Source organism: Gambusia affinis, linkage group LG05 (genome assembly GCF_019740435.1).
Source record: "Gambusia affinis linkage group LG05, SWU_Gaff_1.0, whole genome shotgun sequence".
NCBI lineage: Eukaryota > Metazoa > Chordata > Actinopteri > Cyprinodontiformes > Poeciliidae > Gambusia > Gambusia affinis.
The window spans coordinates 178,857-300,752 of record NC_057872.1 but is presented as its reverse complement, the minus strand read 5'-3'; the positions used below and the strand labels follow the sequence as shown (position 1 = coordinate 300,752).

At 39.4% G+C, this 121,896-nt stretch overlaps 9 protein-coding genes across 27 annotated transcripts; 4 read left to right on the top strand and 5 right to left on the bottom strand.

Moving 5' to 3' along the window:
• Positions 1 to 242: 242 nt before the first annotated feature.
• On the bottom strand, positions 243 to 4,318 carry ggctb (gamma-glutamylcyclotransferase b). Of its 2 annotated transcripts, none has more exons than XM_044116217.1 (5): positions 4,257 to 4,318; positions 3,312 to 3,441; positions 3,081 to 3,226; positions 2,840 to 2,972; positions 243 to 471 (listed from the first exon to the last, which is right to left on the bottom strand). In XM_044116217.1, exons 2-5 carry the CDS (start codon positions 3,420 to 3,422, stop codon positions 319 to 321), a joined length of 543 nt encoding a protein of 180 aa, XP_043972152.1. In that variant the 5' UTR covers positions 3,423 to 3,441; positions 4,257 to 4,318; the 3' UTR covers positions 243 to 318. The 2 variants fall into 2 exon arrangements, with proteins under 2 accessions (XP_043972152.1, XP_043972153.1); XM_044116218.1 differs by lacking the exon at positions 243 to 471 and adding an exon at positions 2,048 to 2,159 and having other exon boundaries at positions 4,257 to 4,294.
• An 887-nt stretch (positions 4,319 to 5,205) lies between these two features.
• Positions 5,206 to 27,895, top strand: tcaim (T cell activation inhibitor, mitochondrial). 9 transcript variants are annotated; one of them, XM_044116210.1, is made up of 14 exons: positions 5,268 to 6,861; positions 7,287 to 7,468; positions 8,602 to 8,730; positions 9,464 to 9,571; positions 13,729 to 13,861; positions 14,720 to 14,870; positions 14,941 to 15,196; positions 15,429 to 15,551; positions 16,696 to 16,793; positions 17,561 to 17,652; positions 17,736 to 17,959; positions 22,032 to 22,163; positions 25,448 to 25,553; positions 27,476 to 27,895. In XM_044116210.1, the coding sequence occupies exons 4-14, from the start codon at positions 9,501 to 9,503 to the stop codon at positions 27,668 to 27,670; spliced, it is 1,581 nt and encodes a 526-aa protein (XP_043972145.1). In that variant the 5' UTR covers positions 5,268 to 6,861; positions 7,287 to 7,468; positions 8,602 to 8,730; positions 9,464 to 9,500; the 3' UTR covers positions 27,671 to 27,895. The 9 variants fall into 9 exon arrangements, with proteins under 9 accessions (XP_043972146.1, XP_043972151.1, XP_043972145.1 ...); XM_044116216.1 differs by lacking the exons at positions 5,268 to 6,861; positions 7,287 to 7,468; positions 8,602 to 8,730 and adding exons at positions 5,246 to 5,261; positions 10,153 to 10,229; XM_044116208.1 differs by lacking the exon at positions 8,602 to 8,730.
• Positions 27,896 to 29,875: 1,980 nt separating this feature from the next.
• cnot10 (CCR4-NOT transcription complex, subunit 10) lies at positions 29,876 to 46,777 on the bottom strand. Of its 5 annotated transcripts, none has more exons than XM_044116207.1 (19): positions 46,537 to 46,777; positions 43,373 to 43,464; positions 39,448 to 39,609; positions 39,214 to 39,364; positions 38,907 to 39,046; positions 38,460 to 38,534; positions 38,290 to 38,373; positions 37,947 to 38,064; positions 37,629 to 37,766; positions 37,205 to 37,407; positions 34,807 to 34,928; positions 34,454 to 34,633; positions 33,557 to 33,637; positions 33,367 to 33,480; positions 32,236 to 32,366; positions 32,125 to 32,157; positions 31,917 to 32,044; positions 30,852 to 30,927; positions 29,876 to 30,162 (listed from the first exon to the last, which is right to left on the bottom strand). In XM_044116207.1, exons 1-19 carry the CDS (start codon positions 46,550 to 46,552, stop codon positions 30,020 to 30,022), a joined length of 2,187 nt encoding a protein of 728 aa, XP_043972142.1. In that variant the 5' UTR covers positions 46,553 to 46,777; the 3' UTR covers positions 29,876 to 30,019. The 5 variants fall into 5 exon arrangements, with proteins under 5 accessions (XP_043972142.1, XP_043972141.1, XP_043972137.1 ...); XM_044116206.1 differs by having other exon boundaries at positions 31,917 to 32,041; positions 37,617 to 37,766; positions 38,907 to 39,043; XM_044116202.1 differs by having other exon boundaries at positions 37,617 to 37,766; positions 46,537 to 46,776.
• Positions 46,778 to 48,335: 1,558 nt separating this feature from the next.
• LOC122830661 (calcium homeostasis modulator protein 5-like) lies at positions 48,336 to 52,088 on the bottom strand. Of its 2 annotated transcripts, XR_006370568.1 has the most exons (3): positions 51,452 to 52,088; positions 49,694 to 50,514; positions 48,338 to 49,098 (listed from the first exon to the last, which is right to left on the bottom strand). XR_006370568.1 is itself a non-coding variant. In XM_044116201.1 (2 exons), the coding sequence occupies exons 1-2, from the start codon at positions 51,992 to 51,994 to the stop codon at positions 50,161 to 50,163; spliced, it is 897 nt and encodes a 298-aa protein (XP_043972136.1). In that variant the 5' UTR covers positions 51,995 to 52,088; the 3' UTR covers positions 48,336 to 50,160. The 2 variants fall into 2 exon arrangements, 1 of the variants encoding a protein (XP_043972136.1); XM_044116201.1 differs by having other exon boundaries at positions 48,336 to 50,514.
• A 2,257-nt stretch (positions 52,089 to 54,345) lies between these two features.
• calhm6 (calcium homeostasis modulator family member 6) lies at positions 54,346 to 61,027 on the bottom strand. The gene is made up of 2 exons (XM_044116199.1): positions 60,388 to 61,027; positions 54,346 to 57,484 (listed from the first exon to the last, which is right to left on the bottom strand). Exons 1-2 carry the CDS (start codon positions 60,910 to 60,912, stop codon positions 57,059 to 57,061), a joined length of 951 nt encoding a protein of 316 aa, XP_043972134.1. The 5' UTR covers positions 60,913 to 61,027; the 3' UTR covers positions 54,346 to 57,058.
• A 1,124-nt stretch (positions 61,028 to 62,151) lies between these two features.
• On the top strand, positions 62,152 to 66,676 carry rwdd1 (RWD domain containing 1). Its single transcript, XM_044116200.1, has 7 exons — positions 62,152 to 62,429; positions 62,844 to 62,909; positions 63,087 to 63,217; positions 64,749 to 64,892; positions 65,045 to 65,177; positions 65,252 to 65,314; positions 66,002 to 66,676. The coding sequence occupies exons 1-7, from the start codon at positions 62,357 to 62,359 to the stop codon at positions 66,112 to 66,114; spliced, it is 723 nt and encodes a 240-aa protein (XP_043972135.1). The 5' UTR covers positions 62,152 to 62,356; the 3' UTR covers positions 66,115 to 66,676.
• A 366-nt stretch (positions 66,677 to 67,042) lies between these two features.
• LOC122830658 (zinc finger containing ubiquitin peptidase 1) lies at positions 67,043 to 94,565 on the bottom strand. 2 transcript variants are annotated; one of them, XM_044116197.1, is made up of 10 exons: positions 94,099 to 94,565; positions 93,922 to 94,017; positions 91,986 to 92,096; positions 89,984 to 90,093; positions 86,538 to 86,706; positions 79,546 to 79,734; positions 74,171 to 74,336; positions 73,444 to 73,604; positions 67,346 to 67,566; positions 67,043 to 67,189 (listed from the first exon to the last, which is right to left on the bottom strand). In XM_044116197.1, the coding sequence occupies exons 1-10, from the start codon at positions 94,562 to 94,564 to the stop codon at positions 67,142 to 67,144; spliced, it is 1,737 nt and encodes a 578-aa protein (XP_043972132.1). In that variant the 5' UTR covers position 94,565; the 3' UTR covers positions 67,043 to 67,141. The 2 variants fall into 2 exon arrangements, with proteins under 2 accessions (XP_043972132.1, XP_043972133.1); XM_044116198.1 differs by lacking the exon at positions 79,546 to 79,734.
• Positions 94,566 to 102,183: 7,618 nt separating this feature from the next.
• Positions 102,184 to 106,291, top strand: cnih4 (cornichon family AMPA receptor auxiliary protein 4). The gene is made up of 5 exons (XM_044116196.1): positions 102,184 to 102,324; positions 103,430 to 103,498; positions 103,661 to 103,773; positions 105,100 to 105,240; positions 105,351 to 106,291. Exons 1-5 carry the CDS (start codon positions 102,256 to 102,258, stop codon positions 105,376 to 105,378), a joined length of 420 nt encoding a protein of 139 aa, XP_043972131.1. The 5' UTR covers positions 102,184 to 102,255; the 3' UTR covers positions 105,379 to 106,291.
• Positions 106,292 to 111,591: 5,300 nt separating this feature from the next.
• preb (prolactin regulatory element binding) lies at positions 111,592 to 121,788 on the top strand. 4 transcript variants are annotated; one of them, XM_044116194.1, is made up of 11 exons: positions 111,677 to 111,839; positions 111,917 to 111,995; positions 113,442 to 113,608; positions 114,329 to 114,524; positions 118,479 to 118,714; positions 119,243 to 119,323; positions 119,405 to 119,532; positions 119,600 to 119,773; positions 120,735 to 120,807; positions 120,883 to 121,042; positions 121,131 to 121,788. In XM_044116194.1, exons 3-11 carry the CDS (start codon positions 113,474 to 113,476, stop codon positions 121,217 to 121,219), a joined length of 1,272 nt encoding a protein of 423 aa, XP_043972129.1. In that variant the 5' UTR covers positions 111,677 to 111,839; positions 111,917 to 111,995; positions 113,442 to 113,473; the 3' UTR covers positions 121,220 to 121,788. The 4 variants fall into 4 exon arrangements, with proteins under 4 accessions (XP_043972128.1, XP_043972127.1, XP_043972126.1 ...); XM_044116193.1 differs by lacking the exon at positions 111,917 to 111,995 and having other exon boundaries at positions 111,592 to 111,725; XM_044116192.1 differs by lacking the exon at positions 111,917 to 111,995 and having other exon boundaries at positions 111,607 to 111,704.
• Positions 121,789 to 121,896: the final 108 nt, after the last annotated feature.

The window sequence follows — 121,896 nt, the reverse complement described above, 5'->3', positions numbered from 1 at the left end:
CAGATTGACTGTAATACAGACTGCTACAGGAGATCTTTCCTGCCAACAGCCATCACGGTCTACAATAACTCTTTAATTTCCCTTTGGGATAAATAAAGTATTTTTGAATTATAATATTTTGAAGGTGAGACATATTCATTCATTCTTTCATTTGTCATTCAAAATGTTCAAAAGAGAAAAACATAGGACTCTGGTTCTTGTTTTTTGTTACCTGTCTTTCATTTCTTTCAAATTATGTCAGATTATAATATTCAGTATAGACTCTAACTTTTTCATTTTAATAAATGACAAGCTTTTTTTGTATTACCAAACAAGAGATCATTGGTTAGCTGTTTCTTTAAGTCTTGTTCTGGCTTGTTCCAGCTCAGCCATCATTGGTAGGAGACCGTCATACATGTTGGTCCTAATGGCTTTAAGTTTCTCCTGGTACTCCGTTGGCAAGCCATGTTGCTCTGCTCCCATTACAATCACCTGATGTTAATGACAAAAAACAGTCAATCTTTAAACTTGATTAAACAACAGCAGCTATTCAATACTTCTGTTAGTCTTTTTAGGGTCAGCATAAAATCACATTACCCTCATTTTCAAACCATTAATATGATATTTTTGTCCTAAACATGATAATACAAAAAGATTTCTTCATATCTTTTGATTTTGTTTTTAGCTGTGGTTTTAACTTTATAAATTCCAAATTGCTTCCATAGTTTAGGTAAAAATTGTGGATCAACTAAATATGTAGCTCTGAGAATGCAAATAGGACAACTATCTTATTTATATGCACAACAACAAGCATAAAATAATAGAGATGAAAAACTGCTGAAGCATTATAAAGCACAAAGAGATGATGGCTTTGAGAATGGCCTGGCATTCTGGACAACATGCTGTCAGGTCAATGGACTGCAGAATGCCACGCTGAGGCCCGATTGTTCTGATTGTCAATGAAGTAAACTCTTTGAGATCATTTACTAAGAAAAATGAATAGAGCTAAAACATAGGTTTATTGTTTCTAGGTGGATTCTAGAGCCTTCGCAATAAATCAAAAATAAACTATAAATAAGTTATAATAATTTATAAAATAAAATATTATTTAGCCAACTCTTTGTGTATTGTGAGATAGTTAAAAAAGAAAAGGACCAGTGATTGATAGGTCACAAAGCCGAAGTTTTCTGTTTAGTTTTTAGGGGTTTTTTGTTTCTGATTCACATTTAGGTTTATAACAATTGTCCTACACATGAAAAAACATTCATTTAACCAAATATCTACCTAACTTAGGGCAGATTGTTCAAAATAAAAAAACCTTGATAGAGAAATGCTAGTGGACGGATGTGGCCTTCAGCTGTTCTAAAATTTGTCTGTGCAGTTTTGAAGAGGGCAGAGCTGTCTCCTGATCACCGTCTGTTGAATCCACTAAAGGTGATGAACCCAAATGAGTATTTAGGGTGAACTGAAGACATTTGGGAGAAGACATAGTACCATGAGTTCTTTCACTTTTCTCCACAAGTGTTTATCTCAAGTACCAGGGGAGGTTGGAGAATCCAAATAGACTATGTTCAGTAACTTTATTTACGATGCAGTTTAGAAGAACTGTGCCCAGAAGATTATTGGTGCCCTGATGCAACAGCAACCCGGGGACCTTTTGGTGGACCCCAGAAGTGTGAGAGGCCATCAGGCTAAGGAGACAAGTGGACTGATTATTATTTAAAAGAAACCAGGGCCCATCCTGATACAGTCCTGCAGTCAGTATCTGGCTCAAGCAAAGAATGAATGACTGTAGGATGGAGTGAGATGAACAGAGGAATGAGGTTTCATCTGCAGTAATATGGGCTCCTCTGGTTTGTTGTGGTATAGGAAGAGCTGTGATAAAGCAAAGCTATTAATTCACTCTTCCATCTGCACTCCAACCTAAAGTCCTGAGACCTGAATAGTGGAGCTACTGATCTTGATCTACACAAATCTGTGGAAAAGGTTAGAGCATTTAAGACAGCCTGCATAGTGAGACAGACTATCCAGACTGTCTCACTGGGAGGAGACCCCAAGGGTGGGTGGGAGTAGATGTCTCTTCTGGCATGGCAATGCCTTGAAAAGCCCCTTAATGAGCCTCAGTGTCACCAGGGAAAGGTTTGGCTGGATACACCTTTTGGATCTGTTGCCCCTGCAGCCTAATCTTGGACAAATGAAAGACAACAAGTGGATGGATTATTTTTTTAATGGTCTGGACATCAGGCTCAGTTTTCCATTAATTGTTATTTTCTATAGAGCTATGTGGTTCCTTTCACATAGTTTTAATGTAAATTATTTCATATTTTCCAATATACTGAATATTGACTTCTAGAGCCATTAATAATGAAGAAGAATCAGATATGTTTTAAGTAGCATTTTACATACGTTGTGTACTTAAAGAATTTATCTTGGTTGCAAGAATGTCCAGTGACCAATCCCAAAGTTAGAAATAGAGAAACTAGAAGATCTCTTTTAATTTAACAACATAATTATGTTTTTAGTAGGTACGCAAAATGGATGGGATTGGATTGAAATATATTGATTATATATAAGTATTTGAAGAATATTGTAGGACAATTTCATTTCATGAACTAAAACTGAATGTGATAAGGAAATAATAGACAAGACAAGGATTTTGAACTTTTCACAAGCAAATCCCAAACTAACTAATGAAACCTGGGCAGTTAATATAAATACATTTGATCATTTTATCACTGAACCTAAAGGCCAACTTTCTTTTTCATGAGTTAAAGTGACAACTTCCAGTAAATTTAAGTGCATAGAAACTCCTTCAGGATTTACATGATAGCCAGCATAAATTGATGTAAAAAGACCTTACCTGTAGATACTGTGGTGATGGTTGGGCATACACACAGCTGTTCATTATGTAGGTACGACAGCTGATATCTTGACCTTTTGTCTTCACTGATAATTCCACTGGTCGGTACGCACCTAACATCACATTCTCTTGACTGAATGGGTGCACACACAAGAGTGCACATGTTTTTAAGTTTCATATGAAAGCATACAAACATGTCCAGACAAAAGTGAAAAACAAAGCAAATGAAATAACGTTTTACTTGTCTAGTGACTCTAGATCAGATATGCTCATCCGCCACACCACACCCCACACCTCGTCCCCTGGGCTGTCCTCTATGGTGGCCACACCACCATGCCAGCGGTCACTGGCTAGACCTTTGTAGTTGCCAAACACCAATTTATAATCCTAAAAAAGACATGAACGTCATTGATCAGATTTACTTTCCAGCATATAAGAGCTAGATGCTGATGGTACTTCTTTGCCACTATACCTTGAGCTTTGCCACGCAGTACACTGTTGCAGAGGGATTCTTGAGCTGGAGACGCTCCTTTAGAAGGTTACTACCATATGCAAAGTACAGAAATGTTTGGTTATTCTCCATGTTGTTATCAGGTGAGGACCTGTAAACAGGAGTAATCAAAAACAAAGAGTGAGCAATTAGCTGAGCCCCAGCTGTGTGTTTAGAGAAGCTGCTGGTAAAAATGAGAGCCTGAACAGCACAATGACGTAACTGAAGCACTGGCCTTTCAGCAGCACCACTCTATTCCTGCGCTAATCCTACCCACTGTCACTGAGCACTATTCACTCACAAGTCATTTACCACACGGGTTCAGACAAAGGCACAGAACCATGTGCTTAACATAAAATACACATATTCTCACACACAAAATCAGCAGCAATACATAAGAAATATTGTTGTAAAGAAAATATGAGGAGCATAAAATATTTCTATTAGTGCTAATTTTACAGCTTCATTCGTCACAGTTTGCACACAAAGATTATTTTCTTGAAACTAGAGGTATTATTTCCAAACAACACCTGAAATAATTCAAACTACAATCTAATGATTAACTAATAATTTAGTCATGAAGGTTCTGGTTGGTTAGGGTGTGAGGTCAAACCTCAAACCTCTGAGCAGAGAGCACTGTGGAGCAGAGGCAGAGGCTTGAGACAGCGGAGATTCACCATTCATGGACAGCATTGTAATATGGACGTAAGGCACATGGAGCAGTAGCAAAATCAACTTTACAAATTGCTAGTTGATTACAATGCAAGGCATTATGAGTATGTACTGGAGCAATTAAGACCACTTCCATCGTTGCTATTTTAGTAGAGACTAATACGAATCTCTTAGAACCAAGGAGAGTAAAAACTACAACTTATCGCACAAAATTGAAAAGTAGTGAAGAAAAAAGACTTTAAAAAGCAAACTAACTAAAGCAGGGGTCTCAAACTCCAGTCCTCGAGGGCCGCAGTCCTCACTGACTGGAATGAAATGGCTTAATTACCTCCACCTTGTGTAGATCAGTTCTCCAAAGCCTTAATTATTCCATTCAGGCGTGGTGCAGCAGAGGCACATCTAAAAGTTGCAGGACTGCGGCCCTCGAGGCCTGGAGTTTGAGACCCCAGAACTAAAGGATTGCTGGGAATACTCCAAGTATAGAAAGAAATAGGCTTAGGTGGACAGGATATGAATGGGATTGGATAGCAAGACATTCTCAAATAATAATCGGTGGTAGGAGTTTTTCCCACAGTCGGCAGATTGCTGGTTTGATCCCCACTCCACCCGCCTCTGTCGTTGTGTTGTTGAGCAAGACATTTCACTCACCTTGCTCGCCATGTTGCCTCATATTTTACTTCAACGATGGAGTTGAAGTATTAGCAACAATGTGGAGCTGTAAGAAATACAATTACACTGTCTACAAACCACGTTAGGAGATTTAGGCTGTAGTTTTAAATCATTTGACCTCAGACTATCTTAAAAGGGGTTAGCTAGTTTTATGTAGTTAAACCAATATAAACACGTTATATCTGGACAGAATTATTATATCTACTAATCAAACATTATAAAAACCTGCTTGGGATTTGTGAAACCGTTGTCCTACTCGTGAAAACTCGTGAAATTGGATTTGAAAATTTTTTTTTCCATTAGTAAAATATTTTTTTATTTACTAAAAAGTTATTCTAAAGCAATTAAAGCATGCACCTTATGTGCTCTTTTTTATGTATTTGTTTGATGTTATTGTGACGCGTTGTCTCCATGTTTGTAGCCCCTTGGCATTTGTCATTACATCACATATGTACTGTTTTGTTTTCGGTGTCTCAATAAAGATATAAAAAAACTACAGTTTGTGAGGTTGCATACTCATGTACACTAGGTGGCGGTATGCACCCATGAAGTTGTTTGTCATCCGCCAAGAAGAAGAAAAGCAACAAGCAGGTAAACAAACATTTGTTCGAGGAGACCTCGAGTTGGTTTTTTAGTTTGATAAGCACTCTTACTGATGTATTTATGATCTATAACAACAGTTAAGAAATACAGAAAAGGCTGAAGAAATGAAGGCGTGATTTGTAGTTTCTGACACTTTCAGGTATGGAACCGCGGGCTGTTGGATGAGCTAAATGTTTTGGTTTTTTTAGCTGAATGGTTTGTTTTGGCTAGTTAAGGTGACAACTGACGTCACAAGACAAGTTGTTTAAGGTCGGTGTTTGAGATCAGCAGGGGTTAAAATGAACTGGCAAGAATCTGTTCGCGAAACGGATGTTTTACATTTTCAAAATACCGTCTCATCAAAATAGTGTCTGATAAAAATGACCCAAAAAATAAACAAACCACTTGCAAAACGTCGTTGTTGTACCTATTAAGACGTAATGGCTGTAAATGACCTGAGTCCTGGACTGCTAGCGCTGAACTGAGGCAAAGTTCAACTCTTGTAGATCAATCTGTAAGGTTACATTTGGTTTGGGTGTCATTTGTGACGCTCAAGTTATTCATGATAGTTTGAATATATTCCGCTTCATTTAATGATTTTTCACTACTCTAAAGATTGCGATCAGCCGTATTTTAAATCTTCATTCTATTCTTTAAGACTTAGAAAAGTAACAATTTTAGGATCGTTTATGGCATAAAACCATATTAGGGGAGATTTAGGCTGTAGTTTTAAATCATTTGACCTCAGACTATCTTAAAAGGGATTAGCTAGTTTTATGTAGTTAAACCAATATAGACACTTTATATCTGGACAGAATTATTATATCTACTAATCAAACATTATAGGAACCTGCTTGGGATTTGTGAAACCGTTGTCCTACTCGTGAAAACTCATGAAATTGGATTTGAAAACTTTTTTTTTTGTTTGAGATAATTATTTTTGTTTTTGTTTCTTGTGAACTAATGCTACTAATAATACTAGTACTTAATAATAATTGGTACTAATCTTTTAGTTGAATTATTGCAAAACAGTTTTTACCTCCAATGGTGTTCTCTGGTGTTAATATCTCTAAACAAATTAGGATATATATGGCATAAAATATATTTTTTCAACCTTTATTATAGAAGTAGAATGGTTATTGATGTAGAAGGTGTGCAATTCACCCCTCAACATAGTTATCAGCCAGCCATCATTTTTATAGACCTGCTTAATCTGTTTAAGAACAAGGCAGGGTTGGCTATTCCTGACAGAGTGGGTGAGATGCTGGGTTACCTCAGACAGATCCATCACAGGGCAAAGCAGAGATAAGCAGAGGTGTCCTCACTCTCAGGGTGATTCAGAGTGATCAATAAACCTGACATGCATGGTATTGGACTGTGGGAAGACTCTGCACGGTCTAGGTTAGGTTAGGGTATAAACCCAGGACCTCCTTGTTCCAAGGCAGCTGTGCTTACAGCTGTGCCTGTTAGCAACCACAATGTTAACAGAAAAGAGTAAAATATATATGATTAGTTTATTTACTTTTGAGGTCTCATAACTTTAGCATAAAGTCTGAAATATGTCAGGAAACAGAGATGGGCAGAAGCAGTAAAAGAAATCCTCCAAAAGGTGAGATAAAACAGTTACACACTTCACTATACACTATACACTTCAGTTTGTTGTTATTTCAAAGCTTCTGTTTGAAATAAGGATGTAGATGGAGAAATGGAGTCATTAAGGATGCCAAACTAATGATAATAATAATAATAATAATAATAATAATAATAATAATAATAATAATAATAATAATAATAATAATAATAATTAATAATAAAGTTTTGAAAAATAGTAATTAGTGTATACAGTTAAGGTCAGAATTATTAATCCCCTTGATGAAATCACACAAAACATAATATTTTCATGGAAACAACTTTAATAAAAACTTTTATTGCTTGTAAATGAAAAAAGACAAAATCTCCACAAAGTTTGACCAGTAGATTTTTCTGATGTGCTGAATTGTAACAAAAAACCTGAAAAATGACAATGCTGGCTAGTCTGAAGGAGCTGAGTGGTGGAGATGCGGCGGATGGCTCTGTGAGGTGGAAGCTGGGATGCTGCAGCTCTGAGGAGGAGCTACGTCTGGGTCCAACCAGGAGTTTTGAGCAGCTGAATAATTACAATGGGAGATTAAAGGATTTTTTTATACATGCATGAAAGGATCGAGACAACACTCCAGGTATGTTTTAGAAGAGGGAATAACATTATAAAAAAATGTGAAACTCCAAAAAGTTGATTTTAAATGATACTGCTCCTTTAAAACATGGTAATGTGTTTTCTAACTCTGTTCTTTTGTCTGATGAGACTAAACTGACGAGCATAGGGATGTTCATCCCTAAATACCCAGTTCCCATCTTTAAACATGGTAGTGGCAGCATGATGTTATGGGAACCTTGTTCATCTTCATAGAATCATAGCAAAAAAACAAGAGAATGTTGGCATTTGGAAAAATAACTTAAAGAAACTTTTGGCCGAGGCTGTCTTTCAGGTCTCCAGGTCCAACATTTGAAGGACAAACTTGTCCTAGAGTGGCCCTCACAGGACCTACATCTCAGAATCTGTGGCAAGCCCTGAGGTTCAGGCAGAGATGATCTGGAATCATGTACCTCATGAGACATGCCAGCCTAGTGAAGAACTGCTGATTGGGGCGTTTGTCAGCTGGAAGAGAGAGAGGCCACACTGTTGACCACTAAATGTCAGAAGGGCTGATAGTTTTGCTCTGGTCTTTCTTTTGTTTTCTTGCTACAGTTCAGCTGGGGCTGCAAAAAATAGTTATTTTAATAATTTATTAGTCTATTAGTTATTCCAAAGGATAATCTGCTAAAACAATTGCATGTTCTGCAGATTTATCTTTAAAATACGTACTTAAATAATTTCATACAATATTAGAAACTCATTAAAAGATGCAAATAAACTAATAATTTAATTTCTTCTTAAAGAAGAAAATAATAACTTTATTGCCTAAATTTTAAGAGCTTAGCATTCCTTTAAATAAAATGTTTGTAAATGTTTAAATAAAAGATAAGATCTAGCAGGCTGCTGCTCAGACTGTCACTAACTCACCCTACTTCTACTTCTACCTCCATCTCTGGACTATATTGTTCTGTAGGTATTGTTTATACCGGTACTCATTCAAAATTAAATCACTCTGCAGAAAACTGGATCTCTTGTACTGATATATGTACCTCATGCGAATGGGGGAAAAAATGGAAGACACCAAAACATCTGTTTCTACTTTGTTTTAATTTGTTTAGTTTGTTAAAATATATGTAACCATTTGATTTATATTGTTCCCATGATTGATACTTACAGAAATGGACAAAGTGGTGCAGCAGTCACTATAATGTGTAGCGTTTGCTGTCCAGTTTGCATCTGATTTGAGGGGCAGAGGGTCTCACCTATTCCAGCCTGGCATTACACTCATCCACAACGGTTCCACAGGCAAGCTGCTCACATTTATCAGTCCTTTCCTCCAAGTATTTCAAATAAGGTGTAAAATCTATCAGAAATAATACAAAATTAACATGATTTTGCTATACAGAAAAAAGTAGGGGGGATCAGATGGGGCTCATGCCAGTCCCCAGAAGAGGGGGGTCCAATGGAGACCAATGGAGTCTAACTGTCACTGGAAACTAACCTTACTGCAGGCAATGTGGACCAAGCTCTGACACTGGTTACAGCCTGTATTAAAAGACCTGGTACCCCGTACTCCTGGATTACCCCCACGCTCTCAACCAAGTCCACAAAGCACATGTAAAGTGGTTGGGTGAACACCCAGGGACCCTCCAGGACCAGCAGAGTCCTGGAGGGCTGGTCCAGTTTTCCACAGCCAGGATGGAAACCTGTAAAGCTGTTCAGCCAATTCTTCTGCAAATTCTGCAGAATTTGCATCCAACAATTATGTGAAAATAAATTCTTCATTTACTTTCTTGCATTTGTTTGCATAAAATTACATATTAATAATTGTAAAAGATTTGGCCAGTATTTTTGCAATTATTTGTGGTCAAATTAAGTTAAATTCTGACTGCAGTTTTTGTTTCCTGGTGTAGGATGCTAAGGAAACTTACCCTATAAAACACAGTTCTCAGACGTTGGCACCACTTGATCTAAACTCCAGTTGATTTTCAACACTGGCTTCTGTTAAATCTTGAGACTCTTGCGGATGTCTTTTCAGGTCTTTGACAGATGCAGATAAAACTGAGTCAGGACTCATGACCTGGTTACAAGTTCATCTGTGCCCATCAGTGATGTCTGTGAGCGCCCTCCTGCGATGCACCTCTAGGTAATACTTAGCATGGTTCTAGATTCTCTCCAGGAAATCAGCTTTGTTTCAAAATCCAGACTCTGGGAATCTGTCAATATCTTATTTTAAAGGACTCCCTGTATGTATCAGTGAAACATACGATGCATATGTCAGTCAGGTGACTTGCCATGTCCATATGTGTAGTATAAATACAAAATATGCAGGTAGGTATACCAAGCAGTCATTCCATTATGACCACCTGGCTAATAATGTGTTCATCTGTCCTTCTGCTGCTAGTTGACCTGTTGAGAAATGGTCTCCATTTGATTCCTGAAGATATGCTGTTTGTTCCATCTTGATGTTAGCATGATGTTAAAGGTGTAATATGGAACTTTTATTTATTTATTTATTTTTTTTTACATATTTGTCAAAATGTTCATTATTTTGTGATAGTATAGTTTGAGACAGATAAGCATGTCCCTATGGTCCTACTGTCATTTGCAGAAATAGACTACTCTGTCAGAAACAATCAATCAGAGACACGAGACGGGTCTTAGCGCTGTCAATCATCCTTGTGTATCTGCTGCCCACAATTTCCACCTTGCTCTCTGCTGCTACAGCTGGTTCACCACAATGGAACCTGTTATGAATGCTAAAGCTGGTTAGCATGGCCACCGATGACAGTTTTCCAGTAATGGTAAGTTGTTTCTTTGCCATTCGTACACTGAGCAGGCAGTATGTAAAGACAAATTAGTCCTTCTGGTTCTGATTGGTTGTTTTTGATCGAGAGGTTCGGGGGGCTTTTCTGGAGACAAAGGATGGCCCAGGGAGGAGGCAGACGAGCTCCTTTTGTTAGCTGTCATACTACACTGTAACAACATGGTGACAGTTTGAACAAATTTGTAAAAAGAAAAATGTTTCATAAAAATTAAATATCCCAGATTTGACTTCTTTAGTAATTTGAGCTAAAGTAGTTAATCTGTGTGATCAGGGCGTACAGCCAGAGCCTTTGCTCCCCACATGCATCGCTGAGCTTTGTACATAAAAAATTGCTCTGGACCCACCTGTAATTTAAGGTCCATTGAAACAATTCCCATATTATGGCCTAAATCTATGGTCAACATTAACTTCTATGTATACCGTTTTATATTCTAGATTCTAGAATGGACTAAAACTTACATTTAATGTGTTCTTCTTTAGACTTTATCTAACCAGGATAAAACATTTTGAGATCAAAGATCTCCTGACAATCATGCAGCTGAAACAGTTGTTTACAAAACCAGTATAATATTTAATCAATAATATTTCATTTAAAGTATGCAAAGAATATACAGTTAGGGCCAGAAATATTTGGACAGTGACATAAGGTTTGTTATTTTAGCTGTTTACAAAAACATGTTCAGATATACAATCATATATATAATATGGGCTGAAAGTGCACACTCCCAGCTGCAATATGAGAGTTTCCACATCCAAATCGGAGAAAGGGTTTAGGAATCATAGCTCTGTAATGCATAGCCTCCTCTTTTTCAAGGGACCAAAAGTAATTGGATAATGGACTCTAAGGGCTGCAATTAACTTAGAAGGCGTCTCCCTCGTTAACCTGTAATCAATTAAGTAGTTAAAAGGTCTAGGGTTGATTCCAGGTGTGTGGTCTTGCATTTGGAAGCTGTTGCTGTGACCAGACAACATGCGGTCAAAGGAACTCTCAATTGGGGTGAAGCAGAACATCCTGAGGCTGAAAAAAAAGAAAAAATCCATCAGAGAGATAGCAGACATGCTTGGAGTAGCAAAATCAACAGTCGGGTACATCCTGAGAAAAAAGGAATTCACTGGTGAGCTTGGGAACTCAAAAAGGCCTGGGCGTCCACGGAAGACAACGGTGGTGGATGATCGCCGCATACTTTCTTTGGTGAAGAAGAACCCGTTCACAACATCAACTGAAGTCCAGAACACTCTCAGGGAAGTAGGTGTATCTGTCTCTAAGTCAACAGTAAAGAGAAGACTCCATGAAAGTAAATACAAAGGGTTCACATCTAGATGCAAACCATTCATCAATTCCAAAAATAGACAGGCCAGAGTTAAATTTGCCGAAAAACACCTCAAGAAGCCAGCCCAGTACTGGAAAAGTATTCTATGGACAGATGAGACAAAGATCAACCTGTACCAGAATGATGGGAAGAAAAAAGTTTGGAGAAGAAAGGGAACGGCACATGATCCAAGGCACACCACATCCTCTGTAAAACATGGTGGAGGCAACGTGATGGCATGGGCATGCATGGCTTTCAATGGCACTGGGTCACTTGTGTTTATTGATGACATAACAGCAGACAAGAGTAGCCGGATGAATTCTGAAGTGTACCGGGATATACTTTCAGCCCAGATTCAGCCAAATGCTGCAAAGTTGATCGGACGGCGCTTCACAGTACAGATGGACAATGACCCCAAGCATACAGCCAAAGCTACCCAGGAGTTCATGAGTGCAAAAAAGTGGAACATTCTGCAATGGCCAAGTCAATCACCAGATCTTAACCCAATTGAGCATGCATTTCACTTGCTCAAATCCAGACTTCATACGGAAAGACCCACAAACAAGCATGACCTGAAGGCTGCGGCTGTAAAGGCCTGGCAAAGCATTAAGAAGGAGGAAACCCAGCGTTTGGTGATGTCCATGGGTTCCAGACTTAAGGCAGTGATTGCCTCCAAAGGATTCGCAACAAAATATTGAAAAGAATATATTTTGTTTGGGTTATGTCTATTTGTCCAATTACTTTTGAGCTCCTAAAATGTGGAGTTTTTGTAAAGAAATGTGTACAATTCCTACATTTTCTGTCAGATATTTTTGTTCAACCCTTTAAATTAAACGTTACAACCTGCACTTGAATTCTGTTGTAGAGGTTTCATTTCAAATCCAATGCGGTGGCCTGCAGAGCCCAACTCGCGAAAATTGTGTTACTGTCCAAATATTTCTGGCCCTAACTGTATGTGTGCATCAAGCATGTCCTGTTTGATGATTATATCTAAGCCACACACCTTCTGGATTTGATCTTTGCAAGTCTCTTCTTTACAGATGATGCCAAACTACAGTCTGCAAATTCTATTTTACCTTTAGTATGTGCATCACTGCAATCTCAGTTGTAGATAGTGTTTAGTAGCTTCTTAGCACAGGCTAAGTTTTCAAATATCTCTGTCTGGATGGCCTGAAGCCTTCTCTGATTGCTTCTGTGTGGTTGGAAGAAAAGTTGTTGAATCATTATTTTAATGGAATGTGCCAACCAGTAAGCCTTAGAAATCCTACATTTCAGTTTGCCAAAATTCTGAAATTATAAATCTTCTGTCAAATAAGAATTTAGCAAGTCCATATTGAGTCAAATCAATTCTGTAATGAAAAAAGAAGATTCACTGTGCTTTGAGTTTCCTTTACACTTAGACTTGAGGCTTTGTAGTCAGGCGTGAGTCTGGTACAGGACATTGGTGGGATCCAGGGGTCCGGTAATGCTGGGTCTGAGCAGCACCACAGGATCCGCTCAGCCTGCTCTGAATTGGGGAACTCAACTGGTCCAGGGCCCGGCAGTTGGAGCCTGCTGCTCTGTCCCTGCCTCTGGGGAAAAACAACTCATTCTGTTTGCCCCCAGGTCCTCCAACTTTTAAATGGTTGAAATACACTTGAGTCAAATGAATTATTTTCTGCTTGTTGTCAAGTTCTGCAGCAGATGAACCTGAAGAGCCATGTTTCTGAAACCTGTTAAAACTGCTTCAACACACCTGAAACAAACCAAGGGCTCATTATTGGGCTTCTGCAAAACCTCAAGACACGGTGAGGTGGAAATGAAGCCATTTGATTCCAGTGCCTGCGACAGACTGGCGACCTGTCCAGGGTGACCCCGCCTCTCGCCCAGAACGTTAGCTGGAGATAGGCACCAGCAACCCTCCCGACCCCATTAGGGACGAAGGGTGATTAGAAAATGGATGGATGGATGGATGATTCCAGTGCTTTGGAGCAGGAAGTCATCTAATAATTGAAAATTGTGGGGATAGGGTTCCTGATTTAAAGTAAGCATTCAAGCAGAAAAACAGCTCGAACTATGAGTCACTACATCGTGTGAGCACTTATCAGCATTGTGGATGCACAATGTTTAATCTAGCAGACTGAGCAGGAACTTTGAAATGAATATCCATGTCTTTTCTTGTTTCAGGTCACAGAGGCAGCAGGCGATGGCTTTTCTAGTCCAGCAGAGAGCTCTGTCAGCTGCAGAGGCTGTCAACGCTCTCAGACCATTTTATTTTGCTGTTCATCCAGACTTCTTTGGTCAATTCCCCAGAGAACGGGCAAGTTATCTTCAAATTAGTGTACTTAAAAGGATGAAGAATTTGTTGATTTGTAAACCCATTAATTTGGAAGTCCCAACCCTAACCTGAACATTAACTTGATAACACATAAAATATTAACTTGTTTTATCATCTTGTTTATTGCTTATTCAGGCTATACATTATTTAACAGCAGAGACTGTCTCACCACAACATTCAAGATAATAAAAAATCTATTTGTAAAATCTCACCACTAAACACTTAAAGTGCTCATTGTTGTTATTTCAGTTTCAGATCATAGTTCTGTCATAAATTTGCCATGACAAACCTCTCTCTACTGATCGCTTTGCAACTTTCATTATGTAAATGTAACCCTGTCAGTGTGAGATGAGACCTCGCTGTTCCTTAGACTCTGCGTTGTGTTTTCTTTAATTGTTGTTGTCGGAAGGAAACTTGAGGCAGGAATCGGATCGTGGTTCAGATCGTTTATTCGGACCACCCGACAGCGCAGCGGCTTCGCCTTCAGAATTCACAGCAAATACTGACCGTTGTGCTGCCAGCACACCGTAACGGACGCCGAGTACGGCGTTCTTTAACGGACACACTTTACCAACTTCCACAACTCAAAGAACAAATCTAACATTTTGGGGACATCCGCTGACATATTTAAGCTACTGCCCTACATAAACATCCCATTAGACTGTATGTGTGTGTGTGTGTGTGTGTGTGTGCACTTATTAGCACCTCAGTTCTGCAACAAAGTCTGAATGGTTAAGTCTGGATGTCGACAGTTTTTTGTAGGGATGTTCACTGTCTATAGCAAATCATATTTTGATATCTTGCTGTAACTAAAATTGTTAAACTGCGTTTTTTGTCCAGGAAGTGAATGAAAATTCTTTGAAGCAGTTAAATGGCTACATGGAAAATTTGCAGAAGCCTGGCTTGAAGTTAGTTCGGCCAATAAAGCTCACCTTTTATATCAGGGACACTAAGGAGAGCAGTGAGAAGCAGCCAGGCTTTGTCTCTTCAGGTACTGGTTACATTCATTTTACTGTGGACACTGAAAATGCTACATTTTAACTGATTTAAAACTTTTACAGGTTTCCGGTCCGTGAGTTTCATTCTACACACAAATGATATTTTCAGTACCGTGATGAACGTGCTGACATCCTGCAGCTTGCCTGTGGAGCACATAGAGAGACATGAAAAAAGCTTTGGGACATGTAAAGGTGGGCCTGACGGAGGAGGATCTTTTCATAGACCCATAAAATGGGATAAAAGCTACTACACCTTCACTGGGTTCAGAGATCCTGAGCAGGAGCTGCAGCAGACCAAGAGGATGGAACCTACACTCCAGTTAGTAACACTGACTGCATATCCAGTATATCAGTATAATCTGTCAGACATTATTTTATAAGAAAAACAGTGAAGTACCTTTTGAGGTCCTGTTTTTTGTAAAAAAACAAAACAAAAAAAACAAAAAAAAATAAAAAATAACTACAGCACATTCAGCTGTATATATATAATGTATATATTTGAATTAATGTTTTTTGTAAACCTGTTTTCTTGTTTTTCATATTTTTGGCAGTGGTTGGCTGAGAAACAGCGAACCTGAGGCAACAAAGAAACACAATGCTAGTCTTCCACGGAGAGAAGAGCTGAGCAGACTGAAGAAAGAACTGTGTGAAAAGTTTCTTTTGGCAGATATCAGGTAAGCTTCTTCTGCGTCCTCCAACACTGACTGTATAGTTTTACTGAAAATGTCCAGTTATTGTCCAGCCATCTGCCAATCAGTGTAGAAAAATAATAAGTCTGCTGAAGACTTAAAAAGTACAGAAACCACTATTACAGTTTCACTATTTTTGCAAAGTAAAGAAAATCAGTCATTTTCAACATTTTTTTCATCTTTATTGTTACCAATACAATTCAATGGAAAACAAAACAAATCAAAACAAGAAAATATCATGAGAAACATAAAAAATTAGTCAAGATGGATAACCTGGTTCCAGAACAGCACAGTTCATATATGATGCTTTCACCTTGTTGTCAAAGTGCAATTTAATTTTATGTAAGCGTTCTTTTTATTTTGGTAGGAGACTGGTTGACACTTTGATAACTCAACTGAGTTATTTTGCAGAGTTATGGGGCAACATCTTCAGAATTTCACTGCAAAAATGAGCAATAAGAGTAATCAATAAGGCGTCATAAAGTGGTGGTGTGAGGTGGTGAGGCAGATGCTGAGGATCCAGGTAGATGTGAGGAAATGAAGATTTTAATAATAAAAAACAAATCCAAAGTCCAAAAAACCTGCAGCACAGCTGAGCAGAAGCTAATGGCTCAACACTGGTAGCAAATAGGATACACGAATGGACACGACGACGGAACGAGCACACGTCAGACAAGGACCCGACCAAGACACAGAGACATTGGTGACATTAAGTACACAGGAGGCAATCGAGGAACGAGACACACCTGGGAATAATCAAGGGGAAGACAGGACAGAAAGCACAGAAAAACACAGACCATGACATAAGGCTGGTTATTTAATTCATACAAAAGCACTATTCATAAAATCTAATCTGTAGGGCAGCAGGTGGGCTAGCAGTTACTGTACGTGACTAGACTATTTGACATTTATGCTTTAAATGATTCCATCAACAGTTTAGATTTTATGTTGAGTTGGATAGGTAACATAAAAGATGGATGTTTTAATGCATCAGAATAACTTGATTTCTTACTTTACAACACCCTGCTTGAGGGGTGTGCCACTGTCACATGAGGGTGAAGATGGACTAGCAAAAAGCTCTACACAGATTAGTCTTAAGATGGACTTGTGATATTATTGCTGTGTTTAGGTGGCAGCGCAGCTGGGGAGTGGCTCATAAGTGCTCTCAGCTTCAGAGTCTGACCCGACTGTCTCACCAGAACCCAGAGGACCTGCTCAATCTTCAGGGTAATGTTTCAATGGGGTTGTCATTTATAAATATATGCCAAGACCGCAGTTTGTAACTTTTATTAAAAAATATTGTTTACAGATTTGCTAAAACTACCATCATGTCATGATAGTAATCTAAGAAAAAAATCAAGCTCCTGTTATTGCCATCTGAAGAAATGCACTGCTCTTGGTCAAAAACAGTCAGAGATAGGAGGGGGGGTCTTCCAATAGTCAGTCAAGCTAATGTACATGCTGCTAAGTGTGCTAATGGTGTGGAAACAACTTACTGTTCCAGGGAAACTGCTTATCCTCTGTTATTGGTCGGCCATGCTAACTAGCTTTAACATTCATTGCTGGCTCCATTGTGGTGAACCAGCTGCAGCGTAGCAGAAGCAAAGAGGAAATTATGAGCAGCAGCTACACAGGCGTGATTGACATTGCTAAGACCCACCTCCTGTCTCTGATTGTTTCTGACAGAATAGTTTATTTCTGCAAATAGGGCAACAAATGCTCAACTATCTTTATCAAAGATTGCAATATTTCCACATTATGCATCCATGAAATTCTCCCATGTTGTATTTACCAGACCCTTTAGAATTTTCTCAAACATGAGAATTCCCATTGTGGGCATATTAGTATTTTAAAAAATAGGAGTAGATTGTAGTGATTGTGTTCATTTGATCTCCAACATAATTACTAGTATTAAGCAGAACAATGAAATAAATTAGAAAATAAGTGTGTAGAATGGCTAGGACCATTTAAATGTTGTCCCACCTCCCCACCAGGCCATACTGTTGTGTTCGCTGACCAGTCGGACATGAATGCTTCTGGAGACGTCATGTTGGGAACCATGGATGTTCACCATCAGTGGACCAAAGTAATACCACTGGAGTTATTCTGCCGTAACATGTTCCTTCTTTAACTTAATTTTCTTTAACACTTCCTTGCATTTGCTTCCAGTTATTCCAGCAGCTGCCCAGCTATCGGAGTCTTCAGCAGCAAACAGACTGGTTGAAGGAAAGAATCAGTTGCCTTCTGGGTGGATCCCAAGTAATCCACCTCGGACCAGTCCAGCCTATCGCTGAGCACTACAGCACGCTAAATGCTTTTCACAAGAGCCTGATGTCCCAACGCCTGCACCTGCATCCCAGGAGCCTGCATGGCCTTGCCATGGTGCTGGACAAGTATGTACTATGGGGTTCCATGACTTCGGATTTTTAAAGTCAAGCTCAGCATGTTGAAAGTGAAATTGACTTTGACTAGTTGTGTGATGTCATAGAAACACAGGAGAGAAGCTTCACAGCAACTAAGAGGCTTTACAGCAGATACTGACAAATCACTGCTTAGACACTTAGAAACGTTGGGTTACTTTTCTAAGTCTTTTTCTAACTTCTCTCGGTGTTTCACTATGGGAATTGCCTCAGCGTGACCCAACTATGGAAGCTCCAATGACATCACGTCTGTCCGGGATATACAGGTTGAGCCGTGACCGTGGCTCCACCCTCCATCCAATATCACAGACAACCTACCCCTCTCAACTCATTCAAAGCAGGTTTCATTCCGTGCCTTGTAAGAAGAGATGTGTTGGTGAAACACCTCACTCTGTTATCAAAGAACCAGGGATTACATTAAGTAACCCAATGTTCTTTTTCTAACTTCGCTCTGTGTTTCACTATGGGAGATATGGCCAACTCCCGAATTGCATGTTGGCCCCGCAGCAATGCTTGGCAGAAATTCATACAATCCAGGACTTAGGTGGAGCCTGATTATGAGCCAACCCCAAGCACCAATGATGACTGGGCCACATCCAGCCTGTAAAACCTCACAAATGTGTGCGGTGTAGCCCAACTGGCTGAAGCACAGATGTCCTGGACAGACACACCGTGGAACAAAGCCCAAGAGTAGAATGGGCTCTCACCCCTTCAGGGGCCTCTGACCCTGAGCATCAGTATGCCAGAGATATAGTCTCCACAATTCAGTGTGCTAACCTTTGGTGAGAGATAGGTTTGCCCTTATGAGAAGTGGCCCAAGACACGAACAGGTTATCACCTCTTCTAAAGTCAGCTGTCCTGTCAACATAATCCCTCAAAGTTCTCACTGGACATAAGCAATTAAGCCTTTTCTCTTCTGCTGAAGAGAAAGGAGGTGTATGGAATGCCAACAGTTCCACCATCGAACACCTGTATGATGTTTCAGTCACCTTGGGCACAAAAGCAGGATTGGGTCTCAAGCACACTTTGGAGAGCCCCAGTGCCCACTGTAGGCAAGTAGGACTGACAGACAGTACGTGTAACTCACCTACTCTCTTAGCAGTAGTTAAAGCTAAGAGCAGTGCAGTTTTCAATGTCAGAAATTTCATTCCAATACCCTCCAAAGGCTCAAAGGGATGATGGCAAAGGGCTTCCAGTACCAGAGTGAGGTCCCATAATGGCATGAAAAGCCTAGAGGTGGGCAGCTTATGTCAAGCCTCCTTCTGTCCCTCATGGTTGTGCTGACAGAACTTGGATTAGGGCTTCAATGGCCACCAGAACTAAGGACAGGCCCTGTTCCCTCACTCTGACTAGAGTTGGGGATATTAGACTCAGAGGTGGGAATGCATAGAGCAACACATTCGGCCAGGAGTGAGCCAGCGTGTCCACGCCCAGTGGTGCGTCTCGGTCCAACAGGGAGAAAAACAGTGGGCAATGAGCGTTTTCCCATGATGCGAAGAGATCTATGGCAACCCGTCAGTATGTCTGCCAGATCTGCTCCACCACTTGAGGGCGCAGCTTCCACTTTCCGTAAAGGGGGTTGCCTCTGGATAACAGATCCACCCCTCTGTTTTGAATTCCTGATACATGCGTTGCGTGAACCGATAGAAATCTGGTTCCTGCTCCACATAATTATTTCCCTGGCCAATCCGTGTAGCTGAATGGATCGGGTCCTGCCCTGACGGTTGATATACGCCACTACTGTGGAGTTGTCCGTCCTTACCAAGACGTGGTGACCAACCATCAAAGGCATGAAATGCTTCGAAGCTAGGAATACGGCGTGTAGTTCCAGCATGTTGATGTGCCATTCTTTCCGACCATACACTGTTCACAGCTCTGCCCATCATAGTTGCACCCAAGCCAGTTATAGACGCATCCGTAGTCAGGGTAACCCTGGATGATGCCGCACCCAGGGGCACGCCCACCTCGAAGACTGCTGGGTCTCCCCATGGTTGGAGAGCCTCCACACATGCGAGTGTTATTCTCACCCTGCGGCACAGATTATGGCGGGGACATTTACGTAGTGAAGCGACCCACCGCTGAAAACCCCACATTCATAACAGTCCCAGATGGACAGTGGAAATCGCCATGAGGCTGAGGAGCCTTGGCAAAGTCTGAATGGAACAACTTTCCCTAGATGGAAATGCGCCATGCACTGAGCGAATGACAGGGTTCTCCACTCCGATAACGTAACATGGTAGGAGAGTTTATTTTGAGACCCAAGTACTCCGTGCATTGCACGGGATTTAATGTCTCTTCCTAGGCCTGTCACAATAACAAATTTTGCTGAGCGATTAATTGTCTTAAAAACCATTGCGATAAACGATAATATTGTTTGAAAACCTTTTTACATTGATTTACTGGAAATGACATAATAATTCATGTGATTTCCTGCCAAAGATAGATACACTTTATTTTTAAAAGAGCACTTAACACTGGATCTGATAAAATAAACAAAACAACCAAAAACAAAAATAAAATGGATTCCCAGTCTCCATTAACAAAAATGTACTTGAATAAAAACACCAAAGTGTAAATAAATACTGGATTCAACCAAAAGAGTTCAGATTATGAAGTCTGTAAACCATATTCAGTAATTATTAGATTTAAATAGAGAAGATGGAACATCGACTACCTGATGCAATAGTTCACACTACACGTTTGTTCACACCTACATTTTCCCCTAATGACAATCTTAGAATGTTGATCGTTCTAAGATTGTGTGGTGTGTTGTGGTAGATCGTTGTGGCCCTCTGATCTAAATCAGGGGTTTTCCCCACTGGGAGCTTAACGCAGCCTGTTGAATGTGACAGGTAACCAATCAGAAAGCGAGGATTCTCCTCCTGCTTTCTGAGGGGAAATTACAGAGGGGAATCCCAAACAGCTGACAAAGGCAACATCGGAGATGATATGTGGAAACAACATTAATATTTATAAAACATTTCGTGCAAAGAATACAGAAATGACGAGGGGAGGAATTGGAGTGAAATTGCTCGGTAACTTTTCAGCTGTTCTTCATTAAAGTGACATAAATAGGTTCTAACAAGGGCGTAGGTTTGGTCTAAGTTTTGGTGGGATCTTACAGCTTACTGTCGTTTATCGCGACAGGCCTAAACACAGAGTAACTATAAAAGCAGCCCACCTTTATGCGATAGCTGCTTCAAATGCCTGTATAACAGAGAAAAGGCTTGGTTCGAAGCTTTTACCCAGCACAGTCCAGGCCTTTCCTGGTACTGCATTCAGCGGCGTCTTCCTTTACGGAACACCTATGAACGGTTAAGCAGAGCCAAGCTAGCCTGAATGTGCTGAGGAAGCTATGCTGTAGTTCTTCACACGGGAAGAAAGCGAGAATGAGTTGAGAGGGTTAGGTTGTCTGTGATATTGGATGGTGGGTGGAGCCACGGTCACGACTCAACCTGTCTGTCATGGACAGACGTGATGTCATTGGAGCTTCTGTAATTGGGTCACACTGAGGCGATTCCCATAGTGAAACACCGAGAGAAGTTAGAAAAAGAATCTGTTATATGGAAGAAAATCATATTGCAAATAAGTCACATTGAAAACAATAACAACAAAAATTCCAATTAATCTGCAAAACTGAATGAAAAGTACTAATGACTGTCAGGACAGCAGGACAGAAAACTAACCTGACTTCTTCAGTGGAGCTGTCTGATCTGGTCTGAAAAGTTGTACTAAGTCAGGTCCAACTTTCTTTTTTCCAAACACCAACTGGTGCTGATAATCAGGCATATACCTGATTATCAGTACCGCTATTTTTCTCAGTTTCTTGTTAGAAGCTCAAAAAAATGCTCATCGTTGCACCTTGGGGTCAAATTACTATCTTTAGGGAGATGCATGCTGGAACATTATCAACAAAATTTATCATAAACTGATCACATTTAATATATGGAACCTACCTGGATTGGGTTCCCTCATTTCTGGTAAAAAAAAAAAAAAGTACTGAAGCATTTGTTTCAAAAAGCATTCTGGTTTCTGTTTTTGACAGTGATCGCTCTGCACCTGGTCTCCATGAGATGGGGCACTTCATTATCCCCATCAACTGTGACCCTCTCAAGCTCCAGCTGTTCCTCCAGAGCCAGGCCCCTGAGGCCAGAAGTCGCACCCTGCAAAGACATCAGTAAGACTGGGAGGCATCCAATGATACCTCTCTCATAGTTACTTCACTAAGATAATCAGTGTGCCCAAAATTGTTCTTCATTCAAACATCATTTAACCTTTTAAGTGCTGTGAGGACAGCGATGTCCACATGGAACCATTGTCTGATGTGTGTGTGCGTAGGGTGACAGTTTCAAATGTCTTTGTTATGTCTGCCAACACCTCAAACAGCTGGAGTGCACAGTCCCTCAGTACCCGCTCTGGGATGTTGTTGGGGCCTGCAGCCTTATGGGGGTTGATTTCCTGGAGGAACTTCCTCACATCTGCTGTGGTCACACAGACAGGTGTGATACCAGGTGGTGGTATAAGTCTGGTGCTGAGGGTGGGTTAGGATTCTTAAAGAAGGTGTAGAACCTGACATTAAACAAGAATCAGATTGCAGACAAAGTGGCTGTGTGGTTGGGACATACCACTCCTGTAAAAAGGGACAGGTGGACCACATCACTGCTTGGAGTGACTTGTATGTTGTCATTATCATGCCAAAAGTCTAGAGTAAATGAGACCCCACGCAAAGGAAATTGAGACCCAGTGCAAGTACATATAGATAGGGCATGTGCAGAATTGCTCAGCAAGTGGAATAGAGATGTGGAGGATATCGGAATGCACATATGCATGGTCTCTGCATTGACACTCAAAGAATTTCTCTGCTCACTTGCTTGCTGGCTCCTGCTTCTGCTCGCTCACAGTTAGTGTTTTTGGTTGTCGGTGGGTGGATCCAGCTAGTCTTCTATCACTACATATGATTAGCTCCATTCCTTGTCCTCTGTGATTGGTAGTCTTACTAGGAAGAGGAAGATCAAGAGGAGGTTTGCTGAGTTGGAACAGCAGCATTGCAGACCATTAGGAGGCAAGTTACACAAGTCTTGAATCCATAGTATTCTTGGTGAAACGGATTATTTCTGTATCTTGATATTCAGTTAAAATTTATTTACATGGCTGCCGCAATCTGCCAGCAGTTTATAGTTGTAAACTCGAGGTTAGCTGACAGTAGCTGACCAGGCTTTGTTGTCTGTCTGTATAACTGGCCTAATAAGGAATCCCCTGTGGTTTCTTCTTGCTATGTTAAGGAGGAGCGTTTTTATAGAATTACATGCTGCTAAATAATCTAACACAATGTTAGCACTCTTACAGTTTTCTTAAGAGGGTTTGTCTTCATTAGCATTAAACAAGAATCAGAATCAGATATTAAAGCATTGGAAAGTGTAATAAAACTTATTTACCTCCTCATTAATAGTCCTACTTGTTTCACTTTAGTTGAGGTAAGAATTAATATTAATGACTACATTGTTAAAGCTTTTGACAGTGAATAACACTTAATGACATTTATAACTAGTGCAATGTGTTCCAATGTGTAAAGGAAAATATTAATGACACGATTATAGTCTCAACCCAGATAGCAAGCAATGGTAATTCAATGCTAAATTATGGTCAGAAATGTACCGAGCTCTTCCTCGCCCTCATCTTGGCCTCTCCGACCACATCTGCATCCTGCTGGTGCCAGCATATCGTTGGCTGATGATACGAATTAGGCCAACAAAGAAGACAATGACTGTGTGGCCCAGGGATGCAGCCTGTGTGCTCCAGGACTGTTTTCAGAACACAGATTGGCAAGCCTTCAGAGAGCCGAATATATATGAGGGAGGTGGACCTGGAGGAATACGCCTCCTCTGTTCTGGGCTTCATCTCTAAGTGTCCTGATAATGTCAGGACACTTGTTATCTGAACCAGAAATCCTGGCTGAATGCCGAGGTGAGAGCTCTGCTGAAAGCTAGGGAGGCTGTGTTAGGAAAGAACTGACTGCAGGCATTGTGAGGTCTAAAGCCACATACGCCCAGAAAATTCAAGGCCACTTCACCACCAACGACCCCTGGTGGATGTGGAAGGGAATCTAGAACATGACAGACTACAACATCAGGGATGCACAATGGCCAAGGGACCACTCACTGTCAGACGTACTCAATAAGTTCTACGCCTTCTTTAAGGATCCTAACACCACCCTCAGCACCAGACTTATACCACCACCTGGTATCACACCTGTCTGTGTGACCACAGTAGATGTGAGGAAGTTCCTCCAGGAAATCAACCCCCATAAGGCTACAGGCCCCAACAACATCCCAGAGCGGGTACTGAGGGACTGTGCACTCCAGCTGTTTGAGGTGTTGGCAGACATCTTCAACACCTCCACGTCACTGGCGGTCTTCACCTGCTTAAAGACTATTGTCTCTGTCCCCAAGTGCTCCGCAGTGACAGGCCTGATTGATTACTGACATATAGCCTTAACATCGGTAGTCAGGAAGTGTTACGAGAGGCTAGTCATGAACCACATCAAGGACTCCATCAGTATGCCTATAGGAAGAACAGCTCCAGCTCTGATGCTGTTTCATTGGTGATAGACACAGCCCTCACCAACATGGAGAGCAGGAAGTCTTAAAACCGTTTGTTGGTTTTGGATTCTTCCTTGGCCTTCAACACCATCATCCCACAAACCCTGGTACAGAAGCTGTCCACTCTGGGACTGAGTCCCACACACTGGGGAACTGAATTCTGGATTTCCTGACCAACAAACCTCAGATCATCAGGATCCACAACACTGTCTCCTCCTCCATCACCCTTAGCACTGGCTCACTGTAGGGCTGCATGCTGCATGCTAAAGCCTCCTCCTCTTCACTCTGCTAACGTACAACTTCTCAGCAAGAGGTGCCAACACCTCCCCTCTGGTCAGCGTCTCTACTTCCTCTGGAAGCTGCGGAGACCTGGACTTGGGAACTGAGTCCTGAGGAACTTCTATCACTGAGTGATAGAAGTTTACAGTGCTTGTTTATTAATAATTTATAAACAAATTACTTCATTATTTATTATTTTTATTTATATATTTTATTTGTGTATTAAATTTCTTAATCTGGGACTTGAGTCAGAATTTTGTAACACAAACAAGCAAAGGTGGTATGACAATAAAAATGTTTGGATCCCTGAAACCTGGAATAATGTGTTGACATAAAAACATCTACAGGTTATGGCTTCATTATTATAAAAGTCAAGATAGTAAATGAGGATTATTCCATAATTGCACCACATGCGGAATGGAGAAGTGTGAGTGTAATGGTGTGTTCACACCAAACTTGTTACGCAACTCAAAAATGCATCCAACACTTCAAGTTTGACTCGTGTGCACATTGAATGCAGACATTTCTACATTTTGCTCTACACCTGGCGTTTCAGTCAGGCTCATCTGGTTTACATTCAAAGTCTATGTGGAGGCGCGTCGGATCCATCCAGTCTTCTACACATGATCGGCTACATTCCCTGCTCCTCTCTGATTGGGCGTCTAAATTCCAGCCTTGCAGCAACAACAGTGAGTTTTTCTGATAAAACTCTTCTTCATGATTTTGGTTGTTTATACTTGACCAGACAAATTAAGAGCTCAGCTCCAAGTTGATATTTCAGTGCTACATATTCTGTATTTAGAAATATTAAGTTGAATTGAAATATACTTTATTGATCCCACAAGGGAAATGAAATGTTGTAACTCAGTTTTCTTCAAGGCTGAAATCAGCAGCATCAGAACCAGGGACATAAAAAGGCTCAACAACCTGAGAAAGAAGGCTGGTTCTGTTCTGGTTCTGGTTCTGGTTCTGGTCCTGTTCTGGTTCTGTTCCGGTTCTGGTTCTGTTCTGGTTCTGGTCCTGTTCTGGTTCTGGTTCTGGTTCTGGTCTGTTCTGGTTCTGTTCTGGTTCTGGTTCTGGTCCTGTTCTGGTTCTGTTCCGGTTCTGGTTCTGTTCTGGTTCTGGTCCTGTTCTGGTTCTGGTTCTGTTCTGGTTCTGTTCTGGTTCTGGTTCTGGTTCTGGTCCTGTTCTGGTTCTGGTTCTGTTCCGGTTCTGGTTCTGTTCTGGTTCTGGTTCTGTTCTGGTTCTGTTCTGTTCTGGTTCTGTTCTGGTTCTGGTTCTGGTCCTGTTCTGGTTCTGTTCCAGTTCTGGTTCTGTTCTGGTTCTGGTCCTGTTCTGGTTCTGTTCTGGTTCTGGTTCTGGTCCTGTTCTGGTTCTGTTCCGGTTCTGGTTCTGTTCTGGTTCTGGTCCTGTTCTGGTTCTGTTCTGGTTCTGTTCCGGTTCTGGTTCTGTTCTGGTTCTGGTTCTGGTTCTGTTCTGGTTCTGGTCCTGTTCTGGTTCTGGTTCTGTTCCGGTTCTGGTTCTGTTCTGGTTCTGGTTCTGTTCCGGTTCTGGTTCTGTTCTGGTTCTGGTCCTGTTCTGGTTCTGTTCTGGGACAACTGTGGAACCTCTTGGGATGTAAAGAAGGATTCTTTATAAAATCAAGAAAACGATGGACAACTCTGTCCATTCTTTTTATGAAGTGTCTTCAGTTAGAGGCTTCTTCAGATTTGCTGTAACACAGACTGCTACAGAAGATCTTTCCTGGCTACTGCCATCACAAACTGTTAACAAAATGTTCCTTAAGTAATGAATATTTCATTTCTCTTTGGGACCAATAGAGTGTTCTTAGGCTGAATTGTTACCTTTCAGTGTTAAACTATATCTAATGAATTTGACTGCAGTAGAAGCATTTGGCTTTGATGCACACACACATCTAGAACAAACTTTAGAAAACTGCAAAACAGTCAAAACACTGAGTTCCTTTAAATCAAGGAACTCAAAAACCCGCTTGTTTAAAGCTGCTTTTGAAACATTTTAAATGGAACATTGATCAATGATTTGATTATGGCACTTGACAAAATGAAATGTTTACTGGTTTCTCAAATTATTGATTATATGATGTTTTTACGACTTTTTATTTCTGTGTTTTTATGATGTAAAGCACTATGAACCGCCTTGTTGCTGAAATGTGATGGACATACAGACAGATAATGGCAATCAATTGGACAGAGTGTACACAAAGTGCTTATCTTTTGATCTATATACCTTGCAATCCAAAGGACAAAGTAAGTAATGTAAGTTAATCTGACTGAGATATTAAGAATTACAAAAAGCAGGATGTCCCATTTTGGACAGGCCAGGTGCCCTTTAAGGCTTAAACTGTACTGTCCTGTTGGTCTATCTTGGTCCACCATTATTACAAGAACAAATTTGTCCTTTTTGACCTGCAATGACTCCTGAGAGAAGGTGATGCACTCGACCACAAATCTGGAGGAAGGAAGCAGCCTTCACAAGAGGCAGCCCCTCAATCTGGACCCATCAGGTTTCTGAGCCCACCTGGCTAGAAGAGCACACAGCTGTTTATCAATATTGTCATTGATTCGTCTTCCTCTCTGTGTATTTTGTAAAGGTTGCAGGTGGAAGAGGAGGCAGTGGTGCAGCTCTGTGTCCAGAAGTTGTCTCTGAGGGGCCTCTCCAAGGAGCCCAGCTTGAGCTCCAGTCACATGATTCTCTGCTGCAGGAGGCTCATAGAGCAGCAACCCCCACTGCTGCAGGGGCTGCATGTCTGTGTCTCCCACTTTTACTCTGTTATGCAGGACGGTGACCTGTGTGTCCCCTGGGACTGGAAGAGCTGAGACAATCCTTCAGAATTTATATCTATATATACTGTCGTGTTTTATGGCTACTGTGGTTTCACCTCTGAGAAATGTTTTGGATCCACAATCTATAAATAAGAGATAAATGTAAAACTAGAAAACACAGCAAACCACAGAAACTGTATGTTTAAGTTAAGAATGTGGAAAACAACAATAAAACACGGTTGTTCTAAGGATTGAACAATTCCTGTTCAAGTGTAAACCAGCAGGACTCATCCTTCAAGAACATACACATCTCTTTATGTGACGCTTTAATTCCTAAAATACAATAATGAGGAGGAAAGCTACTTCAGATACGATAAAATAAGTGACTCAGGTGTGTTAATGATTTCTGATTTGAATATAACTGAAACATACTGCAGGTTTTCTGTCTAGTGGTATGCTAGAAAATAAGATTAGCTATTAAAATTGAAGTTTAGATTGAAGTTAAGGAGAAGAGGCAGCTGGAGAAACGGAACCTGAACAAGGCTGCAGGTCCAGATAGTGTCAGCCACAGAGTCCTAAAGGCCTGAAGCTGCAGAGCAGCTCTGTGGGATTCTGCAGGATCTCTTCAACTTTAGCCTGGCCCAAGACAAGGTTCCACTGTTATGGAAGATGTTCTTCCTGGTTCCGATACCAAAGAAAACTCACTCATCAATCACCAATGACTATAGACCTGTTGCCCTGACAACCGACATCATGAAGGTAAAGAAGAAACTCCTGGTGGCCCGTCTGACTAAGCAGACAAAGACATATCAAGACCCCCAGCAGGTTGCTTATCGCTGTGGATCTGGAGTTGATGATGCCATCATTCACAACAAACCCACTGTCATCTGGTCAAAGCGGGCAGCACTGTGAGGATCATGTTCTTTGATTTCTCCACAGCATTTAACACAATTCAGTCTGTGAGAAACTCCAGAAGACACAGGCGGAGTCCTCAACAATCACCTGGATCTATGACTAGCTCACAAACAGACCACAGTTTGTGAGACTGAAGGACACAGCAGCACCACAGGGCCCTGTACCCTCACCATTCCTTTTCACTCTACACTTCAGACGTCCAGCACAAGTCTGACTTCTGTCATCTGCAGAGATACTCAGATGATTCTGCAGTTGTTGGTTGAATCAGAGATGGAGAAGAGGCTGAGTACAGCAGACTGGACTTCTTGAGGAAGCTAAGATCCTTCAAGGTTTGCAGCAAGATGCTGCAGATCTTCTCTCAGTCTGTTGTTGAGAGCATCATTTCTTCATCTGTTGGGGCAGCAGCATCAGAACCAGGGACATAAAAAGGCTCAATAACCTGATTAAGAAGGTTGGTTCTGTTCTGTTCTGGGGACGACTGTGGAACCTCTGGAGATGATGAGGCAAACAAAGAGTCTTCATAAAATCAGAAAAATCATGGACAACCCTGACCATCATCTTCACTAGACTGTCTTGGGTAAACTGAGCATCTTCAGTCAGAGGCTTCTTCAGATTCACTGTAATACAGACTGCTACAGGAGATCTTTCCTGCCAACAGTGATCACTGTCTACAATAACAAGATGAAAAATTAATGAGTTACAATACTTAACCCTTTCATGCTTGGTGGTCACTGCAGTGGACAGCTATCTAAAGGCCATTTTATTGTGTTTCTTGTGGATTATGTTATAAATGCACACAGACCCTGAAGTGGACACTAGTGCATCACACAATACACCAACAACTGTCCATCCACTGCAAGTGCAAGAAACCTTTTGTTAAATTCAATATGGCAGACAGAAAAAAGGGCATAGTAACCAATCCAGTCCCTCCTTCTACTGTAGAAAACTCTTGCAGGTAAAAAAAAAAAAGCAAAACATATTTTGCTTAAATATAGCAAGAATACTTGCTATATTTAAGCATCCTTACTTAAATATAGCAATAAGTAAGAATGAGTTACTGGTCATTCTTTGAAGTAACTCTGAAAGAATGACTACTGATGTATTTTCCAAATACATTTATATTTGGAGAAAATAACAATTGATCACTTAGAAAACAATCCTAGAAATTTTTATTCCTCCACCTTATATGCCTTAAGAAAATCCTGACAAAGAATCATAATTCATGCATGAAATGGTTCATTTCCTTTTGGGATCAATGAAGTATTTCCGAATTTGAATATTCAGTTAAATGACTAGTCAAAGTCCACCACACATACAGTAAATACATTTATTGTCTCTTCATTTCAGCACAAACTCCTCAGTCAAATTGAAGCTAAATCCCAAGTCCTCCCTGAAGCTTCAAAAAGATTACAGCCGGCTGATGGGCGACTCCAGGCAGCTGAAGTCATTACAGAGGTTTATTTCCGTTGAACTTGTGTGAAGGATGAGGGCAGCTGGAAGGGCTGGGAAGGTTTCTTGCGAGGGTCTGGTGAGGACGTGTGAAGGGTCGAGGGTAGCAGCTGGTTCCTCTTGATGATCTGTAGAGCCAGCTGAGTGTTTCCTAAGGAGACATGACAAAAGCTCAGCGATCACTGGAAACCCAGATCAAAACTGGATCAGCACACTTTTAAAATGTGCAGCTGAAAACAAAGACTGGAACACAGTGGAGAAAACGATGCCTGATGAACATAAGGACAACTGAACCATGGCAACACGTGCAGTAATACTGGAGAAAACAAGTATTAAAGTCAGTTCTTAGTTACATCAACTCATTTTCAACAGGATCTTCAAATGTTGCCTCTGAATACGAGCTCTACACACGAAGCAAAGAAAGGAAAAATCATGATCTGCTTTGCCCTCACAGAGGAAGTGTCTGCATACCTGAAATTTGCACGACACAAATTTGTTTAGCTGTCAGATAACAAACTGTTGAAACATTGAAGCTAGATTCAAATCACCAGACATTACTGCATCTGACTGGTAGTGTGTGCAGCTTGGCAATCACTGAGCTGATCAAAATCACAAGCATTTCTGATCTTCATTTGATCGACTGAGATGTCAACCTGCTGCTCAAATAGAGCAAAACCTTTTCAAGCTGCACAGAACAAAAAGTAATGAACAAAAAACTAAGTAGACACACTTTGAGAATAAATTGAAAAGAAGCAAATAACAGCAACAAGCTGCTGTATATTTTAGAACTTTGAACAAGTTTAATCGTCAACAGATTGAGACGCTTTAAGAAATACAAACCGTTTTGTAGCTCCAGGTAGACGCCCAGCAGGATGGCTTCTGGTGGAATCTCTTTGGAGTTCATCACAGATGCAGCCTGATGGAGAAAAACACAAATATATCCAAATGGAGAAACATAGCAATAAGTTAAGATTTGCTGCCTAGCAACTAAAATGCAAGCAAAATGAAATTTTTAGTATAAATGTCACTTAAGGCATCACAGTGTATGTGACAGTTCATGAAGTGAGGATGTTTAACTTTAGCTACGTTTAGTCTGGGATGCCAGAATGTACTTATGGACCATCCATCAACAAATTTCAAAACTTGATTATCCCAATTTTAATTTATATCCAATTTTGAGAAACAGAAAATTGGATGTATTTTTACAAGTAAGAAAAGAAAGATCCCTAAACTAGAAGTGTTTAGTGATCAGTAGAGCTTTGGCCAGGACAGCACAACATTTGAAAAAGCTAATACTGTGAAATGAATGCAATATAAAAAAAACACAATTTTCAACAGATGACTTGAATAACACCTTAAGTCATGCTGCGCCCAGCCAGCTTGTGACGCAGGTGTTCTCCTGTTAGAGCTGGAAGTGGTAGAAAATCTTGCAGTGGAGAAATGATTAGTAAAAATGTTTTTCTGTCCTGTCCGTCTCATCCGTACTGCCATCAGTCTGTGACTGCTCACACTCTACACTAAAGGCAGCGTCCCACCACAGGGCAGAGACCACCCACTGCCCACTCCTGCAGGTATCCAGAGAGTGGGGGGGGGGTTTGGAAGGACCATCAGTCTCCCTTCACTAACTCAAATGTGGCGTGGAGTATTTTTTAAATCCTCTGACCTTAACTGAATGGAGAGCAGACAGGAAATGGGGAGGAGAGAAAAGGGGGTGCTGCACGCCACCCCTCAAGAAAACCACCCAGGAAATGAAGAACAGGAACAATCTGAGGACAACGAGGCCCAGCCTGCTGCTGTACTGTGGCCTTCAGTCCCTTCTGATGTTTGTGTTGCAGTGTTAGTTTGTGAGGCACACAGTGAAAGGGCCTCCAGCAATATTAGGCAGTGACATGTGGAGGTGAGTACCTGATGCAGGCATTTGCGGGCCTTATCATACTCGCTCCTCAGGCAGTAGGCGCTGCCCAGGTTGAAGAGCATCATGGCCTGCGCTGCTGCCACACTGCTGGGGTAAAACAGCGGCATCTTCTTAGCTGCTGCACAACAGGGAGCCACATCACTCAACATTCAGTAATCATTTCACTAGTTAGAGTGCTGCAGGATGATGATGACTTACATGGCTCTATGGGCTCATCTCCTTTCTCATGTCCTGTAGATAAAAAATGAGGCAACTGTTAAGAAAGGAAAATGTTTGGAGTAGTTTACGGAAGTGTGAGAGTCCACACACCCTGGTCCTGCTCGCTGCTAAGCACGCCTAGTGACACGTCGCTGATGTTCTCTGGGTTCAGGTGAGTGATTGCATCAGATATTCTGTCCAATGAGATGAGAGCTTCAGCGGCATACAGGTGACCCAGAAACCTGAAGGAAGAAGAGGCACAGAGTCACACTGACCTGTTTGTTTCAGATGTTCCTCTGCTTCAACACCCCATTCAGATGATTGCAATTCAGTAAAACCCTGTTAATCAACCATCAGTAGGAATCCTGGGTGCTGAAGCAGGGGAATGCAGGGAACTTGCAGGGCAGTGTGCCTTGAAGACCAGGGTTGAAAAACTTAAGACAGCCGCTCAATTGCTTGCTAGCAAAACAGCAAATCAGACAATCCCAATGGTCCTATATGACATGAAGACATAGTGAAGGTCTTTAGGTTCTTATACCCTGGAACACACAGCCACCTCTCAGCTTCCTCACCGTGTTTGGGACAACTGACCGGCTACAGACACTGGAGACTTAAAGAACAAATCAACTTTTAAAACACATAGTAAAAGCAGCTGGAAGCCAGTAAACGCTTCCTGGCACCGACTGACATCTGATCAATCACACAACAGGCTCACATCCAGAAAGGGGCAAAATGTTCAGCAGAGGTACTGAAAACAAAAACTTGATTCCAACCAGAACCGGCCTGGACTCATTTTACCACTGGAAAACAATAAAAACAGTGAAGATAATAAAAACATCTGGTTTACATCCTAACATTCACCTTCATCTGAAGCTACTCTTCCTTTCCAAAAGATCTGAATAAATAGTTGCTACTCTGCTCTCATTGTCTCTTAAATCTCCTCTATGAAACGTTTGGGGTTATTCAAATTCCTCTCTGGTCCAACATTCTGCTACATGGGAACCTGCACACACCACACACTGGTTTCCAGTTCACTTCAGGACACAATTCAGACTGTCCAGTGTGCCAACAATCCTGCCCCTCATTATTTGGAGGAACAAATAGGAAGGACCAAGATAAGTTTGCAAAATCTTTTTTTGCTTCCTAATTCAGAATTGCTGTCTGAATGGGATTAACAAAGTTATGTCATGTATTGTAGGCAGAGCTGATGCTGCTGCTGATGATGATGATGATGATGCTTACCTGAGGGAGCCAGACACTTTGGTTTGATGAAGCAGTTTGTTAGCGTGGTGCAGAGCCAGCAGGTTGTCTCCCAGGGCCAGAGCCACATAGGCACTACAAGCCAGGATGGAACACCTGCAGACCAGCTCTGGTTACACATCACAGCACAGCAAACAATCATCCTAACACCATCATGGCTCACTGTCTCTACCTGAGGTTTTCCACCTCCTGTTTTCGAAGTGGAGACGATGGAGTTGCAGAAAAAAACTTATCAGCTTCCTGACTTTTTCCACTGCAAACAAACAACAACAACAACAACAACAACACACCATGTCACAATCAACAGCATCATCCAGTCCTGAAGAACATCTTAGTGCAGTGTGTGAATAAAGCATAAAATTGAAAAGCTTTTAAAGCGCAATAAATCAAAGTTTTCTTTCTTTTGCAGAAAAAGCCTGCAGATTATCCATGTTGTGGAATGATGTTCTATAATAAACTGTATGGAATGATGAATATTTGGAGAACTGCTTGGAAACCAGTGAATATCCATAGAGACATTTAGCCCTGAAGCAACGCTGGTTTTCTTGGCAGCTGTAGTTTCATGATCAGCAGTGTCTCTAAATGCAAACTGTAACATGATGCTGCCACCAAAAACTGACATTGTTAAAGTGACTTCTTTCTGATTATGTTGTAATTGTCCAGAAACCATGATGTCTTCTTTCTTCTCAGGTTTCTGTGTTTTGGACACAATCCCCAGTGAGCCACAGACCTGACAGACATCATCTCAGCTAAAACAAATCTACAGTTAGACTTCCAATAAACCTTTTAATTCATTCCTAGACATCATAATGTGTGCCTGTGATTTTTAAGGAGAGCAATGTCTGACATTTACCCATAAGAAGAATAAAACACCCACAAAGGAAGAAATTCATTGGCTTCATCTATATATGAGTGGAATTCAGGTTGGCACAGGCTGGGATAAAAGTGAGTAAAACTGTTATGATGAATAAATGCAAATCATCCTATGCAACTCTAAGCATGTCAAGGTTCAGTTATTAAGTTATTACCCACACAAATTCAGATGTAATGGTACACGGGTTATTCTGACCTGCAGGGGTCACTGTTCTCACTGCCGCTCTCGGTGCTCCCTGATTGGCTGGAGTTCTTGGAGCCGCTTTCAGCCTTGGCGTCCGGCTGCTGGTGTTCGGGCAGCAGCAGCAGGGAGTTCCGCAGGCAGATGGCAGCAAACTCCATACTGGCTACAGGGATGGCAGCAGATTGGCCTTCACTGAACAGAGACAGCAGAATGCAGAGTCAGCATCTGGATCAGCTCCTGACATCCAACAGCTCACTGCCTCCTACATGACAAGTTAAAGTCTTTCCCACTCACCTTTCCTGTTGTAAGCATCTCAACCTGTAATCTCATATTGGAATTTCAGGGTTGAAGGACGTCTGACTGACCTGTAGTTGGTGTTCTGTGAAGACTGTGATGCCAGAACAATCTTGCGATGGTATCCTTGTCCAATTACAGACTGGACTATTCCCTTTTTACTAGGTAAACTCTTGCTTTCCTGCTCGGAGCCCTGGAAACATTAGCAAACATCACAACATATTCACAAACTATGCTGCCCAGTTGTAACATATTATATTTCAAAGCATAAACATATTTCCTATGTAGTTAAATTCTGCAGTTGACAACATTTCCACAATATCCTGAACAGTCCAGAACATGTTCTTCCATTCATGTGGAAAAAGTTTTTGACTGTATGGAATGGAAATTTCATTCATAGACTGAGCCTCTGTTCAGTACTGTAGTCACTGAACTGAAACAAATTAAACTGTAATGACAAATTCACAAAAGCAACTAAAATTAACAAAAGAATGGCCTTAGGTTTTATTCACGTCTCATTACTATGAAGTCTAGTTTCCAGTTGTTTTTGTCTTGCTCTGCCACATTCTGCCAGCAGATGGCAGGCATGCAAGTCAAGATCTCTGACAGTCAGATCTCTGCTCTGTGGTGGAGTTTGATGATTTTCCTTTTCTATGTAGTCCTGTTGTTTTTAGTAATGTTTTGTTTTTGTAAAATACCTTCATAAAAATATTTTGATTAAAAAAAAAAATTCCAAAGTTGGGTTGTGTGAAGTTGTGTTGCAGGAAGTAGGCCTGTAAATAAATTAAAGTTATTGACCTCATTTTAATTTAGCGGTTTTATCGTTTCTTTCTGCGTTTTTCTCTTTCTATGGATGAAAAAAAGCTCACATCCGGTGCTCTCTACTGACCCCTCCCTTCCTCATTTCCTTAGTGTAGTGTCCAGTTCATACTACACACTTTTGGCCCATTTTCAAAACCTGAGAGATCACACATGAACCGACAGAAAATCATAGGTGTAACGGGTTCGACCGGGCCATATGTCCAGACACAAGGCAGAGCAACACAACACACAAGAACCGATTTCTCTCAACGACAGTCAGATTTCAGACAGAAAATCCCGTCAAAATCCACTATATCACACGCGAATTTAGAGTGAACAGACGAGTGATGACGTAGACACAATAGCGATAGTTTGTGAACTTATTTTAAACCATAAAAAATGTAGCAAAAAAGAAAAGGTGTTGGTAGCAATTCCGCTCTAATTGCCGCCTTGTTATTTTTGTGGATATTCTTTGCACAAAATGTTGAATAAACGGCGTTGGAGACGATGTCGCTGGACTTTGGGTTGCGCCATGTCAGCTGTTTGGCCGTTCGTGCTTTCCCCTCAGAAAGTACTTTCTGATTGGCTACCTGTCACATTCAACAGGCTGCGATCTCGTTTGGTGATCAAATAAGCAAGAAAGATCCGCACAGTTGGTGATCGCACAACTGTCCACAAAAGTTTGGACACACCTTCTAATTGAATTCAATTAGAAGGTGTGTCAAACTTTTGGTCTGTACTGTGTATATATATATATATATATATATATATAAATCTTGTGTTTTTTGAACTGGGCTTAAGGGAGGAGTGAACTATTGCATCAGGTAGTCGATGTTCAATCTAATGATTACTGAAGTAAGGTGGTATGGTTTACAGACTTCATAATCTGCACTGTAATCTGTAGTTTTTATTTCCACTTTGGTTTTATGTTGTTTAGTTTTTAATCAAGTGCATTTTTGTTTATGGAGACTGAGAATCCATTTTATTTTTGTTTTTGGTTGTTTTGTTTACCGGTTCCAGTGTTAAGAGTTCCTTTGAAAATAAAGTGCATCCATTTTTGGCAGGATATTGCTTGCATTATTATGTCATTACCATTAAATGAGTTTAAAATGGTCTTCAAACAATATTAACGTTTATCACAAAAATTTTTGAGACAGTTAATTGCTCAGCAAAATTTGTTATTGTGACAGTCCTAGGAGGAAGCAACTACTCCATTAAACCAGTAGCTCCAGTCTTACAGTCCCAACTTGAAAACAAGTCTGTTGTCAAAAACACCTTTCCTTATTATTTCACTTTTTACATGGTTTGACGAAGGAGATATGAACACATGTCTGGAATAATATTTTAAATTTATGTAATTTTTTCATTCAAACCATCTAAGATATTTACATTTGAATTTCATAAAGCAAAATTAGCTGTGATGGACTGGAAACCTGTCCAGATGACCCCACCTCTCACCTGCTGACCACTGGAGTTAGGCACCAGCAGCCCTCCTGACCACAAAGGATGTAAGAAAATGGATGGATGGATGGAAAACAAAGTTAGCTTTAGTTTTGAGTTGTGATTCACTAACATACACCAATTCCTACGGTGCTAAAGAAGGGTGCACCGGAGAGCTGATCTTTAAAATCCTTAACTCAGCAGCTGGTGGATGAAAGCTGAACATACCCCTTTGTTAGCAGAGATGCAGCATTCAGCCAGGCGCAGCCACAGGCGCGGGTTGGAGTGGTAAACCTGAACGGCCTCCATCAGACACTCGAAGGCTGCCAGCGGCCTGGCGGCGTGCAGCAGCTGGACGCCACAGTTATACAGCAACTCATACCGCTTGTTGGACAGCAGGGCGCACATAGGGACACCTGACAGTCTTTTACCTGGAGACAGAAAGTAAGCATTCAGAACTGCTGTGACTGTTACTGGATTCAAATCTAATAGATAATCACCAGATAAAAAAACAACATCCAGTTTGTTCCATTTTGCTTCAGTTTTCTTAACACGACTGCAGTCAGAGGTAGACCCATAAAGCATGACGGGATGAATCAAAGTCACCATGGAAAGAAACAGTCTGGGTTCTGGAGCTTACACTGATTGTTGCCTCCGTCTCCCAGTTGTGCACAAGTGTGATCGTTCTCCTGCAGCGCCTTCTTGAAGTAGAAGATGCCCAGGTTGTGTTTCCCCATTGCAAAGTGGATGCAGCCCAGATTGTTCCAGAACATACAGCGAATACATTCACCTGGATCAAACAGAAAGGTCAGCCCAGAGCCTCAGCATGGACACGGCCCTCAACCTGACAAAACACTTCCTGCTTGTTGCCATGGTGAAGTGTCGTGCATACGAGTTTAAAATAACAGCTTGACATAATGAATGGAGATCTCACGGATCTGACTGCAGGCTGGAGGTCAGCAGATCTCACCGGTTCTAATGGGTCCAGGATGTTCTGCCATGTTGGAGCTGTTCAGCAGTTTCACCGCTTTACGGTAGTTTCCTCTCAGATACTCAAAGTTACTCTTGAGGAAGAGAGAGGGGGCAGACTGGAAGAGAAGAGGCAGGAGAGAAGGAGCTGGGAGGCGTTCTCTGAAAACTCTCCTCCTCTCTACGCTCATAAAGAAGACAACATGGTTTAGACAAGGATCTGCCTAAAGTCCCACAGCTCTGTGTATGACTTTAAGCACTAAAAGTTTACTAGTGGTCAACTCTTCTCTTCGTCCAACTTTGCCCCAAATGTTTCCTGCTGCAGGGTTGTCATGGATACTCACATTTCCTGCTGTGTTCATCACTGATTTAATCTCCCTCTTACAGGCCTTGGAGGACTTCATCTGAATGTACGCCCTCACTTTGTACTGGAAAGAAAGCCAAGAACAGGCAGCTGGTGAATCAGGGGAGAACCTGAACAGCAGATCATGTTTACACTGACCAGCATTCCTACCTGATGGATTTTGGATTTGGCCGCTTCCATCATTGTTACAAACTCCACCTTTTGGTTTGACCCAGAGTTGTTGCTCTAAAAAATATAAACACTTATAATTCACAATATTCTGACATTTTCCTGAGCTTATGGTTCCCACGCAGCTTTAATGGAGAAACGTCATCTAATGAGATGATTGTTGATTTCAGGAGGAACAAGGTTAGATCTGACCAACTCCATCAAGAAGTGCAGCTGGTTGAGGAATATGAATATCTCAGTGTTTATTTTTATATAGATATTTTGTAAATATATTGTGCTTAATTTCCCTTTGGGATTAATAAAGTAATTTTGAATTTGAATTATTGTCCAGCAAAATGTGTTCTGGTGGCAGGACTAACTGTGTGTAAATTGTCTTACTCTGAACAACAACTAAATCTTTGTTTTCCATTTGGCAGAGCGGTCAACTACCTCTGCCTTGCCGTTCTTGTTGCTTCCTTGTACAGAGATCTTGTCCAGAACAGCCAGCAGGTGGAGCGCCTTCTCTGGTTGGAATGTCAGCAGGTAGAGATCCACCAACAGGAAGCACACCGACTGGGCAAATTTCTCTTCTAGAACAAATACAATAATTAACTCCAAGTCAAAGGCCTTCATGTGCAAAAAGCCACATTCCAGTTATCATTCAAAAACACATCATCAGGTTCTTAAGCAAAACCAAAAACATTAAACTGTTGCTGCTGAAAGAGCAGCAGGGACTGTGACCAGCAGCACAACATACCAAATGGTTCGAGGAACTGGTAGAGCTTCTCTCCTATAGAGATGGCCTCAGAGTACTGGCGCATGTGGTAGTGGATGATGGCCTGGTTATAGTACAGCAAACTATTCTCCACATCATCCAAGCCATCAACATCTTCTGTGGCTGTGTGAAGCTGGGACACACAGCTCAGGTCATGAACAAACACAGGTGTGTGTGTGTGTGTGTAGAAGAGAAGACACAGATGTGTAGTTTTACCTGATTCTTCATCGCTGAAAGGGTCTGCTTCAACGAACCCGTCGCAGTCTGGCCACTTCTGTAGAACTCTAAAACAGCTTTATTCAAAGAAATTTTGTAGTCCTCATTGTTGAGCTCCTGCAAGGCTTCAAGCTGTTTCAGAGACTCGTCATACTTTCCAGCCTATGAAGAGGATGTTGGACAATCTCACAAATCTGGAGCAGGTGGGGGGAATTATGTTATAGTAAACTATAAAAAACACACAGCAAAGTCCAGAAACTCTTTTACTGACTATCTTTATTAATCAATTACCATCAGGACAACTCCCTTGTAGGTCCTGCTTGATGCATTGCTTTTATACCTACAGATCATTCTACACATGTTTTGTGCTGAAATATTTCTAATTTTGGAATGGCGTTAGTAACAGCTGCAGATGAATAAGACGAGATGCTCTGCATGTTCTGACCCACAACCTGCTGGCAGCAGCGCCATTAAACAGGAAACAGAAGATGAGGTACAATTCCTGTCCAACCAATAGCAGGAGTAGCACTAGCAACACCAAAGGCTTATGGTTATCAGAATGTCAAGTAAAGGAGGCTCACAAAGTCCAAAAAGTTATATTTCTTGTAGTTGTTTTTCTCGTACTTTGTTTGGGTCGAGGCTGGTCTGCGTTCACACAAGCGAACCAAAACCACCACATAAAATGGGTCTGGGTCCAAGGGTTCGCTTGAGTGGATTTGCACATGAAGGACGGGTCTGGACCAACGGAGGAAACCGTTAAAGTGGACCAAATGTGTTGGGTGTAAACGCATCCTAAAACAGTTGGGTCTGAATTAACCTGACCACTGATGGGCTGTGACACTAGAAACAACCTAATAGTGTGTAGAACCACAATTAGGTTGAGATCTCTGTTGATTCTCTTTGCCAGCAATAAAATGTCTTAAGCATTCCTCTTGCTCTGACTTAAACTTCTCAATCATGAAGGATGGCCAACACAACCTCAACATTTCATTCACTTCCTCTGCTGCCATTGCTAAAGTACAATAATAGACCAATTACAATTAAAAACAGCACAAAAAAAAAATCACCGTCATCGTTCACAACTTGTCCTTCTGTTTGCTGACTGGCCAGGATTAAATGCATCTTGAGAAATAAACTCAATGTGATAAACCCAGGTGGAACACTGAAGGAGGATGAGAATCCAGTGGAACTGCTTACGAAGGCAATGGCCAGGCTATCACTGTTTATAAATAGGCCTGTCACAATAAATTAAAACTAGCGTATCAACGTCATTTTAATTATCGGCTTTATCGTCTCTTCCAGCCTTTTTCTCTTTCTGTTGATGACAAATGAAAAAAGGCTCAATTCCGGTGCTCTCCACTGATTCTCCCTTCCTCATTTCCTTAGTTTAATGTCCAGTTCACACTACACCTCTTAGAGCTGTCGGCCGATTGTCGACCCATTTTCAAAACCTGAGAAACCAAACATTAGCCGACAGAAATCCTAGGTATAACGGTGTGGTGTCCAACAATGGGAACAAAATAATGGCTACAAGTCCAGTGAAGTCATTTTAAAACCAGGCATTAATCAATGTTTTACTACAATCTACCTGCAGTGCATGTGGCTCTAGCGTAGGCCTGTCACGATAAACGAAAAATCGATTAATCGTACGATAAATTAAAACTATCTACGTCATTTTAATTATCGCCGTTATCGTCTCTTCCAGCCTTTTTCTCTTTCTGTTGATGACCCTAAATGAAAAGAGGCTCAACTCCGGTGCTCTCCACTGATCCTCCCTTCCTCATTTCCTTAGTGTAATGCCCAGCGCACACGACACCATCTTAGTGCTGTCGGTCGATTGTCGGCCCATTTTCAAAATCTGAGATCACACATTAGCCGACAGAAATCCTAGGTATAACGGTTCGATCGGGTTCGATGTGCCGTGTGATGTCCAACAGTGGGCACAACAAAATGGCTACAAGTCCAGCTAACTAATTTTAAAACCAGGCATTAATCAATGCTTTACTACAATCTACCTGCAACGCATGTAGCTCTAGTGTCAGCGTAACGTCCTGACTGAATGAAAATCATTAGAACCTATTTATGTCACGTTAACGAAGAACAGCTGAAAAGTTACTGGGTTCATCAACGTAGCGATTTTGCTCCAACTCCTCCCCTCGTTGTTTCTATATTCTTTGTACAAAATGTTTTATAAACATTAATGTTGTTTCCACATATCATCTCCAATGTCCGCTGGACTTCGGGTTGCGCCGTTTCAGCTGTTTGGGATTCCCCTCTGTAATTCCCCCTGAGAAAGCAGGAGGAGAATCTGTGCTTTCTGATTGGCTACCTGTCACATTCAACAGGCTGCGTTAACAATCCCAGCTGAGAAAACCCCTGATTTAGATCGGAGCGCCACAACACACTACACACTACAGGATGATCACAAGCCACAATCTTAGAACGATCAAAGTTTTATTGCATCAGGTAGTCGATGTGCCCATCTTCTCTATTTAAATCTAATGATTACTGAAGGGCAATATGGTAAACAGACTTCATAATCTGCACTCTTTTGGTTGAATGCAGTATTTATTTACACTTTGGCTTTATGTTATTTCGTTTTTATTCAAGTACATTTTTGTTAATGGAGACTGAGAATCAACTTTATTTTTATTTTTGGTTGTTTTGTTTATTTTGTTTCTAAGTTCCAGTGTTGGGTGTTCTTTTGAAAATAAAGTGCACCCATCTTTGGCAGGAAATCGCATGCATTATTACGTCATTTCCATTAAATCAGTGTAAAAAGGTCTTCAAACAATACTATCGTCTATCGCAATAGTTTTTTGAGACAATTAATCATTCAGCAAAATTTGCTATCGTGACAGGCCTACTCTAGTGTCAGTGTAACGTCCTGACTGAATGAAAATCATTAGAACCTATTTATGTCACGTTAATGAAGAACAGCTGAAAAGTTACCGGGTTCATCAACTGGTAGCAATTTCACTCCAACTCCTCCCATTGTCATTTCTATATTCTTTACACCAACTGTTTATAAATATTAATGTTGTTTCCACATATCATCTCCAATGTTGCCTTTGTCAGCTGTTTGGGATTCCCCTCTGTAATTTCCCCTCAGAAAGCCGGAGGAGAATCCTCACTTTCTGATTGGTTACCTGTCACATTCAACAGGCTGCGTTAAGCTCCCATTGGGGAAAACCCCTGATTTAGATCAGAGGGCCACAATGATCTACTGTAACACACCACACACTGCAGGATGATCGGTTATAAAATCACAAGACAATCTTAGAACGATCAACGTTTTAAGATTGTCTTAAGGATAAAATGTAGGAGTGAACTAACGTGTAGTGTGAACTATTGCATCAGGTAGTCGATGTTCCATCTTCTCTATTTAAATCTAATGATTACTGAAGGACAATATGGTTTACAGACTTCATAATCTGAACTCTTTTGGTTGAATCCAGTATTTATTTACACTTTGGCTTTATGTTGTTTAGTTTTAATTCTAGTACATTTGTTGTTAATGGAGACTAAGAATCCATTTTATTTTTGATTGTTTTGTTCATTTTGTTTTCCAATTCCAGTATTAAATGTTCTTTTGAAAATAAAGTGTATCTATCTTTGGCAGGAAATCGCATGTATTATTATGTCATATCCATTAAATCAGTGTATAAAGGTCTTCGAACAATATTATTGTTTATCGCAAAAGTTTTTGAGACAATTAATCGCTGAGCAAAATTTGTTATCGTGGCAGGCCTATTTACAAACATCATTCTCATTCATTCATTCATTCATTCTCATGTTATTAGTCTCTATAATTCATGTTTTTGCTCCTTTTATTATGTCTGCAGCTTTACATATTTGGCACAGGAAATCTGAAAACAGACAGATTATGTTGAGATCCCCAAAAACATCAAAAGACAATATTTACCAGAAAAGCTTCGTATGCACTCGTTGCCATCTCCTTCTCCTGGTCCGTCATCCCACTGGACAGCGAGCCGTTATGTTTTGCCTCGTTTATTTCTGCTCAATTCAAACAAACAGATTAAAATGTGCCAAACGCTGCATTACAATATTTATGGTAGAAATTAGACCTGGCTTGTCCAGCTTTACAATAAGTTACAGGCAGAATAAGGAGCATAAAAAGTAGCTCATCAAATGTATATCCTACCTAGTGACAAGTAGAAAACATAAATATAACTGTAATCATAGCTAGAGAATAATCAAAAAACAGTTAAATTCCTAAAGAAACACACAAAACATTCATGAAGAAAGCATCTTGTACACATGGCCAGAGTTATTTCTCCACAGTTGGAAGCAGTGAGCATGGCTGAACCCACACTGGAATTGGAACAACAGAATTAGGATCTGTGTCAATTCATCTGAACCAGGGCATAAACAAGGTTGATATATCCTTCTGTCTCCAGTAATCCAGCATGTACTTGATGACATGAGGTGACCTTTGAAAACACTGCTTCCTGACCACAACTTGTTAGGATGAATGTGTGTCAGCAATGGAACCAGCAAGAAACAGGAGATTCCTTCACTCTGGAAATATTTTGAAATCATCCCTCCTAACAGGGTTTGCAAATAGTAAAAAAATAATCACTAATAATATTAACAATAATAATAATGTCAAAAAACAATCCTAATCCTATTGTATAATTGATTTCTTCTAATTTGTGGTGTTTTAAAGTATTGGCTGTATTCAAAAGAACTTCAATATAACAATAACCCCTCATAGCTACTGCTATAAATTTTATTAGACAGTTAAGGATGATATAAAATGTTCTACATAATGGTGTTAAAAGAAAACCACCTGCGGAGAACATTTTCATCAGACACTGACTGAAAAGCGTTCGACTCATTTGTCTCAATAAAGGTGTAAAAACCGTACTTATTTCAATTAATCTGCGATATAAAACCCACCGGTTTAGGGCTTACATGGTTAAGAAACGGATAATGTTACGAGTATCTTTAAAAATTTCGTCTTCGGTTATATTTCAGTCCGTTTTCTCATCAATATGCGAGAGTTTAGAGCGATGTGCGCTCCCGACAGAGGGGATGCAATTCTCGGCATAAACACCTGCTCCTTCACTGGACTGCCAGTTTTGGCGGGTCTAAATCGTTGCCAACAAAAAAGTTCATCCCCAAGAAGAGGAACAAAATATGCGTCCAGTTTTTGGCTTTTCCTTTCTCTCTTTTCAATCCTTTTCACTTTGCCGCTCCATGGAGCTCCACTCATTTTAACTTAGTCCGTAGAAATGCTCTAGCTAGTTTGCCATCTGTTGCCAAGTGACTGATGATGATGTTGTTGGACGCCTGGTGACAAGCTTTACCCAGAATACACTTAGAGACAATATGGACGATCCACTTGTAATTTTGTGTCATAAAATTAAATGTAAATAAAGCTAAAGTCATCTAGCACAACATTTTATTCAATATTATACACCCACTACGTCACTAAAATCAGTCGGTCTTATAAAGAATTTAGCAACCATAAGTCAACATTGTTTGGGGCAGCCTACTATATAATCTACTGGGACACCAAACTGTATAATCCTTCAAACACCATACTCAACAGGAGAAGACACGCCAGCTCTCATCAGAAGTGATAAAGGCTTGGATCCTTGAAGTCATGTTCTGCTTCCCCCAGACGCTCCGCCCCTGACTAGCAACACATATAAAGGGCCATAAGCATGCTATAGATAGAGAAACACCTGGACAAGAGTCTCATATTGGCAGAATCCTTGAGTCATTCTGATCAGACCCAGCTTGACCCAAGAGAAGGTTCTGTTTTTGTGGAAGACATCCTGCCTGGTTCCAGTTCCAGAGAAAACTTACTTTTCAGTCTATAGTTAATGACCGACAAGTGATAAATGACTATAGACCTGTTGCCCTGACAACCGACATCATGAAGGTAAAGAAGAAACTCCTGGTGGCCCGTCTGACTAAGCAGACAAAGACATATCAAGACCCCCAGCAGGTTGCTTATCGCTGTGGATCTGGAGTTGATGATGCCATCATTCACAACAAACCCACTGTCATCTGGTCAAAGCGGGCAGCACTGTGAGGATCATGTTCTTTGATTTCTCCACAGCATTTAACACAATTCAGTCTGTGAGAAACTCCAGAAGACACAGGCGGAGTCCTCAACAATCACCTGGATCTATGACCAGCTCACAAACAGACCACAGTTTGTGAGACTGAAGGACACAGCAGCACCACAGGGCCCTGTACCCTCACCATTCCTTTTCACTCTACACTTCAGACGTCCAGCACAAGTCTGACTTCTGTCATCTGCAGAGATACTCAGATGACTCTGCAGTTGTTGGTTGAATCAGAGATGGAGAAGAGGCTGAGTACAGCAGACTGGACTTCTTGAGGAAGCTAAGATCCTTCAAGGTTTGCAGCAAGATGCTGCAGATCTTCTATCAGTCCAGTGGTTCCCAAGGATCCCCCCCTTCCTGCCAACAGCGATCACTGTCTAAAATAACTCTTTGAAGAATCTGAATTAATGGGCAACAATACTTAATTTCCCTGTGGGATCGATTTAGTATATTTAAATTTGAACTGAATTTGATGCATCATAGCAGGTTGAAAGGTTCAGGGAATATTTAACTTAGTATACAATTTGTTGCAGGTATTTTTCCACAGAGTTGTTAAAGTACTATCTAAATGTGGCTGTGAAAAGTACAGTGAGTACGTTGCACCGCACAAAGTACACATCACATCCTCATGACCGGCGTTCTCCGTCCCCAGAAAACGAAATATGGGTATTATCAACTCCTCCATTGGATTATCTCTGGGCTACTTTCAGAGACATCAGATAAAAGCGTTAAGCTGCCTCTATGTTGGGTATTGAGGGAACCAGAAGCTGTTTGGTGGCTGAGACAATGCATAGAGCGACACCGGCCTATAGTTGAAAGAAATGTTTGATGTTTGGAAAAAGTCCAGGGTCACAGCTAAACAAAGTGCAAGCATCAAAACGTTCCTTTAAAATATCGTTGGCAAATAATTGCTTTTCGTCATCTGGTCACCAACCTGACGTTAGCATAGCTAACCACTTAGCCTGTAAGAAACTGAGAAACTCACCGCTGTTCTCTGCCATTCCTACTTGAGGTCTTGAAGATAATCAGAAAATATTAGGCTGTTGTCAAAATTAGGTCACGTTAAACAACGTCTGCTAACTAAACTACATAGAAAAGTGGCGGATAAACACTTAATATCTTCAAATACATAAACAAAACTGTTAGCCAAATTATCTCATATGCTCTAACATATTCTTCTTTGGTGTTTGATGACGATCCTAAACCGTTCAGGAACTCAGTGGCGCCCCTTGTTGGTAAACATTCTTCTTCTTGAGTTTTATTGGCGGTTCCAAAAAACATCACCGTCACCAACTGGTATGGAGTGTGATTCATGGGGATTTAATTAATGTGTAAATATATACGTAAATATATCTGTACATATGTATATACATAAAGTACAGTAAATGTTTAATTTAAGTGAAATAGTTCTGGTATCACAATAAGGGAAACTGCAAAAATATTTCAGAGGTGAAACAAAGAAGTCGCTGAGTAAACTGAAATGTTTAGTACTTAGAAGATGTATGTTAATATATGAACATTCTCTTGAAATTGTGTAGCTGAAATAAATTTATACTATTAGCAAATGCAATAAATGTCTCCCATTATCTGTACCAATATTAATACAAAAAGTCAAGCATTGAAAACTCACTGCTTCATAAAAGTCCATGCAAACCTAAATCTACCATTTTAATAATAATAATAAAAATCTGTTGGGGATGCAACTTTATAGTTTCATTTTTCTCAGCGGTAACTCAGTGACAAAAATGGCCTAAAAAAAGAGGAATCATGTCTGTATACTGCAAGGATAGCAAAAATTTACCCTAGCGTAAATTGTTATTATGAAACAGCAAAGGTATGATGTTATATTTTGGGATTCAGGAAATAAGCCAATTTTTACTATTCACAGCCAGCCCAAAGCAGAAGCAAACTAAGAGGCTGGTTAGGGCCCCAGGACCAATGGAGGCCAACCCAAAAAGAATTTTATTATAATTTTTGTAATGATTTATGTGATTATATTAACAAAAACACACCATGTCATTATAACCCTGTGGTTTTAATAATAATATCTATTTGATATAGGGGTCTCAAACTCCAGTCCTCCAGTCGCTGTCCTGCAGATTTTAGATGTGCCACAGGTCCAAAACACGAATGAAATGTCTTAATGACCTCCTCCTTGTGTAGATCAGTTCACCAGAGCATTAATGACCTCATTATTCTATTCAGGTGGTGCAGCAGAGGCACATCTAAAAGTTGCAGGACAGCGGCCCTCGAGGACTGGAGTCAAAACACCTCTATGGACAAAAATTTAAAAAAAATTAATTGCTGTTGGGAGCCCCCTGGTGGCCACGGTAGGTCACGGCAATATGAGCTTCAATGTGCAGCATACATCCAAACCTCCAAATCACCGGTGGAAGATAAGTTATCAAAACAATGTCACAAAAAATAACTTATCCTTCCGGGAGAGAGAAAAGAAAGAAGAAGAATAGAAAAAAAAGCCAAGATTTATTTGCATGTATGCCTGGACTTTTATAAATAAATATCTAAGCAAAATTTTGTTTTGGGGCCCTCTATTTCTACTAATAATGTGGATTGCTGCAATCAACAGTCAAACAATTAGATCATTTAAACACCTCCTAGGCTTATTGCATCTCTGACAGTACTTCTTACATTCTATCCTAAATGAAACATTTATCTGCACCAATTTCCTTAATTTTGAGGACTGCATCCTGAGTTTTTGGCATGTGGGTAAAAAGCATACCCTAAACCTTGACACAAAGAAATCACTGACTCTGAGGATAGTCGAGTAGAATTTTTAATTACAACATTTAGACATCATTTAAAAGACAGAATACAATGTTCATGTAAATACGCAACAAACCCAATTTCCTTAAAATCGGTTTTGTTTAAAATTTTTTCATGAAAAATCATATGAATTTTTTTTTCTTTTACATTATAAATCACTAACTTGCATTCAGCAGATATATAGATATATCATTTCTGTTGTCCCATTACTCCTGGTTTTGCCTATTGGGATCAAATTGAAATGTGCAGTTACTATTTTCTCTACATGTCTGCATCAGTCCTATCCTGGACAACATCTGTCCCTGACCTGATGCTGACCAAAACATCATGTCAGAGACAGACAGCATCTGTCCAGGCCTGATCCACCCAATCAGTAATCAGGATAGGCTTTCTGATTACAGAAAATACAGGTGCACTTTGTAAAAACTCAAAGCAAAATTATTATTTTTTTTAAATTATGAAAGTTGAAAACAAATGACTATATGCAGCCCAAACTTGTACAGGACTAATGCAATGGCAGCTTAAAATGAACCTGAAAGATATGGGAATTGGAAAATATAATTGTGACTGAAAATATAAACGTTGACACTGAAATAAAATTATATTCAGCTTATTTATGTAAACGGAATTAAAGCAAACAGAGGGAGTCTTAGACCTTCCTCTGATGCAGATTATATCGGTAGGTTGGTCCAAAAGGATTTCCACTTCGACCCGCTTCCTTCCAGGATGTCTCCAGCTGGCTGGCACTCACTGAGAACTGTGACTGTAATAATAATAATAATAATAACGGAGGAAGTTGGGTTGTGGTCCTAGAGAAATTCATATGATTGATTCTTGTGCCATTTCACAAATGTCTCAAGGCACTTTACAAAAAAATAAAATAATTCAGTCACACATACCTTCCAATTAATTCTAGTTATCAGTGCATTAAGTTCAGTCTAATATTCAAATGAGATTAAAGGTTTTCTAAGTGACTGCAGAAAATTGCTCCAAGTCAGTGACATGTAAAGTACAACAATGTGTGAAATTCAAAGTCAACGTTCAAATTCAATTTTACACATTTTTTGTACTTTACCATCTAAAAGCTTCATAGAAAGTTTTATAGAATTACAGTGGAAATTAAATGTAAAAACCCCCAAACTGTTTTAAGTAACTTAGGGACCTTATATATATATATATACACACATACATAGTAATGTGACCATTTAGACTTTCAAGCAAGACACAGTGAGTGATGCTTTCTGTTTATTTGTTGTTGTCTGTAGCTGGTTGTGGAAAATGATCAAGTATGATTAGCCAAAGTTAAATACCATCAGTAAATTGTATGAGTGTCTTTAATATCCATTTGTTTAGCAGACCTTCGTTTCTCTCTTCAGTGGGTTGTTGTTCAGGTCATCTCTATCCCATGCTCCATGTCCAGAACGGGTCGTTTTTGTCATGACGTGGTGGATGAGGTGGTGAGGCAGCAGGCAGTAGACCCAGGATTAGATGAATAATGATGGTTTTAATGATTGGTGCCCAAAAATACAAAGTCTAACAATCCCAAATACCAGGCAGCAGAAGGCGGAGCGGAAAGCTAAGGCTCATCACTGGTAGCAACTGGCTAAACGAAGGGACAGCAAGACAAACTGGAACCAAACATTTGACAAGGACCCGACAGAGACGCAGAGACACAGGTGACATTAAATATACAGAAGGTAATCAGGGAACGAGACACACCTGGGAATAATCAAGGGGAAGACAGGACAGCAGAGACTCGGAAGACACAGGAACTCAAAATAAACACACAGAGAACTCAAATCAACACAGAGAAAAACCCAAATCCTTACAGATTTTCTGGTGTGAAATCCCTGTCTATCCGCTCTACGTAGCGCTGCAGAGTACTGTAAAACTGTTCACTCTTGGAGAAAGTGTAGTATGCAGAGATCTCCTCCCATGCCTTGTGGCTTGGAAATGGCATGGGATCAGGTTCTTTGTTCTCAAAAAAGCTCTGCAGGTTTCTCTCAGCCAGCTTTTTTGCATAGTCCACAGTGAAGGCATCAAAGCACTCCTTCTCTTTCTCAATATAACGCTTCCAGAACGTAAGCTGCAGGTAGCTGACCTGGGAGCGGCAGTTTTTGCAGCAAGTGCCCAAAAGACCTACAATGGCAGCAAGAATTATGACACTCCAGCCCAAAATCTGCAGATGTAATGAAAACAAAACATTCTGTCAATTAGTGACATGCATTTTTCCAATAATGATCAGCTGATGAAGGCTAGGTTAGCAAAACTTTAGAACTATGTGCCAATATTCTATGGAACATTATTAACTCACTTTATGCTTTATTATTGCTTTGAAGAAAAGGACATCATCAAATTATATCATGTACATCCATAAATCTCATGGGTTTGTGATAAATAAATATTGTAAAATATGTTTCTCTGTTTCCACTTAACAGTAGGGCGTGTCCAGCTCATCTGACAGTATCAATGCTTATTTGGAGTTAAATTATAAGGAATTTGTATTGATTGATGGATTGATTGATTGATTGATTGATTGATTGATTGATTGATTGATTGATTGATTGAGTGATTGTTGTCTGTCACTTTTCTGAGCAATATCTCCATAAACTTATAGGCTTTTGGAGTCATTCCGTAGATGTTTTACTGGACCTTACATAGATGTTACATTTAAAATAACTTCCCTGTCTAGAAAACACTCCTGCCCTTAAAGCTACAGTGTCATTTAGACTGCTGCACAACATTTGTTTTACAAATTTTCAAAGCCATGAAAGAATTTGGGTAATAAGTTTCAGACTTCACAAAGCCCTTTTGGATGCACAGGAGGTTAGGGATAATTAAATGCAATCCTCTAAACCAGGGGTGTCAAACTCCAGTCCTGGAGGGCCGCTGTCCTGAATCTTTTAGATGTGTCTCTGCTGCAGCACCTGAATAGAATAATGAGGTCATTAATGCTCTGGAGAACTGATCTACACCAGGAGGAGGTCATTAAGACATTTCATTCCAGTGTTTTGGACTTGTGGCTCATCTAAAACCTGCAGGACAGCGACTGGAGGACTGGAGTTTGAGACCCCTGCAGTCTAAATGTACACAAAGATGGAATTGGTGTGTCTTACTTGTGACTGAGCCCTGAACATCATCAGCAGCTTCATCCGTTCATCACTGGAGAGTTTAGAGTTATCACAGGGAACCAGGGCCAGCTGCTTCCGACACTGCAACGTCTTGTTTTTACAAAACAGATTCACAACCAGGTTATCATCCAGACCGCTGATGGCACATTCATAAAAGGTCCCATTGAGCAAGGCCACGCACAGCCACATAACAGGGGCCACACAAGCACCAGTAATAATGCTCAATAAGACCCTGAAACAGCCAGTGGCGTTCCCGCGAGGACAAAGCTTCATGGGGTTAAGACAGCAGCCAGTGTAGAGCCTCCACAGCCCGCTGCTGAAGAACAGACCCAAAACAAAAAGCACTGCAGCTGGACCAAGCAGAAACGTCAGCCCATACGTGAAATTCTGCTCATGGTTACATGGGCACTGAAATGAAATCATGGAAAAAGCTCGCTCCCCACCTATAGTTAGGAGTGCCATAAAACTGTAACCAATGGTGGTTTTTTGGTCCACGAAGAAACGCAGTACTGTCTGGAAGTTATCCATGGTGTTGGTATCCAGGAACTATCCAAAACTATCCCAGAGAAAAGTCTAACCAAACCTCTACCAACTTCTTCCTGCTCTGTTGTTTGTCAGAGATTCATCTGCCAAACCAGTTTGTGCCCCTCCCTTTGGTGGTCTGTTGTCAAGCTCCTCCTTTGCTCACTTCAACACTGAATTCTTCTGCCCTGAGAAGAAGTATCTGCTGTGCTTGAACTAATAGAAATAACAATTGTTGGGGTTAGTTATTCTTTATAGGTTTTCCTTTCCAGCTGTGACATTGGGATAAGTACTGTTAGTGTGTGATGTCTTACATTTACTTCTGACAGAAGAACCAACATCAAGCACAAAGAAATGCAAATGATTATACAAGAGGAACAGTTCTTGAATAACCTTAGTTATTTCTCAATACAAATTCTCTCAATGTACATTTAGTATGAAATTCAGTCTGTTGCAAAGACATGACTGAACATGTAGAACATGCCTTTGCAGCAGAAGCACATTTAGAGAACAAGAGGCATTGGGGGAAGTGCCCACATCCTCCTTGTGGTTTACTCTTCCAGTCCAGGACTGAGCATTTCGACTGCAGTCCATCACACAGATACATCCTCTTTTAAAACTAACTCGTCCTCTGCAGCAACAAACTGAGCACTGAGCACCACAGGCAAACTGGGTCTAATCTAAATATCTAAGTATGTCTAAATGTTCTGTCTGTGATGAAAAACAACCTGAAATAATTGAGAAAGTCCTGGCTGAAGACGATAGTGGGCGGGATTAAACAAGGCAGTTGAAAACGTTTCAGATGATGAAAGCATAAAGCTATTTGAGCATTTCTCACCAGAACACTGACAAAGGCTCTAGCAGCTCTATTTATTTATTTATTTATTTATTTATTTATTTATTTATTTATTTATCTATTTATCTTTATCTATCTAGCTAGCTCTATCTTTGCCTAAACTAAAAACAAATGCTGTGCCCACAGTTTTAATCCACAAATGCCTAAACCTTGCAGCCGCCAAGTACTTTCTGCACTTTGCTTTGTACAGAAGGCTTGGGCTCTCCATTGAGAAACAAATCAATTTTATCCAGTTGAGTAAAATCGTTTGTCCGTGATGTATGCAATGTCCCAGTATTGTAAATATGAAGCTTACCATAAATTACCTGCACTGTAAGCAACCGTCCCCCACTGCAAAAAGAAAAGTGCCAATCCAAACCAGATGGCTGTTAACTTTAATTCAATATTTGGAAGCATGGCCAACACAGAGTGAACAGCTTCATTCACTTCCTCTGTTGCCATTCATAAAACCACAGGCAGAACAAGAATTCTAATCATTTACAACTTCTCATTTTGTTTTGTTATCTACCAGGGATAATCTAAGAAAAGGGGAGAATGTGAAACTTCTTTGGAGTGGAGTTGCACAGAAAGGCAGCGACCAGCTTTTGTGGACAGTGGAGGCCTCCTGCATTAGTCGCAGCTCACTGCTTTTCACGACCTGATGAAACGTCCGCTGTAAGTCTGACCGTGCAGTACTGTGAAACTAAAGGTTTCTTTGAATTTGTCCTAGCATTTTTGAAACTAGAAAAGCCTTTGCCACCAGCATAGAGCATACAGCTTCATGTTGACATCTTTACTGGATGGTGTTTTCAACTAGAAAACATGCATTTCTCTTCTCACTCCAATGTTTACATTGTGCTGCTGGCTGTGTGAATTACACATGAGTTGTTCTCATGCTGACAACATGACTTGTTGTGACTCACCATGATGCAAGAAGTTAGCAAATATTTCTCTTTACAAAGATAAATGACAAAAACAGCAACACACCGTGATTTGGATACGTAATTTAATCTGATTACTGCTTTATTAATAGAAGTGGACTAGATTAAAAAAACGTGGTCATATTAGAGTAACGTGTGAGGATTTGGGTTTGATGTCACCAAGGAATGAATTACTGGCATCCCTGATCACGGTCTTTATGAACTCATTCTAAAACAGACAGTAAGATTGCAGAAAGAACTAGCTAGTAAAGCCATTTCACCACTTCTCAATTCCCTGTTTGACATGCAATGCAATTCAAAATTCTTACATATAAAGCTTTTAATAACCAAGGACTGAATAATCATAGTATCTGTGCATTAGCTTTTCTGTCTTAAAGTAGATGCTTGGATGCTTAGTTTTCATTTCTCAGGCTCCCCTCCTGCAAAACCAGTTTTGTGTACTTGTTTACAGAACATATGTAGGCTCTTTATCTATATATTGTAAGATATATAATTTTCTTTTGATAAAATCCATTGTCAGTATTAAACAATTTTTGGATATTTTGCTTTTGGTCAGGACTGTTGGATGAACTCAGATGAAGCAGAATCTAGTTTCCTTTATTGCATTTTACAACTTGACACACATCAATCATTGGTACAATGAAAACACGGTAGTTATAGATAGAGAGAAAAAGAAGTTCAAGCTGATTTCTCCCACAACCCAGCCCACCCCAAACGCACCCCGTCCAGGTCCAAGCACAAGACAAACAGCCTGCTGGGATCCAGTCCCTGTAGCAGTTTCTAGCAACACAACATACACACACATCCATCCACATGCATTCAAAAGGAGGCAGGAAAAGAAATAAAGAAAAAATAATAATACTGACATTGTACATGTCAGTATTGATTGAATATCAGGGTTGGTTGAATATCTAGAATCCACCTCTTTAATCTGGTTCAGTAAATCATTGGTGTAATGTAACCTCTTCCTTGTCAAATTAGAAGTAAAGCTAATGAGCTGACCTCTTATATATGCTTTTGAGGCTTCCCAGAAGGTGCTTCTCGATATATCAGGTGAGTCATTAAGATCAAAGTAGAGTGAAAGCTGATTTTTTTAAAACTGTTTATAGTCCTCCTCTGTAAGCAGTATAGAATTAAATCTCCAAAATTTAAAACGAGATTGACAGAGTAATTCTAAATCTAAGGAGACTGGTGAGTGGTCAGATATAGCTATAGTGTGATAATCACAGGCTTTTACTTTAGAAAGCATCTGATGTCAATAAGGAAAAAATCTATGCGTGTATAGGTATGGTGGACATGGGAAAAGAAGGAAAACTGTTTAAGTGCCGGGTTCCCATGTCTCCACGGATCTACCAGTCCCAACTCAGTTTTATTAACATTAAGACTTTTTGCAGCATTAGATAATGAGATTGTTTTTTTGAGGATCTGTCCAAAAGGGTATCCTGGATCATATTAAAGTCTCCTCCTAAGATCAAATAATAGTTTTCAATATCAGGCATAGACGAAAAGAGTCTAGACACAAAGGTGTCGTCATCCCAATTTAGACCGTAGACGCAAGCTAGTATGGCCAGAGAGTTTTGTAATTTGCAGAACACAATTATGAAACGGCCCTCCGTGTCCGCTATTATTTTGTGTTGTTCAAACATAATATTATTACGAATAAGTATGGCTGTTCCTCGAGCCTTGGCGTTGAATCTAGAGTGAAATATATGGCCAATCCAGCTTCTTTTAAGTCGCATTATTTCTCTATTACGAAGGTGTGTTTCTTGTAAGAAGAATATGTCCCCTTTAAGTTGCTGCAAATGAGCCATGACCTTAGCAATCTTAGTGGCATTTCCCAGACCTCTCACATTCCACGAAACAACCCTCAGATTATTACCTGTGCTGGTCATACCTTATTATTCCATGAGAGATGTATACATTGCAGTATGGCAGAGCAAATTTGGCTGAGCGGAGATTGATACTTGGCATATTGTTGGCCAACAACTGTAAGAGAAGGAAACAAAAAAACAAAACAAAAAAACACCACACGCACACACACATCTATACCACGAGTAACAACACATGCATCTGAACACAGCCCCCCTTTGAAGCAAAAACAAACATTTAAGTGTCCATTGCACAGCAGGGCATCTTCTATCCCCTGCAAGACATCCCTCATTTTAGACTAACACTTCCCTCCTCCCAAAATTACAATGGTCACTAGTCAGAAGGTAACCAGCTCAAACCAGATAGCCACAAATTCAACCAATGTAACAGCAGAGGAACTTCTGAAAAACTCCATAACTGAGTAAAATCAACAAAATCGGCTAAAACACCTCGAGATAGATATGCTGGCTCTAGATAAGTAGTCTATTGGTCATACAAACTGGCATTACAGCCAGTGTAAATACAAGTAATCAGCTCCAGGGCTTATTTTAATTGTATAGGTTAATCAGAATAATAACAACAATGAAGTAAAGAATTTCTAGAGATAGCTTTGCATTAGACAAGCTATGAAGAATTATCTGAGATCTAGAAGTGGCTAGATTAATACACACAAAAAAGAGAGAAACAAAAAAAACAAAACCCTTGGATGCAGCTAACCATTATTCCACTGACGGGCCAGCAGAAGGCGGATGACAAGAGCCAATATAGTAGTTTCCAATTACAGTCAAGCAACATTCTTAAATATAAAAATCCAATTTAAACATCGACACCGTTACTTTGCCAGATCATCCAAAGAATACCAAAAACCCAGGCAAACAGGCAAGCAAACAGAGTGGAAATAAATGAGTGTTTAGTGATGAAGAAAACCTTCAAAATGACAGAGAAAAATGAACACATGCATTGTAATCCAAAGACACGAGGGCATAGGAAACATTTACAGATCTGGCAATCAGGGGGAAAACAGGGAGGATATACACAAGGACAGTGATTAGTAGATGTCAGACAGGGGAATGATTTCTGGTGTTCAGCAGTGGCGAGAGAGCTGGAGGTGAGGAAGTGACCAACAATTGGCTGCCGAACAGAAATACCAGAAAAACATAAAGATATGTGAAACAATAGCAAAAACATGATCAAATTCAAAAGTAAGAAGAAATTCTGAATATAAGTCCACAAGAATACAAAACTGAGGCAAAATGTAACAAAACTGAAAAAACAAACCAAAATTCTTCAAATCATGACTCCTTACAGCCACCATGAGCATCACAAACATACATACCTACTTCTAAACCTAAGGAAACTCACTTACATCATGTTTAGAAATATATCATATGCTTTAAATGATTCCTTTATCAATTTCAATTCTTTTCACATTGAAACTATTCCACCATCCACGAAATGGAGAACAGCAGGGTTGTCAGTCGACTCATTTGATCTTATTGAAACCATCCTAATCCCATCGCCCTCCTGGTTTGTCTCCACATATCGATGCAAAGTGCTGTAGAAGTTATCTTTGGTGCTAAACTTATATAATGAGGAAATGTTCTCCCAGTCCTTGTTGGAGGGAGTGATGATGTTTGCAGGTTCCATCTGATTGAAAAAGCTCTTTAGGTTTCTCTCAGCAAGATCTTTAGCGTGTTTATTGGTGTATAAATCCATGAGCTCACTTTCCTCCTGAGCATATGCCCTCCAGAACTTGAGTTGCTGATAGCTGATGGGGGAGTTACAGCGAGCCACGCAGGTGATCAGTAAACTGGACAGCATGATGAAGGTGATGACAAGCCAACCTAGAATCTGTTGTGACCATCAACAGAAAAAGATTATTTATTACTATCATCATTTACCATTAGTATTTAAGACTAAAGTCTACTGCAAAAAAAGCACCAAATTACACATAAAAGAAGGAATGGGCTAATTTGAACATAGTCTGGAACATATACAGATGGCAATGTCAATTGTTTAGGAGCCGGTACATTATCAATGAATGAATGAATGAATGAATCAACCAATCAATCAATTAATCAACAAATGAAGTGTATTTGTATAGCACATTTCGGCAACAAAGCAGTTCAAAGTGATAGGCAGACAAAATTTTATTAAGCTTTGTGAAAATTCTGGTATTTTTAATAATAAGTTAATGAGTAAAAATCAGTAACAATATTGCCAAATTTTTCATAACATAAACCACCTACTGAAACCAATACTTAATGTATTTATGTTAGAACACTGCAAAGTCCATCTGCTGACAATATCAGCTGATGGTTTCCAAAAGGTACAGCAGGGTAAGCAGATGTAAATTATCTTCAGAACAATAAAGTTTAGGTCAAAACAAAAAGCTCCTATTTTAATATCAACTTGAAAAGTGTTTTTCTGTGTGTCTGATGTAATTTGGACTAAAATATCCTTGTTCGTCATGCAGTGACATAATTAGAGGTAGGTAGAGCATCCAGAAACTGAGCTCAAGTCAGGGCAGTGATAGCTCAAAATAATATTACTCAAGTAGAAATAGAAACTCCATGATCCTCTCACATCTGTCCTAAGGAGCCACTGTCTGGACACAGACCAGCCAAACTCAAACCATTAGAAAGTCTCTATAATCAGGCCTGAAAGGTTTTACATCAAAAGCCAATCAGATGGCTAAATCTGGCATTCTGGACTTTCCTACTTTTATAAGTCATAAACTTTTAAAACTAATTTTGAAATGTTTAAACAGACTTGTGCCTAACCCATTAAGTGATTGTACACAGAAATTGCAGGGCAGCAGTAGATCTACCAGATGGATATTATAAGGTTCCATTCCATAGAACCACTTTTGCTCAAAGTGCTCTGACTGTGAAAGGATCTGTCATTTGGAACTCACTTCCTGTCAATTTTAAGTCTGTAACCAGTTTCAATATGTTCAAAAAACAAACAGAACTTTGCTTATGTCAGAAACAGAATTGTATCCACTCTTAATGATTTTATGTTTCACTGTTTTATATGACTGTGTATATGTTGTGTAGTGGGAAAATGTTAGAGTTACTTAAGGTTACTTATGATTATTAGCTGAAACATTGCATAGCAGTATTAAGATTCTTGTGTGATGCATGAGCTCATGAAAAAGTTTAGTTTCTTAACATTACAGTCAAGTCATTGGGTTGTTTCTTTATCTCTGCTGCCTCCTAGTGAAAGAGGAAACGTGTGCTTGCTGTCTATTCTGCTGTCTGTTCTGTACCTAAGTAGATTATCATACTGCTATGTGAATGGAGTGAACCTCTTCCCATAAAACTGCATGCTGTGCCCTGTTGGAAGTCTCTGCTCTCTGATTGCAGTCAGGAAAAAGAGCACAGCTTACAGTTTTATTCCATTCATATAGTTTGATAATCTACTTATAGAAGACACGTTTGTTCTTTCACTAGGAGGCAGCAGAGATAAAGAAACAACTCAATGATTTGACTGTAATGTTAAGAAACTGAACACAAGAATCTTAATACTGCTATGCAATATTTCAGCTAATAATTATAGTGACCTTAAAATGTTTCCACTACAGTTGTCAACATCATGTTGCATTATTTTAAATGATAATTATTTCACTTTCTACTACATTTTAGATGTACTGTTTAAAAGGCCACAGGGAGAAGTGCTGTGAATTAGCTTTAGCTGTAAGCACTGTGATGCAAACATGGGACTGGTGATCTGTTCAATTTGACTATGTTGATGTGTGTCTGTCCCTATCAAATACACCTACATCAAATTAAATGAAATTAAGTATTAGACTTTAAAGGAGCAGTATCAAGTAAAATCAATTTTTTAGCTTTACATTGTGTTATACTGTAATCTTAATCTCCAATCAAAAACATACCTGGAGTGTTACTTTGATTCTTTCTTGCATGTTTGAGAAATCCTTTCATCTCACATGGCAGCCATTCAGCTGTGCATAACGTCTGATTGGAAATACCATCACCTTCAAGGTGCAGCTACTCTCAGGGCTGCAGTTTCCAAGCTTCTACCTCACAGAGCAGCCCTGCTCTGCTCCTTCAGACTAGCCAAACACCTGGTGGAACTGCACATCTGCTGATCTCATACCTCTTACTTCTCAGTGCGACGCTGGTAATAGTGTTGTTAAAGGGTTAATAGAGGAGTCATGTTGTGATGACTTCCTGAAGACAGTTTCAGAAAGAGCAGGAGATTTTAAAGAGTACAGAATCCCATCCAATCAGGAAGTAAAATTTCTTTTAAGACATATTTGATATATTCAGCATTTTTATGACAGCTGAAGGTGACATAGTTACTTGATTATGCTATAAAATGGTAACATAATTCTGCCCCTTTAAAACTACTTAAAAGTTTCTCAGCTAGATACTATCCTCCTCTGATTATCCATCCATCTAGTAAAGAGACTAAATAGTCTGCAGTGTAAACATGTTGTCAAATCAACACAGCTTAAGGTTATATTTACACAAAAACAAATGTAGGTCTTGTAGGGAGAACAATTTTAACTAACAATATTTAAATTCCAGATTTTGTCATCCTAAAATAGCTGCAAATGCTGATTTGACACAAATCATTAACTATTTGATAGTCTAACATTTACAGTGTTTCCAGACAAAGATTTGCTGAACTGCTCAGTACCAAATTAACAAATTAAGAATGCTAAAGTCTTTAATACTGTGATAACTATAAATGTTAGAGTGGAATCACATCAGAAAACTGCTTACCTGGGACTGAGATCTTAATGTACGCAGAGCCTCCTCATTACGTTTATCACAAGGAAGTGTGAGAAGTTTCTTTGCACAGTCAAACTCAGAATTCATATCTTTGCACAAATACTGGTTGTAAACACTCACATTGGTTCCAGTCATTGCACACTCATAATAGTTACCATTAAGCAGAGCAACAGCTAACCAGCTGAGCGGTGCCACCAGCGCTGTGGAACTGATTTGGATGAAAGCTGTGCAAGCGGCGGCCAGGTTTTTCCAACAACACAACTTTGCCTTGTTGTGCCAAAGACCTGTAAACAATATCCACATCTTTTTGCTGAGAATATAACCTAGCAGCAGCAAAGCCAGTGCTGGAACCAACAGAAAGACCAAGCCATACAGGAAGTTCAGCTCGTTGCAGGGACATTTGAATGCCACCGAGGAGAAGATCTGCTCGCCTCCAGCTGTCAACAGAGCAACCAACCCAAAACCAAGGTTGGTCTGCTTGCTGGCAATATTCAGAATCGTCTTAAACCTATCCATCGGTAGCTACTGGGTGACAGAAAGAGAGAGCTGAAATGAACGTTGCAGTTTCACTTCCACCCCGTATGTCTAAATGGCATCACCACAAACATTCTCATTTCCTGGAACTCTTAATGTCAGTTGTGGGTTTAATTCTGCTTTCTGAGCTTTGTAGCCAGCAAACCAAATTCCAGTTTGTACCTGATATTGAGGTGTGTCTCCATGTGTGTCTCCAGTTACATAAAGGTATCAAATTTCACACTAGCACCAGTGTGTCTTTTTGTGAGCTGTCACAGATGGAGAGTGTGGAACATTTTGGAACAAAAGAACTCCACACAGTTGACATGGTTCTTACTATTCTATGTAAGAAAATTATCATCAAGACCAAGTAAAATGAAAATAGTGTGAACTCTTTTTTTGGATCATATTGGCATTGAGACAGCCTGTCAATTCTTGTGTGTTTTTGTGTTGGTTGTGTGTGTGTGTGTGTGTATGTATGTGTGTGTGTGTGCATGGTTGTGTGTCCTGTCTGTCTCTGTGTTGCCCTGAGACAGACTGGCGACCTGTCCAGGTGACCCCGCCTCTTGCCCTGAACGTAGCTGGAGAGGCAGCAGCACCTCCTGACCCCTCTAAGAGACAAGGGTGTTTGAAATCCATCCATTTCAATCAATAGAGTTTGGCCAGAAAACAACATTAATTCAATGACCTATTTTCAACATTAGGTAATTGGCTAGAATTGGATGATTGGTTGATGCACCATCAGTTGTTGACCTCAACCAAAGATCAACCATTCTGACTATAATTCAACGCTAAATTATATCTTGGGAGAATTTCCTTATTTGATTATTTATGTTCTTATATATTTTATAGATAAATTAAATTTAAAATTTCTGAACCATACGCTTTTCTTATTTCGGTCTCATGATTATTTAGCCGCATAGCTCTTCAGATGCACTTAGTGTGTCAGTGGAAATGCTTTCTTTCTTTAAAGCCCTAACCCTAACCACGTCCTGTGCTTTAGTTACTGTTGCCGAGGCCTTTTATGCTTTGGCACTATGTGCTCTTTTATAAGGTTTGTTAATTTTAATTAAAAAAAAATTAACTACTGCGTTAGTTGAAAAACTTAATTTGTATTTTAATTTATCTGGGATCTGACTTGTGCTGAACCTTTTTGTCAATAAAGTTTTAGAACTATAATAGGAGTGGCCGCTGTTGGTTTCCGTATTTGCATCACTAAATCTGAGATCGATTTAGTGGTCTGCAAAACAGATAACCGTAAGGCCCGTATGGACACAGACCCTCAAGTACACCTCTGAGTCTGAGTCAGACAGAAATTTTAATCTCCGACATCATCGATCGCCTTATGAGCGGATGGGACCGATAGAACACGCCGAGCATTTCATTGCCAAAAGTTTCAGTGTTGGAATGATTTTATCAAAATCTAGATAACCCCCTGAGATTAAAAATGACAGATTACGTCGAGGAGCAAAGGAATGAACTTGAAGCCATAGAATCAATCTATCCCGACTCCTTTACAGGTGGGAGTTGATTTAAAATAGTAACTAGCTTACAGCTAGCATCGCAGTAAGCCTTATTTATCTGACTGGGTTGGAACTGCTTCATTTTGTTTGATAGTTGTGATGACTTCTAGTCAATGAACGCTAATGAGACAGTAAGTGCTGTGGCCTTTAACCACATCCAGCATGCTCACAACGAGAAGCAACGATTCGGTTTTATAGCTAAGATAGACTAGTTTAAATCGGGGATAAACTAATAGAGACTTGTAGGGGTTTGATCCTACGATGAAAAGCACGAATAGTTGTATAGTTTAAATGGGTTGATATAGCGACCAGTGACCGCCATGGAAAACTGTCTGGACAATAGTGAACTAGTGATCACGGTGTTCTAATGCAAGTTTGCAGAAATGATCTGTTATTCATGTGGGCTTGCAGTGCTGTCAGAAGAACCCACCAGTTTCACTATTACCGTGACGTCAGACGCAGGAGAAAACGGGGAAAGTGAGTATATTCAATTTATAAATGTCTTATATTCTGTCATTTCCTTATTTCTGACACCTTCTTCTATAATGATGATGATTTATCAGATTTAATGTATGGTTTGAAGTTACCGAAAAAAGATGTTTTCAATTAATTGAGAATGAATTATTTTCATTTAACTTTCTTTTCTCATTCCAGCTGTTGAGGCAACTTTAAAGTTTACATATGTAGCAGAATATCCAGATGAGCCTCCACTGTGGGAGATCTACTCTCAAGAAAATCTGGAAGATGGCGACCTAGAGAACATTCTCACCTTGTTGAAGCAGCAGGTGTGTTCATTTATCTGACAATAAATATTGTGTTTAATTTCTTCTGCTTAGTTCGTTATTTTTTAACATTTTTTTCTGGGGAAAGTGTTCTCAGCAGACTTTAGGACACAGGTGTCAAACTCCAGTCCTGGAGGGCCGCTGTCCTGAATCTTTTAGATGTGTCTCTGCTGCACCACCTGAATAGAATAATGATGTCATTAATGCTCTGGAGAACTGATCTACACCAGGAGGAGGTTATTAACACATTTCATTCCAGTGGTTTGGACCTGTGGCTCATCTAAAACCTGCAGGACAGCGACTGGAGGACTGGAGTTTGAGACCCCTGCTTTAGGATATATCCATACACTCAATATAAAGCAGTGTTTCTCAATTCCGGTCCTCAGACCCCCCTCCCCCTCCCCCCTGCATGTTTTAGGTGTCACACACCTGGATTGAATCTATGGGTGATTAACAGGTTTCTGCAGCATTTGATGCTGATGCAATGATTAGAATCAGCTGTTCTGGAATAGACACACATCTAAAACATGCAGAGCAGGGGAGGCCCTGAGGACTGGAATTGAGAAGCACTGATATAAACTGACCAAAGAGCCATATTTAGTCTTGACGCAGCCTTGTGGAAGCCCATCACTCAAAGATTGATGGTTTTAGGAGCTGTTGAAGCATGCAGCAAAGTTTGGTCAAAAAAACATTGAATGTGAACTGGAACACATATTGGCACAAACATTTAATTAATTGAGTCCATGCAGTTTTGGTCCTCTGTCATGCCATCAAGCCTCTCACAAGATACGTTTTTTTTTTTTTCTTCCTTTATGAAACAGTAGAGCTTTATTTTGTGCTGTGGCATCAAGCTGCAGCAGGCAGTGTGGAAATGTTCTGGTGGGCCTCCCTCTGTGCTGAGGCTCATCACTACTGCAATAATCACTGTGGTAAACTGCAGCAAACAGCCATATTTAGAGTCATGTTGAACATGACAAAACCGCAGTTCACAACATTATATCATAATATTTAATTTTTGGATGCTAATTTGAATCCAATAAAAATTTGTGGGGGGTTGCTCCATGGAATAAGTTTCCAACCAAAACACTTGCATAAAGCAGAAGAAAGTTTTAGGCAACTAATCACTGATTCCTTGTTGGAAATGTTTTGTTTGGGGCCTAATTGTCTTAAGCTTTTGATCAGCTAAAATCTTTTAACCTTTGTAAGAGTGTAAAAGTTTAAAATGATATAATCTTTTTTTGATGCTTTGTAGAGCTCTGCAAAGGGAGAGGGAAACGCCTGGGGCACTGCGTGGGCTTTTTGGTCTTACAATAGTCCCACACTAACTGAAAAAATATTCATTACATTTTTCCAATTTTTATTTGCACTTAAAGGAGGGAACAGATCACTTGGAAGAGTTTTGCTCTGTGCGGAACCTTTCTCTAAATTAGTGGTGGCTCTTGTTCAAGGGCCTAATGTAACTCTGTAAACTGAAGCCGCTTGTTTTATGCTGTTTATTTTCTATTGCCAACATGTGTATGTAATAATCATGCAGGCTGAAGAAAACCAGGGTATGGTGATGATTTTTACCCTGGTGACAGCTGTTCAGGAGAAACTTAATGAAATTGTGGATGCAATGAAAAACAGACGAGAAGAGGAAAAACTCCAGAAAGAAAAGGAGGCAGAGGAAGCAGAAAAGGTAATTGGAAGTCTAGTTTGACTTTTGATGGGTTTGCCTTTGTCCTAATTTCTGTAGAGGCTTAGGTGATGCGCTCAGGTTCTCTTAGATTTGTTGAGATGAAGGCAGTGTGTATGGACAGGTTCTCAGTGAAGGATGCTTGTGTTTGGCAGGTGAAGTTCCAGGGTACAGTGGTAACAATTGAAAACTTTCTGGCATGGAAAGCCAAGTTTGAGCTGGACATGGCTGAGTTCAAACGAAAAAAACAGAAAGAGGAGGAGCAGGCTGGAAAACCCAGACTCACTGGTAAATCAGTTTCACTTTTATGTCAAACCCTTGGAAGCTGCTTGCAAAATAAAGTGTTATTTTTTTCTCTTTAGGTAAACAGCTGTTTGAGAGAGATCATAACCTTGACACATCAGACATTCAGTTCCTAGAAGATGGTAAGCAATGCTCTACAATAAACCGATCCTGTTGTTAAATATATTTGGAAAACCCTTTTGTCTCATAATTTCAATCAGTTTCAAGTAATAACTCCAGCTAGATTACAGTAACTGAAATGTGTCTTGTTTGACTTGCCAGAGTACCAGACTTGTTTTTACTACCTTCATTTGGGAACCACTCATTGGAAAGCAAAACTACTGGGAGTTGGAGTTTGTTTAGATTCTTTTATGCAATGTCTCTATGATGCGAGGATCTGACAAGAGCCAACTCTTAACAGAGCAGGGTGCTTCTGCTTCTCTTTAAACCAGGAGTCCCCATCATGGGTCCTGGAGGACCGGCATCCTGCATGTTTTAGTTCTCTCCCTGGTGGTACCAACAACCTTTTCAGCAGGTCAATGTTCTTCTTAGGCCTCTAACGTGCCATCATTGGTCCAGGGAGAGAACTAAAACGCGCAGGAGGCCGGCCCTCCAGGACCCACTTTGGGGACCCCTACTTTAAACAGTGCTGGCCAATCGTTACATTAATGTCCTTGTTTTTTTCTCTATTCCACAATAACAATGTTTGGCCTTTGGTTTTCACAGTTAAAGCTAAACTGTTTGGAATCACAGGGCCTTGGGTGGGATGCATCTTGAACGGTGATTTGCTCACTACCGTCTTCTAAAGCGGCCTTGTTTCTTCTTCTCAGCTGGAAACAACGTTGAAGTGGACGAGTCCCTGTTCCAGGACATTGAGGACTTGGATTTGGATGAAGACGATCCAAACTTTGACCCGTTAGACATGGACAGTGATGAAGACTAAAGCTGAACAAAACAACAGACAATTAAAACCCCTAGCAGCCCACTGCTTCACCCATAGTTCCACCCAGTTACGGCATTTTTGAAGACTCTTGGGGAAAATAGAAAAAAATCTCAGTTTACCACAACAGAAGACGTTAAAAATAAAATTGAAATTTCCAAAATAAATCTTGCTCTTTATTAAATACTGACTTTCGAAAAACTATGGTGAATAATATTTCAGTTTCTAAACTCCAACGTAAGATATGAGTCAAGAGGACAAGAGCCACAACCTGATACAAACGATTGAATGATGTAATATCCATAACTCCTAGAAAACAGGAAGATTTTTTTTGTTGTGATTCAGAAAAATTTGGATATGGACACATGGTAATAGATCTGACACCACAGAGAAAACCAAGTTCTCACCTGGTGGTTTCAGTCAGAAACCACATCTGAACAGAACTGTTCCAACTTATTTAGCAACATTAAACTGCTGAGTTTGTAGAAAACTAAAGAGGGAATCCAGATCAATTGCAACGTTATATTCTGAATAAATACGTTGACTATGGGTCATCTTAAACTTCCATCTCCACTTTTGATGGTTATTTCTAATTTTGTGTAATTATTGTAGGTCATATTTTTGATTTTCCTTCAGGAACCTATGGTAATGTTCCTGAGAGAAGCCCAGCATGCATTGCACAAGTGAACAAATGGTGACCTTCATGGGTGAAAATATAATGAAAAATGTTACATTTTTGAAGTAAAGATGAATTGTTACACATCTCAAACAGCAATAGAAAAAGTGCAACATATTTAGGTAAACATTTTCAACTAATCTTGAATCCCTTTAAAATCCATGCAAATAACATGATTTTAAAAGGATTCAATATTTTGTATAGTTATGCACTCTTAAAAGACAACTACCATAGACTAAAAACATATCATGAATGTAAGACTGCAAAAAATCAAACTGTTTATTTAGAAAGTTTAAAATTGGACATAAATTTTGTAGTCTATCAATTATAGTATATGGAAAAAAACATTTGCATTCATGGAATCCTTTCAGCAGATAATTTTCTGGAGTTGAAGATTCTTATCTGTGAAAACAAAGCAAGCAGAAAAGATTTATAGAGAACAAGTCCTTCTCACCAGGATCACTCCCCAAGTACTTTGAACTAAAATTGGTTCAAATTTACTTTCCATGGCTCCTATTCTGTGGATATGCTGTGCTTTGTGTTTGAAACATGTCTCACCTGTTTCTCTTCAGGAGACAACACGCCTTGTACTGCTATGAGCTGGTACTGTTTGTGCTTTAGATTTCTGGGGAACTTTCTGACAAACTGAACAGCAGTCAGACGCGTCTCCCTGCTCAGCAGCTTCCTGGTGTCAGATGATGAAGAGCCAGGATCCAAAAGCAGGAGGCACAGGCTGCCATTCTTCCTCTGTTCCAAACCAACTACTGTTCGGCTGTGACCTAAAGGAGAGGACACAGGGATTAAAAAGTGCCACATGCTGGTATACTGTGATTTCTAAACTGCAATATGAACAGAGAGTATCCAGTATAGCACATATTTAACAGACGTGGAGATCACATCATACAAGATTGAAAGCCACGAAAGAAACTGAATGACCTCTGGGAACATTTGATGACTACTCTGTACAGACTGCATACAAGTTAGAGTTTCTAGGGAGGATTAGACATGAAAATGATGCAACCTACAAAGATATGTAGGTATATACATGTGTCTTGGGTAATCTAATGTTAAGTCAAGTCTAGTAGTACAGCACATTCCAGCAACAAGGCAATTCAAAGTGCTTTACATCAGTGGTCCTCAACCTTTTTAGTACAGCGGACCAGTCAGTGGTCCGCTGTACAGTTAGCTTGGCATATACCCTATAACATGGTTCAACATAATGGGAAGAACCGGGTGGTCTACAACTGTTCATTCCAACACCAAGGTCACAACCTAAACCAACTCCTCTTACCAGGTCCCACTATCGGCCCTGCCTTGCTAGCGGTGCTCCTACGTTTCAGGGAACATGCTGTGGCCTTCAGCAGTGATATTTCTGGCATGTTCCACCAAGTGAGGCTCCTACCTGCAGATCGACCCCTGCTTCGGTTTCTGTGGCGGGACATGAACTGAGACAAGCCCCCTGATGTCTACGAGTGGCAGGTACTTCCATTTGGAATGACTTGCAGCTCTTGTTGCGCAACGTTCACGTTGCAGAAACACGTCATGGACCACAGTCAACCAGAAGAAGACGTTTGTGTCGCCATTAACAAGTCCTTCTACGTGGATAACTGCTTACAGAGTCGCACATGTCCAATAGCCGCCAAGACACTCGTTGACAAACTGCGCCACCTGCTGCCTGATGGGGGATTTGAGTTGCAGCAGTGGGCCAGTAACAATCCAGATGTCATCCATCATCTTCCTCCAGACCTCAAGTCAGCCAGCTGTGAGCTGTGGCTCAGTCAAGGTCAGCCTGACATTCAAGAGCCAGCCCTTGGATTACACTGGAACTGTAAGTCTGACACCCTCACCTACAAACACAGACGCATCGATTGCTCAGTGGCTACTATGAGGAACATCTATAGAGTTTTAGCCAGCCAGTATGATCCTCTTGGCTACATAGTGCCTTATACCACACGAGCCAATGTTATTGTACGCCACCTGTGGGAGAAACAGAGGGATTGGGATGACCCACAACTCCCTGAGGAGCTGCTGCAGAAGTAGTATGCATGGGAAGCAGAGCTGGAACAGCTGCATAAGATCACACTACCTAGGTGCTACACCAGTCACAGGCTAGACCAGCCCAACTGTATGAGAGCTATCCATGTATTCTGTGATGCCTCCGAACAGGCATATGGATCAGTGGCTTATCTCAGGACAGAGAGTCCCGAAGGAGAAGTTGAGGTTGCCTTCCTTGCAGCTCGGTCTCATGTTGATCCAAAGAAGCAACAATCTGTACCTCGTTTAGAGTTGTGTGCTGCTCTGACAGGTGCTCAGCTCTACAAGGTCATCAGCTCTGAGTTAACTCTTCCCATACACATCTGCATCGTTTGGTCTGACTCAGCCACAGTTTTAACCTGGTTGGGTTCAGACTCCTGCAGATACAAGGTTTTTGTGGGTACTCGTGTGGCAGAAATACAAGAGCTGACGGAAACTTCCATATGGAGGTATGTGCCTGTGACAAAGTGGTTCAGTGTATGTTCACCATTTGTCCCTTATTATTATTTTGATACATTTATTTTTGTAATGGGTTATAATGCTTAAATTTAAACATTAGTGCAACCTTGCTTCATGTACTATCCCGGGTTTGTTTGTGTTGATATTGTGTTGTGTTTTCCATCTATTTATATGTTTAGTTTAAAGCTATCACTTTTGAATTATTGGTTGAACGTGTTTATTTTGTTTCATAGTATATTCTTGATATTTGTTTCTTTTTACTTACCATTCTCCCTTGTAGCTTTGCAGCAGGTCAGGAGTGTGGGAGTGGCCGGCCCAGTGTCTCCTGTTGAATGGCTGAATGATGTCACTGATTACCTTGCTGGGATCTACCAATTAGAGGGTTTTCTAGTATTGCTTTGTTTGTTTTTCTTTAAAGTAACTTTTGAGTTATCTTGTTTGGCAGGGTTTATTTTGTACATTATTTCATTATGTTGAGTTTGTAAATTAGATTAATATTATTCTTGTTTCTGTTTAGACTTTGTCTTTGTTTCATTTTTACCTGTTTGATTGTGGCTTGGCCCACTTATGTGCAGCTGTGTTGCCAATTGGCTTTTAAAAAAAAGAGTGTTTGTGGAAGCTCAAGAAGGAGAGCAGATGGATGTCAGAAAAGGAAAATAAAATAAAAATTCTTCAGAAAACGCTGGAACCTGGTGATCTATGCAGTTTGTTTCGCTCACTTTGAAGACCCTAGACCACACTATCTTACAGTGCCCTCAAGAGACAACCCAGCGGACGACATCACTCGTGGCCTCACTACTCAAGACATCAGCAAAGGCAATAGATGGACAGATGGACCTGAATTCCTGAAACCATCTCCAGATTACTGGCCTCATCTACCACCCCCACCCCAAAGTGGTCCTGAAGGTGAGCTGAAACGACAAGCTGTTTGTCTAACTGCGTCCAGCTCTAGTGTTCCAGATCCACTCCATCACCAAACTTGGGACAGCTACTTAGAGGCCGTCGCACATCAGCTTCAAGGGGCCCCTACCACCCTCTCACTGCTGATTCTTATGCTGCTGCTGAGATCGAAGCTCTACAACGAGCTCAAAGGGAATCCTTCTTGGAAGAAATCACCCAATTAAAGGCCGGTAAACTTATCGCCAAATACAGTCGTCTTCTTCTACTAGCACCTGAGTTTGATGAGAAAACAGGGCTCATCAGAGTGGGAGGCCATTTACGCCGGAATCCTGACCTGGCTGTAGATGAAGTTCACCCCATTGTTCTGGACCCCAACTCATCATACAAGATTATGATGTAAGCTCCAACATCCCGGGCCAGAAAGGGTTTTTGCCGAGATCAGAAGGAGATACTGGGTGCTACGTGGACATCAGAGATCCTGTGTTGAATGCAAGAGGTGGAAAGGTCACCCTAACCCACCCCGGATGGCGGACCTCCCTCCGGCCAGACTGCGTCTGTTCAAGCCGACATTCTACTCCACAGGTGTGGATTGTTTTGGGCCATACACCATCAAGATCCGACGCAGTAATGAGAAAACGTGGGGAATACCGTTCAAATATCTAACTACAAGAGCAGTACACCTTGACTTGATTCCCAGAATGGACACAGATGTTTTCTTAATGGCTCTGAGACGCTTTATAGCCAGGCGTGCAAAACCCAAAGAAATCCTGTGACCAGGGGACAAACTTCTGGGGAGGAGAACGTGAGTTGCAGGAAGCCTTTTAAGCTCTTCATCCTGACCTCAAAGATCAGCTAACTCGCCAGCAAATCAAGTTCATTTTCAACCCTCCTGGTTCCCCACACTTTGGAGGCTGCTGGGAGCAGGAAATTCGCTCTCTAAAGACTGCTCTGCAAGTCATCATTGGAGCCCAAATCGTTACTGAAGAAGTGCTACACACCTTTCTGATTGAAATTGAGGGGATACTCAATTCAAAACCTCATTCAATACCTCATCTGAAGTAGCGGATCCTGACCCGGTGACCCCCAACTATCTGCTCATGGGTCGGCGGGATGCTTCCCTGCCACAAGTCATCTACGACAGCCCAGAAATTCTTGAGCGGAGAAGATGGAGGCACAGCCAAATTCTAGCCGACCATTTCTGGCAGAACTTTTTGAAGTTCCACCTGCCAGGACTACAAGCCTGCCAGAAGTGGCAGACTGAATCAGCCAATCTACAAGTAGGAGATGTGGTCATGATCGTGGACAACCAGCTTCCGCGAGCCCTCTGGCCTGTGGGTAAAGTCTCTCAAATTTTTCCTGGACCAGACAGCCGGATCCGATCAGCTGAAGTGAATGTAAAGGGACGATCTTATATTCGACCCGTGGCAAGACTTGTCAGCCTACCTGCCCTGCCTAATGACGATTAATCCCCCTTATTACTCAGCCTTTTTTTGTTATTTGTATTCACAGGTGAATATGGGGCTTCTGTGAAAAAGGCTGCCTGGCAGTCTGCTATGTTGAGCCCTTTAAGGGGCGGAGCTTGGAGCACAGGTGAGCAGCATGCAGATGAAGAAGGGGAGAGGAAAGAAAAAAGGAGCTGCAGAGTTTTACCCTTTGCAGTTTGTGTATTTTATCTTGCTGTTTGCAGTTTGTTGTCACCTTCTTTCGCTGTGTGTGCGTGAAATGTAAGTGAGTAATAGTGGGGAGGTTGGTGACATTGTTCAATAGAATATTTCAGTTTGCCCTTAATTGCAAGCTTCGTACACATGTGCACTTAAGAGCTACAAAACATGGTTTTCTTTCTCGTGCAGTATATTTATCTAGAAACGAGAAGTTTGTAATTATTAATATTGCAGTTGTTTAGCATGGGTGATACTAGTTCAGTCATTTGTTGGGAATTATTCGGACACTGATGTTGTATTGTTTTTTGTTGGGGGTTTTTTCCCTCCAGGGGGTCTTTTTGTGGCTCTAGTGTCCCTTATATGACAGTAGGCTGACAGGAAAGGGGGAAGAAGAGGGAGGAAGTGTATGCAGCAAATGTCTATCGGGTCCAGGAATCGAACCCGCGACGGCCGCGTCGAGGACTCAAGGCCTCCAAATGTGGGTCGCGCTATCCCCTACGCCACCACATCACGCCCTGATGTTGTATTGTTGTCTGTCTTTCTAGAAAAACCATACACACAGTTACAAGTTAAAAATAAACAGCAAGTACAAGTTGAACCTCCTGGATTGCAACTCTGCGTTTTTTTGAGTTCTGACCGAAATCACCACACTGATCTGAACTTTCCACCAGAAATTAAAATCCCTAAGTTTTAAATAAGATTTAGGCTTTGGCTGCCCTTTGACCTCCAGAGATTCACACTGATGTGCTACATACAAGATGTTTTGGCACAAAAGAACTTTTTCTTCTCTCTACAATTTTGTTAATAGTAAAGAGGGTTGGATAATAAAAAATACAATAACTTTTCTTTTTTTATTGACTTGTGAGTAATTTAGAATCAGACAGAAAAGCTCCAAAAGGGAATCAAACTTACAACTCTGAACTAAGAACTTCTGATCACATAATAGTAATTAACCACATCTGCAATAGTAATCATTACTGGTAACTGTTGTCAGTAGTCCCTAACATTAATATGATCTGGCAGCATGTAATCATATATATACATATATATACTATTGTTATAAAGGCTGAGCCAAGAAAATTGATGTTTGTATCAAACAAGTAGCCCTTCATGTTGCTCTGGACCCGTGAAGTAGCTCCCAGTCTCAAAAAGGTTGGTGACCCCTGGTCTAGAGAAACTGCAAACTGGCACTCTTATCTTATGAAATATGCTTTTGAAGATTGTGTGAATGAGTTGTGTTCATGTGAGCGTGCAGCTGTTTTTTGCTCCCCCTCCTTCCAGGGCTGCAGACTGTCTGTAACTAGAGGGTTCCTAATTCTAATAAAACCAGGAGAAGACTCAGTTGAAGCTTCAGAGCATAGGCTGAAATGAGTAACTGGGTTTCAACTGTGTTCTCCCTGCAGGTGAAACTAAATTCTGACTCTTGTCTCTTCTTTGTGTCTGTTTTCAGGTAATTTAGACCTAACAGCTATGACCTGCAGCAATCAGTATGAGAGTACAGAACGATGTGCTTGGATTCTGAGACTACTGTCAGAAAAACGTTCATCTTAAACAAGCTCAATCAGCTCATCAATCAGAAAGATACGCTCATGCATTGTGTACCTTGATGTTGTAGGTAAAGTGGGGGTAGGTGGGTCAGGATGAGTCGGGGGGACAGACTGCTGCTCTCACTAGACTGACAGAAGTACTGCTTGATCCAGTCAAACAAATGGGGATGGGTATTCTTGCAGCCAGTTGGCTGGTGGAAATCTATGATGCGAGCACTGCAGAAAAATCAGACAATGTTACTAGACTTTTTTTGTACTATACAAGGTTACAGCTGGCAATCAAACACATAGGACTTCATTTTCAGCTTTACAAAATAATGACATCCATCCCATCCTCCCTCCATCATCTTCCATTTAATCAATGATGGAGGGACATTAACACTGACCAATGCCCTGGAAGGACATTTGTTGTCATGGTGACACGAATACAGCATGTCACCATGACAACCCCACAATTCCAGTACGACTGGTGGTGAATTTAGCCCCAGTGCCTGGCTGCTGGAAAGAAGAGGACATAGGAACAAAGTGCACAGCCATCGCCCAGCAATATTTTCTATCGGGGGCCACAGACAATTAAAATATGCCTCATTGCTTTTCACACAGCTCTGTAAGCACAACCTACATTTTAAACTTTGTATCAAACCAAATGAACCTTAATAAAATGTCAACTCTTTGAAGCTGAACACTGCAGAGGTGCATAAAAATCATTCTAAAGCAATGTTGCACCATGCAGCAAGAGATTACTTCAGGACAGTAGTAACACCGCAGAGAAGCTTTCCCACCTGATTCCAAGTGAGGTGAGGAGGACGTATATCTCTGTGGCTCCAATCCAAGCCTGTGTTCTCTGCAGCCGCTTACTGAAGTGTGACGCTCCTTGGGGATCAAGCCCTTCCTTCCAGGCTTCTTCAATCATTCTCTGCACCCGAGGAATACTAGGTATTGTCTTTTCTGATGGAGAAGGGCAATGCAAGGTGAACAAAACTGGAATCTATATCACAGCCAGTAAAAATAATCTATTATAATTCATTAAGTTAACTTCAGGTTCCTTTTGGTGTATAAAACAGCAAAAAGAGGTTTCCTGTTTTAACAGCTCTACCGTCTTGATAACAGATGGGTCATAAGTGAAAGATCAACCTCTCAGCTCCCAACTGTACAAAACTGGGCATTAACAACAAATCCACATCTATTTAAATGAGAAAGTATAAATATCTCATTCATTCTGAAGTAATGTTAGCAATTGGCATCAAGATGTGCATGTCATTCTGACAAGCACTACAATATGTCAAACAGGTGTTTTAAAATAGAATTTGTAAAAAAACAAGGTAATTTACATATACAGTTTTAAGGGTCAAGAGTTATTATCGAACTGATTTAATAGTTTCCAGGCTTTAAAATCCTGTAATCACCTGAGAACAACCACCACATGTCACATTAACATATCAGTTGTATTTCCAAAAGGAGAATATTTGTCTCTGCATACATTTTCAGTCTGAAAGTAGGACTTCATGTCTTTCTTCTCAAAACTTGTAATGCTTGTACTCAAAACTTCTGCTCTCTTTAAAATATTCGCTGTGCTTTCTCAAACCTTTCTCCTCACACTCACAACTTCTCAGAGGTCAGATCAAATCTCTGCTTGCAAACCTCTCTGCTGACTTACAAATTATTTTGAACCCCCTTCAGAAGCACCAGCTCAATACACAGGTCTTCAACAAGAGGACTGATTTCTTCTATAAACACATCCTGTTCAGATTTTTTATTAGGAAAAAAGGGGCATTACAAGAGGAATCCTTCCTACTTATGTCACATAGGTCACAGCTTCTCCTAACAGATACAGATGAAGGGACTTGATTTCAAACAAAGTGCTGTGTGTACCGATGAAACAATGCATATGGTCCACCTGCTATGAGATTTGATATTTTACAAAGTGAAAACATAAATGAAATAAAAACTATGGAAAATAAACAGAGGACAGGGAATAAAGGAGGGGCTTTTGGGGGAACCTCTCAATCCAGGAGCAGAGACTGAAGAGAGTGAAAGATTGCCAAGAGAGGGCAGCATATGTTATGGTATATGTGGGTAAATGTTCATTTTTCTGTTAATATTGTATTTTACACATTGTATAAAAATGGCAAATGTACTTTGATGTGTTCTCAAATAAATCTTTTTTAAAAAAGACTTCAGAATAAAATACATCTCGAAAGTGCAAACAGAGCCTAATAACCATTGAATTGGTCCAGTATAAAGAATTGAAGGCTTCTGGTGCGTTCACATCAAACACGTTTCACTCGTCTGGTTTATATTCAATGTCTAAGTGGAGGCGGGTCGAGGACCTGTTGCAGTGTGTTTAGAGCATTTGATAAACAGGGCAGCAACAGAAAACAATGTTTACAGCAATTTTGATGAGTCCAACGCGTCCTCAACGCACCTCCTCATAGACTGAATGTAAACCAGATGTGCAAAATGCGTTTGGTATGAACTCATCATTATGTGGATTCAAACTTGACATGTTGGACGCGTTTGATGTGAACACACCATTACACTTCATCCATCCAAACAGCACTGCAATCTGGCTCTGATTTAATAAATCTGTTATTACGTTATTCCATTTGGGAGGAGATTTTGCATATTCTATTCCCAGAATTGTTTGATGGTCAGCCTATGTTTTGCATAATCATAAAGGCAGACAAACTCAATTTAATGCAGCTGGCATGCTGGTCATTTGGTGGATGCAATCTTGTTTGCATGTTGTTAGTAGATCAGGTTCACAAGTGCTACCAAGCTAGCACCTGCAAACCTTTTTTTGTCAATTTTCAATGTTTATTAAATTCTTCAACAATTAAACATACAGTGAAACCAATGTTGACAATATCAGTACTGTAAAGTTTACAACATTAAGTAACTAGGCTCCAGGGGCAAAATGTTAAAAACTTTTGCCCCTGGAGCCGCTCCAGATCCTCCTGTACTCCCCCCACTTCAGCAAGCAGAAGGAGCTAAAGCAAAGAAAATATATATAGTAAATTAAAAATAAAATAATGTAAATAAAAAGTTCACACACACTGTATGTTTTATTCTGGATCAAAAGTGTTTGAGCTTTTCCACTCTGGTTTTAAGAACGGTTCCCACGTACTCTGATACGCCTCAATCTGACCGTTTGTCTTGTGGATGAGTCGTTCATAAGAGGCGATCTTTAAAGTGCTGCATACCATTCTGTACAGGTAGGGTTATTTTGACCTTTGCAGTGTCCTAATATAAATCCCCTTGCTGTGGTGAGGGCTATTTTTAACCATTGTGCTTTTTTGTTCCCATTTTGACCTTATAATCTAAGAAGTTAAGAAGTCCCACCGTAGGTGTCAAGAGTAAGTTGCAGTTAAGGGTGCTGTTAATTTTTCCCATAACCACCTGCCAATAAGAAATTAGTTTTGGACACATGTGAAACATATGAAGCATGTCTCCTGGACTTTGTTTACATCGCCAGCAAATCCAAGATACTTATTCTAGCTTTAAATAATTTAACTGGTGTCCAATATAATCGATTCAGAATTTTTAACTGCATCAATTTGGAGTGCGGATCCCTCATGGGCTTTAACATTTGTTTGACTATTGTACCTAGGCCTGTCATGATAGCAAATTTTGCTGAGTGATTAATTGTCTCAAAAGCTAAACTTTTGCGATAAACAATGATATTGTTTGAAGACCTTTTTACACTGATTTAATGGAAATGATATAATAATACATGCGATTTCCTGCCAAAGATAGATACACTTTATTTTTAAAAGCGCACTTAACACTGGATCTGATAAAATAAACAAATCAACCAAAAACAAAAATAAAATGGATTCTCAGTCTCCATTAACAAAAATATACTTGAATAAAAACACCAAAGTGTAAATAAATACTGGATTCAACCAAAAGAGTTCAGATTATGAAGTCTGTAAACCATATTGTCCTTCAGTAATTATTAGATTTAAATAGAGAAGATGGAACATCGACTACCTGATGCAATAGTTCACACTACACGTTAGTTCACTCCTACATTTTATCCTTAAGACAATCTGAGAACGTTGATCGTTCTAAGATTGTCTTGTGATTTTATAACCGATCATCCTGCAGTGTGTGGTGTGTTACAGTAGATCGTTGTGGCCCTCTGATCTAAATCAGGGGTTTTCCCCACTGGGAGCTTAACGCAGCCTGTTGAATGTGACAGGTAACCAATTAGAAAGTGAGGATTCTCCTCCTGCTTTCTGAGGGGAAATTACAGAGGGGAATCCCAAACAGCTGACAAAGGCAACATTGGAGATGATATGTGGAAACAACATTAATATTTATAAACAGTTGGTGTAAAGAATATAGAAATGACGATGGGAGGAGTTGGAGTGAAATTGCTACCAGTTGATGAACCCGGTAACTTTTCAGCTGTTCTTCATTAACATGACATAAATAGGTTCTAATGATTTTCATTCAGTCAGGACGTTACACTGACACTAGAGCCACATGCACTGCAGGTAGATTGTAGTAAAGCATTGATTAATGCCTGGTTTTAAAATGACTTCACTGGACTTGTAGCCATTATTTTGTTCCCATTGTTGGACACCACACCGTTATACCTAGGATTTCTGTCGGCTAATGTTTGGTCTCTCAGGTTTTGAAAATGGGTCGACAATCGGCCGACAGCTCTAAGATGGTGTAGTGTGAACTGGACATTAAACTAAGGAATTGAAGAAGGGAGGGTCAGTGGAGAGCAGCGGAGTTGAGCCTTTTTTTATTCAGTGTCATCAACAGAAAGAGAAAAAGGCTGGAAGAGACGATAAAGCCGATAATTAAAATGACGTCAATAGTTTTAATTTCATACGATTAATTGATTTATCGTTTATCGCAACAGGCCTAATTGCACCCCACTGTTCCTCTGTGAATTTTTTGTTTACTTCTGATTCTCAAACCTTTTAAGTCCTGTATTAATGTTGCAAGTGTTCTCAATCAGGTCGTTATAAATATTACTTACTCGTCTTGGGGAGTCTTTCAATTTATTAAACAGTGCACATTGGTGATTCTGTGAGTAAGGTTATGTTAGAAAAAAATATCTAGGTTCATTTACTTATGAGTTTATTTAAAAGGTAATGTTTTCATATTATTATTTTGTGTCTTGTTTGTTTGACTTCTTTCTTTTGTGGGACATCATTAACTGTTTTTAGGATGTTTGCCTGGAGGCTAGAAACATTTACAAATTCCTGTGTCCTCAGCTGCTTTGGTCATTAACTGCTTGTGTTATCAGCTTCCTGATGAAACTGATTGGTAGTGGTCAGCCTCGTGCCCTTGTAAGGGCCACAGAAGGTTCCAGAACATCCTGTAGTAAAGGTCTTTGATCCTTTCTTTGTGTGATTGTGTGAAGAAGCCCAACCTCTTTCCTTGTAATCATAAAAAAAGGCAGTTGGGGACTGAGAGCCGACGGAGTTAACCACAGACAGTGTTTGACGGCGATTCTCTGCGTCTGGCTCAGCTTCCCTTTTCTGCAGAAAAGCAATTTGTGTTTTTGGTTGATTCCTTGCAGGTTAGGAACTAAAATAGACCCTACACGTTAACTCAGGTTTCTTTAATTTTGTGAGGCAGTCCTTTAATTGTAGGAACTTCCAGAAATCTTTGTGGTTTAGATCAGTAGTATATGAATGTTTTGGGGTGACCATTGTAAAGGTGTGATCTCAATCATATAGACGTTTATAGAAAAACTCTTTGACCTAGATTTTATTTAGCAATATCACAATAAAGGGGTTAAATAAATAATTAGACTTTTAGGATTTTTGCAATTCTCCCACTTACTAATTTTTGACTACATTGTGTTCATCTCTCACATTAAATTTCCCAGAAAATTATTGGATCTTCAGGTTGAAATTAGACAGTGTCAAAATTATTATTTTTTTCAGCTATTTTCGTGGCCTTTATATGTCAATTATCAGAAAGAACAGTGTGTTGTTAGAACGGGGGAAGAGATGCGGCAAAGGTCATCAAGCCCATACTTGAACTTGCTACAGCCACATCAAGGATTAAGGCCTCCTTTTCTATGGTTTGTGCTTTAACCCTGTGCCACTGCTATTCCTCCAAAAGTTGAGAGGCATGGATACTCCTGATCCTTTTAGAGACAGACATGAGGTAACTTGTTGTCTACCTTGTACAACTGAAGAATATGTGTCTATTCTGTGCAGGGACGATAGAAGCATCTGGAAATTTCTGTATCCACAACCCCAGCCCTCATCGCCTGCAGATGAGCTGTAGTGGTCAGTGTCAACAGCCAGCCACACATGAACACTGTCTCTGCATTCAGTTTGGTAATAATCTTCCAATGCCCTGATGACCCCTGGGAAAAAGTGATGAGAGGGTTAATGGTTCAGGTGTTGGGAACAACATAAAAGGCAGCAGCAAACCTAAAGAAGCTATAGACTGTAGTTATAAACAGCATCATTCATTAAGAACAATTAATAAGCACTACTATTTTATTTTTCCAACATTCAATACACTGGTCATACTTCCTTCCTTCCACAGTCTTCAATGGCTATAAAACAAACATTTCATTAGGTAAATCTGTTCCACAGAATATTATTTGCACATGTTTAGTTTCTGGGTAACTAATAACACATATTGTTCTTTAAAAGTAAAAAGTCATGATAGCAGTGCTATAATGAGGTACCCAACAACTTAGGATATGAATGAAGAAGATAGTTAGAAAACTGTTCCTAGCATACAGTATATAACCGCAGCATAAATATGGTTGAACTTTGCAAATAAATTCAATGTGGAGTACGTCCATAGTTGCTTTTAAACATTGTCATGAGATGTGCATGATAATAGATTTAAAGAAGACACACAAGGTGTTCCATCAGGAGGCTGGACCTCTATCAGTGAGGTAAAATATTTTCAGCTGATTTTGTCCATTGTAACAAGAAAAACGACTGGTCTGTTCATCTGTGCTGTGAGAAGGTTTTGTCTGACGATGGAGCTGATTATCTACTTCTAACAGGGACATTTTGTGAACTTATTGATGTTGTCCATATGGGAAAAGAAGTGATAGAGCTTGTTATTGTTCATATGTTTTTCTGAATTAATATAGAAAATATAAAACATGCTGAAGAAAAACATTGAAGTAGTGGAACTCCTGGGTGGCTGACATGGTTGATGTGGCTGCAGCGCCCTCTTCTGGATCTCCGGCGCTTACAACCATACATATATAAAACTGTTGAGGATACAATTATTGTAGAGAAAGAATTTTTACACTTTCTTTCTATCAAACTAAAAACTCTAAGCCAGGATGGGATTGTTTTGTTGGCTGTCAACACTTTTGACTCAGACTGGATAGAAACATCAAAGAAGACGCTGTATGAGCTCTGCACTTCTTCTCAGCGTAACGTCTCGTATCACAGAAGGATATCAACAATGTGAAGGCCTGCTTCAAAGTGCTAAACGAATGCAGGGACAACATTCCCCGATTTGTGAACTTCAGCGTTGTGCACAGGGAAACGACTGGATTACATTCTGACATAACTGAAGCGCTACTGGGAGCTAGCCAGCCTTATAATAAAAGTAAAATAAAGATTAAAAATAGACCAGGTTGGAACACATGTGTCTAAATACCACAGTGAAGCCCGCAAAGCTTCCACTTCTTGAAAGTTACAGAAAAAGTTGTCTAATGCAAAATACAAATATGCACTACGCTTCATTAGACAGAATGAGTAAACCTTGAGGCCTGATTCATTGGCAAAAAGTGTATAGGTAAGGATAGAAAAACCTTTTGGAAAGAGGTTAAAACTATCAATAATAGTAAATCCTCCCTCCCTTGCACTGTCCATGGTGTTTCTGGGTGAATATGATTGTAGGTTTTTGGCAACACCATTACAGCAAGTTATTTACCTGTGTACAGAGTGAACCCTTGCAGGTTGACAAGGTTAGTACTGCAGAAACTATCAAAACACAGAAGGTCTATCAAGCAATTAAAGAACTGTCTGTAAATAAATCTATGGGAATTGATTGATCTATGGGTCTTCCCCGGGGCCTCCTCCCGGTGGGACGTGCCCGGAACACCTCACCAGGGAGGCGTCCAGGAAGCATCCTAACCAGATGCATGAGCCACCTCAACTGGCCCCTCTCGACGTGAAGGAGCAGTGGCTCTACTCTGAGTCCCTCCCGGATGACTGAGCTTCTCTCTCTAAGGGAGAGCCCAGCCACCCTACAGAGAAAACCCTTTTCCGGCTCAAGACCATGGCCTCGGATTTGGAGGCACTGATCGCCATCCCAGCCGCTTCACACTCGGCTGCAAACCACTCCAGCGAGAGCTGCAGATCACGTCCCGATGAAGCCAAAAGGACCACATCATCCGCAAAAAGCAGAGATGAAATCCTAAGGCCACCAAAACGGATCCCCTCAACACCTTGGCTGCGCCTAGAAATTCTGTCCATAAAAGTAATGAACAGAATCGGTGACAAAGGGCAGCCCTGGCGGAGTCCAACTCTCACCGGAAACGAGCCCGACTTACTGCCGGCAATGCGGACCAGACTCTGACACCGGTCATACAGGGACCTGACAGCCCGTATCAAGGAGCCCAGTACCCCATACTCCCGGAGAACCCCCCACAGGGCTCCCCGAGGAACACGGTCAAACGCCTTCCCAAGTCCACAAAACACATGTAGACTGGTTGGGCGAACTCCCATGCACCCTCCAGGACCCTGCTGAGGGTGTAGAGCTGGTCCAGTGTTCCACGACCAGGACGAAAACCACACTGCTCTTCCTGAATCCGAGGTTCGACAATCCAACGGACTCTCCTCTCCAGAACCCCCGAATAGACCTTGCCAGGGAGGCTTAAGAGTGTGACCCCCCTGTAATTGGAGCACACCCTCCGGTCCCACTTTTTGAACAGGGGGACCACCACCCCAGTCTGCCAATCCAGGGGAACTGCCCCCGATGTCCATGCGATATTGAAGAGTCGCGTTAACCAACACAACCCCACAACATCCAGAGCAACAACATCCACCTCGGCGACCTCGACCCCAGAGATTGGAGAGCCCAACCCAGAGTCCCCAGGCTCAGCTTCCACAATAGAAGGCATGTTGGTGGGATTGAGGAGGTCTTCGAAGTATTCTTCCCACCGGCCCACAACATCCCGAGTTGAGGTCAGCAGCACACCATCCCCACTGTAGACAGTGTTGGTGCTGCACTGCTTCCCCCTACTGAGACGCCGAATGGTGGACCAGAATCGCCTCGAAGCCGTACGGAAGTCTTTCTCCATGGCCTCTCCAAACTCCTCCCACGCCCGAGTTTTTGCCTCAGAAACCATCCGAGCCGCATGCCGCTTCGCCCGCCGGTACCCTTCAGCTGCTTCCGGAGTCCCACAGGCCAAAAAGGCCCGATAGGACTCCTTCTTCAGCCTGACGGCTTCCCTCACCGAAGGTGTCCACCAACGGGTTCGAGGGATGCCACCACGACAGGCACCGACAACCTTGCGGCCACAGCTCAGATGAGCCGCCTCGACAATGGAGGCACGGAACACGGTCCACTCAGACTCCATGTTCCCCCGTGACCTGTTCGAAGTTCTGCCGGAGATAGGAGTTAAAGCTCCGTCTTACAGGGGATTCCGCCAGATGTTCCCAGCAGACCCTCACAACACGTTTGGTCCTGCCAGGTCTGACCGGCATCCTCCCCCACCAGCGGAGCCAACTCACCACCAGGTAGTGGTCAGTGGACAGCTCCGCACCTCTCTTCACCCGAGTGTCCAAGACATACAGCCGTAGATCCGATGAAATGATGACAAAGTCGATCATTGAACTGCCTACGGTGTCCTGGTGCCAAGTGCACATATGGACACCCTTATGCTTGAACATGGTGTTCGTTATGGACAATCCATGATGAGCACAGAAGTCCAACAACAGAACACTCGAGTTCAGATCGGGGGGGCGGTACTCCCAACCACGCCCCTCCAGGCCTCACTGTCATTGCCCACGTGAGCGTGGACCCTAACCCTATCTAAAATTCATTCCAGATAAACAATATTACCATTTCTTTCAAATGTTGTCTACAAATCTGTCTAAATGTTTGATAGTGAGCACTTCTGCTTTGCTGAGATAATCCATCCCACCTCACAGGTGTGCCACATCAAGATGCTGATCTGACATCATGATTAGTGTACAGGTGCACCTTATACTGCCCACAATAAAAGGCCACTCTGAAATGTGCTTTTTTTTTTTGCTTTATTGGGGGTCTGGGGACTCAGAACCAGTCAGTAGCTGGTGTGACCACCATTTGCCTCATGCAGTGCAACACATCTTCTTCGCATAGAGTTTATCAGACTGTCAATTGTGGCCTGTGGAATGTTGGTCCACTCCTCTTCAATGGCTGTGCGAAGTTGCTGGATATTAGTGGGAACTGGTACACGCATTCGTATACGCCGGTCAAGCACATCCCAAACATGCTCAATGGGTGACATGTCCGGTGAGTATGCTGGCCATGCAAGAACTGGGATATTTTCAGCTTCCAAGAATTGTGTACAGATCCTTGCAACATGGGGCCGTGCATTATCTTGCTGAAACATGGATGTATGGCACAACAATGGGCCTCAGGATCTCATCCTGGTATCTCTGTGCATTCAAAATGCCATCAATAAAATGCACCTGTGTTCTTCGTCCATAACAGATGCCTGCCCATACCATAACCCCACCACCACCATGGGCCACTCAATCCACAACATTGGCATCAGCAAAGTGCTCACCACACGACACCACACACACGTCATCCGCCCTGAACAATGTAAACTGGGATTCATCGGTGAAGAGAACACCTCTCCAACGTGCCAGACGCCATCGAATGTGAGCATTTGCCCACTCAAGTCTGTTACGGCGACGATCAGGAGTCAGGTTAAGACCCCGATGAGGATGACGAGCATGCAGTTGAGCTTCCCTGAGATGGTTTCTGACAATTTGTGCCGAAATTCTTTGGTTATGCAAACCAATTGTTTCAGGTTGACATTCCCGCTGTCAGCATGCCAATTGCATTCTCCCTCAATGCTTGCGACATCTGTAGCATTTTGCTGAGACAAAACTGCGCATTTCAGAGTGGCCTTTTATTGTGGGCAGTATAAGGTACACCTGTACACTAATCATGATGTCAGATCAGCATCTTGATGTGGCACACCTGTGAGGTGGGATGGATTATTTCAGCAAAGCAGAAGTGGTCACTATCAAACATTTAGACAGATTTGTGGACAACATTTGAAATAAATGGTAATATTGTTTATCTGGAATGAATTTTAGATCTCTGAGTCCATCTCATGAAAAATGGGAGCAAAAACAAAAGTGTTGCGTTTATATTTTTGTTGAGTGTAATTCTTTTGCCAAAATTTGCAAAGATAGACAATCAGTTTGGGTTCAAGTCCAAACATGGCACTAATGTGTGTATATATGGCCTAATATTTGTGTATATATGAATAAGTATAATAACAAAAAGTCTACGGTGCTTTTTAGATGCCACAAAGGCTTTTGATTGTGTAAATCATAGAAAACTATTTTTAAAATTGTGCCAAGCTGGTGTTCCTAAGTATATAGTAAGATGTCTGTCCTACTGGTGTGCTAATCAAACTATGCAAGTGAAATGGGACAACTGTATGTCTGCATCCTTTCATGTCAGCAATGGAGACAGACAAGGAAGCATTTTATGTCCTATTTTGTTTAACTTTTATATGAATGATCTTTTTAAACAGCTAAACCTGTGTAGAACCGGCTGCATGGTTGGTGATACTATTATTAATCATTTAATGTATGCTGATGACCTAGTGGTTTTTAGTCCAAGTTCAGCTGGTCTTCAGAAGCTGTTTAATATCAGTTCAGCATATAGTGAGCAACATGATGTTAAATTCAATCCATCAAAAAATCCTCTTGATTTGTCGCACTAAAGAAGACAAAAATAAATTTCTAAATTTCAAACTGTCTGGGACTTTATTGAATGTCTCAAATGCAGTCAAATATCTTGGCCATATGTTGACAGATCGTCTGTCTGATGATGAGGACATTTACCATCAGGTTCAAATTTTATATGATCAGGTAAATATTCTTGTCCGTAAATTTGGATTCTGTTCGGATGAAGTGAAACTGAACTTGTTTAGATCATATTGTACATCATTGTATTCTGCACATTTGTGGTGCAGCTTTAAAAAAAGCCAGTCTTCAAAGATTGAAGGTGGCTTAAAATGATGCACTTAGACTTTTGTTAAATAAACCCAGATGGTCCAGAACCAGTGAACTGTTTGTATCTGCTGCATCAGCACTTTGATGGCTGTTTTGAGAAAGCTTATGTATAGATTTATTTGTCATTTAAACGAGTCTAATAGAATTATACTACTGTTGACTAATGCTAAATATAGTGCAGTAAAATACTCATCTGTTCTTTGGAGACATTGGTATGATTGCCTCCTGAATGGTTAGGAGCCTTTTTTTTAATGGACCTTTTATTCTTTTATTGTATTTGTTTTCTTTTTATGTAATTTGGACTTTGAGTCTGTAATAAAATCTATCTAAAAACCATCATATGGACAATAAGTTCTACTACTTTTTCCTAGAAAGACAACATCAATAAGTTCCATTGATAAGCTCCATCGCCATCTGATTGGTCCTGATTGTTCCTAAAAGAGCACTTCACTCTCAGACTGCAAATTTACTGCTGGTTCCTAGAATTTCATAAAGCAAAATTGGAGGCAGATCCTTTTGTCGTCAGCTTCTGTGAGCTTCTGTTTCGTTGTAACATAGATTTTAGGTCACAATGTCTAAAAGAGGGGCTGTACAGTGGTGCAGTAGGTAGAACTGTTGCTCTTTCTGCATGGAATTTGCATGTTCTCCCTGTGCATGGTGGGTTCTCTCCGGGTTCTCCGGCTTCCTCCCACAGTCCAAAAACATGACTGTCAGGTTAATTGGTCTCTCTAAATTCTCCCTAGGTGTGAGTGTGTGTGTGAATGGTTGTGTGTCCTGTCTGTTTTCTGTGTTGCCCTGCAACAGACTGGTGACCTGTCCAGGGTGACCCCGCCTCTCGCCTGGAACGTAGCTGGAGAGGAACCAGCAACCCTCCTGACCCCATTAGGGACAAAGGGTGAACAGAAAATGGATGGATGGATGTCTAAAAAAAACATACCCTGGGTCTTGCTTGAGCCATCATCGACCCCTGAGGCCAGAGACGCCATCATATCAGCTTTCTTCAGATGAAAATCGACTGGTGTCAGATGGCCGCTGGCCACAGCTCTCTCCATGCTCCTCTCCATCTGGCGGCGATAACCACCTCTGCCATCCAAACCAAACTGCCTCTGAACATCAAGAAAACGCTGCTTAAAATCAGAAATGTTTAATTTTTAAAGTTCTTCTTTGCTACGTTAGATATTTGAAAGTTATTAAAAAAATGAATTAACATTCCAGATAGCAAGTGAATTCAATGAATTATGGTTAAAAAAAAGGGTTGAATTCATGGTTAAGGTCAATGACTGACAGTGGATCAACCATCAAACGATCATTGAATTCATTGAACTTGGATTAGCCAGTTAACTAATGTAGAAAAGATGTCATTGAATCAATGTTTATTGGGGGATTTCTAATGATTGAAATCACAACTGATCAATGTTGAATCAATGTTTTCTGTTTGTCAGACCAATCCCTTCCCATCTTCCTGGGTGGGAGATTTTTATTCAAACGTGGGGTTTATCACATTCTAAACCACACAGCCTCTTTGCTGCTGGATTATCTGCAACCTGATTCTGAATTGAATTCTACTCTGAGAACTTTCATAGAATGTTAGGTGATATTACTTTGATCTTAACTGTGTTTATTGAAAAATAACTGCATTGTTTTGTGCCTATTGTTACATCCTCACACTTTGCTTCCATCTCCTGATTGTTTATTTTTGTTTTATTGTTTTATTGTTGACGGTTCACTGGTGGGGGCGGGGCTCAGCCAGTCCAGGGTTTTTAGCTGGGCTGGTGGCGCAACTGAGACTGATGAGTGATGGTGGCGTGTAAGAAGTGGTGGCAGCAGCGGAGTTGTGGGGTGAAGAAAATTAATCAAGATTACGGTGCGGGAAGGCTCTGGACAGTAAAAGAGTACCTTCACCTCGGGACGGATCCACCCAGAGGGTGTGTTCTGTCAGGTTCCTGTTTTGTTTCTTTACTTTGTTCCTTTTTGTCTAAATTATTACACACTTTGTTGCGGCCTCTTCTCTCCCATAATCAGCATTTAAAATTAAAAAAAAGAACGAGCCAGGGTGAGGGTAGCGGGACGTAACACTATGTTGCAGCTTCATAAATAAATGTGATTATACAGTGTATCACAAAAGTAAGTACACCCCTCACAGGTATTTGCAGATATTTAAGTATCTTTTCATAGGACAACACTGACAAAATGACACTTTGACACAAAGAAAAGTTGTCTGTGTGCAGCTTATATAACAGTGTAAATTTATTCTTCCCTGAAAATAACTCTACATACAGTCATTAATCTCTAAACCACCAGCAACAAAAGTGAGTACACCCCTCAGAGACTACACCCCTATATGTCCAAAGTGAGCACTGCTTGTCATTTTCCCTCTAAATTGTCATGTGACTAGTTAGTGTTATTAGATCTAAGGTCTGTATTGGGAGCAGGTGTGTTAGATTTTGTAGTACCGCTCTCACTCTCTCTCACTGAAGGTCCTACATGGCACCTCCTGGCAAAGAACTCTCTGAGTATCTTAAAAGACAAATTGTTGTGCTACATGAAGATGACCAAACTGAGCTGCAGCACAGTGGCCAAGATCATTCCAAAGAGTAAGGTCCACTCAGAACAGACATCGCGTTGGTCGTCCAAAGAAGCTGAGTACACGTGCTCAGCGTCACATCCAAATGCTGTCTTTGAAAGGTAGGTGTAGGAGTGCTGTCAGCATTGCTGCAGAGATTAAAGAGATGGGAAGTCAGCCTGTCAGTGCTCAGACCATACACCACACATTGCATCAAATTAGTCTGCATGGATGTCACCCCAGAAAGAAGTGTCTTCTGAAAGTCTGTACACAAGAAAGCCCCCAAACAATTTGCTGAAGACATGTCAACAAAGGACATAGAACCAGGTCCTCTGGTCTGATGAGGCCAAGATTAATTAGTTTGGTTCAGATGGTTTCCAGCATGTGTGGCAGCTGTCAGGTGAGGAGTATAAAGATAAGTGTTAGATGCCTACAGTCAAGCATGATGGTGGGAATGCCATGGTCTGCGGCTGGATAAGTGGAGAAGGTGTTAGGTAGTTACATGTCATGAACTCCAGTTTGTACCATGAAATACTGAAGCAGAGCCTGATCCCCTCCCTCTGGAAACTGGATCACAGGGCAGCGTTCTACCATAATAACGACCCCAAACACGCCTCTATGGCAACCTCTGCCATACTGAAGAGGCTGCAGGTAAAGGTGATGGACTGACCAAGGATGTCTCCAGACCAAAACCCAATAGAACATCTTTGGAGAATCCTCAAGTGGAAGGTGGAGGAGCGCCAAGTCTTGAATATCCGACAGCTCTGTGATGTTATCATGGAAAAGCTTTCCAGTGGCAACCTGTGAAGCTCTGGTCAACTCTAAGCCCAGAAGCATTAAGGCAATTTTGGTAAACAATGCTGACCATACAAAATATTGACATTTAAGGAACTTTCACTAAGGGTTGTACTCACTTTTGTTGCCGGTAGTTTAGACATTAATGGCTCTATGTAGAGTTATTTTCAGGGAAGAATAAACTTACACTGTTATATAAGCTGCACACAGACAACTTTTCTTTGTGTAAAAGTGGCATTTTATCAGTGTTGTCCTATAAAAAGATATACTTAAATATCTGCAGAAATGTGAGGGGTGTACTTTTGTGATACACTGTATATGTCGACTAATATTTAGTTAAATATTCATGAATATTCCTTGGCATGTCCCTCCATGTTGGACAAGCTTCTCTCTCTAAGGGAGAGTCCAGCCACCCTACGGAGAAAACCCATTTCGGCCGCTTGTATCCGTGATCTCGTTCTTTCGGTCATGACCCAAAGCTCATGACCATAGATGAGGGTGGGAACGTAGATCGACCGGTAAATCGAGAGCTTCGCTTTTTGGCTCAGCTCTCTCTTCACTACGACGGACCGGTACAGATGGCAGACGCTTGACGGCAGACGCTGCGCCAATCCGCCTGTCGATCTCCTGCTCCCTTCTTCCCTCATTCGTGAACAAGATCCTGAGATACTTGAACTCCTCCACTTGGGGCAGGACATCCCCCCCTCCAGCATCTCAGGCTGTTCTGAGATGCTGAAGGGGGGTGTCATCCAGCATCTTAAGATGCAACAGCAGCAACACATTTAAAGGCTCACAAAAAAGTTCTTAAGAGTTAAAAACTATATACACACAAAAAAAGATGAACAATAATAGCAATAATAATATAGTGTACAAGAATATAATAGAAAACACTGTGCAGTTTTTAGAAATAGGCACAGGACTCATAATCCAAAGGGTGTGTAACTGAGTTGGATCATGTTTTTAATATACTAGTTTGCCATATTTAAACCTATTAGTGGAGATGGAACATGCATGGGGAAGCAAACCTGCAGCTTCTTGAACTCCTGTCTCTCCAGCTGAGCCTCCTCCTGCTTTCGCTTTAGCTCCTCTTTGTGTTGAAGTTCTTTTGCCAGCATTAGGTCAGAGTGAGAACTTCCTGCAGCAACACATTTAACTTTTGAATTAAAAAAAAAAAAAATTGTCATATCAAATCTACCTGTTCCTGGATGTCAATGTGACCTCCGAAGTTTCTATTTCAACTGAATGGGAGGCACTTGAGGCATATCTACAGGTCCAGGTAATATCTCTTGTTGCTAAAAAGAAAAAGAACAGCGTGGCCAAACAATTGGAATTAGAAATGAGATTTTTCTATACAGAAAAATCAGTATGTCTATAAACCTTTTAGGAGTATTGAAAAGACGTCCTGAGGTATTCGAGATTTCAACAAAACAACACCTTTGCCACTTTGGCACAAGTACATCCAGAGGATAATAGACTCCAAATAAAAATCAGATGACCCAGCTTTCCACCAGCATTTAAATGCACGTCTTATGCACAAATATGAGGCTCTATGGAAACATAAAATTAGTCTCAAAAATCCACAGTTTTGTTTGTGTGTATCAGGTGACTTGTGCATACTTATTTAACATTTGTAGGCGTAGGAGGTTTGAATTCGTAATTATCATATTTGGTTAAAAGAAATCTAAAAGAATATTTTATTACAATGGATTTCTAATAAATCTCCTACAATTTTTGGGTGGAAGAAGCTCGTTTTGGAATAGACTTTCTAACATGCCTCGTCCACTCTAAGACTGACGTTTTTGGATGCATATGGAAGCCCTTCTTGGACTATGCTGAAGAACACGTGTCTACCATCCTGTCTCGAGCATTTATGAATGTTTAGATGTGTACTATACAATGATGGAAGTATGTATGCCCCCCATCTTATATTTCTTTTTATTTCTGGACTGCACTGCTGAGCTTTTGTTTTGTTTTGTGTTTTTTTTTTGTTGTTGTTGTTGTTAAACAAAAAAATCAATAAACATATCTACAAAAAAAAAAAAGAAATCTAAATCTGTGTGTAGAAATTTTATGTTTGTAAACATTGTAATTGTGTGTGTACTTTTATTTTGAGTTTGGAATTTCTTAATATTTGTGTATGCATTTGACCACACATTTATAAGTAACCTGAGTTATACACTTGTTTTTTTTTTTACTGTCTACAAACCATGTTTCACACATACAGCAACCCAAAGTTACACACTTGTTCCATTTCCTCCCTGTGTTTCTTTCAAATGCTTATTTTAAAAAACTTGATTCTATTATATTAACAGACATTTGGAATGGAAAGAAGCCACGCTTGTGAAAAGACCATCTTCAGAAATCAAAACAAGATGGTGGAGTGGCCCTTCCAAATTATAGGCACCATCATCGGGCAACGGATTTGTGATGTCTGTCATTCTGGACATATTATTACTCTGATAAGAGACCCTAACGGGGTGGAAATGGAGAAACAGATTTGAGACTCTCATTTTCTATCTTCAGTAGTCGGAGCATCTGTACCTTTTGCCATGAATTGGACAATCACTATTCCACTTCAGAATTTACTCACAATTTAGGAAATACTTTGGTCTTTGAAATATGAGCCTTTCCATTGCAATACCATCCAATGTTTTTTCCCTCATCAATGGTAGATGCCACTTTTAATATTTGGTTAAAAAAGCTCAAAAACTTGTCTCTTTTGCACAGCTGTCTTCTGAATTCAATCTCTTCACATCTCATTTTTTAGATACCTCCAAGCCAGGCATTATGTTTTAGGCTCCATTCCAGGATTTCCAGATAAACCAGCTGACAGTACAACTGACAAATTGTTATCATTTAATTCAACTAAGAAAAGCCTGATTTCTGCCATTTAGAGACTCATCTCACATTTCCTATCATCACAATCTTCAATAACTCTGTGAAGAATCTGAGATACAACATTTAACTTCCTCTCGGGATCAATAAAATATTTTTGAATTGAACTGAATGAGTAAACACACTCCTCACCTGATTGGTCCCTGGACAGTTCATGGTCAAAGTGCAGTTCTACATGTTCCTGCAGACAGAAGCTGTTGCTGTAGACAGATGAGCACATTGGACACTGGAATGACCTCTCTCCTAAAAACACAGGCAGAAATAAAACTAATCAAACATGTCCCAGTTAATACAATAGTTTTATAGTTTTAGCTCAACTGATGAGAAAAGTGAGGAAAAATAAAAGCCATCACACATACAGTAAAGTTTCTAACACTATACTTGGTAGACTGGGTTAAGTATTATTTTCAATAGTTTAAATGAAAGAAATTATTCATCCATTGACCAGTCTGATTCACGTTGGCAAAAACTAATTGATGATCTATGCACCAAAACCTAAACGTACGGCTGTAGTGTTTTCTCAAATGTTGGTTTCAGAAGAGCACGATGAGATAAATACATTTAAAAATATGATTTAATTCAATTATGTAGGGTTAGCAGAGGAGTTCACCTCCTAAGTGACTTGTGTAATAAAATATTCCATTCAATAGAGCTGTGTTTGTTTGTGTTGGGTTATGACTGCAAACACTGACCCATGTACTGCCCAAAACATGTTAACCAGAGGTGGGTAAGTAAATGCATTTACTTAAATTTAGTTTAAGTAAATGCATGAAGAAACGACAGTGAATTTTGCAACAAAATCTAATTGCTTAGCTTCCGGAGTATACAAAAAATACTGAAAAACTGTGTGACTATAAACACATATACATCTATAAAGATTTTTTTTAAATAAAGACAAATATTATACAAATACTAATAAATTGCTAAATATATATTACTGCTTTGTAGACTGTCTGCATTTAAAGATTAGATTAGATTTATTGTCATTGCACAGTAAGCAGAGCAACAAAAGTACAACTCTGTGTGGGCATTTATATACAATCCAAACCAGATGAGGCTAGATCTGGGAAATAAAATAAAATAAATGTTTTTCAGTCTCTTTTTTACTAAGCTTCTGAAGGCAGCAGGGCAAACAGCTGCTGGGCATTTTCAAGGCTGCTCTGGACTCTGGAGAGACATGGAGCTGGAGATTTCCTGAAGGGGTGAAGTGGTGCAGAGGGGCATCTAACAACCTGTTCTTCTGCCCCAATGACCCCATGCAGCACTCTCCTGTCTTGATGGACGGTACTGTTTCTGAGAGGAGATGGTTCAGTCCTATTCTTGTGTGACACGACTTCTACACAACAATCACAGACGTATCTGTTGACAGAAGCATCTCCTCTTCATTCATCTAGTGTTTGTGAGGAGTAGTGTGTGTGTGTGTGTGTGTGGGGGGGGGGGGGGTCTATGAGTTTTTCCACTCAGCCTGGCCTCCAGAATTCCCTGGCCTCCTTGTTAAGAGAGGTGAGAGCAGTTGCAAGTGAGTAATTAAATAAATAAAGATAATGATTAATTAAATTAAGTTGTCAAATTTTCACCAAATTCATAGCAAATAAGCACACCAACTTGGGCAACATTTCCGGTTGCCAAAAGAGCTGAAAGCCGCTGCATCCATCTGAGCCACCATGGCAACCCTTCAGTCTGAACTGAAGTAGCAAACATTTCAATAAGTGTGGAAAGTCACATCATCAAGCAAATGACTGATGAAGCAACACATCATAAAGCTAATCAAGCTAAAACCTGATATTTATTTATTTATTTAATTATTTATTTATTCTTAACATCCCAGTTTGTTCTGTTTGCTGCTAATTTTTAAATTTGGTTGTGCACATTACTAAAATCAGCTATTCTGATTCTATTAATCAGAATTGCTGATTAATAGAATCAGGGAATAGGCTGGGAAAAAGGGAACATTTGTGTGTTTGTAAAAAAGAAAATAGACACTGAGAGAGAACTTCTCAGATGCAAAGCTGAATATTATTTTCAACACATTGCACCAACAGGGAAATCTGAGATGTAGAACAATTACCTGAGTGCTGTTCCAAAAGATGCAGCTCAACATGTTCCTGGAGGAGAAAGTCGCATCTGTAGACCAGTGGACACATGGGGCAGGAGAACAGTTTCTCTGGAATAAAAATAGTGCAACTGTTCAATTATATGCAAAAGCGGAATATACATATATATATATCATAACAATTAGAGTTACCTGCTGATAAAGGCTGGGTTTGGTGAAGTTCTTCTTTCAGGACATTTGCATTACTTTGTTCTGAGATTTCAGCAACCTGTGTTTTTGAGGCTGCAGTGGAGTTTGCATAGTCTCCAGGTGATGAAAACTGATGCTCTGTGTTAACAGCAGAGCCAAAGTTAGATGTAAGCTGTCCTGCTTTATCAACAGCTCCTAGGGACTGACAGGTTTGGGACTCCTTGGCTTCACTTCTACTTGCTTTTGTCCTCTCAGATAAAGCTGAACTACATGGGTGGTGAGTTGGGTCTTGGAGTATTTGCTGCTCTCCAGGATATGCAGAAGTATTGTGGAAACAGAGTTCAGCATTATCAACTCCTGACATAGTATGGATGGGACAGTGCAGATCATTTTCTAGGTGGCAAAGAAAAAGATGTGTCTTCATGTCTTCCTCCAACAATATCTCCTCACCACAGATTTCACAAGTCATGATGTTAACAAAAGTTTATTTCCCACTAATAAAAACTGCAAATGAATGATAAAATGTGTTTATCATTATGTACAACACAAACAATACTAACTGGAATACTGTGCATTCTAAACATTTCTGTAAAATAGAAATAAAACCATACCACAAATAAATAAACTTACATAAATCCCAAAAAGATTAGGGATAACTGGGAACAATTTTTATTCAATATAAAATCTGTCGTCCATCCATCCATTTTCTTAGTGCATCATAAGACAACACAGAAACAGACAGGACAAACAACCATGCACACACACACACTCTCACACCTAAGGAGATTTTGGAAAAAATAATTAACCCAACAGTCATGTTTTTGGACTGTGGAGGGACGCAGGAGAACATGCAAACTAAATTCACCTTCCCAGGTCGGGAATCGAACCCGGGACCTTCTTGATGAACTAGTGCTAAGGACGCTACTGTACATTAGTGATGGGTCCGGCAACACCGATGAGTCGGCGCACGTGTCAAGCCCAGAGACCAAATCCCGTGTCGGTGCGCTTATTGCTTTCAGCGAGTCACGTGACCGATACAGGAACTGTTTTGAAATGATGCTGACGCGCCAAACTGTGTTTATGAGGAAGCGAATCTGTCAACCAGATGCATTTACCAAAATAATTCTTGATCTTTTATGGTACAGCGTCAACTATGGAGCCTCAAGACAAACGAAATATTTCGTAGTTTGGGGCCATTTTGATTTTACATCAGAAAATAAGGTATCGGTTATCACTTTGTTGTTGTTTCATTCAGTTCTTTTCAGTTTCTACTCGATCTATCTGGATCCAAATTCAGCTGAAATGGACCTTCGTATCATGTTCTGCAGGTTAAGTGCTGCATATGTTTCTCCTTTTAAATCATAGATTTCATAATTTTATTCTTAAATTACCCTCCATAAATAAAAATCCATAGACAGAAAAAAAGAAAATAAAGACAACCCCGCTATAAATAAATAAATAATAAAACATATTCCCAGCAAAACACATCCATAAAGATCTGTGTACAAACTAAATATAAAATAAAAAATATAATTTATGTGAACAATATACAGCGTCACTAAAATCTGTTTTCTTTAAATGAATCCACCTCCTCAATGCTGAGGCATTATAGGGCATCAGAATGAAGTCCCAGATACACCCAGGATAAAGTCAGGTACACAGCCATTCTACAAATCACTCAGTTGCTTTTTATAAATTATTTCATAAAAATTTATTGTTTCCATAAGTTTTTTCTACAGCAGGAGAAGTTGTGTCAAAAAATGGAACAGGCTAAAGTTCAAAATGTTGGAAAAACGTATTTTTTGAATGAAAATTTGTAAAAAAAAAAAAAAAAAAAAAAAAAAAAAAAACAGTCCACAAGCATCCTCCTTCCAAACACTTTCACTTTCATCACTTGGTACATGTTCACATTATTCATTGACTGTATCGGAGAATGTCAAATATATTTTGAATTTCACTGAAAATATGACTTAATACAATATATAATATACAATAAAATACAATGACTTAAATCTTATTGTTTAGACTAGGTCATCAAATCAGTCTAACTACGTTGCCTGTAGGGATTTTTAATGTCCAGCAGGTGTCAGTATTCAAACACAGAATCAACATAGTATCAATACAGTTTTGCTATGGGTCAAAATGATACATGACGTCTCATTTACCCATCACTACTGTACATCCCTTGAAATCTGTCGTGTTACTGTTATATTGAGTTACATATGCCTGACGTTTGTAGCAACTCACCCCATGCTTTAGAAAGGTCGCCAACCCTTTACAAGATGGCGGCTATATTGACGTATCAATTAAAAACGCGGCAGCAGTCAAGGCAATGTTTGCGTGCACAAACATGCAGTGGAGCGCTCTCTAATGTTTTCATTAAACAGTGAAAATGCACCAGACACGTGATCGTGGGTAGAAAGATTTTGGAAGGCCTTTTTAAATTTAAGATGAAGAGTTTAAATCTACGGTAGCCGTGACGGTAACTACCAGTAGCCGACGACATTGGATGTCAAAACCTGTTAATCGGTAACAATAGGAAACTTTTTCTGCTGCTTTTCTTAGTACAATGCTGAATCCACCTGAAGCAGACTCACGTGTACACTGATCCAGGCGAGGTTCCTGATCTACAGATGTTTTAAGACGAATCTGACGATACAATATTATCCAGCAGAGTTGCTGCTTTTGTTTTTTCTTCTTCTTCTGCTACTTCTTCTCCTTCTTCTTTAGATTTTAACGGGAGCTTCATCCATTATTGTTGCACTACTGCCATCTATTGGATACTTATAGCTACACCTCAAATTCTCATAACGATCCCAGTATTTTACTTTTTTTAAAAAAAAAACGAAAAATCTTCTTTTTCCTTTCAATACTACGGAGCACTCAAGAGGACATGGGGGAAATTATTTTGCGTTCCCTCGCAATACTGTATTGATCAGTTCATGTGGCATAATTGAATCCTGTAAGCCTTTCTTACGGTGGCCACCGTACTTTCTGATTTAATAGGTATAAATTTATGTGAGGTTTTTCCATGAATGTTAATATCTTTTTGTGAAATATCTGAAGTTTTATATCTTTTCTTTATGACAGAAAGGCACCAAAAACCTATGATATATAGCTACAGAAACTTTCCGTAAGTAGGAAAGAAATAAAAACACAACCTAATTTGGGCTTATTATCGCGGCGCAATAAGTCATCTGACAGTTTTGATTGTGTCTCTGTTGTGCTGGTTGTCTGGATGGTTAAAGGGCTGTTTTCATGTTCATGTTTCAAAAACTTAATAATAATAAACACGTTTTATTATTATAAAACATGGCAAACTAATAATGGTAAAGGGCCACACTGGGTTAACTCTGGAATCATTCACTGCATGTTTATGGCTGTTAAGGTTAAGATGGAACTGAACATGAAAACGGCCATTTAAACCATTCAGACCACCTGCACAACAGAGACACAATTAAAACTGTCAGATGACTCATAATGTGTGACATATTTATAATAACTCAGAAATATAGTTTTAATGTATTTTTATTTCTTTCCTACATACAGAAAGTTTCTGTTTATTTCATAGGTTTGTGGTGCTTTTCTATCTAAAGAAAAAGATACAAAATGTCAGATATTTCACAAGGAGATATTAAGATACATGGAGCCCTGGAGGGCTCTGTAAAATACTATTTAACTGATCAACCACATTCACAAATTTCAATTCCCTATTAAAACCTAATTCTGTTTTTAATAATCTTCTTTGATCTGCATATTTTCTACAACTAATAAAAAACATGTTCCATTGTTTCTACAGCATCACACCAACTACATAAACCAGTAAAAAGAGTTCAGTTTAAAAACTGTGTCAGGTTCTTATTCTATTTAGAATTATCTCCTCCCTCCTGTTTATTCCTCTAATCTTTACTACATCAACTGTATTTTGTATCCTATATAAATGCCTTACCTTTATTTCATTATCCCACATAATTTTCCATAACTTCTTACTTTCTCTCAAAACAATACTTTTGCCTTCAGATTTAGATAAATTTACTGGAATATCAATATCTTATTTTTTAATAGCCTCCTTATCCAACCTATCTGCTCTTTCATTACCCAAAATACCCACATGAGCAGGAGTCCAAAATAATATTACATTTTTATTTTGTTCACATAATCTTTGATGAACAGCCATAATCTCATACAGTGATGTCAGTAACACGTTAATTTGTAACGCGTTACTGACGTCGGACCACTTTTTTCAGTAACGAGTAATCTAACGCGTTGCTATTTCAAATCCAGTAGTCAGACTACAGTTACTTTTCAAAATCATTTTTGCGTTACTGCGTTACTATCTTCTTTTGTAATTTAATCGTATTTCCTCTACTCGTCTTGTCGAGTGACCGACGTCTCTATGTAAACAATGGAGGGAGATGCGCATTTTGTTGGTGGAAAAACTGGAACTATTTTGAGTTTCTGTCGCCAAGTCCGATTATTATAAGCGGCTTTGGGCTTCATTTCTTTAAAGTCGCTTGCAAATTTAATGAGCGGCGGGTTGCGCCTTTTTGGGCTCGTTTTTGAACGTGAAGTTGCTCATTTGGGCTTGGAAATAAGCAGAGACTCATAATAAATCCCAGAATTTGTCCGTCATTAAGGTAGTTTTAGTCAGTCTCTCCTTGTCCATCATTTCCTGGATGATCCGTCCCGCTGTGTCTTTGTTAATGTCAAGTTAATATATTACCTCTGAATGACGTCAAGCTTCGCGTTGCGCTCCAGAACATTTGCGCTGCAAACATCGAGAATAATTTGAACAGCACAATAAACGTGAAAATAGCCACGAATGAACGTGTCCGTATAGTTTCCAATAATTATAATGGCAAGTTAACGCCACTATAATTATTAATATTAAGATAAGTGTCACAAATCTGTGCAGCCATCTGAGCTGTGGAGCTGCAGGAAGAGCTCTGTGAGCTTTGACACCAAACGCAGGGCCGTAACACAGAACCTGGGGGGGAGGGGGCTTTAAAATCCTTCTTAGAGCTTTCCAGACAACAGAGGATCACACAAATTATTCACGTTTCTTAATTCTTTTGTACTGTTTTTTGTACAATCTCCTCTTCAGTTCAACCTTATCAGTGGAGACACATTGTTGATGTTACCATTATAAAATAGCTTACAATTAGGTATTGGCAAAGCTCAATGTGATTTTCACAGGAGGCGGAGTGTTGATGTTATAGCTGCTGAAAGTAACTAAAAAGTTACTTTTAATGTAACTTAGTTACTTTCCAAATCAAGTAGTCAGTAATCTAACTAAGTTACTTTTTCAAGGAGTAATCAGTAGTCCGATTAAAGTTACTTTTTCAAAGTAACTATGCCATCACTGCTCATATAATATATTTTTATGATTATTTGTACTTCCCTTTTCAATACTCAACGATACAGATGACAAATCACTACAAACTAATATTTTATTTATTATATTAGTATCCTCCACCCATTCTAAAGCTAATAATATAGCACATAATTCTACTGCATTATGTGGTATATTATTAGCACATAATGCTAATATGTTAGATGTTCTTACATAATTAGATGTTCTTTTTGAAATATTCATCTTTAATTCAGGAATCACTACTGCTACACTGGTTGCTTAATTTTTTAGGATCTGTATTTTTCTCTGTGTTTATTTTGAGTTTCTGGGTCTCTGAGTGGGCTGCACAGTGGCGCAGTTAGTAGAGCTGCTGCCTTGCAGCAAGAAGGTCCTGGGTTCGATTCCCGGCCCGGGGTCTTTCTGCATGGAGTTTGCATGTTCTCCCTGTGCATGGTGGGTTCTCTCCGGGTTCTCCGGCTTCCTCCCACAGTCCAAAAACATGACTGTCAGGTTAATTGGTCTCTCTAAATTCTCCCTAGGTGTGAGTGTGTGTGTGTGAATGGTTGTGTGTCCTGTGTGTCTCTGTGTTGCCCTGAGACAGACTGACGACCTGTCCAGAGTGACCCCGCCTCTCTCCCGGAACGTAGCTGGAGAGGAACCAGCAACCCTCCTGACCCCATTAGGGACAAGGATGAACAGAAAATGGATGGATGGAGGGATGGTGGATGGTGGTTCAGAGAGGGAAAGAAGATGAGTTTGTAATTGTGGAGATTTGGATAAATGCAAACCCATTTATTATAATAAATTATTACAATCCATGTGAAATATTAGAGCTGGATAAAATAAAATAAAATAAATTGAGGGACAAAATAGAAATAAAGTTATTTGGTGTGCAGATTTTAATGCCCATAGCAATTTATGGGGAGGGTAGGGAACTGATACAAATGGAGATATAATATAACAGCTGTTGGAAGATAATCAATTAGTGTGTATGAATGATGGGAAGGGAACAAGAATAGATGTGCATACAGGAAATTGCTCAGCTATAGATTTAACTCTGGTGTCCAGAAATTTAGCTGGATTATGTGAGTGGGAAATAGAGCAAGAAAATGATCAAGGTAGTGATCATTTTTCTATTTTTTGTGAAATCCTTATTTCTAAAGAGGAGGGGGCGGTGGGAAGGCAGGAAAGTTGGATATTTGGTAAGGCAAAATGGAATAGATTTAAGTATAAATGTGAGGGATCCATTGATGAAAGTAACTTAAATTTAGAGACAGAAAGTATGGAGGGAAATCTAGGGAAGTTATATTGAAAGCAGCACAAATAATAATTCCTACAAGTAAAGGTAAGAGCAAGAAGAAAGAAGTATCATGGTGGACACAGGAGTGTAGTGAAGGCATACAATGGATCCAGTTGTGTGTTTGGAATTAAAAATTAGAAAAGCCCAAGTTAATAGGGAAGTAGTGGTAGCAATATTTTTTGATATTAAGAAAGCATATGTGCCTTCTCCAATTGCACCTTTTTGGTTGTTTCTATATGTGAATGTGGACCTAGAGGTCCATAAAGAAATATAGATTAATAAAGATAACAACTGAGTAGATTTTGTAAATGATACAATTAAGACTATATAAAAATAATTTACACTTATATATACAGATGTTTGAAAATATTTAGTTTTGGGTAAAACAGGATTTGCTTATGCTTTTCCTGGATTACATGTGTTTATGAAGCAAAGAAGAACTGACCATTTAGCTCTGTATATAGTGGAAATGTTAGCAATACCGATGACCTCACAGTGGGTAGAAAAAAATAACACTGTAATGTTCTTACATGTTCAGATTTATTATCATCATTAACATTCATTTTGAATGGAAAAAATCGAAAGTTGTATAAGCTCAAATAATGATCTGCCATGCAGTGATAGATCATAAAACAAGGTAGAATTATAGAAGCAAAATTACATCTGAATGGCGACAACTGTGGGAGGGGAGTAGTAGAGGTCGTCATTTATTTCATATACAATAGAAATATAGGAAAAAATTGGAGGAAATGGAAAGGAACAAGTAGTAATGACAAGATTACGGCCCGGACATATAGAATTAAATAAAACTTTACATTTCATAGATAAACATCCAACAGGTAGTTGTGAGTGTGGTATGGATCTGGAAACAATAGAATATGTAGTAATTAATTGTGAAAAATATATAGTAAGCAGAGAAAAGCTAAAACAAGAAATTAGGAAATATGATCTAGATATATTAAAATTTAATAAGATATTAGTTAAACATAATAAAATAAATAAAGCAGTTAATTTTTTGAAGGAAACAGGACTATATATAAGAATTTTGATTAGGTATATAAAGGGAAAACTAACGTTAGATGTCACCCGCCATTAAAAATCAGAAAGAAGAAGAAGAAGGTTTATGATAAATGAAGAAATAAAAGTTATAGGGCTTGAGGTATGAATTAGTAAATCAAAAGCATCAATCACATGATATAATTCAAGCACTCATTAAATATTTAAAAGATACAAAATTAGCTGAGAGGATTTAGTATGTATGTGTGTATATAAGAAAAAAATAATTTCTGAATTACATCTCCGTCCAGTTGATGGCGTAAATACACAAAGTATGAAAACTGCCTGAAAACGCTATAGAAGAGGAAGAAGGTTACGTCGTTTCGAAACAGGAAGAAAACTCTGAAGATTCACACTCCATTCCAGTTGATGGCGGTAATGCACATCTGAAAGTTGCTTGCCAACCGCCATAAAAAAGAAGAAGAAGAAGAACTCTGAAGATTGTGCTACAATGGAGGCGACTGTGTTTATCCTATCGCTTGTAGACTGTTGTGCACTGATTTTTCTGTCCGTTTACTTTGTATCCTTTCATTGTACATGTTTCTCGTGAATGTTGAAAACAAGTGCTTGAAGTAGCTTTCTCAGCTAAAAGCTAATCGGAGCTCCTGTATTTGTTTTTCTACACAATCTGTGTAGGCTACACCTTTAGCCACATAGTTAGCCTTGGATAATGAAGCATTTCATACAACCAAAAGACCATTGCTCCTCGGAACTTGGTGGGGACACGAAAGCAAATGGCGTGTCGCAGGTTCCTGCTGCTAGACAACAGTAATAGACTCGTGAAAACGACTAAAAAATGTTTATCCTGGAAATTGTAAATATTCTATTAACTTTTGACAGAATTTCATAACCGAATAAAGCGGTTGCTTCTTCCTTTAGTCCACTTTATTTGTTGCAACTGGAATTGTGGAGGATTTTTTTTTTTACTTAGCATTGGAACCTAGAAAAATTGCAGCACCATAATAATCAATTAATAAATTTCAAGAAATCCTTTTGATAACATTTTTTAAATTATCTTTGATTAATGTTGAGTTTTTAGGTGTTCAAATGCGTGACGGTTAACTGATCTGCAACAGCTCCTTTATTATCAGTGTCCGGTTCAGTACTGTAGAATAAAACACTTTTCCTGTTTAAACAAGATATTCTTCCTCGATCCAACCCTGTTCAAGTTAAATCCCGAATTTCAGGGTCAGTATAAAAATGAAACTACGGTTTACTTGGAAAATTTCTTCTGACCTTCAAACACTTCATTTTCTGTTGATCTAAACTTCACTTGTGTGTCCTTACCATGATTTTAACAAGAATGGAAAAATCTGGACATTGAATTAAATGCTGTGTAAATTTATAATATCAATTGAAATCCTCAAATATGAACCTTTAGTAGAAATAAAACTCTTGAGGGGACAGTGATTCCCAGAGCATCATCAATAGTCCAGAGATTAAGCTTAGATACAAACATAGGAACACTTCTGTCTCGTATAATTTTCTCTATGATCGTTGACAGATTGTACCACAATAATAATCAAGAAATAACAGATCTGTCAGATGACAGAACGATATGGAAAATAATTCTCTTAAAAAAACAACAACCTTTGTATATGTAACACCTTGACATTCATTTCAAGATTATCACTCTATCTGATCTAGAATGTGACTACATTAATGCCCGAGCATGCTGCTCCAAGCTGAACAAAGTAAGTACCATCTCTGTGTTCTTGATTTCCAATATAAAGACATTATTTTTCCTTGTGTTTATGTTCCTTTTTAAATATATACGTTTACAGTTAGTTATATGTCCTGAAATTTGTCTGTTTTTGTATAATAAAAACAGACAATAAAGATTTTAATGTTTCCAGTGGGTAATTCCAGAGATGGTTGGTCAGTGTCTCTCTATGATGCTCATGCTGGTCTCCATGCACTGGTTCATTTTCCTGCTCAACTTGCCTGTAGCAGCCTGGAACATCTACAGGTATGCCATGTTTTTAAGCTAGTGATTGGCTAACTGTTTGAGTGTGTAAACATTTGTAGTTGATATATCACAATATAAAAGCAAAAATCTTCACTCCAGGGTAATATTATAAGAAATGTTAGTTTATATAGTTGGTCTGGTGTTTTTACTGAACACAAACAACAGTGAAATAAAAAATTGTTTAAACAATCATTTCAAAGTCTTGGGGCTGATAATTGAATTCTTTTGTGTTAAAAGGTACCGTATTTCCTTATTTGTAAAACCAATACCAGCTATAACTTTAAAAAACCCTCAGCATTCCTCATTTTAGCACATAAAATAAAAAAGTTATCATAAAATTACCCTGAAGAAGTCGCACTTAGATCAGCGAGGGCCAACCTAAACCAAACCATCAAGGCAGCAAAACATGCCTACAGTCAAAAGATTCAAGGTTTCTTTCATGATGCCAGCAACACCAGACTGATGAAGCATTTGACTGAAGAAGACACTGTTTTCCCAAGACAGTCTCATAAAGAAGATGGTCAGGGTTGTCCATAACGTTCTTGATTTTATGAAGACTTTCTTTGCTCATCATCTCCAGAGGTTCCACAGTCGTCCCCAGAACAGAACCAGCCTTCTTTATCAGACTGTTTAGCCTTTTTAGGTCCTTGGTTCTGATGCTACTGCCCCAACAGATGAAGTCAGAAGAGATGACACACTCAACAACAGAGAAGATCTGCAGCGTCTTGGCTGCAAACCTTGAAGGTTCTTAGCTCCCTCAAGAAGTACAAATATTTGCCCCTTCAAAGTAAATGACCTAATTCAGCATAGGTCCAACCAACTGGTAATCTCACAATGAGTGGGATGGAGATGAGCTGAGTGCAGTGAGTATGTCTCCAGTGATTGTAATACAAGTCAGCTGGTTCTGGAAGGTCCATTCACTGGTTCATCAAGATTTCAGAAGAGGAAAGAACACTCCAAGATAAATCAGAGAGAAAGCTGTTGAAAAGTATCAGTCGGGGAATGGATATAACACATCTGAACATCCCCTTGAGTTCAGTTTAGTTTATTAACAACAAATAAAAGGAATATGGCTCATGTGTAAATCTGCCAAGAATCAAATCAGGTCATCCTCACACACTCAGTGACCGTGAAGAAGAATACGAGCGAGAAAGGACACATTTGATGTCAGAATTTATTGAGATGCAGCTGTTGTTAGGTAAGTAGGATGAAGTTTGCTAATCCATAAAGACCATATGTCGCACGTCTGATCTGAGATGGAGACATGAATACTGTATTTCAGTACACGTTGCAAGCTTCTGTTTGACTGTACATCTGTTCTCATAGGTATGTGAAGATTCCTATGGGAAACATGGGTGTGTTTGATCCAACTGAGATCCACAACAGGGGTCTGCTTAAATCGTACATGAAGGAGGCCATGATTAAATTAGGATACCACCTGCTCTGCTTCTTCATTTATTTGTACAGGTAACAAAACCATCACATGCTGTTTATAGACATCTAATTCTTTAGATAATGTCATTCAATATTATGTTAGTAAATTGCACAGTACTATTTTCTCCTCCATGTATTTGCAGCATGATCCTGGCTCTGATCAATGACTGAGGCCCTCAACAGAGTGACCACCCTCACATCTGTACTATTTGGATGAAATGTCTCAGAACACTGTTGATTTGTGTTGTCAGGATCCAGGGTTTGCAGTTTGATATAGTTATGTGGTTAATATTTAACCATTCAGTGCTTAACACTTTCAAAATAGCTAAAAATGTCTTTTTGTATGGTAAAGAACCCTATATTATTTTTTTAAATACTTTTTTGACATGAGGGCAATCAGATTTGGTTTTCATTGTATGTTGGTATGATTTTTTGTCTGTGCTTCAATTAGCTGAAACAAAAAAAATGTAAGACATAGTCAGTTACAAAACATTACTAATAAGTAATGCATACAACTGATCCACTTAGCCTACTTTATGTAGTTTCATTTTATACAATGCTCAACATATTAAACATCAGCCTGACAGAAAGATCCTGCAGTGATCACAGTTGCAAGTAGAAACTGTTGAATAGCTCACTTTATTTGAAATAGCCCCAGTTAAATATGAGATATGATCTACAGCTGCTGTGCAAATATGCATGAAAAAAGCCCTTTGTACTCTGTTCATAGGGCAGGACCAGCTATTTGTATGATCGGGTTAAGGTTTTTAATGTTTCTCATCAAAACTCAGTGATGTAAAAACAAAACGAAATGCTTATATGTCTTTTTTTTGCTATAATATACAAAATTATTAAATTGAAAATTTAACATTTATGGTTAAGAGCTCAGCAAAAAATGTTGCTTAGTTTGATTTTCATTTGCCTTTGGGAAACCATGTTTTTATGTTTCTGGCTGCACCCTACTATTGCTTTCTGGGACTCTAGGTGGCGCTGTTTTCCCTGTGCAACTCAATTTGCTTTCAGAAAAGTGCTTTGTTAATGGCTCAAGTTTGCTTGAATGGTGTAAATAAAGACATAAAAACTAGGTATCTGTCAAGATGTGTCAGACTATGATACATTTTTAACAAGTAATTTCATGGATAAATTATTAATTATCTTTTATTAACCCATTATGTAAAATGAAAGACAACAGAACCTTTCTGATAAAAATATATTTACAGTGTTCCGCCACTGTTCAATTTGTTGTGAGATTGGTAAGCAATACAGAACATCATACTGAAACTCAAAACGAGGAGACTGTGAAAAAGAGTATGTGTGAATGCTGTTATTGAGATGTACTCTATATTTACTGTCCATTTCTATAGAAAACCTGTAATGGGCTTGTTACCTTCACCCCCTTTACAGTGATACTGCTGTCATAATGTTTGTTAGTCTAGTCTGTAATTTAATCAAATTTACAAAGTATGCGTGTGTGTATATGTGTGAATGCGTGTACATACACATGCACATATTTGTTTATGTGTATAAATAGACACACATACATACAGAAATTAAATATGCTAAAATACTGAGAGATGGAAATCTTCTGACTGCGACAGACCCCGCCTCTCGCCCGGAACGTTAGCTGGGGATAGGCACCAGTAACCCTCCAGACCGCATTAGGGACAAAGGGCGATTAGAAAATGGATGGATGAATGGATGGAAATCTTCTGATAGGATATAATTTAGAAGTTCAGGTGGAAACGGCGAAGAAACTTGGGTGGGTGTGTAAAGTCAAAGTTAGAACAGTTGTTAGAGTGGGTGAAAAAAGAAATGAAAGTAAAGGAATTATCACACGAGGGCCTTTAAGTGGAAATATGAAAGATTTAGTTGGGAATTTAAAAGAAAGAAATAGGGAAGTAAAAGGAGCACGAAGACTGACAGGGTCCAGAAAAAGTTGAAACAGAAACTGTGTTGGTGGAGTTTGAATCAAAAGATGTGCCAAAGGAGGTTTTCTTTGGTTTGATAAGATTTAGTGTCGGGGAATTTGTGCCTAAACCAGTAAGATGTTTCAACTGTCAGGAATTTGGCCATGTTGCAAAAATGTGTAAAGGAAAAAGGAGATGTACCCGATGTTCTGGAGACCATGAATGTGGAAAATGTGGAGTTGGAGTTAAACCAAAGTGCTGTAGTTGTGGAGGAGTGAATAGTGTCATCTTTTGGGAATGTGAAGTGATGAAACAGCAAACAATTATACAGAAAACAAAAGTTATGCAGAAAGTTACGTATGTAGAAGCGTGTAAAATGGTTGGAAAAGAAAAACTAAATGGAATCTCTTTGACAGGAGAAAAACAAGTAATCCAAAAGCTTATGGAAATGGTTGGAAGGAAAATAGAAAAGGAAAAAAAGAAAATGGTGACTTTTATTGCATTTATTGCAGGAGTAATAAATGCAACCTCAAAGGTGAAATCAAAGACTGAAAGGATTCAGATTATTGTCAAGGCAGCATGCCATAGCTTAGATTTGAAGAATATTTGATGGGAAGATATAAGGGTAGAACTATGTAGTCAAGCAAATCAAGAAGGATAGTTTTAATCTTCCAATGAAATGCAAGGAGTCTTTTGTCAGACTTTAAACAGTTTATTTATGAGCAGGAAGTGAAACCTGAAATAATCTGTATACAGGAAACTTGGCTGAAGCCTTTTTTAGACTTCAGAGTATCTGGATATATTTTATATATCCATATATTATATATTAAGGAAGTTATTCCATATAAAATATTTGAAAGGAAAGGGGATTTGGATTATGTAGCAATTGATATATGGGTAGAAGAAAAGGTAATATTGATGTTAATTTTTTATAATCCCTGTAAGAAGCTTGAAATAAGTAAACTTGAGGAGATGGATTTAAAAGGAAATATTTGGTATGGAGATTTTAATGCACATCACTCATTATGGGGAAGTGAAAAAGTTGATCATAATGGTAAAGTTTTAGAAGATTTTTTAGATAGTAATAATATTGTATGTTTGAATAATGAAAAACAAACAAGTAATCCAAAAAGGTTAGATATTAATCCAAAATGAATTGATATTAATTCAAGTAAGGGATCTGTATTGGATTTATCATTTGTTTCTAGTTGTTCAGCTACATTGTCCATGTGATTGGCAAGTTAAAAGTAAGTCTTTTGGTTGTGATCATTATATTATAACCAGCAATATAAGGATAGGTCAGGTACAGAGCGCTGAAATGATAGGAGGAAAGTGGATATTTGGGAAAGCAAATTGGAGAAAATTTTAATAACTTATGTGAATGTAAGATTTTAAATGTTCAAAATGATTTGAGTATTGAAAGTATGAATCAAGAGATCAGTCAGTGTCTGAGGAGTTTATTCCAAAGACATCAGGGAAAAATAGGAGAACGTTTGTTCCAAGGTGAAATGATGAGTGAAGAACAGCAGTCAGAGAAAGAAATAAAGCATTTAAATTGGTTAGGTGGTCTCATAATTTTTAATATTTAATTTAATATCAAAAAATCACAGGCAAAAGTAAGAAGAATAATAAGAAGCGCAAAAAAATTACATTGGAGAAATTTCTTTGACAAAATTGGCAGTAGTAAAAAGATAGGGGAATTTGGGGAATGATCAAAAAATGGGGAGATAGAAGAGAATGGAGTTATCAGATATTTAATAAAAACAATATAGTAGCAGTAACTGACAGGGAAAAGGCTGATTTATTAGTACGTGCGTTTGTGGAGATGCATAGTGGGGAAAAATGTATCATTTAATGAAATACAGGGAAGAGAAAACTAAAAGGAAAAATAATGACATTTTAAGAAGGAAGGGAAGTAATACTGATGATCTGATGAATTATCACTTCTCTATTGGAGAACTGAAAAGAGTTTTGGATAAAACTAGGAATAGTGCTCCAGGTAAAGATGAAGTGTGTTATATTATGCTAAGACATGTGAGTGATGATGATTTAAATAAATTACTAATTTTGTATAATAAGATTTGGAAAGAGGGTAGACTGCCTTGTAAATGGAAAGAAGCCATTGTTATATTGTTATTCCGATAAAGAAACCTGGGAAAGATCATAGTAATCCTGGAAAGTACAGACGGATTGCTTTAATGTCTAATATGTGTAAACTGATGGGAAGGATAGTGAATGAGAGATGAATACAATATTTAATTTCTCCTTGTCTGAGTGGCTTCCATAGAGGGAGAGGAGCAATAGATCCTGTTTTATGTTTAGAAGATGATATTAGAAAAGCTCAGATAAATAAGGAAACTATTGTTGCTGTGTTATTTTATGTGGATAAAGCAAATGATATGTTATGGAGAGAAGGGTTAATGATTAAATTACAGCAATAGGTATAGGAGGTAATATGTTTAATTGGTTACTATTCAAGTCAAAATAGGATCTCATGTTTCACAATCATGTAAAATAGAAAATGGAGCTCCTCAAGGAAGTGTGGTAAGCCCAACATAATTCTCAATTATGATTAATGATATTTTTAAAGAATTATCAATTAGTTTTGGCAAGTCACTTTTTGCTGATGATGGAGCATTAAGGAAAAGGGGAAGAAATGTAGAACATCTTATTTTAAAACTTCAGGAAGTTTCAGGAAGCATGGATAAAGTGGGGATTTAAATTTTCAATCAAGAAGACAAAAGTAATGTTTTTTACAAATAAAAAAATTGGGCTTGATAAAAGTTGTATTTATATGGGAAAGAGTTGGAAAGGGTTGATTGTTTTCGTTTTTTGGGAGTAGTGTTTGATAAGAAATTAACTTGGGGAAATCATATAGAACATATTATAGAGAAAAAGAAAAAGGTTCTTAACATTATGATATGTTTAGCAGGTTGACATGAGGTGCAACTTTTCAATCGCTTAAAAATGTTTATGTCACTAATTCGATCAAGAATAGATTATGGGAGTGTGATACATGGTTCAGTGGCTAAAACTAGATAAAAAAAAATGAGATGCTATTCAAGATAGAGCATTGAGAATTTGTTTAGGGGCAGTTAAATCAACTCCAGTATGTGCTTTACAAGTAGAATCAGGAGAAATGCCATTATGTTTCAGAAGACAACAGATAATGGTTAATTATTGGATTAATTTAAAAGGACATAATTTTGAATCATCCAGTTAAGAAAGTATTAGAAAATTGTTAGGAAAGAGGAAAGGAACAAATGAATAGTTCTGGGTGGATTGAGGATGACAGAGCAAAAACATTTAATGCATCCATCCATCCATTTTCTGTTCATCCTTGTCCCTAATGGGGTCAGGAGGGTTGCTGGTTCCTCTCCAGCTACGTTCCTGGCGAGAGGCGGGGTCACGGGGTCACCCTGGACAGGTCGCCAGTCTGTCACAGCATTTAATGTATGTAACAAAGAATTTTGTCCAACAGTATTGTGGCCTTTGAGACCTACATGGCCATGGAAATATATTGATGTAGACAGATCATTATCAAATATTAAGAAAAGAAATATAATAAATATCTGACAAGAATTTTATAATAAAATACAGAATAAATATAATGATTATTTGCAAATTTATACTGATGGTTCGAAAGATCCAAAAACTTAAGCAACCAGTGTAGCAGTAGTGATTCCTGAATTTAAGATGAATATTTAAAAAAGAACATCTAATTATCTTAGTATATATGCAGTAGAATTATGTGCCATATTATTAGCTTTAGAATGGGTGGAGGATACTAATATAATAAATAAAATAATAGTTTGTAGTGATTTGTCATCTGTATTGTTGAGTATTGAAAAGGGAAGTACAAATAATCATAAAAATATATTATATGAGATTATGGCTGTTCATCAAAGATTATGTGAACAAAATAAAAATGTAATATTATTTTGGACTCCTGCTCATGTGGGTATTTTGGGTAATGAAAGAGCAGATAGGTTGGATAAGGAGGCTATTAAAAAATAAGATATTGATATTCCAGTAAATTTATCTAAATCTGAAGGCAAAAGTATTGTTTTGAGAGAAAGTAAGAAGTTATGGAAAATTATGTGGGATAATGAAATAAATGTAAGGCATTTATATAGGATACAAAATACAGTTGATGTAGTAAAGATTAGAGGAATAAACAGGAGGGAGGAGATAATTCTAAATAGAATAAGAACCTGACACAGTTTTTAAACTGAACTCTTTTTACTGGTTTATGTAGTTGGTGTGATGCTGTAGAAACAATGGAACATGTTTTTTATTAGTTGTAGAAAATATGCAGATCAAAGAAGATTATTAAAAACAGAATTAGGTTTTAATAGGGAATTGAAATTTGTGAATGTGGTTGATCAGTTAAATAGTATTGAGGGGAAAAAAAAAGATCTTTCGTTTTTAAAAAAAATACTAGGATTATTATGAGAATTTGAGGTATAGATATTAGGATCCAATAGATGGCAGTAATGCAACAATAATGGATGCAAGCTGCCGTTAAAATCTAAAGAAGAAGGAGTAGAAGAAGAAGAAGAAGAAGAAGGAAGAAGTTCTTGTTGACGTGTAGGTTGGAAATTGTAGCTTGTATGTATCAAAGTACACTCTTTTATTATTAATTATTCAAAAATGAATTCGTTCGGTTTATTGCAAAGGTTTTTAACAAAACGTTACTCAAGATAAACTGGAAATACTGCAAAGGTAGGGAACTTAAGATTTCGTGACAAGAGGGGTACCGTGCAGAAAGTTGTAATTCTGATATATTACTGCTATTCCAGACAGACATACCAGTGATACAGACTGACGAGTTTGTGACAGACTCCGATCCTGTAGCGTTAATGATGCTACACATAAAGGGTAGGCGTCATGTTGCTATTCTGTTTGGAAAGTAGAGCCATTACAATTAGGAGGAGTGTAATAATAAGTTTTCGGACAATGTGCAATTACAGTAATGAATTAACTTCTATCCAATGTTTACGCATTCTTATTGCCAACAAAAAAATAAATTAATACACCAGGGTTTAAATATGTGAGTGAGAAATGTTATTCTAGGTACGAAATGGAAGTGCTTATTGGATCAGTTTGTCCGCCATCTTTTCCATACAAAATGAGCATTAAAGCGTAAACTCAGAGACCCCCGGTACATCGTTTTTATTTATAGGAGATATATTTTTATAATTACAGTGAATATGTTTCGCCACGTAAAATACCTGCCTGTAAGCACCCTTGCTTGTTACTTGTTCAGGCCTCTCCTTTAACTCTGTTTTTGTTTATTGTTCTTTGTCCGTCCCTGACCTCAATTTGTAATATTTCGCAGTGTTAGGTTGGTTTTTTATTTTTATCAAAATATGTTCAGTGTATTTATAGGTTTTTCTAAGTGTATAATTTAAATCAACTGTATAATATTTGTTTTATACTCTGAAACCTGTTTTAATTTTGCTTTAAAAATGTATTCGTAGAAAAGGTGTAATCAGCCTGAAGTCAAAATGCAGTCACACTGGCGTCAGTTTTCTTTCTTCATGCTTTTTATTTTGCTGACAGATTTCATTGGGCTGCATGTAGTGATTTTTATGTTGGGTGTTATTTTCAGGTGTGTCAATGGATAAATGTTAACCCCAAAATTTGATGTGGTTGGTTTGGCTGATTTAGGCGTTTGTAATATTAGCTGGTGTGGCCCAAAAAACAATACATTGTTGAACTTAAGCTTTATGTTTTCATACTTTGTATGCAAACACATAAACTACTGTAGTTAACAACTAAGCAAATGTACCAAAGCAAAAAAGAATTGTACAGAATTGCTGCTGAATCCATTTGCATGGACCAAAGTCTTGTTTATGCTGTAAAAAAATATGTTGAAACAGAATTTATTTTAGTCGTTTAACAGCAAGTTGACAGGCAAATAGAATCACTGGATCAAAACTCTAAGCAGTTTTAAAGTTTTGATCCTGCTTAAAATTTTAATTAAAACTTCCAGTAGTTTTAATTATAACATTTCTGCTCAGTGTTTAAATAATAGTAAAAAATAACTCTTTAATTATGTATTTATTTCTATATGATAGCTAAAGTGTCCCCTACTGGTTGGTTTTGCTCAAATAAATGAACTTTTATCATATTACTTAATCTTATTTTTTGCAATTAGCTAGAAAACCTCCTGTTCTTTCAAAGAAATTTTCCACTAATACCAAACTGGCACAGTTTCTGTCTTTGTATCACAGCAGTCTTGAAATGTTGTGACAACTATCTTGTGTTTATTTGTATCACTGTATGCATAACCAGAAAAGCTTAATGCTTTGTTTTCAACAGGTGTGGTGAAATAAGAACGTCTATGATAAACTATGGGGAAGAAGAAGGTGCTGGATCTGTATAGAGCTCCATTTCCACTGTACACCATCAAAGTGGATTCCACTACAGGGCTTGTGATAACAGCTGGAGGAGGGGGTCCCTCAAAGACAGGAATAAAAAATGCTGTAGTAAGTACTGATGATCGTTTAGATCAGTCTTTCTCAAAGTGTGGGCCGCGATGTACTGCTTGTAAACAACTGTTAATTTCCCATCCGACGCTACAGTTCGCTTACCAAAGGATTGTGCTTTACTGGAACACTAGTAAAGAACATTTTTTGATATCCATATGTTTTCTTTCACTAGAAAGCTTAGAATTCATACTATCAGAATGTCTAACTCAAAACACCCGTAGACTTGTTCATGGTTTTATTGGGGCTCTCTCCACTACCCGCTCTAAGGACTCCAAGAAGGCTGGGAAATCTGAACTGTCGTTCTGCCCGTAAGCACAAACAACAGTAAGGACCTGTCCTTACTCCCAGGTCCTTACTCCCACATGGGAGGGGCTCACATGGGGCACCCATAAGGACCCATGAGGACCCATGTCTCCTCTTTGGGCTGAGCCCAGCTGGGCTTCATGGGTAAAAGCCCGGCTACAAGGCACTTGCCATAGTGCCCCACCTCCAGGCCTGGCTCCAGAGTAGGGGCCCGGTGATCCGCATCCGGGCAAGGACTATAAGTTCAGTCTGTTTTATTTGTACATTTTGATTGTACGAACCTCTAGTTTTATTTCTAGTAAAGGAATTGTCATTAATTTTAATATAACTTTTTAATATTGTGGTGAAAATTTGCGCAGACACCTAATGACAGAATGCAAATTTGATTTCATCAGTAACAAACTTGTCTTTCAGCATTTCCTGGATGTGAAGATGGTTGGAAAAAATCAGTACAGCTCCAGTCTTCTTCACTCTCATGATACGGACACACGCGCCACTATAAACATGGCTGTTGGTGATGGTGTGATTGCTGCTGGACAGGATGGCACATGCAGCCTCATGAAGTTTAAACTCTGCCAGCAGAAAGAAGAAAATGCTACGCATAAAGATGGTATGGTTTACACCTTTCTGTTTTAAAAAGAGTTAAAACATACTTTGAACTAAAGGATTGTTATCTTTCCCATTTGGGGTCAGAGGTGAAATTACCATTTAAACTTTTGATTGTGATGCAAAATTTTTTTCTTAATTTACTTTTGGTTGTTTTTGATGTTTTTTTGTGTGTGTGTTGCTTTCCTTAATTAGTCTTTAATAAACCACACATCTGCTATCAGGGCTCAAAGATTATAAGTCACCATATATAATGGTTTGTAATCTGATTGAAAGTTAGCCAGAGTCTTTAGTGTGAAACCTGAAATAATTTTAACCTTAACTCAAATGTGGTTCAGTAAAAGCTAAGACTTTAGCAACATTATTATTGAAATGAAACAAACAGTGCTACTGTATTTCACTCATAAATGGACCTACTTATTTTAAAAGACTCAGTGGAGGAAGGGCAACAGCCTTACATGCATCCTTTACATTGGTGCATAGTAAATCAATTATCCTGTTTTTCCTGGTGGGACAGTTGACAACCTGGTGAAAAGTAGCCAGAGTGAAATTCAGGGTAACATGATTAAAATCTCTAGATATTATTATGAGGGCCTCCGGGTGTTGTGACACGTTGTGTCCTTTGACAGAGAGCAGCTGGCTCCGCCCTCAGAAGAAAGTAAACACAAATGGAGATCATGTGACTGAACTCTCGCAGAAGATGGTAGGGATGCAGGCTGACAGCTATCAGCTCCAGATCAGGGCAACACACTCTGTCTTGACTGTGACATAGCCAGGGTTACGTAGGTTACGTAGATGATCAAACTGCCACCCCTTCTTTTTCCACATGCCAGACCATTTTTTGGTCCATCTTTGGATGGCAAAGTCTGTCCATATGTTTTTTGAAAGGATACATGTCTCTAGTAGGGATGCTCCGATCAGGTTTTTTGCTGCCGATTCTGATACAGTTCATCCTTGAAGCCGATCTCTGCCAACGATCTTTGCTGATCGCCTGGAATGGATGTTAATTTTTCAATTTAGGTATAAATGATACTATGTTTTCTGGCAAAATGATGACATATCTGTCAATAAATTCATCTAATTTAGACATAGACATATTTTAATACATATCAGAAATCTATTAAGTTACATGCTGCAGCTTTAAGCAGATGCTTTGTGTGAGAGTTCACTGTCTGGTGGAGGTTGAGCGGCTCTCCATCTGTGAAATATTACTACCTGTAGCATGTAGTGGCGGTCCAAGAGCGAGAGCAGAACCAGCGTCTTACACCGCCAGCCCTTAAACTTGAATTATTTTTTTGGGTTATTTGTTTAGCTTTCTGACCGTCATGCTAATCCGGGTGAGTGTTGGTAGCTGTGCGCTGCTTTACCTGCTGTCTGGCCACTCTGGATGTCCTTTTTTCCTGCAGTGAGCCTCGATATAGAAAAACTCCGTCAAGTGTTTGTTTTTTAAATGCCATGTGATGGTAGATTCTTTGTGTTGATGCATTTTGATGTGCTTCACCCCCGAGGTAATTTTCCACCGCAACACGCAAACTTCCCTATTTACTCAGAGCGTTATAGTTCCACACAGCAGGATTTGTTGCCGCGCACTTGCGCTGTGTGAAGGAAAGAGGAACTAAGCTGCACACGCAGGCGATTGATTTAGAGATCAGCAACAAGACACAGTGATCGGGAATCATCAATCATGCACTTTTTCACGGAAATCAGCCGATCGATCGGCACACCTCTAGCCTATAGTTAATATTTTGGAATGATAGTCTTCCCAAAATAGTAGCTGAGTCATATCAGCTCATGAAGTTAACAACCCCTTTGGACAAATCCTGTTTTTTGAGACTAGTGTATTCCTGGTTTAAGCTCATCATATGGGTACTTGGTAAAGTTCTATAATAGGTGTTTGGTATCATCTTAAAGGGGACACTCTTTGTTTTCTTTTAAGTCAGATTTTGAGTCTATTTACCAACACAGAGGTCACTAGAATTTGTTAAACCAAAAATAATACACATTTTTCCACACTTTTTGTCTAAAGTACTTTTTTATTCCAGTGGTATTCAGGGACATCAGGGACACAAAAGTTGACAACTAATATATTTAACAGACTTTAAGGATTCAGAAAATGCATATTATACGGTACCTGTACTGTGTGTCTGTGGGAGGTGATTCTGAACTGTCATTTGGAGTCACAGTCTTTGGCTATAACCTTAATAGGCAAGTGAGAAAACCCTTTTCACCCAAGATAGGGTTAGAGACGGTTAGAGAAAGTTACTCGAAATCAAGAGAAATAAGTTTCTCGGGTTAGGGTTAGGGTTACTTGCTTTTTTTCCATGTCCCCTTACGGGCTCCGTTTTAATTAGCACATTTTCAGGATCCATGTTTATGCTAAGAATATTGATTCATGCAAAGAAAATGCACAACTTTATACAAATACACAACGATCAATGAATGTGTTCTAAAGTAAATGCAAACCCGTTAAACTGAATAATAGTTATATTACAAAAACACCAAGGGAACTGGCCTGGTGTCTCTGGGCTACCGTTGCACTGATGTGGGTTCATTTGTTCGTTTGCTGGGCCGTTAGCCAAGGCTCCAGGTTGACTTGTATGCTCTCTTTTCTAATTTCCCTCCACTACTTCTAACTCCTTCTTTCCCTTTAAGTATTTCCCCACTTTTTCTCTCTTTTCCAACTCTGTGTCCATTGCAGTTGAAATAAACCCAAAACAATTTCTCATAAATATATATCCACTCACTAGCAACTTTATTAAGTACACCTTCCTAGTACCGGGTTGGACCTGCTTTTGCCTTCAGCATCCTTCATGGCAGAGATTCAGCAAAGTACTAGAAATATTCCTCAGAGAGTCTGGTCCATATTGAGATGACAGCATCACACAGTTGCTGCAGATTTGTCAGCTGTACATCCATGATACAAATTTTCCCGTTCCACCACATCCCAAAGGTTCTCTACTGGATTGAGATCTGGTGACTGTGGAGGTCATTTGAGTTCAGTGAACTCATTGTTGTGTTCAAGAAACCAGTTGGAGATTATTACTCAGGTAGACTGTGGTGTTGATACGATGTTCAATTGGTACTAATGGACCCAAAGTGTGCCAAGAAAATATCCCCCACACCACTGCACCACCACCAGCAGCCTGAACCGTTGATACAAGGCAGGATGGATCCATGCTGTTGACGCCAAATTCTGACCCTACCATCTGAATGTCACAGCAGAAATCAAGACTCATCAGAACAGGCAACTTTTTTCCAATCCTCTATTGTCCAATTTTGGTGAGTCTGTGTGAATTGTAGCCTCAGTTTCCTGTTCTTAGCTGACAGTAGAGGCACCTGGTGTGGTTTTCTGCTGCTGTAGCTCGTCTGGCTCAAGGGTCACCATGTTGTGAGTTCAGAGATGCTCTTCTGCCTACCTTAGGTTATTTGATTATTTGATTTATTGTTGCTGTTCTATCAGCTCAAACCAGTCTGACCTCTGGCATCAACAAGGCATTTGTGCCCACAGAACTGCTACTCACTGGATATTTTCTCTTTTTCTGCCTATTCTCTGTAAACCCTAGAGATGATGTGTGAAAATCCCCGTACATCAGCAGTTTCTGAAATACTCAGACCTACCCGACTGGCACCATCAACCATGCCAGGTTCAAAGTCACTTAAGTCACCTTTCTTCTTCGTTCTGATGCTCAGTTTGAACTGCAGCAGATTGTTTTGGCCATGACTACATGTCTTAATTGCTGCCACCTGATTGGCTGATTTAACATTTGCTTTAATAAGCAGCTGGAAAGGTATACCTAATAAAATGGCAGTGAGTGTGTGTGTATGTACATATATGTATGTAATCTGCTGTGGCTGTATAGTATATATTACTCCACCAGATTGCAAGCATTGCAAAATTTTCAAATCATCATATTGTGTTTTCTGTGTTATGCTGTTAAGAGTGTTATTTCTGCTATAGGTAACACCCCTGAACTTAGCAATGCCAGACGAAGATGTGGGAAAGCTGGCAAAGATAATCTTGAGAACCGTTCTACTGATACTAGGAATGAGACGGTTCAGATCACAGTGACCAATATAGCTGAAGTGCTGTCAGACTTAAACCCACATGACCCTCTTCAGAAAGTTGTTAGGTTCAGTCCTGACATGAAACTTCTGCTGACCGGAGGCACCGATGGATACATCAGAGTTTGGGAGGTAAACTTTGATCTGTTTTTAAATGGGAAAATATCCCCACATTAGCCAGCTGACATTTTTATGTTTTGGAATCTAGGTAATCAGAAACGAAAAAAATCTTTTGGTTTTTCAAAGAATAACATTTAACATGCTACATTAATATCCAGCATATTTTTTTTTCATCTTCCAGCTTTTCTCTTAATTTAGCCCAGAACAACATTTTGAAAACTTGCCTTTTAGGTCAAGGAATCCTATAAAACATTGGAAAATCTGACAACAGCTTATCTCTATTTATTTATTGTCCAATCTAGCAATAGTGACAAATTCAAACTATTTAGATAAAGAATAAAACAAACAAAAAATATTCTTCAAGTTTATTTTGCTGACACAACAAAAAATATTTAATAGTTATGCATTTACTAACAATGGTATTAATAATGTAAATAATAATAAACATTAAATATGTTTAGCAGGTTTCTGTATAAACCTTGTAGATGCCTGAGTGGTGTGTTTTTGTTTTGACCTTGTCCCTTTGGATTTTTTTTAAAGTTTCCATCCCTTGAGAAAAAGTTTGACTTTAAAGCACACGAAAAGGAGATTGAAGACTTGGATATTAGTACAATAAGCAAGGTGAACTATCAATTAAAACGAATGCAATGAATGTTCAAAATAAATGTTCATTCATTTTATGTTTCATGTTTCCTCTTGCAGCATCTTGTGACTGTGGGACGAGACTTTGTCTGCAATGTGTGGAGTGACAACCAGCTGGTTACAAGTTTGAACTGGCTTGAAACCATGCCTCAAATTGCTGAAAAGACCTATCGATATATGGCCTGCAGGTATGATAATAAGGAAGAAGGGTTTCTTCTCTTTTAAAGGTTCATCTAAGTTGTTTTTGTGTCTTAGGTTTGGAAATGGTGAAGATGAGAAAGATGCCATAAGGCTTTACACAGTGCAAATCCCTCATAAACGAGACAAAAAACCTCCTCCGTGCTTTATCACCAAGTGGGACGGCAAGATCTTACTTCCAATGTTAACATCTCCCTGTGGTACTGAAGTTATCTCCTGTCTGGCTGTGAGGTAATTGAACCAGGAGAAGCAGAAGATGAACATTGCATTTTTTGGAAAAAAAGAAAAGTTGTACTATAATTATTTCTGATGTGTTTATGTTACTGGCATCATGTATGTGTGTGTGTGTGTGTGTGTGTGTGTGTGTATATATATATATATATATATATATATATATATATATATATATATATATATATATATATATATATATATATATATATATATATATATATATATATATATATATATATATATATATATATATATATATATATATATATATATATATGTTCATGGCTGGTGAGGCACTGACTTAGTCCAAATTATAAGACCCCCTCCATGTTATTGTTTACATACGGAAGGTTTGCGCATGCGGACAAAATTGAAGGGCAAAAAGACTATACTTTCACACATGCCATCTATAGACGCGCTGCCATGGTAGAATAATTCCGTTAACTCAATGAAATTTGGAAATATATTTATTATTAATTTAGTGCTGTGCTGCACAGTAAAGGGAAAACCCGTTGAAGTACAACTCAAACCACCTTTTCTCTCTCTCTCTGTATCAGCTAAGCTACACGTAGACTTGTGTTTAGCTTCCCTTTACTGTATGGCTAGCTCGCTGTCTCTTACTCTGTAGACGCGGAGTCACAATGTCTGAGATCATGAGCGCCCCCTGCCATGAGGCAAGAGAACTGCAAAAATTCAGCGATTTTGAAGAAAGAATAATCAAAATTGGTTAAGTTAAATGAAAAATAAATACTTCACAGTAGAAAACACAGGGTGGAAATAACAATATAAATTATCTTATCATTGCAATATTCTTCCATGATAACAGCACAAACAACCCCCCCCCTCCCCACACACACACACATATGTGTGTGTGTTTGTGTGTACATATAGAAAGTAGATCAGTCAAGCATTTCAGGATGGCAGATGGAAAATGTAATCTTTGACTTATCTGTAACAGTGACTCTGGGAGGTTTCTTGGCCTTGGAACAGTAACTGGATCAGTAGCAGTTCACATTGCTTTTTCTCTACAGGTAACATAAACATCACACTAACCTTAACATATAAAGTGTATGCATAAAAGTTTATTTGTATGTCAATTTTTGCAGAAGCTGTACTATGTTCATGAGTCACATGGCATTGTTGTGACAGATGTAGTCTTTCTGCCCAACTTGATGAAAGGCCAAAATATCAAAGGGAACAACAAAGCAGCATTGCTGAGTGTAGCTGTGGATAGTCGATGTCAAGTACATACTGTCACCAAAGAAAGTGAGTCTGGCATTTTAATTTTTTCATTTAAAATGCATATCTCTGAGCTTCTAATTTTTCGCTGTTAATTTTTTTCCATTTATCTTAGGGCCTATCCCTCCCTGGCTTTTCTTCTGTGGGCTCATCATCGTGGGAGTGCTCTTAATTTTGCAGTACCTTTTTCCAGTGTTGCTCTAAATGATGCATATTATCTGTGATTAATAAATTAATTATCAGCATTAGCAACTACTGGTTTAACAGTTTTCAATAAGGATTCAAACCCAAGCAACTGTATATTAAGTAATTGTTTTGTTCTCTGAATACACTTCAGATTCACTTCACTCTTTGAGAAACAGGCTTTATGAATGGGTTCATGAAAATGTAGAATTTGTACAAAATGTAAAGGAATTATTTCCACATCTTTGTAGGAACACACACACAATAGACACTTTTCGAATATTTTCCATTATAGTAGCAATTTTGATTTTGAGAGGAGAAATATATTTATTAGATGGACCAACTTAGAAATTAAGTAATAACTTTAAGGTTTAGTTGTAAATATACTGTGTCTTTGAATAATTAGTATGTACTGAAAATAGCAGATTTGAATTAAGTTGATGTGACCACAGACAGTTTTATTTAAAACATTATTGATTGTATCAAACACATATGTTGATATACAATCATATGTGTTTCAGTCATCCCCATATTGGTGTTTTATTTTAATTTTTAATTTTTTAAAAGATTAAATAAAAGAATCAGAGGCACAAAGTTATTTCTATATAGTTCTTCCAATCCTCCTGTCTCTTGTAGTATTTTTCACATCTTCAGTAATTGGTTTGATTCACAAGAGATTTGTGTGCAATGTTGACCAC

Bases quoted from the DNA above. Each gene is read 5' to 3' on its own strand.
- ggctb (XM_044116217.1), bottom strand. From the start codon at position 3,422: ATGGAGAATAACCAAACATTTCTGTACTTTGCATATGGTAGTAACCTT. The intron at 3,227-3,311 runs GTATAGTGGCAA...TGTCTTTTTTAG, and splicing joins ACTGCGTGGCAAAGCTCAAG to GATTATAAATTGGTGTTTGG. The intron at 2,973-3,080 runs GTAAAACGTTAT...GCACCCATTCAG, and splicing joins GATCTAGAGTCACTAGACAA to TCAAGAGAATGTGATGTTAG.
- tcaim (XM_044116208.1), top strand. From the start codon at position 7,443: ATGAAAGGATCGAGACAACACTCCAG. The intron at 15,197-15,428 runs GTTAGTAACACT...TATTTTTGGCAG, and splicing joins AGGATGGAACCTACACTCCA to TGGTTGGCTGAGAAACAGCG. The intron at 16,794-17,560 runs GTAATGTTTCAA...CCTCCCCACCAG, and splicing joins GGACCTGCTCAATCTTCAGG to GCCATACTGTTGTGTTCGCT.
- cnot10 (XM_044116202.1), bottom strand. The intron at 37,408-37,616 runs GTAAGCTCCAGA...TTCTGTCTCCAG, and splicing joins AGACGGAGGCAACAATCAGT to GTAAAAGACTGTCAGGTGTC. The intron at 32,045-32,124 runs GTAAGTCATCAT...CCTGTTGTGCAG, and splicing joins AGATGAGCCCATAGAGCCAT to CAGCTAAGAAGATGCCGCTG.
- LOC122830661 (XM_044116201.1), bottom strand. From the start codon at position 51,994: ATGGATAACTTCCAGACAGTACTGCGTTTCTTCGTGGACCAAAAAACC. The intron at 50,515-51,451 runs GTAAGACACACC...TTACATCTGCAG, and splicing joins TGTTCAGGGCTCAGTCACAA to ATTTTGGGCTGGAGTGTCAT.
- calhm6 (XM_044116199.1), bottom strand. From the start codon at position 60,912: ATGGATAGGTTTAAGACGATTCTGAATATTGCCAGCAAGCAGACCAAC. The intron at 57,485-60,387 runs GTAAGCAGTTTT...TGGTCACAACAG, and splicing joins CATTAAGATCTCAGTCCCAG to ATTCTAGGTTGGCTTGTCAT.
- rwdd1 (XM_044116200.1), top strand. From the start codon at position 62,357: ATGACAGATTACGTCGAGGAGCAAAGGAATGAACTTGAAGCCATAGAA. The intron at 62,430-62,843 runs GTGGGAGTTGAT...GTGGGCTTGCAG, and splicing joins CTATCCCGACTCCTTTACAG to TGCTGTCAGAAGAACCCACC. The intron at 65,315-66,001 runs GTAAGCAATGCT...TCTTCTTCTCAG, and splicing joins CATTCAGTTCCTAGAAGATG to CTGGAAACAACGTTGAAGTG.
- LOC122830658 (XM_044116197.1), bottom strand. From the start codon at position 94,564: ATGACTTGTGAAATCTGTGGTGAGGAGATATTGTTGGAGGAAGACATG. The intron at 94,018-94,098 runs GTAACTCTAATT...TTTTTATTCCAG, and splicing joins AACCCAGCCTTTATCAGCAG to AGAAACTGTTCTCCTGCCCC. The intron at 90,094-91,985 runs GTGAGGAGTGTG...GTGTTGCTGCAG, and splicing joins ACTGTCCAGGGACCAATCAG to GAAGTTCTCACTCTGACCTA.
- cnih4 (XM_044116196.1), top strand. From the start codon at position 102,256: ATGGAGGCGACTGTGTTTATCCTATCGCTTGTAGACTGTTGTGCACTG. The intron at 103,774-105,099 runs GTATGCCATGTT...CTGTTCTCATAG, and splicing joins GCAGCCTGGAACATCTACAG to GTATGTGAAGATTCCTATGG. The intron at 105,241-105,350 runs GTAACAAAACCA...ATGTATTTGCAG, and splicing joins TTCTTCATTTATTTGTACAG to CATGATCCTGGCTCTGATCA.
- preb (XM_044116193.1), top strand. From the start codon at position 113,474: ATGGGGAAGAAGAAGGTGCTGGATCTGTATAGAGCTCCATTTCCACTG. The intron at 119,324-119,404 runs GTGAACTATCAA...TTCCTCTTGCAG, and splicing joins ATATTAGTACAATAAGCAAG to CATCTTGTGACTGTGGGACG. The intron at 121,043-121,130 runs GTGAGTCTGGCA...CATTTATCTTAG, and splicing joins ACATACTGTCACCAAAGAAA to GGCCTATCCCTCCCTGGCTT.